The sequence below is a fragment of the Notechis scutatus genome, chromosome 1 (genome assembly GCF_049901735.1).
Source record: "Notechis scutatus isolate UNSWTSFEM ecotype Mainland chromosome 1, rNotScu1.2, whole genome shotgun sequence".
In the NCBI taxonomy this organism is placed as follows: Eukaryota; Metazoa; Chordata; class Lepidosauria; order Squamata; family Elapidae; genus Notechis; species Notechis scutatus.
The window spans coordinates 149,028,489-149,172,667 of NC_142009.1; the positions used below are offsets into that span (position 1 = coordinate 149,028,489).

General features: G+C 41.2%; 1 protein-coding gene and 1 long non-coding RNA gene across 3 annotated transcripts; one reads left to right on the forward strand and one right to left on the reverse strand.

The window, feature by feature from the left end:
• Positions 1 to 2,780: 2,780 nt before the first annotated feature.
• On the reverse strand, positions 2,781 to 61,092 carry JAG1 (jagged canonical Notch ligand 1). Of its 2 annotated transcripts, none has more exons than XM_026668510.2 (26): positions 60,433 to 61,092; positions 59,333 to 59,638; positions 47,407 to 47,458; positions 38,267 to 38,521; positions 34,900 to 34,960; positions 29,064 to 29,194; positions 28,709 to 28,828; positions 27,447 to 27,560; positions 26,229 to 26,342; positions 24,827 to 24,940; positions 24,324 to 24,370; positions 22,113 to 22,286; positions 21,563 to 21,716; positions 20,177 to 20,341; positions 19,462 to 19,575; positions 17,012 to 17,125; positions 15,197 to 15,310; positions 14,985 to 15,101; positions 14,024 to 14,051; positions 12,830 to 12,915; positions 10,830 to 10,943; positions 9,584 to 9,693; positions 9,225 to 9,461; positions 8,413 to 8,544; positions 7,682 to 7,832; positions 2,781 to 5,564 (listed from the first exon to the last, which is right to left on the reverse strand). In XM_026668510.2, exons 1-26 carry the CDS (start codon positions 60,511 to 60,513, stop codon positions 5,107 to 5,109), a joined length of 3,663 nt encoding a protein of 1,220 aa, XP_026524295.2. In that variant the 5' UTR covers positions 60,514 to 61,092; the 3' UTR covers positions 2,781 to 5,106. The 2 variants fall into 2 exon arrangements, with proteins under 2 accessions (XP_026524295.2, XP_087804650.1); XM_087948524.1 differs by having other exon boundaries at positions 59,333 to 59,656; positions 60,433 to 60,502.
• A 152-nt stretch (positions 61,093 to 61,244) lies between these two features.
• Positions 61,245 to 63,527, forward strand: LOC113412662 (uncharacterized). The gene is made up of 3 exons (XR_003370958.2): positions 61,245 to 61,364; positions 61,881 to 61,985; positions 62,211 to 63,527. It is a non-coding gene; the product is annotated as an uncharacterized LOC113412662 (long non-coding RNA).
• Positions 63,528 to 144,179: the final 80,652 nt, after the last annotated feature.

A 144,179-nucleotide genomic window follows, 5' to 3' on the forward strand; every position in this document is an offset into this window, starting at 1 on the left:
TGAATTGTCCCATGAAGAGTTGGCCATGGTGAATTGACTGTGGCAAATTGGCTGTAGAGAGTTGTCCTAGACCCCATTACCTATCCATCTATTATTCCCTCTCAATGTTTTACCATTTCCTAGGAAGCCATAGCGAGTTGTCCCATGGCAAGTTTGGATGTGGCAAATTGGCTTTGGCCAATAATTAAAAATCTAAGGATGCTTTATAGTAGATGAAAGATAGCAACGATCTTTGCAAAACTGTACAGAGAAGCAAAAATGCAATGGAATGCAGAAGAGAAATGAATTTCCCTCTCAAGAAATTAAACATGTGATTTCATTTCAGGGCTTTGAACCAGATTTAGCAAGGGAAAAAAATTTTTTTTAGCAAGGAAAGATACACATCAGAATCCTTAATGCATCATGGATGAAGCTTGCCGTCCTTGGGGCAAAGATAAAGAAATCTGCAATAAAAATGGTTCTTTTTTGACTCTGACACATTGCTTTACATCATGAAGCCGGAGCAGCAACTAAGAGAGATATGGTAGTAGCAATCCAGTTGAGTTGCATTACAACGGGGACCTATTCTAATGAAATATGATGCATATAAACTTAAGCTGCTGTTTCTGGTCTTAACTGCTGCATCTTCCTTATTTCCTTGCACTCAGAATGCAAGAGTGTCCACCCCCACTAGGAAATCGTATCAATGAGATACAAGCATCATCTCCAGGTAAGGAGAATGTGCTGTTCTTTCCTTGTCCACAAACGTTTCTCCACTTATCCTGAGGACTTCCCTGGTCCCTTGGTAAGACACCATCACCATATTGTTTTGCACAACGAGCCTGTATTTTAAAAAGATTGCAGCTCATGGTTAAAAAACCACAAAGTTTTATCAGAACGACACATAAGTGCAAAAAGTTGCTGGAGGATTCTAACCGAAGGAACTTTATCCATCACCCTCCCCCCTGGCCAAAGGCTCAGGGTGGTTGAAAAATTTCCCATTCTTAGTGGATCTTCATGATGATTAATTGCAGTGATCTGGTAGTTTTGTGCCCCAAATTATAAACAACAGAGGAGATCCATCATCCTGTCTCCAATATCTTTCCGAAGGTTAAATTCATTCCCCCCACCCCCATGTGCTGCTCCTCCTCCAAAGTGCTGGAACTTCTGCTTCAAGAATTCTAATTCATATAGTCCCAGCACGGCTAGAAGACAATGGATTGGGAAAAGTCCGCCAAATTGGTCAGGTCACTTTCTCCTCCGTAGCATCAATGCCTATTTTGATGGAGAAAAGAATATGCCCAGGGCCTGTAGCATTCCTGTTTTTGCTCAGGGAATCCATTTGAAGTGGCAGGGGAGAAAGAGACGTCCCATCATGCAAAGGCACAAACCTCCAGTGTAGATGAGCTACTAGTAGACCTGTCCCACCTTGTAGAACAGGGCCCGCGCGGATGATTTTTGGAAAAAGCTCCAGGTGACCGGCCCAGTTTTCTCAAAAAGATGAGCTTTTCGGGTAGAGTTTTTCCGGGGTTTTGGAAAGCCACGGGGCTTCCAGAGGTAGATCCTCATTCACGGGCGCAGCTAATCCAGCTTATGCCAGTGTGGAAAAAAGGGTGGGAATGTGTAGACCCTTCACAGGTATCCCTCACCATCATTTTATTGTTTTTGTGAAATAGGGTGGAACGGCGGGGGCACAAGCCATTGCTTCAATATTCACTGAAAAAAAGATTTCATAGAAAGAGATTTTCACCATTAACCTCTTAGCTTTTCACTAGCTGGTTCTCTTCAGGTGTGTTAACTGGGAATCCTGGGAGTTGTAACCCCAGCATAAATGGGAAGTGCCAGGTTGGAGAAGGCTGATCTCTTGACTGATTTTTATCAAAAACCTAATTGCATAACGCTAAGAAGTAAAGATAATGGTGGTTGGTTTAGGTAGATAGCAGCAAGCAATATTCAGGAAGTTCAAAGTGTTTGCTCATGGGGAAATTAAAATTGCTCTTGCCTAAGTCGTTTTGCAACACAGGGCAGGCTTCTTGTTAATCTCACAAACCAGCCCTCTTGGCTTCGGGCATTTTTTTTCAACATGGCTTAACTTTGTTGGAGGTTGAACAACCTTTTTAGTTGTTTAGAACCACATCAGCTTTTAGTAACCACAGCTGGTGTTGTTTGATAGATCAGGCAGGGAAACCAGCCATCTTCTCTTTGTAGTCCAATAGAAACCAACATCTTAAAAATAATTTGTTTTATTAGTTTCTCCCTTGTCAGTCCCTTTCTTGCCCTGGTGTCCGGCAAGATAAAAATGGAGTTCCAGTTCCACAAAGGCTGGAGTTGCAAGCCCAGTGCAAACTCACAAAAAGCATTGGTAAAAGCAACGCAAATACTCTCTTATTGAATCGTTCAATGGGAATGTGTCAAGACTCATGAAGCCAAATAGGTCCAGTCGCAGTTCAAATATCCTGTCTGTCCCACCATGAGCTCCATGATGGAAGAAATCTCCAAATCATCATGTGGAAAGGAGTAGGGTCAAATATTAGGAAAATATGGCCACTCTGCAGATCTTGGGTCTTCAGTCCAAGACTGGTGGTAGCAGTCAGGGAACATACAGAAGAAACTTGGAAAGTTCATGTTGAGAAAAACACATTTAATATGCCCCAGGGGTGTAGTCCCCGCTGGCTTGAGTTGAACTATTCCATAATCAACCAGATTAACACACACAATTGCTGAAACCTGGTATAAGGCAGACCGCATAAATCCACTTATTGGAAACACTGACTGGATTCACAAATCACATTAAGTTATAATTTGCTTAATCATGATTTAATAAATGATAATTTGCTAGGTTCACATAACACGCAAAAGCAAACACACCATATTATGGCTTCATATGCTGTCTGAACCCAGCCAAATCTCACGTGTGAGTTGCACCCTCATAAAACTCATGAACAAAGAGAACACCATTGTGCAGCTTTACATTTTATTGTTCAGCTCTGTGAGATTGAAGGACAATCCTTCCTAATTGGTCGAACCCCAATTACACTAAATTACAATTTCCAAGATAGGACTGTAGTGAAATGACCCCATTCCCACAACAGTGGCAGTGGCAGCACATGACCAATTGAGTCCCGTTTCTTCCAACAAAGGAAGCCAGGATCTAGTGCAATTACATATACGTAGTGAAGACATAGTTGGATTGTGTATCTGTGGAGACCCAAATGCCATCTTGGCTTACTGATGGGTCTATACCCTTTTAAATGGAGTACAAGCTTCTACTCTGTAGGTAGCATCAACCTGGCCAATTTTTGAGTTGTATTCCAACACGTAGATGGCATTGAGTTGGGAAAGGATCTTGTTGATGCTAATGCTATGAAAAATATCTTTGCCAGACACTGAAGTCAGCAGCTCAATGAAGCTCATTTTTCACAGTTTTATGCAAAACAAAATTTAATAAATATTTTTCAAGATTTATTGCCAGGAATAACACATCGAGAGATGTATTTTCATATTCCATGTTAACACTAATATTATCATACAAGTTATCTCTATGATCCAAGTGGTCAATGTTTGAATCCTTTTTTTAAAAATTATTATTTGATCATCCAACTTTTGTAATAGCACTTTGATTTCCTTATTTAAGGCGGGCAGTGGAACCTATGCAAATTTACACAGTGATCTTACTGGACATTCTACTGTTCAAGTATTCAACGACTAGCTTATTAGAATACTTTCTACATACAGTAGATTACAAACAAAAATAAAATCTATAGGTGGTTCAGTTTTATACTATTTTTGGTGGTGGTGGGGGAAATCAAGAGTTTACAAAGTAAGATTTTGGTGCTTCCAACTTCACACACTAATTCAGTATTTTTTTTAATAACATGCAACCACTCACAAACTCTCACGTTTCATCTACAGAAGTTATAGCTCCTTTGTGTTCCCTTAAGCTGCTCTGAAGCAGGTGATCTGCCTGTCATCCTTTCCTTCCCTCCCACCCCATCTTTAAAGCAGCCAGAAAAAAGAGAGAGAGAGAGAGAGAAAAAACCTAGATCTAACTGCCTTGGCTGGTATTTTACAAAAAAATATGAATGTGATACTATGGAAGATGTTTCCAAAGGAATAAAAGAGACACATGTGACATCATACAAAAAAGTCAGCATCGAAGGCTAGAAAGCCCTTCCTATTGTTAAAAATTAAAAATAAGACAAAACAAAATTCAGAACATTTAAATTTTGGCATGTAGTCAACATGTAACAACGAAAAAAAAGGTAAAAAAGTAAAGAAGCCATAAGCATACAATGCTATGAAAAACCTTCAGCTCTAAACACATACATATAAATAAAAAAAGGAATGATATTTAAGGCTCTTGATTATTAAGTTAATAAATCAAATATACACAGTGATTAATAAAAAAGAATTATTTACATAACTATACAAACTTCTACTTTTGACACATTTTCCTCTCAATTCTTCATTATTATTTTTTTACCAGCAACTGCTGACATGAATCTTCCTGGTCCCTCCCTTCCCCTAAACAAAACAACAACAAAAAAATTACAATAAAAAAATAAATAATAAACTTTTCTTTGATAGTTGCTGTGGTTCTGAGCTGCAAAGGCACTTTCAAATACAGAACTAGTTGCATGTCACCATAAAACCCAATATACAAAAGAACTCTAATTCAATAAATAAATAAAAACGTATTTTTTGTTCTAAGACTACAGATTGCGACGTCTCAAGAGAGAAGGAAGGAGGAAAAAAAAAACCTCAGACCCACCAATGTGTATATATTTCTTTCCTGCTCGAGGGAAGAAAAAAAAAAAAGCAAAATAAAATCCTAGCGATTCCTTATGAAATCTTTCTGGGATGCGTCGGCTGTTGCTGAATTGACAGAGGGGGCACTTTTTGACTAGTTTTGCATAGATGTGAAATGCAGCACTTGGTAATCCAGCCAACCACAGCAACTATCACTGCCAGTGTAAGCCAGCTTGTCAAAACTTTAAATTAACACAGGGATATTAAGCAAATAATAGCCTTAGACTCAAAATATTACACAACCGTTTTAAGAACTACAAGCTCCGAGTTGCCTTAGATTGATAGGTAAAGGCCCTGCACAGCAGCACCTGCTGTCTGCTATACGATATATTCCATTCGGTTTAGACTCTGTGCGCTTTCCAAGTCCCGGTTGTCTTGTTTGTTTGTCCAATTGGGGTGTTTTGTAGGCGTGCCGTTGGGCGGCTTTTCATCTCTGTCTACTAGCGTGTAGGTTGCCTGCTTGGCAAATCGGGTTTTCTGCTGGTGCTTGTCCATGTCGTCCTCTTCCACCTCTGAATTGTGTGTCCTTATTTTGGCAATTTTGGAGTTCTTGTTCTCATAGTCTTTGATCGGCACAGCGTTGGCCCCATGCTTCTCTATGGGGTTCTTGATTTGGTTCAGTTGCTCCCGCACGTTGTTGGTGGTGTTGTCTTCCGAGGCGGTATGTGTATGAGTGCTCTGCTTTCGCCGCTTCCTGATGCACCAGTAGAAGGCAGTGACCAGGCAACAGATCCAAGCCACAGTTAAAATGGAGCTGAGTAACGGAACCAAGAAACCTGGAAAGCAATTAGGGTTTACCGTTAGTGCTTCAACAAGTGGGGGTGCTCCTTCCTTGAACAACAGACCTCATACCAACCTACCTCAACCTGGTACTTCATAATGTCGAGTTTGATCCTGGTGCCTGGGGAATTGGATGATTGACTTCCAACATACTGGGGGGGGGGGGGAGTGGGGGAAACATCATGGTGGAAAAAGTATTCCCATGCTAATAAAGCCCTTAACTTTTTTAACTTTAAAAAATATTTGTAAAAGATGCAGACTAGGATGTTACACAAGTTTTATAAACACTAACGCTGTGATCAAGGAAGGCTTCCTTTTTCTTATGTTAAGAGTCAGGACTGTGCCATGGGGGAGCGTTGACCTACAGGAACTAGAATTGGCTCACAGGATTTGGGTCCAGACTGCTTCACTTAAGAGAAAAGCTACCAAAATCAATGGAATCCAGACTAATTATGTCTAGCCTGTCTCACAGATTTATAAAGGCGTGACTTAAGTATTACTAAGCCTGCATGTAATCCTTGCTATCGGATATTGATCTTCCTACTTAAGGGTTATCGACGTAGCCTAATTAACATTCTAAGAAGAGCTCTGGTTTCCTTTTATTTCCTTCTTGTAATGCTAGTGCGGCAATAGGTTGAGGTCATTCATACATGCTATCGGGTCTGGTTACTTACTGTATCACCCACAAAATCTACCTGGCTAACTTGATCCTGTAGTGTTGCCAGGCTCGAGGTTCCTTTGATTAAACAATGTCTTAGACATTTAGGATCTTGGAGCATCTGTCCTCTAGAACAGTGATCCCCAACCTTTTTGACGCCGCGGCCCGGTACCGCATCAGCTGGCGCGACGCATCAGCTGGGCGCCGCCATCTTTTTCGATGAAAAGTCTTCCGGTGACCTCACCGGAAGCACGTTTTCATCAAAAAGATGGCAGCAGCGCTCGTGAGCTTTTCCGGGTAGAAATGGCTTTCTACCCGAAAAGCTCACCGAAGTGCTGGCACCATCTTTTTGATGAAACGTGCTTCCGTGAGCTTTCTACCCGGAAAAGCTCACCGGAAGCACTTTTTCATGAAAAAGATGGTGGCGCCCAGCAAGCCAGCGGCCCGGTAGGAGTTGTTCCGCGGCCCGGTACCGGTCCACGGACCAGTGGTTGGGGACCCCTGCTCTAGAACTAGGTCCCTGCCCCCCAAGATCTAGATGGCCTCCACATTGCTGTCATTTAGAAGAGCCATGAAGACTTGGCTCTTCACTCAGGCTTTCAGGGAAAGGGGGAACCCTCACTTCATTGCTTCATGTTGCATACAAATGTAATATTATTATTCAATTCCCCCTTCCGCCATTCAAGACCAGTATCTTACTCATTCAATAATAGGCCATTTACAGATACTGAAGAACAGGACAATGTTTAGTAAGTGTCAGTATCTGAGCACAAGAGGATTTTATATCTATGGTCCTCATAAGGGCAGTTCAACTTTGAGTTCTACCTAAGAACAATTTTTTATTGGATCAAGCCACAGAGGATTCCTCTCCTGTGAGTTAGAAACAGGGGCATTCACAAGGGGAATAAAGCAAAATTTAAAAAGTTCGACTGTTATTGTGCAATGAATATCAAGAGACAGGGAAATCGGGAGATTCAGGCAGTTCAAATGAGTATAAAGATGTATTGTAAGCTTTACAAGAATCGGACCAATTAGCAGTCAAGGGAAATTAGCGGGAGGTAAGAAAGGAATTCAAGGCGGGCTGGATGGATCTTTTGTGGGCATGCAGGGACTCATGACTGATGACACGTTTGACCCCTCCCTCAGGCTCAGCCTGGTCATCTCCTACAATCAAAGCCTCACCAATGGATATAAAAGGGAGTGGAGCACTGGTTGTGTGGCTGGCAGCTTGCCTTTTCTGACCTCCACACCCAAAGACGCCTCTGGGTACAAACTGAATGAAATAATTTAAAGCCGTGTATTAGAACAACTATTATATTTGGAAACACTGTTATCTTACAAACAGCAAAGGCACCTCTTCTAAAGCAGATTTAAGAGAGACTGGTTTGTCTTCTTAGTTTAAGGAGAAAACTAAAGAGGGAAAAAAAAATCCATCCATCTCTTGAAATGGTTTACCTGTTTTGCTCTTAATTGGCCGCCTCTGGACTCGGACTTCTGCAACAGCTGCAATAAGCGTGCTATTCCCATCACGTTTGCTGACCAGATCGATAATTTTATCAGTTATTTCCTTGACTGGATTATTTTCCTCATGGATATCTTCAGCAGACTGAAGGGAGAACAATACAGCTATATTTTAGGGAAGGCAGAGTTTAAAAAAATCAGCTGCTACTTGAAATAAGACAAAGGCTTTCGAGGACAGTATGGAACTCGGGGTAACCCAATGTGGGAAGCTTTCGTTTGAATCAATTCAGTACAGGCACTGATTCCGCTAATTCAGCAAAAAAGAGAGACTTATTAATTACATGCAATTAAAGTCACCCGCCTACTTTTCAAAACCCTTCAACACATCCAAACGCATTGCCAAATTTACAATGCCCACCGTGTTTCTGTTATTAACTCAGATTACAACATCCCATTATCAAGCTTCCAAGGTGGCTAACACAAACCCGCTCCTCCGTAAAGAAATTGATCCAAGAAAACAACATGGAAGAAGGAAAAAAACAAAAGCCAGAGAGCCTGATTTTCTCCCCCCTGTTGGAATGAATACCATCCAACCCAGTGGAAAACAGCGAGAGGAAGCGCCCTCCCTTCGTCCTTTTCTCTCCCCAGGGGCTGGGGGACAATCTCCTCCAGACATTTCCAAAGCCAGACTAAAGCACCCAGGCCCAATCAAGGGATAGACTTACAATTGCCACGTGAATTTCATTGCTTGCCAAATGCGATGGCTCACAGGTGATGTAGAGAGCATATTCAATGGAGATATTCCTCAAGATATTCAGATTACGCAGCTCGCTGCAGATATGCTCAGTTGTCAGACCCTAATTTTTTTTTGGGGTGGGGAGAGGGGGAGAGGAAACAGCACAGGCAAGAAAGCATGAGAACCTGGACAGCAGAAGATGGATGAATCATTCGTTTTATCCGACTATGGTTGCACAAGACTCCTTGTCTCCATGTTATAACTGGAGCTGTCTATCCTGCATTTGCTATTTAGCAAAGAGGATCATTATAAAACAATCAACCTGAGCTTGCGAAAGTCAACTCAATTCAGAGAGACACTTATTGTAGCTCTCCAATGAGGGAGACTTGCACGAGGAGTGCATTTGCAATTGCAAAAAACAAAACAAAACACCAAACCTAGAGGGTTTTTTCCCCCCTGAAAAAGTAATAAGTGAAATGACTTTGAGGCACTTTGCTGACTTTGACAATAAGGAAAACCAAATTAAAGTCACTGTTGACCGCAGCTTCTTGCTCAGCCCTGCAGGAGTCCTCTCTGCCTAGATTTTGTCTAAGACCTGATGTAAAGATATGATGAGAAAGCCCCATGGAGGAGGACACTCAGGGCCACTAGGGAGAAACCTGAAGCACTACTGTGTGCAGAAGGAATGCTTTCTTTTTAAAATAATAATAATAACAATGGTTCTCTCCGATCGCAGGAGAGACAGGGCTGCTGTTTGTAGGAGTTTCTTGGGTCCTTTTTCCCTGGAATGGGCTAACTTACCGGAGTCATCATCTCTTTGTTGAAGGTGAAGGTAATGTTAGCGCAATGTTCTTGATAGTAAGAATCAGAACTGCAGGTCATTTTCACCGGCTGTTGATTTGATGGCCAGCATTCGCCCACGTTGTCACAGGGTGGGACAAAGCAGTGGTCAGCTTTAACTGGATGACAGGTGTGGCCTGTGGGACATTCACTCTGGCCCTTGGTGTTTATCACACAAGGCTTTGGGCCGCACCACACCTAGAGATAATCGAACAGTTAATTGTTAAGTGGCCCTCTGAAACCGTGTGTGTGTGTGTGTTTGTGTGTGTGTGTGTGTGTAGCAAAGGAACATGTTGGTTCAGAGATCTATAGGGTGGTACCTTAGAACAAGAGATTTTTCCATTCGCACACTGACAGCTGTTGCATTCGTCATCCCACTTTGAACCATCTGGAATAATATGCCCACTGGCAATGCAGGGTCTTCCTGAAACTAAGATTAAAAAAAAAAAAAAAAAGCATTTAAGGGATTCATCCTTTCAGACCCATATTGTGGCCCACCAGCAGCCAGCAGCAGACTCGGACAGTGAGGAGGTTGGGGAGGAGCATGGGCCAGTCCTGGGGAAGGCTCTGAAGAGAGCTCTGCATCAGAGGCAGAGATGGAGCCAGGACCATCTGACAGTTATCAGCTGCCTTCGGAGTCGGACATCAGTGGGGCAGAAGAACAGCTGGAGCCTGTTCCCAGTGTGCGCATGCGCAGAGCTGCCAGAAGAAGGGAACAGCTAAGGAACAAGGGTTGACTCGGGAGTAAAGGCTCAGGTGGACGGTGAATGGCCCCTCCCATAGGGAATAAAGAGGAGTGAAAGGGGAGCAGTGTTTGCAGGAGACAATTAGTTCAATTCATTAAGGTGAAGATCTGTTCCTGTCTTCTTGCCAAGTATTGTCTACTACAGAGTGGCATTTGGAAGATATTGGCCTGGCAACTCTCCAAGCCTGATAAAGGTCTGTAATTGTGAAATCACATGTTGGCCGGGACTTTGCTGGAGAGGAATTCATTTTAAACTAAATAAAAGGGGTTTTATCGGGACAAGGAGTCAGCTTTGTGCTTTTGGGAAGCCTAGCTCAGAACAACCCCCGCCTCAGAATGAGACTTTGGATGAAGTACACAGGAGGAAGGTGGAAGGGAAGACAAGAAAATCATCTACCCAACTTTGCTCCCTGCTAAATGAAATATACTTGCCTATGAGTGGTGCAGTGGTTAGAATGCAGTATTGCAGGCAAACTCTACCCGCAGCCAGCAGTTTGATCCTGACCAGCTCAAGATAGACTCAGCCTTCCATCCTTCTGAGGTTGGTAAAATGAGTATGTCAACTCAGATTGTTGGAGGCAATATACTGATTCTGTAAACCACTTACAGAGGGCTGTAAAGCACTAGGAAGCAGTATATAAGTCTAAGTACTTAGACTTATAACTGATGCAGCCTAATTTTTTTTATTACTCAGCCTAATAACTGATGCAAAAGGAGGAAGAGGGCTTTTAAAACACAAGTGGCACGTCAGCACCTAATTCAGACAATGCATTTTGCTGCAGCTAAGTAGAATTATGCAATTTAAATCAGACATGGCATACCTTCTTGGCATCTGGGACCTCCACGGCCGGGTGGACAAATACAGCGATATCCATTGATTTCATCTATACATGTAGCTCCAAAAGCACAAGGTGAAGACTGACATTCATTGATATCTGGAGGGAAATGGAGGAAGATGCGGAATCTGTGCAATTCATTGGTTTACACACTTTAGCCGAACTATCGAGAGTCTTAATCAGCCTCTAAAACTTGATTGTTTTTATTATGAAAGGTTTATTACAGGCAGTCCTTGACTTACAACCATAACTGAGCCCGGAATTATGGTCGTAATTTGTTGCGGTTGTAAGCTGAGGCATACAATGTGATCAGAAGTCATTTTATGGCCTTTTTCACCATGGTTTTTAAGCAAACACCACGGTTTTTAACACAACGGTCTTTAAGCAAATCCATTCATTGGAATGGGCTCTTGTGTTCTGTACCAATGAGATGGATGGCATAAAAATTTAATAAATAAAATAAATAATTTCAAATCTGAGTCACCTGACCACAAAATGCTGGAACCAATTGTAAAGCTGACCCCACCCAACATGTGGTCATGTGACTGGGTGGCAGAGGCACATGACCATTTACTATGGCCAGGGGCTGCTTTATGGGCTGCAAACCATCCATTTTATGGCCACTGTGGCTTTGAATGGTGATAAAAATTATGGTCATAAACTGACAATCCCCTGTATTACATTTATTATTTTTATACACATACACACACACACACCAGCAGCAGTAACAATAATAATTAAAAGGAATGCCGAATACTTATTTCAGAAGTTCCATAATGCAGGAATCTTATATTGGGCTTTTATCATGATCTTAAGGTAAAGATAAAGGTTCCCCTTGCACCTACATGCTAGTTTACGGCTCTAGGAGGTGGTGCTCATCTCCATTACAAAGCCAAAGAGCCAGCACTGTCCAAAGACGTCTTCGTGGTCATGTGGCCAGCATGACTAAACACCGAAGGCGCACGGAACGCTGTTCCCTTCCCACCAAAGTGGTCCCTATTTTTCTACTTGCATTTTTACATGCTTTCGAACTGCTAGGTTGGCAGAGGCTGGGACAAGAAACGGGAGCTCACTCCGTTACGCAATGCTAAGGATTCGAACCACCGAACTGCCGACCTTTCTGATTGACAAGCTCAGCGTCTTAGCCACTGAGCCACTGGGTCCCTAATAATGATCTTAGATTTTGGCTAACCATGCCCCACCTTCGAAGTCTCGACTTCCTCTGATAACCACAGCCTCAACTACATTTTGTATTCTGTACACCTGGTTGGATTTCTGTCTCTGAGGAAGTACAGCTTTTCTTTTATTGGTAAGTTTCTATGGACAGGGAACCATATTCGCTATTTGAAGGTCTGAGCCCAAGGCAAAATGGACTCTAATTAGAGAACATTTCCTTCTGAGCAGTTCCTTGGCCATAAGAAAGTCTGTTCTCAGAATGAAAGGGCAGAGGAGAGAGAACCGTTTACCCCTCCTTGCAGTCCCTCTTGAAATGCCTTTTCCTTGGAAGGAGGAAACTATGACTCTTGTGGGCCCAATTCAGAAGGGAAAAAAAACAGGTAGTTTTTGAATACAAATGAGGTATGATTATTTCTTTATTTTAAACATTTATCTTTCAACTAACTCGGGGGGGGGGGGGCTTCCAATCCAAAATTAAGAGTCATATAAAGTATTTTAAGAACTAGAAAACTCGACCAATTAAAGCATTAAAAACAACAAAAACTGGTGCCAATTGGTTCTAATGTGCAATCATCTAATCTCCCAATGTTTGGGAGATTAGCCAGGTCCTTAAAGCCTTATGGAAGACTGAAAGAGTGGAAGTGAGCCAAACTTCAGGGGGGGTGAAGTGTTCCCATAGGGCAGGGCCACCACAGAAAAGACATTGAATTGAAGACCAATCCCATGGCAACCACTATTCAAGCGAGCCAATTTGCAAAGCTGTAAAAAAAAACCCAAGGTTTTTGAATCAAACCATTCTAAAAACTTACTTATCCTGCAGTCAGGACCTGCAAAACCTGGAGCACATTCACAGCGGTACCAATTTTCTCCATCCACGCAGATTCCATTATTGTAGCTGTTTGGGAGGAATGAATGGGAAGCAAGGGAGAGAGAAGAGAGGGGGGAGAAAAAAATAAATAAGACGAGGCAAAATCTTTCGGTTTTTACGTCCACAAAGTGCAGGGTGACATTCAAAATGGAACAGCTTCCTAAAACAGGTAACCCTGCTGCCTTGAATTACAATCCTTAGAATTCTTTTAACATTGACTCAGTTATCTGTGGCTGCTGGGATTTAAAGGGCAATGCCACCTGGAAGGTCAGATTGCCCATTATAATCCATTCTATATATGAACTACATAAATGAGTTGCATTCTACTACAAGTTGCACTGGCTTAACAAGAATAGGATGGGATAGGATAGGGTAGGGTAGGGTAGGGTAGGAGAGAAGAGAAGGGAAGGGAAGGGAAGGGAAGAGAATTGAATTCTTTATTGGCCAAGTGTGACACAAGGAATATTGTCTTGGTGCAAATGCTCTCAGTGTACATAAAAGAAAAGATGCATTTGTCAAGAGTCAAGAATCACAAGGTACCACATTTAATAATAGTCATAGGGTACAAGAAGACATAGTTAAACTATATATAGTGTGTGTGCCGAGTAATCAGTTTGTTACTTAATAGAACAATGATGAATCCAGCAAAGATGAAGGAAGTCTTGAAGAATTTGACGGGACATTTTCAGAGAAATTCAAAGGCTTTGGAGGAAGGAGGGGCAATACTCATCCAAATGTACAACACATGACTAAAAAAATGGAGCCTTCTACCTCAGGAGTCCCCAAACCCCGAGCCTAACTCACTACCGAACTGTGAGCCGTTCGGAACTGGGGCGCAGAAGTAGCGTGCAGGTTAGCGCATGCATATCCCCACTTGCGTGAGTGGTGGGCCTGTGTGCCCACCACTTACACATGCACGGACCTTTCCTCCCCGCCCCCTTTCCGCTGGTCCGCAAAGTTGGAAAGGTTGGGGAGCTCTGCTCCGAGTAAAGACATCTACAGCATAAATAGAGATGGCCAGTCCAAGGAAAAAAAAGGGAAATGTCTTGGGTGGAGGCTTTTTTTCTTCCCCCATTCATCTTTTTTCCCCCTCCCTCACCTCTGGGCTTTATTCAGATGCAAGAAAGTGACTTACCAAGGATGTGGACTGCAGTCATTTGTATCTGCGGAGAGATCAAAGAAAGGCAAAGTTAGGGGAAAAATATGATAAAAGAAGCTTGGGCAACGGATGAGTGATGGACTTTCTTGTGGATGGCCTCTAAATCTTGGTTTTCATTCTTTAAGCCGGAAATTTGGATCACGCAGATATTATTTTTTTTTTTAAAAAAAGGCTTGTTCACTACTTTTCAATTAACTAACCACTGACAACATTCTGCTTTTGTGCAGTTAATAAGCAGCCCTCCTTTAAAGCTCTATTACTCACACAGAGTAATCGCTCTCTCTCTCTCCTTTTCTCTGCAGCTTTTGAGGCGACTGGCAAGGCTTTTAGTCTCTTAGTTGTTTAACAGTGGCAACAGCTGCAGGGCTGTCCCAGATTTAATGCATACACGCAGGTATTTTTGTTTTAAATCATCCTGCTAAAATGCTCAGAATAGTCAGGAACGGATATATTTTTTTTCCTCCACAGAAAGACATGGTTTCAGTATGGACATCATAGAACTCTGGGGCTCAACTGATACATATTTAGAACGGTTAAAGAATGCTAACTTTTGTATCCAGGCTCACATAGAGAGACTCTTGTGCAACCCAGAACTTGATAGGGATCCAAGAGGAGGATTACTGTAAAGAGCCTCCAAGGGAACAGCTTTGAATGGTGGCTGCGAGGGAAGAGGGAGGCAAAGCCATGCGGAGGAGCAAGTCCACATCTGCCTCCACTTAGCTTGCTTGCCACTTTTCTCAGGCCCAGGTCAAAGCTTCATCCTACACCATCATTATAGCCAAAGGAAAGAGGTCAGGTTCAGGTCCCACGGTGCAACAGCTTTCCCACTTCTGCTTTCAATCTCCAATTCCCCAGAGCACTGTTGGCCTCCACAAAGCCCCTCTAGATAGATGCATTTATGGAACAAAAGGTGGGGTGAGGAAGAGAGAGAACTTACTCTGCGTGCACGTAGGTCCTTCCCAACCTTCTTTGCAGACACATGTGAAAGACTCTCCGCTTACAACACAGGTTCCCCCATTATGGCAAGGGTTTGGCAGGCAGCTGCTGTTCCGTGCTGTAAACCAGAAACATAAAAAAAGCTTTGCTGCCGGTTTCTTCGGCACACGCCTCGGGAGAAGGAAAGGCGAGGACCCACAGGTTCGTTCGTACCTATATTGCAAGTGGCTCCATCCCATCCTGCAGGACACATGCACTTGAAGACGTCGCCCTCATCATAACAAGTCCCTCCGTTGTTGCATGTGGCTTCGTCACACTGACTGTCACCTACCCGATGGGGGGGAAAAGCCAAAGTGTCATTTTTTTCCCCCTCAACGTTTACTAAAATTTAAAAATACAAAGATAAAGAACTAACGTGAACTAAGGAAAAATAAATATGAAAGGGACCTTATAGGAAAAATAGCAGAGAAAAAGAAAAAAATACGTAAGGAAGAGGAAAAGAAGAAAGATAAAGAAATGATTTCTCCTTTTATCCAGACACCTAAGAACCATTTCCGTAACTTATCACCTTCTTTAAAATTTCAATAAAAGATCTCTTCCACTCATATCTCTTATCTATAAGCAAATTATAAAGCCTCATAATTCAGGCCTTATCAGCAAAAGCCCGTTAAGAGTTACCAGAAATAACAAGATAAGCTATTTGAACCTCAATCAAATAAATCAGTTACATATTTCTTTTCCTTAATATAGTAATTTATCATTTCCTCTAAAAATACAGCCCCCCTTTGCCATCTCTTCTCTATAAACAAATCTTCAAAGCCTCTTCATTTCAATCTAGTCAAGAAAAATCCAGAGCTACAGGAAGCAACATATTAAAAATCTTGATCTTGGATCCCTTCAAATAGTGTCCCACTTTAATTTCGTATCATTTTCTCTTCCTTTCGTTTCATAAATTCACAAATTTAACCTATACCAGAAAGAACATCTACACTTTAACCTGAACCAAATAACTCAACTTTTACTTTAAACACCAGATCTTATTTACTTTGTCTGAAAACACAACAATATACACATATATTGCGTATGTCTCTATATGTCTTCTTCCCAAATCCTATCTATAAACAATTTTTTAAAGTCTTGTCATTCAGTCCTGGTCAAGCAATTCCCATTAAGAGCAACTGGAAAGAACATCATATATATTTTAACCGTGTTCAACTTTACGTTCCTTTTTTTTAACTTTAAAAAAAAGCCAAGTGGTCAATATGGGGTGATGGTTGAGCTGCATTCAGCTTAGTTTCAAATTCATCAGAATCTGATACACCCCATTTTTTTTTTTTAAAAAACAACATTATTGAAATGTATTCTCCCCCATTCAGTCATAATAGTTTATGTGAGCTTAACCTTGTCCCTCCCTCATCACCCCACCACCACCACCCCAATATAAGCTCTGGTCCCTCAATGTTGCTGGAATTTTCTAACATATAGGAAAAGGGTAGAGAAAAGGGCACCATCAGGTTGTGGCTGAGAATATTTCCCCATCGATCCCTATATTCAAAATGACGCAGTTTTGTGAAAAGAAACGTGTCCTGAACTTACGCAAGGCAGAGATTGGCATTATGTAACTTCAACACTGGCGTTCATAAACCAACTGGCCTGGAACTACAGGATGCTTTGCCTAGGGAGATTTCTCACTCATCCAGGTCATGGCTGTCCCAGAGGTGCTTTTTCAAAAGGCAACTGGACTTCCTTTGTTTTTGCTCAAAGACATTTTGCTTCTCATCCAAGAAGCTTCTGAAGATCTTCAAGCAGAAAACAAAGGAAGCCCAGTTGCCTATTGAGGGGGAAAAAAAAAAAGCATCTTTGGGACACAGGATACGTTGAACGCTTCAAGGGCAGAGGAATAGAAACCCACCTTCTACTCGGAAGACAATCACCTCAACTGAGTAAATTCAGTTGAGTTCAGGCACAAAATATGACCTTCTGAATACCACCAGTATAAGTCTCGCAAAGGTATTAAAAAACACTCACGTGAGTGGCAAGTTTTTCCTTTCCAGCCATTTTTGCATTCACAGAAAAAGTCATTGACCAAGTCTCGGCACGTCCCTCCATTGTGGCAAGGGCTTTTATTGCAATCATTGATATCTGGAGATAATAAGAGGAGAATGTCGGCTAGTGTGGTAGCTAAAAATATTTATAGAATGCGCTTCCTCTGCATATTCACATTCTTCTTTCTAGCCTGTAGTTCCTGGATTAAATGGGGCAAAAAAACCTTGATGCCTATACCCTCTATTCTACACGCCGCCCCTGTGTTCCCTTTTGGGTTTTCTCACTATTGAGAAAATTGCAAGTCCCTTGGAATGAAAAACAAGACCTTGTAATTACACCCTTTCCAGGCCAAAATGGCCCTGGGTGTCCTTGAAACACTGCAGGTATGTGGCAAACTCCCCTTGAGGTTAGTATTATTGTCACAAAAATTAAAACTGAGGACAACAGCAATACGGCATTCAAAAGGTAAAAAGATTATTTTCGGGTATAAGCTTCATAAAACTTAAGTCTGCTGGATGAAGACAAGAAAATACCTAGAGTTTAACTCTGCAAAATACATCAGCAATTTATTCAGCTCCTAGTGTACAGGTGGTCCTTGACTTACAACAGTTCATTTAGTGACCGTTCAGAGTCACAGGGACATTGAAAAAAAGTGACTTATGACCATTTCTAACACTTATGGTCTTTGTAGCAGCCCCATGATCACATGATCAAAAATTCTATATCTGTGATGGCGAACCTATGGCACGCGTGCCACAAATGGCAAGCAGAGCCATTTGTGCTGGCACGTGAGCCGCAGGTAAAGTTACCTCACTGCACTTCTGTGCGCCTCACAGCTGTTTTTTTCCGGCTGGTTTGAGGCCTTTTTCGGCCTCCCAGAGGCTTTTCAGGCCGAATTATAAGGCCTGTTTCGTCACTTCCCATAATATCGGAAGTGATGAAACGGGCTTATAATTTGGCCTGAAAAGCCTTGCATAGGGTTTTTCCAAGCCTCTGGGAGGACAAAAAAGGCCTCAAACCAGCCAAAAAAGCAGCTGTGAGGCCCAGTGCAGGTAAGGGGGGAGGGGATTGTGCACACATGCGCAGGGAGCGTGGGGAAGGGGTGCGCGCATTGCATTCTGGGTGCTGGCACGCGAGCAATTTTTGACACAAGAGCCCAAAAAGGTTAGCCACCACTGTTCTATATGCTTGGCAACTGGTTCATACTTATGACGGTTGCAGTGTCCTGGGGTCGTGTGAACAGCTTTTGCAACCTTTTGCCAAGCAATGGGAAAAGCCAGATTTAATTAACCGTGTTACTTGACTTACCAACTGCAGTGATTCACTTAACAACTGTGGCAAGAAAGGTCGTAAAATGGGGCAAACTCCCTTAACAACAGTCTCACTTAACAGCAGAAATGTTGGGCTCAATTGTGATCCTAAGTCAAGGATTACCTCTATATGCCTTGTAATGGAAAACATTCCAGTACTTTAGCTACACCAACTTTATACTAAACTCAGATCACGGGAAGCCAACATTCCCTTAACCATATAGCAAGTTTAGACAGAGCACTTCAGGCACACAGATAACTAGATGGAGCAGAAGGACAGCTATAAGAAAGCTTCTCCTGCACAGGGTATCCTTTTTGCTTAAGAACATTTATGTCTTAGGTGAGCACATAGTGAGAAGAGAAATGAAATGCAAAAAGTTACCATTCCAGTGCAACCGCTTGGAACTTATAACCAGATTTCGTTGCAAAAAAACAAACAAACCCTCTCAAATGCTTTGGGAAAACTACATTTCCCAGACTTCTTGGCTGTCTGGAACATTGTTCCAAATCTTATATATGCTATAGATTTGGATGCTGAAGCCGATGCTTGGGGCATTATTGTTTCGTTTCTGTTAATGCTTTACGATAGCTCTTCTTTTATTTATCCTCGGTAAGCTGCTGTGAGGTGCATAAAAGCTGCAGTAAATAAAGCCAATAAATAAATAAGCGCTCTCAGCAATTTAGAGAGAGGTGAACGTAAGACAACCAATCCTGAGTATCTCAACAGCAAGACAAACAAGCAGGTAAAAATAAAGCATCAACACAAAAGGGCTTATAGGATGGGCTCAGATGTGAGGTCAGAAAGAGCAACTTCTTGGCTTTGTGAAAAGAGAATGAATTCCTCTTTGCCGAGCCCCATGCCCAAAGGAAGACCAAGGAGGATACGAGTGGGCAGGATATAACGCTCACGTACTATTCCTACAACCTAGGGGAGAAAACATACTTGCAACTTCTAATGTTGTATAGCCTACAAAACTCAGAAAACTATTTTCTTCTGATTCAAATGGAGATCCCCAATTCTCTTGAAATCTAGATGGGCTGCTTGATAAAGGAACCCCGCGGTGTTTTCAAGAGATTTCTCCTCCCATCTTCCCGCCTGTTGGAAAAGGAGGAGCCGCTTACTGGCTTCACAGAAGGTGCCTTCCCAGCCGTCACTACAAATGCACTTGTAGGAGTTGATGCCGTCAATGCAGGTGCCGCCATTTTTACATGGGTTGCTCTCACAGTCATTGATGTCTGAAAAACAAGGATTGAAAAGGAGATGAGTAGACTGACAGTGCCCTTTAAAAAAAAAATGAAACAGGGAATCTAAGTTGCAAAATATCATGCCCCCCCGCACCCCCGTGGAACAAAACTATTTTAGCCCTGTCCCTAGAGATGTCAAGATTAAATCTGTTTCTGCTTCAACATGCAACTGCTCTACCATGATGCCCGGCCCTTTGTTTAAAAAAAAAATGGAAAGCAGGCTAATAAAAAAACAACTTATTCTTAATATCGCCCCATGATTTAATCATTATGTAAGGCAATCAATAAAAATGGCAGGCTAAGTTTGCTGTACGCTAGTAGAAAGCCTTCTGTACACACGCCCAAGTTAATGTTATAATTTATTAAAAAGTTAAATATTCATGGGCAGGGACCTTTTAATAAACAATTTTCCCAAGGCTCCAGTCTCCAATTCACCGCAGGAGGAGGAAAAAGAGAACTCGGGCGGGGTTGAAAAGATGCACGAGGGCCAATACCATGTCCCAAGGACAAATGATCTTACTGTTTTACCCAAGGAGCTTCAAACTTGGATGTCAATGAGAGGAATCTTGAGATAAGCATCTCCAAATCTTACTTTCATGACAATAGGTGCCAGTGAAGCCTTTGTTGCATTCACAAGTAAACTTGCCGCCTGCTTGGCTCTTGCACTTGCCGTGGGGACCACAAACATTGGAAGAGATATAGCGAACTCCTTCTGGGGTGCTGTTGGAAGCAACAGCAACAGTGCAGCTGTCAATCACTGCGGAAGAGAGACAAGCAAGCAAAAATGAATCTTCATTGTCTTACCAGTAACTTTATGGAGTCTCCGCGGTTGCTGCTGATGTGGGGAAGGTAAATTCAAATTAAACTAGGCTCTAAAGCAGGGGGTTCCCCAAACCTCGGCAACTTTTAAGACTTGTGGACTTCAACTCCCAGGCATGGCTGGCTGGAGAAATTCTGGGAGTTGAAAACCACCCGTCTTAAAAGTTGCCAAGGTTGGACATTCCTGTTTTAAAAGCTTGATAAGGAAGCAGAGGGTGGACAAGGAAATGCAACACAGTCCAACTTGGAAAGAACAATGGTTTCAACTTCGGACCCCATCACTTTCTGCTTTGAACACATCTGCTTCTCTCTTGCCATGTCTTCCACCCAGCCCCAATATTTTCCAGAACCTGGTATGTGACCTTCGGTCCCAAAGAGCAGTATGCCTACATCCTATGACCCAATATTGCTATTAAAATTCCCTTGGAAGTGTAAAAGACCATTCTAAAGTACTTTGTGTTTTCTGAGTATCCCCAACTCTTTAGGAGCAAGAGCATCTCATAACCAGGAAGGCCTTAGATCAGACCAGATTCTTTTTCCAGCTAGATCAGGGATCATTGGTGGCTGAGGATTGTGCTAAACAATATTAGGATGGGCTTTGAAGCAGACGGTTGGCTTTGATTTGGATTTCTCCAAGTGGGCAGAGCTGGTAGTTTTAAAAGTTATTTAGAAACACATGGTCAAGTTACTGGGCCTTCCTTCTCGAAATAGCAGGAGATCAATGGCTATTAATGTATTTAAAGAGTTAGGGTTAACTCAATACTCCGTATGACTACAGAAAACAGGGTCTGAAGCAGAGCTGGCATTCAGTAGGTTCTGACCAGTTCTGGAGAACCGGTAGCAGAAATTTTGAGTAGTTTGGAGAACTGGCAAATCCCACCTCTGACTGGAGATTTTTACAGTATCCTTCCCCTGCCACGCCCACAGAATTGATAGGAAAAAAAAATTGAATCCCTGAAGGATTCACTGGTCTGAAGGAGCTATTGCCGCCTCCTGGACCCAAGCCAGCTAACCTAACACAGCACTGATTATTGCCGAGTCACCAGAAATATCAGACAGACACCTTGCTCAGGTGATGTTGGAGGCTGAATTTGGGACCTTCTGCACGAAGGGCGTCCCCGAGCGCATGCTATACTACACAGCACGCAAAAAAGCATACCTTCACAAGGAGTTGAACGGCAGTGATCCTTGAGGTGGGAACAGTTCTTGCCCTCGTAATCATCCGGACAGTTGCTGCAGAAATAATCGCTCTCGTAATTGAAGCACTGGGCCCCATTCTGGCAAGGGTTGGGCTCGCAGTAATCTACGTCCAACTGTCAGTGATGGAGGAAAGAGGAGGACAGAAGAGAGGATCTAAGTCAAAGGCTTTATTCATCTTCTTCCCACGGTCACAGGAAGGAAATGTGGAATCTGACCCCCTTTTTTTTTATCTGCCACCTCTATTGCCTGTGCACGCCAGAAACAAGGCAGCTCTCACCAGCCTCGCTAAAATAATGTTATCCAACAGCATGCAGAGCTCGCAACGTGAATGCACACCAACGCCAGCTGAGTTATGAATTCCCACACCTCAGCCTTGATGTTGTTTTTAAAAATAAAACAAAATAAATAAAATAAAACGTCTATTAACGCTGCTCGCTTGAATGCAGGCATTCAGCCTACAGATCCAGGAACTGCACAGCGAGTTGGCTCTTATCTGGAACCTGCCTCACCTGACAGATGTTTCCCGAGAAGCCAGCCAGGCAGAGACATTGGAAGCCATTGATTTCATCTTGGCAGTGGCCCCCATTCAAACAAGGGCTGCTTGCGCATTCATTGATGTCCCTCTCGCAGTGATCCCCGATGTAGCCAGGTGGACAGAAACAGCGATAACCGTTCACTAAATCCTGGAAAGAAAAAAGGGTGCAAAAACAAAACAAAACAGAGGTTAGCTCACCTTGCCAATAAACCACAAAGCATTTAGTATTTATTTGATTTGTCAATCGCATACAAGATACAGGTATAAGAATAAATATAGTTTTGAATACATGAGATAGATACTTATAAGAAAAATAAAAAAAACAATAGGACAGGGATGATAGGCACGATTGGTGCGCTTATCCACGCCCCTTACAGGCCTCTTAGGAAGGGGGTGAGGTCAATAGTAGACAGTCTAAGGTTAAAGTTTTTGGGGTTTGGGGAAGAAACCACAGAGTCAGGTAGAGTATTCCAGACATTGACCACTCTGTTGCTGAAGTCGTATTTTCTGCAGTCAAGTTTGGTGCGGTTAACCTTGAGTTTGTATCTATTGTTTGCTCTTGTATTGTTATGGTTGAAACCGAAGTATTCATTGACAGGCTGGACATTGCAATGTATGATTTTATATACTATACTTAGATCGGACCGGAGGCGGCGTAGTTCTAGGTTTTCTAGGTCTAGGGTTTCAAGTCTGGTGGCATAAGGTATTCTGCAATGAGTAGAGGAGCGGAGAACTTTTCTTGTGAAATATTTCTGGGCTTTTTCAATTGTGTTAGTATCAGATATTGGGTTCCAGACTGATGAGCTGTATTAAAGTATTGGTCTAGCAAATGTTTTGTATGCTCTAGTTAGTAGTGTGATATTACCAGAGAAGAAGCTACATAGGATTAGATTAACAACTCTTAATGCCTTTTTGGCTATGTAGTTACAGTGGGCTCTAGCACTTAGATCACTAGAGATGAGTACTCCAATGTCCTTGACAAAGTTTGGATCCTCAACAAGGAAATTTGTGGGTGAGCAACAATCTGTTCCATGTCAGGCTGAACCCCCATTTCATCCGTGGAAGCCCTTCTATTTCTAGCTGGTGAGAGAATTAAAATGAGAAGCCAGCAGGAGCAGAGCAGAGGGAGAAGTGTGCCAGTTTGAATGAAGGATAGGCTAAAGACGGAATACATTAAAATATAGACAACAACTGCTGGTAGCAACAAATTATGCATTCACGCATTGAGATTGCTGAACATGCATTAATAGCATGTGATAGCGTATTTTTCTAAACTGTGAAAAATGACATTGGAAGGTGTTATGAAATTGAATGTCCCTGCAAGGGAAGGCTACCATTAACCTCATTTTCTGTTTTATTTAGCGTAAAATGATTTTTTCTTCGTATGCAAGGGCCTAGTTCATGCATGATGCTAAGTCTTAACGTGATCATTTCACAGTCGATTCATCTGATGGAAAATCCACCCATTATGCTTATGGTGTGTACAAACTATCCATGATTATAAGCAAACCATGGTTATGTGCTTTGTGGGCAGGTTAACGAGTTGACACTAGCAGTAATGAGACTAAACTAGACAAGCATTGAGTGTTGACCTTCATTTCTTAGAATGATCAAAAAAGATCTTTTCTATGCAACAATGTGGTAATAAAATAAGCAAATGCAGATGGACTATGAAATTCAATTGCTTGAGATTTAAAGAGTAAAATGGTTGAATTTAGATTTGACTGGCAACCTTTCCAAAGGGGAGATTTTGTTTCACAGCGGGAAATAATCTGCCATCCAGCGCCACAATCTCCTGAACCGAGTGAAATAACTCTGGCTGTTGTAGGGTTGCTTAAGGAATTCAGATTTTTGTGAATTCAATGATCAAGCCTCCCAATCTGTTCCCTGGATTTGCTTGTAGACTAGAACTTAAAATTAATTATCTGTGATCTTTCTCCAATTGTCCACTGTGGAGCTTAACGTAAAAGAGAGAAGGAGAAAGATGGAACCTCAGAGGCGTATTTTTGAGAGAAAGGACTCTTTCAGTGAGAATGATGAGGACTTCACCCCTCTCCCAAATCCCATTCCCAGATTAGCAGAAATCTAACAAATTCAAGAGAGACTGTGCTGCCTCTTCACTCTCCATCATTATCCTCTGCTGAAAACTGGCAGATTCTCACAGGGGAAATCAAACTTTACTTACCTTACAAGTCCCTCCATTCTGACACTGTCCCACACAGTCATCAATGTCTGTAATTAAAAGAAGAAAAACACAAGCTGAGTGGGAAAGCAACCGAAAATCCAAGATTGGAGAGAGAGAGAGAGAGAGAGAGAGAAAAAATCAGGGGGCTCTGCAGCTCTAGCTAGATAAACTCTGTGAAGTTTCCTGCTTGCTTTCCTCGAGATAACGTTATTGTAAATGGGTGGGAACCTTCAGCAATTCTTCCAGTAGAGTTAAACTGAAACTTCACATCATTGTTTCAAGGCACCTTATCAGAACCTAGCCATATTGTGGACTAATGGGTCTGATAAAATTGCTTCTTATTCTTGCCAGATTGACTACTCCCTTTCTAAAAACATCAGTGACTCTCCCCCCCCCCCTTCCTCCTGGCTGAATTATGACAAAATGTAAATCCAAGTTCGATTGCAACACTTTGCCCTTTGACACCCTCCCCCCCAAGCTACACACACACACACACAACTTACTTGTCTCACAATTCTGGCCAGTCCAGCCAGCAATACAATTGCAGTAATAACTACCAATCAGGTTCCTGCAGGAATTGGCATTGATACAAGGTTTGCTCTCGCATTCATTGGCATCTGAAAAGAGAAAAACGAATTGCTCAACACTCAGCTGTGGGTAGAGTGAAAGAGGAAAGCACACCCCTCTCTTGTTTTCACAGCAGGCCCTCCACGTTTATTAAAAGCTAGCGGACTCTGAAAGATTACACGATTGCATAAACAACGAGAACAACTTCAGGGCTAGGCAACCTGATGCCCTCCAAACATTTGGGAATACAACCCCTCAGCAGCCACAGCCCATCATCACAAACTAGAGGAAGTACAGTCCAAAACTTCAGGAGCGGCTCCAGGCTGCTTAGTGATGCTTTTAAATCACTGCTTTTAAAATCACTAAAAGCATACTCTGATTTCTCACAATGTCATCAGTAGCACCGAGGCCCTGGCCCCCGTGAATTGAGAACAATTACTTTTAAAAGGGAAGGGGGAGGCAGGAAGAGGTGAGTGAGGTGGAGATTAGCTAAGGAATAGAGAATCCCCAGGCCTTGGGATTAAAACATGGCCTTCAAAGTGCAGGGGACTCATTCTTCCGAGGATCAAGCCAGAGGTTGGAATGCAGCTGCTGCAAAATTCTCCTGGTTGAATGTGTTAGTGAGGCTGGTGGGATGCCCCAACTTTCCCACAAGGCCAAAAGAGAAGGAAAAAACAGGGAGTGCACTGCCTTGAGAAGGAATATTTGCCCTTCACAACAACCAATTACGTATCCCAGCCGATCCCAAGATAAGCAAGCAGTCTCAAGAGTTGCATAAAGGGGGCTACTCCCCGCCCCGCAAATCAACATGCAGGGAGATGGGAAGGGCTAAGATAACTGTACAGGTTAGTACAGTTGTGTCCTTGGGCAAATGGTAAGGACGTTCTCCTCCTCTGAATTCAAGCAACTCCAGAGATTCCCAGATTAGCCATATCTGAATTTCTCATATAATACAGCAGCTCAGATGCTCTGACGTTTCCTTCCACAATGCACCGGGACGTATGGAAGATATATTATATTATGCAATTTAAAAATTTCAACAGACTGAGCATCAGAGGTGGGTATTCAGCAGGCTCTGACCAGATCTGGAGAACCGGTAGCGGAAATTTTGAGGAGTTCAGAGAATTGGCAAATCCCACTGACTGGAGATTTTACAGTATCCTTCCCCTGCCACGCCCACCAAGCCACAGAACAGGTGGTTAAAAAAAAAATGGAATCCCACCCACTGCTGTACATCATATCTGGGAAGCTGTTTTAATCAGTTTGGCCCAGGGAAAAGAAGGACCTGAGGTTTCCCTGATGAGCTCAAGACACAGCATCCCTCAACATTACACGTACCTATTTGACAAGTTTTACCAGTCCACTGTAGTGGGCAAACACATTTAAATCCATCAACTAGATCCTGGCAAGTTCCTCCATGCCCACAAGGGTTTGGAGAACAGTCATCAATATCTGTCAAGAAAAGATTTATTTAGCCTTAGGTTAGGGCAATTATCACCTGAGCAACGTATTAGCAATCGTGCATCCTTTTGCTATATACCAAAGGAAATATCCAACTTTTATATTGTGCCCTTCACTTTTCATCCCTCCCTGCCGCTCAACTTTCTTTTTGTGCTTCAGACAACCTTAAACATTCGTTATGAATTTTGATAAGAAGAAATTTTCAACACCACAAATATGCACATTGGTCGGGTTTTCTGGCGTTAATAGCCTTCAATAAAAGGGCTAGTCAATTTCACATTGTCTTCACACAGAGACAACTACTCCAGCCAGAATGCCAGTGAAAATATTCATTCATGGATATTCACACACACACACACACACACACACACACACACACACACTCCTGTCCTGCTTTTTAAGTGCCAGGATTAGAAGCCCAAGTCTGAAAAGAGACTCCAATGAATTCATTTCTACTTGGGAGAGGTTCAAATGGGGCCCAGGAAAACACAGAGAGCTGTCTTATTATAAATCAATTCAACTCTTCCAGTCTTGTGTTCTCAACACTAAGTGGGACTGCCCAAGGTTTTTAATATCTCCTCAACCAACCTGGAACATTCTGAACATTGTTTTATTATAATAATTTTCCTTATAATATAATTATAATAAGTAAGAAACAGTGCCATTCTATTTTCATTTGGATTCCTGCATATTCCAAAACATCTTTTCTGGATTGTATACCAAAGTATTGGCCAGCTCTGCTTTTCAGTTCTAATCTGTCCTTAACTGCAGTTCTAATCTCTCCTGAAGTACAATTTCTACTTGTCCATGGACACTGGAACTGAAAGGGTAACACATATAAGACTGAAGAACATGCTCTGGTTTTCTTCTTCCAGACTCGCAGATAATACTGGCAAGATGCACACGGGTAACAAATAAACGGTTTAAGGATTTAGGAATTCTTAACGGAGAATCTTTAAAAGGGAGAAACTGGCACTGTGTTTTGGCAATCGGCATGATGTCTGATAGCAGTTAACTGTTAAGAAGCCCTTGGAAATTTCTGTGACACTTAAGGAGGCAAGAGAGGTTAAAGCTTTGTCATTCCAGTTCACTTACTAAGCATGCAGGTTGGTGCTGCCCAGCCAAGTGCACAGAGACATTCAAATCCAGTAGGGGTCTCGAGGCAACTTCCTCCGTTGTGGCAAGGATCCGAAAGACAGGCGTGTTCCGCTGCAACAAGAAGAGAATCTCCTTCAGCTTAGCCAAAGCTGCCAAGGTGAACCACCCCTCCTCTGACCCTCAAAGTCATTCCTTGCTTCCTCTGGGCTTCTCCAACTTTCCATCTTGCAGTAGTCCTGATACTCTGCCCATCTTTGAACACTACCAAGGTTTACCCTGAAACCAATGGTAGGGCGCTAAACTAGAGACCATCAGGTCATTTTTCAACAACCACTTCACACTTCCTGACCACACTTTCCTCCCAGTGCATTCTCCAAGGACTAGGGCAGGGGTCCCCAGCCCCCAATCAGGCCTTCAACTGTTCGCAACTGGGCCGCGGAAGTGGTGGGCGAGCGCATGCACACATCCACGAGCAGCGAGTGCATGCACACTTCGTTTGTGCGAGTAGCAGGTACACATGCCCAGCATTCACACAAATGGAGCTGCGCATGGCACTTGCCTGCCACTCAGACAGAATCATTCCCTCCCCCCGCCGCCCCCGGGTCTGCAAAGCTGGGAAGGTTGGAGAAATCTGGTCTAGAGTGTTATCTGGATTAGATGGTTTGGAAAAACCTGCCAGCTGTTTTCATTACACCACATATTTTTGAACCAAGCTGATTTTAACTGCATGGTGACTGGTGAGCATTTCCAAATGATCCACTTGAGGCAACGTCCTTCTCCAGAAATTTCAGGTAATCACACTGCAGACATTTCATTACCCAACTAGATAACATCTTCAGTGCCAGTACTATGCTAGTATTTCATCATACTAGTACTACATTAATACTTCAGTGTTATATTTATATTATAATTGGTGCACGCATGCATCTATAACATGACCAAAAAATTCTTGTGAATGGGAATTAACCTTTAATAAATGCATGAAAATAATGGTTGCGGTTGACTTCCTCAAGATTGGAAGCCATAAGGTATCTCTCCAGTTCTTTTGGACTTCAGGTCCCATTATCCTTGCCATTAGCCATGCTGGGAAAGCCAGATGAAAGCTGGAGTCCAAAGTTCTGGAGAACCACTGTTTCCCTACTATGCACTGAAATATAATTTTGCATTCTCTCCCCATCTCTTGTACTGCCCAGATAATATCTAGGGTTGCAGCCAGGGTGCTTGAATAAAACGAAGTAACCCCCTGGAGAATTTCTTACCAATTTCACAGTTTTGTCCTGAATAGCCTTCAGGGCAGGAACACTGGTATTTGTCAGGGCCCGTGTTGCTACAGGTCCCTCCATTCAAACAAGGCGGGTGAGTCCCACAGTAGTTGAGATCTGCAAGGGATAAACAGGAGCCAAAGAATGAATAAGGTATTTCAAAACAGATGTTCTGTGTCCCTTGCCATAATATTCCCCAAGACAAAGCAACCAGATGGCTGCAAGCTCATAAGCAGGATAAGGAAGCAAAGCCAGCAGGGCCAAAATCCACTTTCTACCTACCCATCCCAACCTCCATGATATTGATCTGCATTTCAAACCTCCTCACAGCCTCCTCCTAGATTCAGCCTACCTTTATTACAGAACTGGCCACCCCAGTTGGTTTCACAGAGGCATTGCCACGGTTCGTTGCATGTTCCATGGACACAGCCCGGGTGTGGAATGCATTTATCGCAGTACTGGCCTTGCCATCCATACTGACACCTTCGAAGAAAGAGAGCTTGGAATTATATCCCGAAAGGAAATAAAAGGACCAGCGGCTGGAAAGTCCAAATTTTGCTTTCCTCTTTTTTTTTTTAAAGGCAGCATTCTTTCCGAGACTTGTTTGGTGGCTTCTTGTAAACAAACAGTTTTAACCAAGGTCTCTAAAGGCAGCCTTTGTACAAAAGAATAACTGTTCTGGGAGGCTCAGTGTGGAGCCATTGAAGACAAGACTCTATGCTATTCTGAAGCTCACACAAACGCAGGAGGGAGAGTGGGTGGGTGGACACAAGAGATCAATCTCTGGGCCTTGACAAATGGATTAGAGAAAGGGATCAGGGTGAAAAGAGAAAAGAATGAGTCAGGAGGAGCGACAATTATCCAAAGACCCTCATGAATACAAGGGGTTAGGGGCATTTCAGCAGAAAGGCAAACAGCCCAGCAGGATGAAGCAGCTAGCTAACTAGGTTTCCCTTTGCTCACAACTCTTGCTCATAGATGTACCACTGTTTGGGGGTATGCACTATGCAGTTACTAGGAGTCACAGGCTGACATGAGGAGAAGGAAGCCACTTTAAGACAGGTAAGAACAGAAGTTCTAAAGCAATATTTCCATTTGATAATTGATATTTCCATTCACAGCATGAAAGGAAGGGGACAGGGGTGGGGTTGATATAGCTGCCCCAGACATAGCTCAGTAAAGGGACCCTAGTTCTCTGATGATTTTATTTAAAACTTTGGCTCAAAGGTGTGTGTGAGTTTAAAACAAATGAACACATACTACAACGCAAGTTGATGTAACAACAAAATCTGGGAAAAATAATTTATTATCCAAATACCCAGTCTCCCCTGCTTCCTGCCCTTATGCATTAGGGCACTGCCATTTTTTTTAAAAAAATAAAGAAATAAATAAAATATATTATCTGTGGTAGAAAATGAAAAATTTGCAAGTGTGAAATTGTGAGTGAACACAAAAAGCATTTTGTATCCAATATCCGGGGAGAAACAATCAACTGCAATTACTCAACTCCACGGGACCTAACTTTCCAAAACAAGTCTTTTCATTTCATTTTCAAAGCAATACTTTGCCACACAGCCTTGTGATGAGGGAAAAAAATGACAGGGTTATGATAGGGAGCTAATTACTTAGCACTAATATCATGCTTCAATTCTCCTTAAAAAAAAAACCTCAAATGGAAAGCCACTCCCCCTAATTATTATCTTTTTTTTTTTTTTTTACAGCAGCAGCAGCTTTGAGAAAGAGAGATGCCTTGATGCCACTGATAGATTGAAAACAACAGGTATTTCAAGTCCTGACTGTGGGATCTTCTCTGGGAGCAGCAGAGCAGAGGAAATGGAAGTTCCCCTTTGAATAAAGGCGGCCCAGAAGGACAAAAGACAGATTTCAATCCTTGCACAGAACAAAAGCTTTATACAGCTTCTCTCCTGCCCCTCACAAAAAGCTGCCTGAAATCTTGGACTACAGGCCCTCATCACTCACTGGCAGCCAGCGCTGGAAAGGAGAACGTGATGTTAGGGAAGAGGGACTTCCAGAACAGGCCGCTATAAATTAAGTGTCAACAGCCTCTTGAGTGTCAACACAGAGCAGCAGCAGAATAATAATAATAATAATAATAATAATAATAATAATAATAATAATAATAATAATAATAATAATAATAATAACAACAACAACCACCAGCCTCTAAAAATCTAACTTTATTTTTAATGCTAGGCAAAGCCCATCTTGATAGTTCTGTTCCAAAAACAAAAGCCAAACTAAAGCCAGGCTAATTTTAGCAGAGGAGTTTATTAGGCCTTTCCACATTAACGTACATCCAACCATCGTATGCTTCAAAAATAGAGACTGGCTTACAAAATGGGCCCATTTCATCTTGGTCAGGTCTTTTTTTCTTTTTTTGCCTTTTTTTCCTTTGGCTCCACATCACTTCTAATAAGAATGAGAGAAACTTCTATACATTTTTTTGTTTTTAGGCCTTAAAAGCAGCTTTGGCTGGGGTTTTATTTTTAAACGGCTGCAATCTGTAACATAGCAGACTATGACTCATCCCAACTCAGTGGGAAAAAAAACACACTGTATAGTTTGGTTTTCCCGAATCCAAGAAAATAATTGAGGCTGGAGTATCAGGAAGGGCAGCTCTGCCGCTGGAAGTATACATATATATATTTAAAAAAAAAAAAAGAAGTGTGGGAAAGTTGCACCTTAAGTAAATAAGGGCAATAATGCATGTCTAGGCAGCAAGTGGGAGGCGAGAGGCACAGGAAGGCTTGAACTCTGAAAACAAAGCCTGTTGTTCTGGCTAGCAAGGAATGCAGGCAAACCCTCTAAGGCACATTCAGCTGGATGACAGAAGCACAAATCTTTTGCTGCTTTGGCTTGTGCATCTCTTGGGATCCAGCCCAACCAAAATAGGGCAAAGAAATACGACAGGCTGACTGACTGAGGGCAAGTCTGCACGGAGAGACAGTCAGACAGCAAGAATCTCACCGCTTTTCTCTTCGGGATCATTCTGGTTAGGGCCACTTGGATTGATGTTGATCCCATTTTTGTGTAAAAAAAGGCCCGTTCGCTCCTTGCTTTTTTAAAATCAGGCACACCTGCTTTTCGGCAATGTCTCCACCACGGGGTAGGGAGCCTCCAGCTCCCTCCATTCCAGGCAGCCCTGGGATAGCCCCCCCCCCTTTGGTGGAAGAGGTTTCAAAGGAAAGCTCTGATGGCTGAAAGGGGAAGGGCCGCTTGAGCTCATTGCCTTCAGTTGTTGTGGCTGCTTCATCACTGGAGGTTTTTAAGAAGAGACTGGATGGTCACTTGTCCGATTTGGTATAGGATCTCCTGCTTGAGCAGGGGGATGGACTAGAAGACCTCCAAGGTCCCTTCCAGCTCTATTCGGATTCTGATTCATAGTTAACATTCCTCTTCCCAACATAATCGTATTCCATTTCTGCAAATGAGAAGGCTCTCAGGGGAGCAACGATGCTGGGGTCGTCCTGTTAGCTAACGCAATCCTAAGTTGCATTAACCGAGGGATACAATCAAGATCAAGGGAGGTATTAATCCCACTCTATAAGGCCTTAGTAAGACCACACCTAGAGTACTGCATCCAGTTTTGGTCACCACATTATAAAAAAGATGTTGAGACTCTAGAAAAAGTGCAGAGAAGAGCAACCAGGATGATTGGGGGACTGGAGGCTAAAACATACAATGAATGGTTGCAGGAACTGGGCTTGGCTAGTCTAGTGAAGAGAAGGACCAGGGGAGACATGATAGCAGTCTTCCAATATTTGAGGGGATGCCACAGAGAGGAGGAAGGGGTCCAGCTATTTTCTAAAGCATCCAAAGGCCAGACAAGGAATAATGGATGGAAACTGAACAAGGAGAGATTTAACCTGGAAACAAGGAGAAACTTTCTGACAGTGAGAACAATCAACCAATGGAACAGCTTGCCCTCGGAAGTTGTGGGAGCGCCATCACTTGAGACTTTCAAGAAGAGATTGGACTGCCATGTGTCAGAAATGGTGTAGGGTATCCCGCTTGGGCGGTGGGGGGTTGGACTAGATGACCTACAAGGTCCCTTCCAACTCTGATTATCTGTGTATCTGTTCCAGACAGATTCCTCTCTTTTGCAAATACTGAGGGGCAGCTACAAGGTGAAAGCCACTTCCTACGTGGAGCAAGGGCCCTGAGAGAGCGGAGCGTCTCCTACTGCTGCTGAATGGATGTTGTGTACTGCACAAGAGCCCTCCCAGGGTAACCAGTTGGCAGCCCCACTGACAGGTAGTCCTCAACGCACCAGAACAACCGAGCGTAAACTTTCTGTTGCCAAGCAAAACGTTTGTGAAGTGAATCCTGCCCTATTGTATGACTTTCCTTGCCACAATTGTTAAGTGAATCACTGCAGCTGTGAAGTTAGTAACACGGTTGCTCAGGGAATCTGACTCCCCCATTGAGTTTGCTTGTCAGAGGGTCACCAAAGTTGTTCACATGACTCCAGGACACTGGAACCATCATAAAATATGAGTCAGTTGCTAAGCAACCAAATTTTTGATCATGTAACCACGAGGATGCTGAAATGGGTCGTAAGCGTGGAAAACGGTCATAAGTCACGTTTTTTCAGTAAGGTCCTAACTTTGAATGGTCATTAAATGAACTGTTGTAAGTCGAGGACTATCTGTACATGCCTTTCCCTTTTCAGGATTTTCTCCAGGCAGATACGGATCAAAGCTGCCAGACACATGGCGTTTTCTCCCCCCTCCCCGCTATAAGTAATAGTCCTGTTTTCTACAGAGAGGCAAGAAAGTGTTTATAAAGTTATTGGCAGCGGTCCACTCCTCTTCCCAAAAAACTTGACTTTCTGAGAGGACGTAAACGGGGTGGGAGCTGTTTCCAGGGAGAGAAAAGCAGGGAGTTGATTGGCTTTGAGATTAAGAAAAGAGGAAGGAGAGTGTTGGCTTGGTGTGATGTGACTGGGGAGGCCTGGGGATGATCGGTCAACAATGCTTGCCAGTGGAACGGGAAAGATGAGGTCTGGTTGACCCTCTTTTCACTGTGCTTGCCACCGCTTTTTGGAATATAAACCTATCCTTCGGATTCAGACTTGCAAACCTCCAAACCTCAAGCGGTTCCCTGAGGCTAGAGATTTTCCTGACCTCCCCAAATGCTTCTGGCTTCCGTGACCGAGTCTCGGAGTCAGTCTAGGGAAGAAACCCCAAAAACCCCACCATGCGTCTGGATTACACAGCCAGCTTCTGGAGGGCCACTGCCTGCCAATCTCAGGAGCTCCCTTTTTCCTGAGCCTGAAATACAGGCGGCAATTACTCCAGAAAGAAAGGAAGCGTTAAAAAAGAAAAGGTCCCTACCCCAACAACGCTCGCCAGCCTTACCTTAATGCAAACCCAATTCAAGGACGCAACATAATCACGATTCTTGGCTTTCAGAGTCTGGCTACATGCGAGCTGTCCTCCCTACCCATACCCTCTCATCCCAACCTTGCCTGCTTGCCAGAAAAGAAAGGAGACATCAAAGAACCCACAGCAGCCCTCTGCCTCATCAAGAAGATCTACGGACGGACAAGATTCCATCCAAGCTATTAACCTCTCATCACTCCGAAGTCTGGCTCCCAAGAGCAGAGGACCTAAGGAGGAGGCAAGTAATCCCACCTCAAGAATGCTCAACTTGTGCCTACTGGTGGGAAAAGTTGAGGGAAAGGAGGAGGGGGGGGGGGAGGATAGGAGATGGCGAAAGCTAAAACCAGTCATATAATTACACTTACTAGAAGTAAGTAAACGGATTACACGCTAACGCTGGGCCAAGAGTTTTAGCTGCCATTCAGTATTGAAGGTTCACAATCTGTTTGACTTCCTGCCTCCAGACCCAAAAAAAATACGTTTACATGCAACAGGCTTTTTCCAAGGCATCTCCCCAAAACATTGTTTTCTTTCCCGAGCCCTGGGGTCGAGAATATTTGCTTCGAAATTAAACATCAAGACTGCCCTAATGTTAACTCTTTCTTTCTTTCTTTCTTTCTTTCTTTCTTTCTTTCTTTCTTTCTTTCTTTCTTTCTTTCTTTCTTTCTTTCTTTCTTTCTTTCTTTCTTTCTTTCTTTCTTTCTTTCTTTCTTGTTTCTTTTTTTTTGTACTTTTACAACAATTCTGAATCATTTAAGGAAGAAAAGATGTCTTTGCTTTTACCTGCATTCGCCGGGTATTTTACAAGAACCATGTCTGGGATTGCAACCCTGACGACAGATTGCTGAAAAAGAAAAGGAAAAAAAAAATGGAGAAAATTCAAAAGAAAGGAAATAGGAGAAATGAAGGAGAACATTTCTTGCACCTTGAATCCCCTGGAAAGTTTTTAATAGCCCAGTTAGCACGGCAGTGGGCCCCTTTAATGAAACCTTCTGCAAAAGAAACGGAGGTGCTTCGTGCCAGCCACCTGCAAAGAAGGGGTCCCAACTGCTTGGTGAAAGCTTCATTAACAAAATTACATGAGCCCAATGTTGAGAGTTCTAAAGACTTTACTGGCCTGCAGCATTTTCTATCTCTCAACGTAGTCTATACATTAACGCACCCACATATTATAGCTGCAAAATCATTTGCATAAGAGCACCTTTCACCCACTCCGACAGTGAAAGGTTTGATGATTTGCAGTGCATTGATAGCACCACAGCTAACACAATAGAAAAGCAACCAAGGGTCTTTCACTTGGTTTCTTAGCATTAACAAAGGAATCTGTGTTTTTTTTTTTTTTTTTTAAAAAATGCTTGTTTGTGGGTAGGAATGGGAGAGCTACCAGACTCAAAATAGGATTGTTTTCAAATCAAGCAAAATTGTATCTAACTTTCAGGAAAGGGGTGCATGCCAAAAGTGGGAAAGCCCCAAAAGCAAGCAGGCATGGGCATGCCACTATCTTAGACATTCAAAGACAACCCACACTCTTCTTGGATGTGTGCAACAATGTGGTCTCCAAAAGGCCTTCGAGCAAGCCAAGCCTAAATGGCAGCTGCAGGTATCCAAGGCCATTTTGATCAGAGGTCTCAGCACAGAGGGAGTGTCTGTCCAACTGCAAAATCCACTCTACCCAATTTCTAACAAGTGTAGACCTAAACAAACTTCTCACAAGGATTTCTTAAAAAATAAAACTAGAGGAGGCCAACTGATGGAAGTCTCAAGGGCAAAACATTCTTACAATGATACCCCAAAATTAACTTCTGTTTTGGTTAGTAGCAGGAGCAATCTTTCCCTATCACTCTGCTACCTGCTCCTCTATTTTAGAAATCTGACGGCTTATACCTGGGACTGTGCTGTACAAAGTTAATTAACACTCTGCAATTGAGATACGGTCCTTATAGATGCTTTTTAAACAGAGGACACATTTGGTTACAATTCATGATGCCTTCATGCTGAACAAGTATTGTTTATGCGACCCCAGGCTTTGGGTGGGGTCACCTCTGTCTGGAATGTTGAGGACATCCCATGGGTGCTTGCTGGAAGATGGCTACTGGGATGGGGCTCATCCATTCACAAAATGGCTGACATAGAGGATATAATCCCTAATTATGATCCTTCTTGATGCCTATTGAAGCCCCTCTTTAACAGAATCCCCCATTTACTACTGTCCTTCTTCCAGAAAGGGAGGAAAACCATCATTTTTAAATTCTAAAAATAAAATTATGAGGCCTATTATGCCTCAGATGCATTCTTAGCTATAAAGAAGCTTAAGTTTTGTTTTGCAGGTCAATATGTATATAATTTTTAAAAACAAGTATTCCAAAAAACGACAATCACTCTCTCTCATTCACTCAGTCACACCTACAGCCCAGGTGGGTAGAGGAATTGGCCTAATGGCCTATATTAAGTGAGGATCTGCAAACACTCCTAACTCCAAGAGGCCATGTTAGACCAAGTCATATGAGGTACTGAATGGAAGTCACAACTCACAAAATAATCATGCATTATTAAGCTAAATAAAAACACAGCTTGGGAGGTCTCCTGGATATATCACTAGCTGAGAAAGCTTAGGCAGCAATGTTTTAAGGAGTTTTGTTTTGTTTTGCCAGCTGCAGCTCTCCCTGGAGAAGTCAGTTATTCATGTGCTAGTGGTGTCCAAGTTGGATTGCTGTAACACAGCCTTTATGCCACTGAAATCCTTTTAGAACCTTCACTGGTAATAAATGTAACTGTTCAAGGATGGCTGTTATCAGTAGGTGAAAGAAGTTGGTTCATGTGATAGCTGCATTTTGCCAGCTGCACTGTGGGCAAGTACATTTCATTTACTGATCTAATCCACTTTTCAAAACAAGTTAAACTGGTATCATCATTACAGCTTGCAGAAGCAACTCGTTCTGTTTATCTCCATCTTGTATGAAGCAGTACTTCTTTTTTAGAATGAAGACGAATATACATGTCCCAGGATAATGTTGCAGGATCCAATCTGGGTCGGTTACCGGAACCGGAGGTTTTGTCTTCCGAGTTTTCGGACTTGTGTTGGAGCCCTCCTCCGACCCAGATTGGATCCTGTAGTACTTTTATCTGTTTTGATTTGTTCACCATTCAATTTAGTTAACCTTAATTTCTCGGATTATAACAGAGGAAGACCATTTATTTATGTTCTCTTTATCCTACATAATTTTATAGACTTGTATCTCTTTTGCTTACCCTTTTCTGAGCAAAAGAACCCCAAATATTTGACCTTTCCTACTAGAGCAGTTTCCTTTGTTCATTATATGGGTACTCTTTTCCAGCTGTAAATATCCTGAGTTAAACTAAACTGCATACAAAATTCAAAGTTAACCTCCCCATAAAGGTATTACAGTTCTGGTAACTTAAATATCTGTTCATTCCTCCATGTTTCCCAGCATGGAATTTGCCTTTATTCACAGCAATAAAAAAAACAACAACCCCTGGATGTTTCCTAGAACCCTCTTGACCACATCTGTATCCTTCTGCCTATTCAGTCTCTGACTCCATTTGTTAGAGGACACTACATTGGTCATTTAATTGCCTATTCTTCTATTTTAGGGATATTCTTTCAGACCTTTTGTTGTCCTTGTGTTTTAATCGCCTGAGATAATTTGGTATCACCCAAAACATAGCCCCTCCTGTGGATGATTTGATGTAGCTGTCCTTTACATTAATGGGTGTAATGTCCCCTTTATTATTTCCATAATGCTCCTTCATGACTTTGCTTACTGTTAATTTGTTCTGATCCTGTAAGCCAGGGATGTCAAACTCACGTTGTCACGTATCGGGACTTTACCCCCTTTGATAAACCGGGAGTGGGTGGGTAGGAATGGCCAGCAGGTGATGCATCCGGCCCATGGGCTGTGAGTTTGACACCACTGCTGTTAGCTGTCTAAAGGTTTTGGACTCAAAAATGCCTCAGCCTAAAATATTTTTAAATAAAACTATATTCTAATTTTTCCCAAGTTACAGCAAAACAAAACAAAACACATTTTTTCTGAGCAGATATTTAGTTGGCCTAAAAAGTTAACCTTCTTGGCCTCTAGAATTTTGGAGTGGAGGATATACAAGAAACAGGACATGGGTATTAACAAACCTTTGTTACAGTCTGGTCCCATCCAGCCTTCCAAGCAGGTTTTATTGCCATTCTGATCACAAGTATAATGTCCAAAGAAGTCATCTCTTGGTCGACAAAGTTTGTTGCATCCAAAACCATAGTAGTGTTCATCACAGGTGACCCGGATCTGGTATTCAAAATGAGCTACGCCAGAATTTTGCTTCAAGACCTGCCACTGACGGCTTGGATTGATCATCCCGGAGTGTGATGCCTTTTCAATAATGCTATCTGCACCTGAAAGAGGAAAAATCAGTAAGAATGGAACAGCCACTTGGGAGGACCTCAATTATAGTGTTTAATTAATCCAAGTAGCCCCAAGAAGTGAAAGGCGTAGAAGTTAATGTAACAATATTGTCAAGTCTTGAAGCACCAGCCTGCATTGAAGTGTCACCAACGGAGAAACATACATTTTCATAGAAATTCGGAGCTACTTCATCCTTTGCTGTTGCTCTCCTGGTTAGCCTTTTTAAATACACTATACACATTTTTTGTTGTTGTTAGTTGCGAAGTCATGTCCGACCCATTGTGACCCCATGGACAACATTCCTCCAGGCCTTCCTGTCCTCTACCATCTTCTGGAGTCCATTTAAGCTCATACCTACTGCTTCAGTGACTCTATCCAGCTACCTCATCCTCTGTCGTCCCCTTTTCTATTGCCCTCAATCGTTCCCAGCATTAGGCTCTTCTCCAGTGAGTCCTTCCTTCTCACTAGGTGGCTAAAGTATTTGAGTTTCCTCTTCAGGATCTGGCCTTCTAAAGAGCAGTCAGGGTTGATCTCCTCTAGGACTGACCGGTTTGATCGCCTTGCAAAATCCAATAAATTTATTCCTACAGAGAGTGCCTTGCTGCCCTGTTGTAAAACATTCTATCCATTAAATCAATTATAAAATGAACTTCATGAATCAAAAAAGTGCAGCTCAAAAACATGTGCTTTATGGGGAGAAAAACTTAATTCTAAATCTGGAGCGGAAGAAAAAATCCAACACTGACTGATGATCAATGATTAGGACGGCAGCACAAGGCTGGAACAGCTTTTCCAAACAAGAGGAGCCCACCTCCCACTTACAATGTCTTGTGCTTTATTCTGATCACTCAATCCAACAACCCGATAGCCTTTGCATAGCATTTATAAAGCCTTCAGGCCATATACAGTAGAAGGGTTGCAACAACCTACTTGGACTTGGGAAACCAGTGCCAAAAATTTCCAGACAAACAGGTCTAAGCAAGAAGTACTTTAAAGCAATAAGAGATGGTTGCTCACTTTTCCAAGTAACTTTTAAAAGCCAGTTATGATATTTATCCATCTTTTTAGATGCCAGTTTTCAAGCTACTTTAAGCTGTCATTATATACACACTTAACTGTGAGTAAGCCTGATGAATTCCTAGTGTCTGCGTGAATATGTAAAGGGCTAAATTGGAAAAATGAAGGTAGAGATATAATCTGAGAAGATTTCTCCATGATCTCTTTGAAGGAAGGGTTGGTTTCCATGAAACTCAACCTAGTTCTAAAAGAAAGCCCTCAACTGCTCTGGGGTATACCCAAAAACCTGAAAATTTCACATTAGCGTGGAACATTGTTTATAGATCTGTGGTATTTCACTTTGTAGTCTAGCCTTGTGACTTCAGTTATCTGACACTGCCATAAGACTTGCTTGCTAGCAGCTCTGGGCTATAGCACGAACATTTTTTTCTAGGCACGGAAAGGTGCCTAATACACTCAGGGGGGAAAAAAAGGAGGGTGGAAAGAAGGAGAGAGAAAATAAGAGGGAAGAGAAAAAGTTGGCACTGATGTCAAGATGTAAGTGTGCTCAAGCAGTTTTTAAAGATACTTTTTAAATATATATATATATAATTTCTGTTTTGATGAATTTTGGAACAACAATGAAAAAGAAACTTATGAACTCCTGGTTGCTCGCTTTGTGAAGATAATTACTAACTCTCTCAGGTTTTTTAATATATACCGCAACAGGTTAAATTGAAGAGATGAATATTCTAACTGTACATTGAAAAAGAAGCCACTTTTGAAGGCTATGTTTAGCTATATTGGTGAAAAACATCAACAAGCATATGAATGTATTCCACGGCCTTAAACTAAGTTAGATGATGACAGTCCTATTTAGCCTAGTATTGTGAATTACAACTTTTCATGGCTATCCAGGGAGGATCATAAAAGTTCATCCAGTTCAGCTGAGAATACTTCAGCTGGAAGAAACTGAACATGGACATCTGCATGCAAATCATTTCTAAAGTTAGTCTCGCTTGCAGAACACCCATGGCAAAAATGTAATCCATGAAGTTATAAAAAAGGACAAAAGTCAATTCAGGTATTTCAAGTTGATGGCTCTACTACTAAAACAGCCTCCTTGTTTGTTTGTTTTTCCTTCTTCTTATCATATTAGAGCTTCAGGGAGGATTATGTGACCCCACTTGATATTGTGGGAGAGGCTCTGCTCCATTTTTAGCCACAGTTCTATTTCCAGCATTAAAGGCTGCTTTAATTATGGGCTAATAGAGGTATTAATACTTCTGAACAACTAAACACCAATCAAGCTTTTAAACCATTTGATTTATCACAAGAGGAATTGCAGCTGAAATGTGGAATAGCAGTATATTCTGTTAAAACTTGTCCTGATTTCACCGCGTGAGCCAAACACATCCAAAGCCTCCAAATTCTTATCAGCTCAGAAGTGCTAAGTTAGACAATTCTATATCTGCAGGTTTTTTTTTTTAAATAAGACAGTTAAAAAATATTGAGGAGATAGACATTGAAATAAAAAGTTAAGAATATTATTAAATCTCTTTCAAATATTAGTTTAAGAAATTCAAAAAAGGAATGCTGGAATTTAAAAATGATTGGGTGCACAAAATTTGGACTTGCCCCATTAAAGACCAGTTTTGGCTGAATGCTCACCTATCTGTTCAAATGATTTTGGGAAAAGTAGTTACATTGAAAGATATGATTATGATTTTAACATAACATATCGAATTACGGATTTTCAGCAAAAAGATTCAGCAAACTATATTATTCTTTTAGGACAGTAATACGGCCATTTACAATTTATCTTCAGTTACAATCCTGAATAGAACATGTTCGCTCCCTATGTATAAACTGGCTTTACAGGCATAGTGGAAAGACTGATAATATTATGCTATACAGTCCAGGTTTGACACTGTGTTTAAAAACCGCTTCCTGCAAGGATATCATACCTCTTCTTTTGAGAACAGTTATGCTGGGAACACAGACCTAGTTACTTATTCAGCTAACAGCTTTCAAAATATTTGTTCCAGGGCAGTTTGTAATGTAAATTGCACCATAAAGGCCCATTGTTGCACACTTCATTTCCCTAATAACGGAGATACCTGTAGGGCCAATTCACACATATAAGGCAACAGTTCCCTTATCCATGGGTGCAAGAGCATGCTGCTAGCAACCGCATGACCTCTATGTCTGCAGAGTTAGCTTTATGTTCGCATAAAGCTCTGAAGAGACAAGGGGAATGCAACTTGTATGTGTAAAATGCTCCGCCTCTGCTCCCCCTCCTTCACCTTGGTATATCATAACATCATTGGGCAGTTATTAGCCACCACTCAGGAAAAAACAAGCGCTCACATAACCAGCTGTGGTAGGATTTTCCACATACTCTTTACTCCTTCTCTCCACTCCCACCTTGGCAGCTTGCAGTACCCAAAGAAAATTAGTTCAGAGCTGAAGAAACCTGCCATTACTAAGCCACAGAAATGGAAGGTTAATGACTAGCAATCCAATGGCGGCAGACAGTGGGAAAAAAAAGAAAGAAAAAAGAAAAGAAAGCCAGCCTGCTTGCCTAGAGAGAAAGCGATCTGTAGATTTTGCCACTGGAATCGCTGGAATCTTACACTCTGAATCAAAATGAGAAGAGGGGGGGAAAAAGAAAAGCAATTGGACACTGATAAGAATGTAGGAAAGAGAAGGTATGTATAGGGAGGTGAAGGTGTCCAGAATTAATTTTTTTTTTCCTAAGCTCATCACAAAATGTGTTTATGCTGTTTGGGGCAAGTCAAAATCCACAGATACAATGCTGTTTTCTTGCTTAAATGGCAGATGGTTTAGACACACCAGGATCATTAATCTAGCTACTGCAATCTGGTCTGTTGTAGTGGGATGTCTGACTGTTAAGATCCTTTTAGCTTCTGATATCGAAATCCAATTTCCCTCTCGAGAAATTTCCAAGGGGGTATTCTGTACTGTTAAACCAGGACACATTTGGCAATCAATTGTTACTAGGGCAAAAATGGGCACAAGCTGTGCCCTGTAGATTCCCCCATTTGTTAAGGTAAACAAGTAAGCTACAGCTTTAAGATTGAAGTAAGGAAGCTATGCCTACTCAAGAGGCTCATAAGGTCCTTATTTATCCATCAGCATTACCATATCACATTCAATGGTTAAACCAATCCTCAAGGCCATCTTTACCCAGTATCCAGAAAATGGAATACATTTAAAAAAAAAACAACAACATCCCTTAGTGATCTCAACCATTGTAGATACCTAAATACGAATCTACTTGGATTTAAAGACTATAAAGATTAGGGTAGGGAGAACCAGACCATACATTATCTTCAAAATGCTTTCCTAAGGTCTGTTTGAATTATTAGAACGTATACTGACAATATCTAACGCTATTCAGAATGCATTCTTTTACATTGTTAGTTGACTTTCTCATTCTAATAAGAGATTCCAATCTCACAAAAGATTCCAGACACCTGTAATTTTCATCTGTATTATCTCAGCCTTATTTAGGAAGAATTCCTGATAACTTTCATTATGTTGCTGATGTGTCCCTTTGAAAGGAGATTTTCATGATATGTTCCAAAAGAGGAATGCCCAGTCCTACAGGTTCAAGTCCTTTGAAAGAACCAGCATGACTTTTGCTATCTTCAGACCCAGCCTTTTAAAACCTACATTGAATTGCAACTCCCAGAATTCCTATGCACCATGGCTGAAACTATTTGTAGAGCAAATCTCATTATAGTCATTGTAGCTGATTTCCCAGCAAGCTACCTATCCTTTTTAGTACATTTGACAGCTCCATCTAAGAACACCTGAAGAAAGTGTTCATACATCCGTTTTCAGAGAAAGGACCAACAGAATACCTGCTTATATAACATAACTACTCCATACCTGCCTCTAATCTTATTCTTCAAGAACAATAAGCTCTTCATATGCCATATCTGAAAAGCACATCAAGGTAACACAGAGAAAGATTCCTATAGTTCTTTTGAGAGCCTGGAATTTATACAAATTCAAGGCTCGCCTGGACTTGAATAAGACAGTATTTGTTTTGGAAGGCTGCTGAACATAAGCCACTCAGAAAGCTTTGACTGGATGGTATTAGAAGCAAGATGGTAGACTAGACAGTTATCTTCCAGATACGTTAGACTACTTCTTCCAGTAATCTATCCCAATTACTGGCTATGCAAGATAGAAGTGCTCAGAACTGAAATATAATTGAGAAAGTTTGCTCTTCAATCTGACACTAAAAGGGCTTCTGGACTTTAGCTTTAGGGAACAGCATTCTAAAATTTTCCACAAAATATTTAATATTTCAGTTAGGAAAGATCAATGTATTATCATCCAGTCTAAATTTTGTTTCTCCAAAAGCAATTTAAAATGGTTTAGTTACATTAATTAATCTATCCCATTATTTTGAAACACCTGTAAATTATGAGTCAATTGCCATTACAGTGTTGCATGCTAATCTATTCATCATAAAGTTCTACGAGATCTAATAAAATTTGGCAATAGCAGATAAACAATGTAATATTGAAAGGGGGAAGTTTGCATTGCATGGTCCCCATTGTGATAAATTATGCAATACCAGATCTATTGCAAACTTGCTCATGAATAAGTGCAAAGCTCCATCTGGATGTGGTCAAACATGCTTTTCAGAAAAAGGATTTTAAATAACTTTGGGGAGGGGGGGGGTTGGTGAAAAACTTCACTTCCAGAATGTTCAAACAAATAAAGGATTCATTGTGAAGCTTCAGACATTCTGTTTCATGAAATAAAGATGAGATCTATTGAAAGAGATAGTACAAGATGCAGAATGAAAAGAATTAGGCTCTTCAAGCAAACAAGAGCTTCTTTCAAATGCAGAGTTTCTCCAGTAGAGTTAATATGGCAACACCTATATGAGAGTCATTTCTCTTTCATATGTTGGTTTATGCCTTTATGCCATGGCCAATCTTGCATTTTCTAGTTTCAGTGTCCACAAAATGCACTTGTTTCTGTAATGGAAGTGTTCTCCTTCCTTTCCTTGCAATACAGAAGAGAACACCTAACCAATGATGAAACCTTCACCATGATAAGATATACCAAGAGTAAATGTTAGCAAGCAAGTTTCTCTTGGAAGAGAGCTTTCACAACAATTTTGGGAGAGGAAGGTTTAAGGTTGGCTAGATAGAAATGAGAAGCACAGCCCTGCACAGTGAACTCATCGTTTTCCTCCTCCCTTTAAAAGGGTGTTTCTATTTCATGTTTATGTTTATCAATTCATATATGGTAGTTCCTATGCAGAGTTACGTAAATTTCAAACAAGTAAACACAGTTGTAGATGAAGGGAAGCATTTCACTCAGACACCACCAGGTGTTCTTAGAGAAGGCATTATATCACCCATCAACTACAATTATATAAGGGGATAACAATTCTTGAACTTAGTTTTTTTCTTTCAAGATTGAAGAGAAATACCCTAAACATTTCCTAGCCATTAGGAAAGTTGTTTAGTGAAATGGAAGCGTGCCTGAATCACTCTGATGTAACCTATGTTTACCAATGGAAATGGCTATATGCAGTAGTCTGAAAAAGCTGAAAAGGGAGATCCAAAAAGAACTGGAATCCAACTGTGTGTTAACAGCGGGAGGAGGCATACATGTGATTTAAAAGTGGGTGGTGGTGGTGGACATCTGCCTAAATCAGAAAGATCTAGGAAGTCACTTGCTTCTATCTCCAAATCAAGATGCAATGTGAGCAAGCTTAAGAACATCATGTTGCTTCAAATATGAAGGAAGGATCTCCAAAACTTCATCTCTTCCTTGAACTGGATTTCCCATCTCTGAAAAGCCAGAATGACTGCAGATGTTACTCATTCTATCTTTGCAACATACCTGTCACCTATTTAGCTGACCTATATGCTGCCGTTTTTCCTCTAGCCTTCATCTGAGTTTCATGACATAGCATCATGCTGTGGACCAACTGAAAATATACTCATAAAGTACCAAGTACACAACATAAACATTGTATGGGAAGCAATGTGCGCAGAGGAAAGTGCTGTAAAATCAGCACTTGTGAGTTCACCTGGGAAAATTAGGGAGGATTGCATAGGTGAAATTCTCTAAAAGAAAACTAGTGGGACACTTATGGTCTCAGTGCTCACTCATGAATTCAGATGTGGTTATATGTTGGGGTCTTCCAGAGATTTTGCCAACTTCATTTCTCTATGGTTTGAATTCAAATAAGAAATGGCTGGTGATCAAGATTCATAATCCCACGGGCCAAAATAATTGAACCAATGCTCCATTGCTTATGTCAAGCTTAAAGAGTGCTGGGTGATTCTTTTGGCTTCATTGGTCGAAGGATATGCCTGGGCTTTGTCCCAAGTCTGCTCCCAAGGAGAAGAGAGGGACAACTGAGTAGTCTTTCACAAAATGCTTGATCTTGATTGTTAGTTATATTTAATTCTTCATGGCAGACAGCCTTTTATGCCTTACTGACGGGAGTTTCAGATGCATTCTTTCCCTCAACCCCATTCTTCTTTGGATCTCTCACCTGAGATCAAAGGCTTGTCCAGGTTCCTATTTATTTTGCTAGAAAAAACCTGACATGCCTATCTCATCATCTCTTGGCTCCTCTTTCTGCCACTTAGGTCCCTACCTCTGCTAGTAGCTTCATTCCTAGGGAAGACTGATACTCTTAAGTGGCACGTCTGTAAGTTTCTATCATGGCGGGAACAGGACAGGTGGAAAAACATTTACATCATAGACCAAGTTATAAATTACGGTATATTTAAAGATAAGGTTGGTAGAAGACACCCAGTTTTCCTTATTCCTTGGCAAGATCTTGACTGTATCAAGAATTTCTACTTTTAGGAAAGAAGGCCATGACTTATTTCTCAGGGACAGGGGTGATTCTGGATTCAGGGGTTCTGCTACTGTTCCACAATACCCACTTGCTAGTTGTTCTGTTTGTTCATTTTACTTCCTGGATATTTTATCTATCCTGTTCTTTGTCCCTGCTTCCTTCTTCTGATTTCATTTTCTCTCTTTCCTACACCTTTTCTCCAACGTTTTATTATATTAAGGTTCCAGGTTTGAGGAGGCTGCCTAGCAAATGGTCACATAACCCAGTGATACCACCCACAGTTGTCCTAGCAAGGATCTTCAGTGCCACCTGGGGGGAAACTGGATCAACCAACTCCAGTAGATTCCCACAAGTACTTTCTATACTTGCTTCAAAAATTTCCCAAAAATATCCTGGAAATATCGGAAATATCCTGGAGAATTTTCTATCTCATTTTTCTTACTAACATTCATTATGAACCATGCAACAATAGACCAGCAGTCCAAATGTGCTTCTCCTGGAAGATAAATTCTCTTTCCCTAATGTAGCAGATTTCTTCTCATTCAACCTGGGAACCCCAAGGGGAAGGGGGTGGATCATTCTGTTGTTGCAATAGGATGACTATCAAAAATGTAAATTTCAGGATAACTTAAGGAACTGTCATCCCTTATCTGGTCAATTTAACCACATGGGTATCCCCTGATATTGACCTCACCCAAAATTCTGTCCAAGATTGGAGATATTCTATAATGTTCTCTTTAAGAGGGTACCATCAGATGCATTGTGATCACACCAGGCTACCGGTAACTAGGAATTCTGGGAGCTGTACTCTCAAGTAATCCAGAAGACTCCTAGTGTATGTCTATCAGTTCTCCCTTTTCCATAGGTGCACGCTGTTGTGATTAAGAAATGCACAACATTTTTGCCAAAGCATGGAGAAGGGCCCCATCTTTTGTAATGCCATCGTAAATGCTTACTCTTAAATAATTCCAGAAAAGGGAAACAAAAAGGGAAATGCATACTTACTAGCACTGTCATTGCTGTAATCCCAGGCTTCAACCAGTAACGTGTAGGATCTCTGCAAGATAGTAATAAGGATCAATCATTTTTGCAAGACACACTTATTCTACTATTGTCTTAAGTTTTATAGTGCACCTTCTGAAAAACGGTTGAACTTCTTCCTTTAAATTGTGACTTGCCTGTAAGCATAAACAGTCAATAGATTATAGCTGAAACAAAGGTGATCCTCTTGCAGCTGCTTAAGCTGCCTTATCCCTTCCTGGTTCAAGCAATTTAAGGTGAAAAGTCTCATCTTTGTTATCACTAATGCATCTTGCATATACTACTTAGGCAGGAAGTTGCCATCCCTTCCAAGGTTTTGTCGTTGTGTTACATACAACATGTGCACGGAAGAAAACAGCCCTGAGAGAGGGAGGTGGGTTTTTTTAAATAAATAAATAAATAATTTTAAAAAAGCCGAACATTTTACAAATATCAATGTTTCCCATTCAGAAAGCCAGGCATGGTTGCTAGAATTGCACTGTCAAGGTTCAGAGCCATAATCTCTAAAGATTCAGCTTTTCAGCACCTCTTTGAACACTTTGTCTAAAGCAAAGCCATCACTGCTCTCACAAGGATCAGGTAACGAAAGAAAGGAAAGAGCAGATGAATTTGGAAAGGGAGGGGGGGAAGGGGAAGAGAGGGAGAAATGCATAAAAGCAGCCACTGAAAGGAAGGGTGGGGAAAGGAATAGAAGGGTAGTCTCTCCTCCTTCAAAACCTACCTGGAGGAAGAGTTTAAAAATGGTTGAACTAGTGGCAACTGTGTGCTTATAAACTCATTAAGTTGCCCTGTGAGATCTAAATGCCAAGGATCATTGCTGTGTACAAGACAAACAGATTTAGGCTGGAAGGATGCCAGCTGTTCTAGCTAAGCCACCTTCTCTTTAATCTTGAATTGAAACAGGAATTTAAAAACTCAAGAGAACAGAGGGATATCATCTGGTGCTTCCTCAGGTTTTGAACTCTAACCTCCCTATCAAAGTTATAGACCCAGCAGCGAGGCATAAGGGGACCTGCAACCCAAATGAAGTAGAGGGTGGTAGGTGTCATCTCCGTTTGTCCATTCTATAGCCAATTTTTAAATTTATCCTGCCTTTACTACTTTGTAGGTACCTCAAAGCAGCAGACATATGTAATAATGCTCCTTACTCCTCAACAACTCTGTGAGATGGGTTGGGCTAAGAGAGAGTGACTGCCCAAAGTCACCTAGCTGGCTTTCACGACTAACCGGGACTAGAGCTCACAGATTCCTGGATTATCCATTATACCAAACTGGCTCCCTCAGAACTCCACAAAGAATGAATGGTGTGTGTCAAAATGCTTAGATCAGTTGGACTGGAGGAGTTGGGCAGTTAAAACCATGAAATATGTGTAGTAAGGTTACATTGCCTACGATGAACATTATAACCAATGAAACTATGAAATGAAGGGTACAATAAGTACTTCCTATGAATGCTGAACACTGCTTGTCAAACTGTAAAATGCCAGGACATTACAGTAAAATTAAGGGGCATAGTTGGCTGGAAGGTATTATTCCAAGCCATAGAAACTTTTTAAAACATCTTTATTAAAAATGACATCCAAACCTCAGAGATAGCTAACACATTTAAATGAAAACCAATCCAAATAGCATGGAAGAGTGAACAAACTTACACATTCTCCAGAACATTTCTTTGGGTATTATTCTCCATGTTGAAAGTTCTGGATGGATTTTAAATTTTTCTACACTGATTGACCACAACAAACTTTTCAATCAAAAACTTTGGAATCATTTCAGTGCTTAAAAGTTTTTGCATTTACAACAAATAATACACACTTGGTCCTCACGCATATAAAGAAAGCTTATTTGTCATTTAACTCTGTGTGCCAAAAGATTAAGAGTCTGCCAAATATTAAAGAGACCAGGTGCAATTATTAGATCACCATAATTTTGAGAAACGTGGGAGAAGTCAAATGATTTTTGGGCAACCAAAAAGAACTTTGTAACTCCTAAGGCTTACATTTGCCTTGTGTTTATTAACTGCTCTGCATTTGCTAGCAATCCACTTAGACGACCAGTGGGAAGGAATGAAAAAGTACCTGAAACAAATAGCTTCTTTGAGATAAAACAACCACTGTTATATACACAAAGCTGACTTTTTCTAAACAGAACACAAATGAATTGCTCTTGACTTTGCTTTGCATTTGGTCTCTGAACAAGAGAAAAAGTTTAGTGTTTCTTTTTTTTTTTTTTAAAGGTAGTCTTGGCCTGCAGCCTAAATATGCTTCATATTGAAAGCAGACAAGGATTCCATTTCATTCACTGATAACTGTGGGAAAATGCTTCCAAAAGCATGCAAAGTTGGGCAAGCAGAGGCTTGTGCCACATCTTGCAATGAATGGCCGGTTTCTTTTCTTTTTTTCTTTTACAGCACTCATATTTTATTACCACTCCATTACAGGCTTTTTTTCCTGAGTCACAACTAAACATGAATAATCTTTAAAAAAAAAAAGAGAGAGAGACTGAAATACCTTATTAATATCATTCCTTCTCGTGCCACCTCCCCCCTTGTCCCTAATCTTTCGGAAACCCAAGATACCAGCACCAGTATATAAATATACATTAAGCTTCATGGGCAAGCCGTTCTACCTGTCAAGGCACCCTTCTTCCTTGGATTAATTGCAGCAATATTCAGGCTCTGGCAATGCAGAGAGGCACAACATGTTAGAGCAAGCTGGAAGCATACCACACATACAAAACAAAAAAACAAAACAAAGAATCAATTATGCCCACTCATGCTACCTCTAGTTAAGAGGATGTTTTCATTGCTGGCTTGCACAATCATTTCAGAAGATACCCTCCTCAAAAACAGTTCCTGCTCCTCTTAGCATTGTTGGCCAGCATGTTTCACTGCAGGATTATATTGCCACAAGGGCTACCGTTGCTATACTATCCACCACACACCACACCACACATTTTAATGCCGCTCAAGTCTTGTTTGTATGCTCAACTCAAGAGAGTCACTTTCATGGTATTGTTTTATCCTTTGATTTTTCTTTGATCTGAGAGTGATAGTGGCCCTGGGCAATCCTATTAGGCAAAAAGGTATTTAAGTGGGAGAGTTTTGAGCGTGGCCATTCAAGAGCTTGCATGTAGTTAGCAAAAGCATGGGGGGGAAATTCACCTGGCCTAGTGAAAGGACTCATTTTTTGCACGTTTTGTTTTACAATTAACACAGCAGCCTGATTCCCATGTATGTTTGGCCCGATCCGTTTTAGTTGTCAGGGTCAGGAAAGTCTCCAGTAGCACCCAATCGGAGATTTCTGCTTTAAAAGTCATGTGCCACCAAGACATTAGAGAGTTAAGAGGTGTGCATCAATCCCCACTCTATAGATCAACAATTAAGATAGCCAAGGAATGCAGGCATACAGCACAGAGGCTTAATTTTTTCCCATGCCATGCCTGACCTTTGCACATCTTTGAATAAATACACCAGTCAGACACAAGGAATTCCACATCTTGAACCTTATCCCATCAAGTCAAGGTACTAGGCAACAAGTAGGCAGGCAGCTACGAGAGAAAGTCACATCCAGTTCACTAGTGCAACTCTATCCCTGGCCAGCCAGAGACAAAGAGGCTTCCATACAATTAGAGGAAAAGAAAACCATGTATGCCTGAAGTTTAGGCTTGGGAACCATGAAAACCCCCTGCATGGTTTATTCAGAGTCAAAAACCCAAAGCAAGCAGCCCCCCAAGGCATGTAATACGAACCTTCAGAAAGGAAGGAATGGGCTCCCGCTACTATTTAACAGGCCAGTTCTCATCAGCGAGCCACACGGTCTCTGCCCGCTACCATTTCAGGCTTACCAGGAGAGGATGGTGTGATGATGAAGCTGCCCCACCTGTAACCATCTTATAAATGTCAGACGTAAGGCAAAGGAAAGCCTCCTTCTCTAAACTCAATTGTTTTCCTTGTGATGCAAAATAGATTGGGAGAGCCAGTTATCAAGCATCCGAAACACAAGCTTACTATTGATCACATTTCTGATATTAGAAGTAAAACTTAATATCTGTAAGAGCCAGGTATCCAGTCCTTTCGTGGTTCTCTTTTGCTGAGTGAATTTGCTCTTCCTGGGCAAATACTATTTTGTCCCCCTCTCTGCACCGTTTGCCAGCCATCCCAATGCACACGGATATTCTTTCAGCAATCAAGACTGCTTGTTCAAGTCTGTCTCTAGTTGGGACATACTGACAAGAGGAGCCTTGCAATCCTGGTCATTACTTTAAAAAGCCTGCTTTCCGCTCTTCAGAGCAAGCCATCTTGCTACAAAGAGGCTCCCTCAGGTCCTGGTGACAATTATGAATGTAATCATAGAGATTAAATGATTTGCCGCTTGCCTTCTTCCATTTTTAAAAATTTCTTACTCTAGTTTACAACCTGGAGATTTCCTCCTATCCAATCTTCACCAGCGCTGATGCTGTTTAGCTTCCAACATCAGCCTCCAGCTACCCTGGGCTGTGATTCTGGATCAGTGTAAATGTGTAAGGTTAATACTCAGAATTTGTAACCCAAAGTTTCTAGAACGTGCCCATTACCTACTTCTAGTTTGCAAATCTTCCTGGGCTCCTGCACGCATATGACAGTTTGAGTGACAACAGTTTTGATATTTGTTTAAACTGGGGCAGGCCTTTTATGTCCTGGCATCCAATGAAAATGCATACTTGTTAGGTTCCCACGGCCATAAAACTGACCCCTACCTCTTCCTTCCTTAGTTAACTACACACTCCTAACCCAAGTATATAACCTCAAGAATACAATCGGATTCCCTGGGGTGAGAAAAGCTTACATCAATGGATAAAAGAGGATATTTTTTTTAAAGGCTGCAATTCAGAAAAACCTTCTGAAACAGGTGCCATTTATTCTCTTTTTCCCCAAAGAAAATCGCTTTGTCCCATTTTGGGAGGGGGAGAATTGTAGTTCATGATATAATCAGAAATAATTAAAAGGCACAGGAATGCCTGAGCAAACCAGAGAATTTTAGGATGTTCACAGGAAACATATCCAATGCTACCACTTTTTATAACATGAAACCAAGCTCCCTCTTGAGCCAACTCATCTTAGAGAAATTACAACGCCCCCCAAAAATCTAAATTTGGGACATGCCTCTGTGGCCCCGGCTACATTCCACAAGTCTGGGAAAAGCAGGGATCTAAGGATGACTCTTGCCAGCAATGGCTCTCATTCCCACGCACCTCACCCTTGTTTTACTTTTCCCCCAAAGAACCAGAATGCCTTACTGTACACTTTGTAGTAAGAGATTTTATCTGAAGGCCCCAGGTTCAAATCTAGCCTCTGCTGATGGATGCAGCAAAAATGCGAAGCCAATCTTGATATTTTAGCTCACAAGATTTATGCCTCCTCCCGCTTGGAGTGCCTTTTAAATGGGGAAAAATGGGATGAAGATGTTTTATGTAATAAATTGTAACACTTGGGTTGCCAAGATGTGGCTCTGTGATGTGGTTTCTTTTCCTCCACAACATACTTTAACACAGATCTTGAGAACTTTTACCCTTTTCTCAATCTTAGCCATTAGACAAAAGGCTTATATCAGGGGCAGAGGACAGTTATGGCCCTGAAGATCACACAGGTCCATTTCTTCAAAACATCTGAGAAAAAAAAAACCTCTTCCTCTTTCTGCCACTCCACACACTCCCTTTTGTCCAGATAGCTTTCAAAATATTCAAAGTGTTTCCACCAGCTGTGGAAAATCAGCATTTAATGCCAACTAGCTGATCAGCTGGATCAGCTGGCTGGCAAGGAAGGAAGGGAACTACAGTGGCATTTTTTGCAGCTAAGGACCACACATGGCCAACACATAACTTTTCCATCTCTAGTTCCCAGAGTAACTGAGCAAGCACACCCAACAAGTCTCAAACTGAAGTAGGTTTGCTTGATCAGAGCAATTCTCACTTTATTTCCCTACCACAGTTGGCTTTGCTGTTAAAAAAATGGATTTTAATTTCGGTAATATATTTTACTGAAAATCAAGTCATCTTTCTAGGATCTTTAGAAGAGAAATGAATGCTTAGCTGAACATGGTGTGATTTTTTTTTTTTAGTTCAAGACCAACAAAATAATACAAATAACAGAAAGCCTGGGAATCAGATAGCCAGCACAGCAAGACAGCTCGAGGCCCTGGGAAGCTGATAGCAATTTTTGAGGAAAACAAAACCTTACTGGATATGGACAATACTGAGTTGTTTCTTTAATTCAGAGTCAGCTTTCTGCCCCCCCCACTTTGCAGAAGCGGCAAAGATTTCTAAGTACCCCAAATACGACTCCTCTTCCCCTCTGAAATGAAGACACAGTGACTTCTGAATGTGCGTGCTCCGCTTGTAACGAACCAAGTCAATCAGGGCTCTGGCAAGGCTGATGGAATAATAATCACTATTATTAGGGATGTGCTGAACTTGCCATTGTGTAAAGCTAGCCCACAGTTTGTCTGGGAGCCAAACTATGCTGAGTCTACTGTTGCTTCTTCCTGTTGCTTGCCCTATATTAGCATTATTTTTGGACTGTTCCCATTATATTCAATAATCCTCTCTGCAGTCAGCATGGCCATGCTATTGTCACTGCTTAATATTAGCCACCAGTGCTTCTGTCTGGGTGGTCAGGCTACAATATTCCAAGGACTAAAGTGATCTGCTTTAAAAAGGGGGAGGCAAGGGAGAGAGGAAGAACATGCAATTTTAGTAAGGAATCATGGTACCTTTGCCTTTAACTAAATATTCTCTAAAAAAGACTTTATCTGTTGGCCAAGGGGTGGGGCTAAGATTTTTTTTTAAGGTAAAAAAAAAAACCCTGATAATTCTATATCTGTTTACACCTACCTCCACCCAAGCATGCTGGGCTGCCAGTGGCTAGTTTAAACCTCACCACCAAGATTATCTGCTATTCTCAGCATTTAGCTTCACTACCTGCTTAAAGCACAGCTTTGATTATTTAATGCCCTAGTTAGGACAGGGTTACAAGGTTAATAGACAGAATACTTAGCAGCCAGCCAAGCAAAAACTTAAAGAGTTGCACCCAGTAAGCCTCAAACAGGGAGAAAAGGAAAGAAAAAGAGATAGTAGTGGCGGTATTCTCCACAAGAAAACCGAACAAAATATTGGGGCATTTATTTGAGCCAATTTAGCCATTTTATTACATGTTGGGTCATTTGCACTGCATGATTCCATTTCTCATTTTAGCTTTCTTTTGGCACCTTCTCATTTCACCCACGTCATTTCCAATACAATACTTCAATCAAGAAGCTAAGTAGTCAAAGTCTTCTAACCTCAGCATGATGAGCATAATACCACAGGTGGAATATCACACTTTTCTTTTTTTAAAAAAATGCTGTGTTCTTTCTTACAGCAGAGGTTGTTCATGTACTTATCCAAAAGCACAAGCTGATGGACTTTCAGCCTGATCAGAAGTGACCCAAAGCATTTATTTGCTACTGTGCATAAATGCATAACCTACATTGATTTTTGAATAATGTACTCAAGGGGAAATCAAGAAACAGTCCAATCATCTACAGAATTAGGTTATCTTTAAAACTGTATAGCCTTATTTACCTACAGTGGGCCTTTGTTTTTGCTGCATGAGGATGTGGGAATAAACAAATCAGTTTAAAAATGCATACATTCCAAGTTAAACTCATGGGCAAAGGGTGTAAAAAAGTATTACAATCAGATTACAAAGCATTACACATTGTGGGTTACCAACCTCGCCCCAATGAGCTACAATCTGACAGGGATGAAGCCAAGTTGGAAAAGTAACCAACTCCATGAAAACAATTACCTGCTTTGCTGTAGCCTCTCATTAAAAATAACTTAAGTATTTTCACATTCCACAGTCTTTCCCACGATGTACTCAGTCCTTTTAGTGAATGTACGTTTGCCCAACACTGCTTAATTCTATGCTTGGTGCTGCAAATTTCACTTTCAGAAAGTTACTTTAAGTGGAGTGACTGGTCTTGCAAAGTCTGAATGGGAAAGTATTCACAAGCTCAGAGATAATCTGATAGCTTTTCTTTTTCCTTCCTCTTTAGGTCAGAGACCCTTTGATAGACCAGACAAAAGGCTTTTAGGCGACTGACTACAATAAAAGCCTAGCATAACTCAGCAAAATGATAGTTTTCCCCAACAACAGATACTGAAGGAATTTTACCATTTTGCAAACTACTTGTAAAAGAATCTTCTGAAACAACCAGCTGGCCTGCTTCCAAGGCTTTTCCAACCCAAAGGTTCATACAAATGTAAGGCATTTAAAACTCCCATCTTAAACTTTTTTTGCGGCCAGCCAAAGTACTTTAGCACCTTATTCCAAATCCAACAGGTTGATACACTTTATATATTATCAAATTCATCAGGGATAAAAAAAATTGAACTGTTTCAAGTTCTGAGGAATATATTTTAGAAAAGCCCAAAACGCCTGGGACACAGGGAGAGATGGGGCCTTTCATCAAAAGAAAAGGCAAACTTTTAATGCTCCCCTCATTTAATAATGGCTTACTTCAATGGATCAATACAGTTCAAATACTGGAGATAAATCTATTTATGCACTGGATTGAGCTCTTTAAACAAATGCCATTCTAAGGAATAAGAGCTAAGAATCGAGTCTCTTTAGAGACTAAGCATCTTTGTGGGATTTTATAATCAATACATAGAATGCTCCTTGGCTGAAGTGTTGGTCAAGCTTTCTAAATGTTAGCCAATTCCATTCCCCCCCTGCTTAATTTTAGCCATGATTGCAGGTGTGGTGTTCTGGATGGCTCCCTTTATTTCCTTCCTGCTGATTTGCTGTCCTGTTTCCTAGCAACTAATTCAAATCTCCAATCTCTTAAAAGGAAATTTACAGCCCTCTGTCCCCACAATCATTACTCATCCAGCTTACATCAAAATCCAGACCAGACAATGGGAAGTTTTAACAAACAAATTTCAAACTTACTTCCTACACCTCCCTGTAAAAACAAAACAAACATAACTGTTTTGATTCACTCAAAGAAAACAAGAGTTCGTGGTTTATTAGGAAAAAGTGGTAGACAAAATGCTGTGTCACACAATATTATTGCAGCAAGTGTAGTTTCTGAAAAGACCACAGGGAGAAACATTTTCAGTAAATAGAAGATGCAAGATTTTGTTAAAAGCAAGCTAGAAAGGCTTCCCTCAACATCACTCAAAGCAATAGCAATTCATATTTATGTGTCTCCTACTGTTGAAATGGGGGTGAGGGGAGCCAACACTGGCTTACACCAACTTTCAAAAAACTGCCCAATTTGTTACAGGCTAGGAAGTTTCCCTACGCATCACCAGAAAGAAGACAATAACTGTTCTATGAGTAACAGAGTAGACATCTCACCCAAGCCTCCCAACTTCCTTGGTTAACAAGTTTAGAGTTGTGCAAGTTATGCCATGGATTGCCTTTGTAGCTCAATATCCCAAAACATGCCTGCAGATGACTTGGCCATGCCTAACACTTAACGAACAAGAGGTGGCATGAGGCCTGAAGCACGCCTGCAGAAGACAGGTAACAACAAAAGTGAGAGCTGTATTAGGAAAACAAATACGCCCAGCTAGATGGATGAAAGGGAGGAAAAAAGCACCACGCCTCCGGAGCACTAGAGGAAAACACAACCTCTGTCCATGCTGTAGAAACTAGCTTTAATTTGAATCAGATTTCTGATTCAGGAATCTTTTGCCAACCCAAAATCGATTTCGGTGTGTCTTTTTGCCTGCATATACTGTCCATCATAATGCTTAGGTAAGAAATGCTTTATCTGGCAAATCAAAAAAAAAAAAATCAACAGCTAGTACTTTTAGAGGCAGAGACACCTGCTAAGGAACCTGGTGAGACAAAGAGCTTAAGCTATAAGATTAAGTTGTCTCTAATTCTAAATGCTTTCTGCAAAAGGCAGGTTGGTGTTTCTGAATGAGTTGAAAAGAAAAGCACATGGCCATGCTAGAACATAAAGACAGGGAGACAAGTGCACTTTAGTTTTAAATAATCTCCACTTTCTTTCCTGATCAAAGGTCCAATTTTTATAGTGATTTATCTGGAAGTAAGCTGCACTGACCTCAGTTAGACCTGGTTCCAAATACAGTGATTATGTGATAAACAAATGTGTGGAGCTGTGTTCCACCAAATTTCCCATTATCAACCAATTTCAATCCTTGCTCCCTTTTTGCAAAAGTGCAAGTCACTGTTTGGTAATTAGACAGAAACAATTTGCTTTATGACATCTGAAACAGATTTTTTAACAAGGCATCCTTCAACAGACTTCTCTCAATTTAAAGAGAAAAAGTCCAATTTTTAAAATAAAAACGTGGCAGTCCCTGACCATTGTCACCACCCCCCCTTTAAAAATGTAGCACTTTGATGGCATGGTTGGCATGTTTTTATCTGATTCCCAGTAAAATGCAACCTATTGAATCCTGAAGTCCTGAATAGAGTACATTTTTCTACTTATTCCCTGTAATATCTTTTTAAATACATGAATTTGGTTTCAACCCCACCCAAAAACAAAGGAAAAAAGTTGGGAGGGGGGCAAATGATGAGAAAAAACGAGTGAGCTGAAGATTTTTACCACATAGGCAGACAGGAGGCAGTACAGCAGCATTTGGCAAATTCTGCTCCTAACTAACTACTAGAGAGAAGAGGCGGTGGCTTGGGCATCCCTCCCACTGATTTCTCAGCTGCCTCCAATTTAGTAATCTGAGCCAATAAGAAAACACAATCTTGTGTCTTGAGACCTCATAGTTGCATCTCTTCCAAAGAACCAATGGGAGGAGGGGGGATCCTCTTCAAGAAGAGGCAGATTTTCATTAGGATTTCCAAGTAACCAGGAAATGCTCTTTGAAAACTACTCGCCACCTACAAACTGTTCAGCATCTTCAGTGAGGATGTTAGATGGAACCCACATGTCTGGCCAAAGTTGTTCCTTTTCTGTTTTTTTAAATACCATTCAAGCTTTGGTCCTGAGCAAAGATAGCATATTCTGAAATCAACAACCTCAACTTCAAAGAAGCATGGTCAAGAACAAGTGATATGCATAAGGCACAGATGGATTCATCACTTATTTAAGGACTGGATTATTTACAGCCAATACCTTACAGCCAACTCTTGGGCCTGCTCCAAAAGTGAAAGTTCAAACCTTCCCCAATGTAAATCCTTGTGTTTTAGAATAGACATCCCAGTTAACACTAAAGGACCAGGATTCCAGGAGAGAGAGAGAGAGAGATTTTTTTGTGCCTGGCCAGCAGCAATGGTGGCTTACAAGGGGAGATCAGACGATTTGCAAGGTGGGTCTCTGGCTTTCATTCTGCTTTGTAAGCATCCAAGGTTCTTTGAGAAGGTGGCACTGCAAACAGCTCCGATGAGTACCAGGGAGAATACAGAGAATCCTTTAGGGATGACTCCCTAAGCATGCCCTTTTCTGGCAAGCTACATTTCACCAAGGGACCGGGAGAGGCATTGCCCCTCCCTTTTTCCTGGGCACAAGAACTAATTGGGAAGAAAAATAAAATCGGTAACATGAACTTGTGACCTCTTGTCATTTCTCAAGGGAACTCACGCATACTTTCAAAAGAGCTTAGAGCAAATGCACACAGAGTACATTATATACTTCAGGTGGTACAAGCTACTTGAGGCTCCTATTCCTCCTAAACTAAATCGGACCAAGCAGTAGGTCTCTAGCCTAGGAAGGTTTTGTACATGCTTGCCAAACCCTTGTTCTTGGGGCTGGACAGAAAAGAGAAAGGGAAGCCAAGAACTCCACCAAGAATATTGAAGGCAGCCAGCACTTTTGTATGCATACACACACACACACACACAATGTGGCAGGATGCCTTAAGTGCTTCAACTCACCGGCCAGGCAAAATTGAAAGGGAGGACAATCCGGTTCCTTTCATTATTCCGGCTGTATCTTAAATTAAAGGTATTCCCACCGATGATGGGGGTAGATCCAAATCCAAAGCTACAAGCGCCCTCAGCAGAAACGCGGGACTGATACTCCTTCAGGCAAACTTTGAAATAGGTATCACATTCATCTCTGGTGCATTTTTTATCAATTGGGTTTCTGGTCCCATCGCAACAATTTCCATTCTGCAATTTTCCATTGATATTTTGCATGGATATGATCTCGAACTCGAACTGGCCCGATGTTAGAGTCACCTGTTAAGAAAGAAGACCCTCCCCAGAAAAAGGGAGAGGAACAGCGTTTTAGTCACACCGGGTTGTAAAAAGAAACCGACCAGTTAAACACACCAAACGGGAAGGCAGATTTCTACCCTTCCTCTAAAGTACCGAACTAAGCTATGAAAACTAAAGACCACCAATGCATTTCTTCCTTCTCTCCCTCCAAGAAGCAAGGAAGGAAATTCTAATAATCAGAGTTGGAAAAAGGGTGTCAATGCTGTATGTAGTCTCCGGAGGGGACATTTAAAAACCTGTCTTTCGAACCCGTAATAATCCGCACACAGGGCAAACCCCACAGTTTAAATCTAACCCATGCAACCGTACAAACTGTGTCACTTTGCAAAAAAAAAAAAAAGCAGAACTCCTGTAGGAAAAAGCGAAACGGAGCATTTTTTGGAAAGTTTGGGGTAATTAGATAAATCTGCGAAGAGGGCGGGGCAGTTTTGTTTTTTTTTAATCTCCGGCGGTTCCAAGATACGTTGCATTTTACAGCGTTTTTTTTTAATGAAAATGGAAAGGGGGCAAAAACAAAAAAAACGGGGTTTGTAACGCACGAGGTTCTTCGGAGTCCTGAAGAACCTCCTTCCCCCTTTCTCCCCCCCAATTTGGTTGTGCAAAATTAACAACTAATGATATCGCTGGAGAAAGAGAGAGGAGAACCGAGATGCGTTTTGTTCAGGGTTTTTTTTTTTTTTGGTTGCGGCTTAAAAAGGGGGAGAAAAAGCCAACTCGTTCTAAGCTTACAGCGGGAAGCGGGATGTGCAACGTACCTTGACTCGCAAGCATAACAGCGCAAGAAAAAGACTTAGGGAAAACTCCGTGAGCTGCGGTCGTCTCCTTGATAAAAGCATGCCTCTTTCCTGCAGAGTCCCCTTCGCTCAGAGACGCTCCCAAGGTGCCGCTGCTGTGGCAGCCGCTGTCCGGCTCTAATATACTCCCCGAATCGAAGTGCGCACGGGTGGGAAGACACCACCACTTTTCAAAAGCTTTTCAATAGCAGCCCAGCCTCCTTTTATTATTCTCCTTGGCCTCCCTCTTTCCGCCCCCCCCTCTCTTTGCTTCTTTTTTCCCCTCTTCCAAATATATATATATATATATATATTTAACTAGCGGTGGTTATTCTGGTCCCTTTCTGCCCCCCTTCTCCGCCTCTCTTTCTTTGCAGACCACTTGCCACCTCTCGCTCAAGGCCACACAATAACCCGGGCGAGCCCCCCTCCCCACCCCCCGCGACACGCACATAGACGACACCCAAAGACGACGACGACAACAACAACAAAAAAGAAAAACCCGCACGCGCGCAAAGAAAAAAGAGGGGAGGAGGAGGAGTGGGAACCAACCCCCCTCCAAAAAAAAAAAAAAAAAAAACAGCAGCCGGAGAAGGAGGAGAACCGATCGCCCGTCCCGCAAGCCCCACTGAACAGAATGCCTCTCCGCGCTAGCCCATGGCCACAAGAGGAGGGGAAAGGGACAGGCGGCGCATGCGTTGCCATTAATATGCATTAAGGAGGAGGGTGGAAAGGAAGCGGCAGCGCCGCCTCGGGTCCCTGAGGGAGGCTTGCCTTTTCCTTGGAAGGGTGACAAGAGGAGGGGCGACGGCCCACCGGGAGAGAGAGAGAAAGAGAGAGAGGGAGAGGGAGGGCGGGGGAGGGGGGGGCCGCAGGGCAAGACGCGCGAAAGGCGAGGCGGAGGTTGGCAATAGGTGGGTAAAGGCGAGCAGGTGGGGAAGGCGAGCTGGACCGCGTGGTTACGTCTCCCTCCCCCCCTCGCGCCACACATTCCTGTTCATCCCGATCCCGTAGCTTTGCGCTAAGCGGCCTCTTGCTTGCAAAATAATAATAATAATCGTAACCAAAATAATCATAAACCCACCAAATCTTTGCGCCGCCTGACGCTCTAAAACTAAGGGGAAAAAAAAACACCGGGAGGCGTGAAAGGGGGGCTTCTTTTCCTCAGCGCCGTCCCCTTTGCCGGGGGGGAACTGTCGTGGATCCTACCCGCGACTTTTTCTCATTTGGGGGGGAGCTTTGGAAATACTGCTCCATCCCCACCCTCCCCCTCGGAGTACATGTGGGGGAATGAAGGTTCACACGCACACGCGCCAACGGCCCCTCGCGCGTCTGGCGAAGTGCGGCCCTTATTTGACAGAAACTTATATGTTCTTTTTAAAACAAAAAACCGACGAGACTTTTTTTTGTTTGTTTGTTCTTCCTGTAAGGAAAGGGAGGAGGAGGAGAAAACAAAAACCAAAAACGCGCCCTTCCCTAATCTTTCCGAGAAGCGGAGCCCGTTCTCACAGCCTGGGAAGGCCAAATGAATGCTGGTGAGCAGGAGTTGGGGTTTTTTGCGGGGTGGAGGTGAGGGAGAAATCGTAGTTAACCACGGCTCCGATCACGAAGTTCACGAGAGGTGCAAAGAATAACAGTGCACGTGGCGAGGGAGCTATAAAAGAACAGCTTTTTAATTCTCAAGTACGATCCGTAGGCTTTCTCTCCACATTGAGTCACTTTGGAAACTGATTTTTTTTTGTTTTTTGTTTGTTTTGCAGGAAGGTTAAAAAGACTGAATTCCTGAATGTGTGGGCTGCGGAAATTGGAGGGAAACTGTATTTACTCCCTCAGTAAGGAGTAGGGTTTGGGTCGCCCTATTTACTGCTGAAGAAATCTATAGGATTACAATCTCCATGCTGGGCAACTTCAAATCAAATCAAATCAACCTTTATTGTCAGAGTACAACATGTGTACAATGAGATTGGCTGAGTCTCCCTTCGTGCACCCCCTTCCCCCCAACACAACTCACAGTGAGGACAAGAAAGAAAAATCCCTAACCCAGTGAATCCTACTAACTTCAGATTGTAATGAACCATATGTGGTGGAAAGTGCCTCTGTCATAGTAAATTTGTCCAGAGTTATGCTTCAGGACAAGAAAAGTATACTGCAATAGCCTTTCTCTCTCCTCTTTCCCCCCCCCCCCAATCTGGCTCCCTGTTTTATTGTGAAAAAGTAATACACAACACTACCTGAAGAGGAAGTTATTCCTCCTTAATCATTTAATGTGATTAGAGTTCCTGGCATGTAGAAAGGTAGTTTATAAGGGAAAGCAACTAGAATTTTTCTCACACTCCCATTTTCTAGGTGGGAAAATTGCATTCTTATTTAACTTTTTCTTCTCTAGAGAGGGGAAGGAGAAATGTTACATCAAGTGAACGCTTTTCCCTAGCTGTCTGAAATAGTATAGCTCAAATGTAAGTTAACTTGTCCTGACTGTCTCTAGAAAGGAATAATAGTTCCTTGCTTCCTGTTCTCACCTTTTAATTTGGCTCGTCTGCTGGATTCCCAGGGCTGCTACTTCTTGACTTGGGTTATGGAGTTGGTCAGTCAGGTTTTAGACTTTTTTTAGCATACATCCTGAAAGAGGAGGTATACTGCTCTTACTGAAAGAAAAAGCAAATTTATGAATGTACCAAAGTACCTTTCCCTATGCCCAAATGATCCCAGCCATCTCAGGAATTTGTAGGGATCAGTAAAAGTTTCACACTATTCTTTCCGGGCTGCAAAAAACTACATACCTATGAGAGGTAGCAGGGGTATATGTATTTATCAAACAAAAATTACAAAATGAAGCAAAATGAAAAAAACTAAAATGTGACATGATAGGCACATTAGTGTACTTACACACCCTTAGGAACCTCTTAAATATGAGATGAGGTCCACAGAAGTTAAATTGGAATTAAAACTGAAAGTTAGCAGCGGAGACAAGTGAGTCAGATAAGATATTCCAGATTTCAACTTCCAAAAATCAGGTATTTTACAATCAAGCTTAAAGCTGTTCACATTAAGTTTAAAGCAGTTGTTCTATTATGATTAAAACTAAAAAAAAATGATTTTGTCAATTTGTTAAGATTTGTCTATGGCTTGCTGCTGCCTTTTCCTTGACTGGATATCAGCACAGACTTCTTAGGGTCTGGCAACCCCCAGAAAATGGATTTTAAGGCAGCTTAAAAGGGAGAAAAATGCTGACCAAGCTAGATAAAAGCCTGCAAAGAAAAGGCCCTTGCCACAGTTCCATGCCCCCTTGCCTGAGTAAGTGTGCTTGAATTGAAGACAGGGTTACCTGTCACAATTAAACATGCACAGGCTCAAGGCTATATGGCAATAGCTGGAGGAAAGGGTGTGTATTTGTGTGAGTGAAGATAATCACACTGGGAAAAGGAGGCATGTGTTGGAAATCATTGTCTGAAGACAAATTGCCAGCCTGAGGAAAAAAGAGGGTGTGTATTGGAGAGAGACGTTCTCAGCTGGGAAAGTGGCATTTCAGCTGCAGTGTTTTCCTTTCCTGAAATGTGCTAGAGCACTGACTCTGTACAAGCTGGCTGGAAAACTTCTTTTTGGCAATGGGAGAGCTTTCAGGAGAGTCCAGAAGCCGTTACTCACCTGATGCAATGTGGGGAGGCTGATAAAAATTAGTGCAAGCAAAGCAGGGATTACTTTGAGAGTTGCTGCACTCTCCTAGGAGCAGCCAAGAACAACTCTTAAGTGTTTCTACTGCTGTGCAATTGGAGCAGTAGTGATCCTGTGAGGGAGCCCAACCAGGCAATCTGCTTTTTAGCTGCAGGCCTAAAATACTTTTATTAGGGAGTGAGGCAGACCCAGTTAGAATGGGGCTTCTTAAGGAAACCAAAAACTGCCAGATGATAATTTGGGAATAAGGATTCTGTGGAATGAAAACACCAATTACTTCAAAGCAGAAAGGACTGGGTCATTTCTACCAATTAGGTTTTTTTTTTTGTCTGTGGACTTCAAGAACAATTCCTGTTCATGTTCTCAATTTCTTAAGAGCTGAAATGTACACAAGGTAGAGTAATCCTTGCAACCTCCCATTTATTGGTTATTATTTCTAATCAGTCCATTAACAAGGTTCTTTGGATGGACTTCAGAGCTATTAAAAAAGATAAAAAGTTGGCATTATCTCCTTGAACACAGAGCTGAGCCTGAAAGACAAACCTTGCTCCTAATGAACCAGGAAATCTTTAACTCAGCAACATCATTTCAAACTGCTATGTGGAAGGACTCAGGTGATAGAGCTTTGTGTTAAACATTGCTGAGTTTAGAAGATTCCCACGCAGGCAGGGGTTTTTAGTGTAACCATTCTAATCTACTTGGGCTTTTTACTTGCCAATATTTATTTTACAGAGTGGAATATGAAATCCAGAAGTTCCCTATCTGTAGTATGAAGTGAGACAACCTAAATTGCTTTAAGGAGAACTTGGCCCAAAAATAGATAAATATTAAAATTTTATTAAATATATTTAACAAGCTGTGGCTTAATGTAATGCCTGAGACTATGCAAATAAATAAATAAATGTGTGTGTGTGTGTGTGTGTGTGTGTGTATGTATACATGTATGCATGTATGTATATGAAAATATGTATAGTGTGTGTATGTATGTGTGTGTGTATGTATATATATATATATATATATATATATATATGAATGAAATATATAGAAAATAGAAAATATATAAGCTAGAAAAGATACACACACACACACACAAAAAAAATGTATATTTTCTTCAATGTAGACTTGGTAAAATTATTTAATTTTGACGATATCTAACTCTGTAATGACCCGGTGGCTTACAAATTTAAAAAATATATATGGAAAAACACACACAATTGACTGGGTGTGTATCTTAAATCCTGTTGGTCAGGATCACACACCTCACCAAGACATCAACAATGGTTTACAAACTACAGCAGCTAGGTTTTATGGAACAAACCAAAATCAAGGAAGCCATATTCTGACTTAGCAGGATTGATCACCAACAATCAAAAGGTTTGTTTTCCATGTTTGTAGAGGCCCTCTTGACACAGACTACATACACCCTGTGAATGAATGCTCCTTTCACTATGGGTCCAAAACTATCTTTTGATCTGTCCTGCTCAAAAGTATTACTATTAAGACAATACTAAAAGGAGAGAGACAGAAGGCTCATGCCTGGGATGAAAGGCAAAAATATAATAATACCTAAACATAGCTTTCTTGAAGGACACAACCTGGGACGATAACTTCTGTCTCTTCAAGAGGCGGCTTAAAAGCTTTTTAAATGAATGTCATCCCACTGGGGCTGCTTTTTTATCTATTGGGACATATCTTGTTAAGGAATTAAGTATTTTTCTGTATGACCTGAGTTCATTTGCCACATTAGGCCATAGTGCAGTTTGGCTTAGCTTGCATGTGACCCTCTCTTTGCAAACCATGATTAATTGCCTCCTTTATCAATCCTGGCTAAATATTTAGTGTGACCTCTACCTTGGCTTCGCACCCCAAAGCTGTATAGCAGTTTCCTTGAGCATTTCCTGGCTGTGCATCCCTTCCAACTCCACCTATCCAGCCTTTCTAACTCCCTTGGTCATATCACACGTACCAGTGGTGGGATTCAAATTTTTTTACTACCTATTCTGTGGGTGTAGCTTGGTGAGCATGGCAGGGGAAGGATACTACAAAATCCCCATTCCCTCTCCACCCCACTAACCTGCTTTCCAGCTCTGTTCTCCTGTGCAGGGCAACTAAAGAAGACCCCGTCAATCAACTGGGACTCGGGAGGCAGAGAATAGATGGGGTGGGGCCAGTCAGAGATGGTATTTGCTGGTTCTCTGAACTACTCAAAATTTCCACGACTGGTTCTCCAGAACTGGCCAGAACCTGCTGAATACCACCTCTGACATATACCATCCTGAGAGCTGTGAACGTTTGCCAAAAGAAGACCCTGCCCCCAAGTCTGTACTGTCTGCTGCTACCTCGGTTGCTAAAGGCAAAGCTGGTATGTGTACTGAATCAGCCATGAAGGTTATTTAGGTGCATCTCAATTTCTCTTTATTTTGCCAAACATCTGCTGTAAGAAGTATAGTGGGGTTTCTGTCCCTAGAGCAGGTAAGAATTACAGAGCATTCCATCCAAATCCAGGGTTTTGTTTCCCACAGAGACTAGCCAGGAGCTTCTGAATCAGGAGAGGTGAGACTCCTGTGAGAACGTGATTAGCTTTTGATAAGAGTTCACCCAAACCCGCAAACTCGTTTTGTCATAAAGGAGCCCTAAAAGCATCAGAATTATATATATATATATAGGAGAAAAACAGGTTGGGCAGATAGAGCCAAGTGCGTCGCTTTTGAATTCCTGTGCATTGAGCCGTGCTGGTTGTGTTGGCAAGATAGGGTTGCCAATCTCCTTTTTGGGAACAGGTTCCTCCTTTCCAGGTATAGTGGGGTCCCCTCCAGGCTCGTACTATTTTAAAGCTGAGGGTGCAAAGAAGTAAGATTTGTTTTGTTAGGAATTTCCCAAGCTCCATAGAGCTCGTAAGTGAGATAGTTAAAAGTTGAGATGGGATGTGGAAGAAAACAAAACCCACAGAGCATCTACTACATCCTTGGAAGCTAATAAGGAACTCCTGAAGGGCATAGCCCTCTATCATTTTGTATTTTCCAGCAACTATGATTTACAGGTATACTGCATCTGCTCCTGGAAGTTCCATTTATTTGAAATGCTTAAATAATCATTGATAGAACTCTTTTTCCAGAAATTTGCTTTTACAACCACTCAGCAGGCCTTGTGGCTGTGAATGCCAGAAATCAGTAAACAGTGTCACAATTTCTAATCAATTATATTGGATTAAACTTAAGTTCCAATATTATTAAGGAAACAGAATAAAACAAAACACCAAATTATCAGCTTCTCTACACGATCCCTTGTATTTTTCTGACTTCCATTCTTTATAAGCCAAGGTGATCGTGAGAATTTTGAGGACCACAGAAATATAATTATTACTGGTACTAATAATATCTAAACTGAGTAGCTTGAACGTGAGTGCAGGAAATAAAACTCTTGTATCTCAAGATGAGGGACTACATAAATTGGTTTAATAAAATAAATGATAAAATACTAGGAAAGGATTTGGCTGGAACCCCAGTGGGACAGATTACAAGTTTATTACTTTCCAACTTTATGGGTCCCCACTTCCTTTAGGGACTTATTGCCACTTGAGGATCTGGTGTCATTTATGCTCCTTCACACACTTTGTCTCTAAAAGATGGGGATGTTATGAATTGTGGGGCAAGGTTTTGGTGGCACACCTTGTGCCTTGCCTCCATCCGATTTCAAGAACCAGAGAGATCATAAGATTAGTCGGTATACCAAAGGGCAGAGATATAGCAGTTTTATTACCAGCAACGATATTGCTCATGGCTTGCCTATGTACAGACTTTGTTTGGATCCTAAATGTGGTTGGAACAATGCTGTGTTTGCAGGCTGGAGCAAACTGACTGTAATTTGGCCTTGGGGCCCTGGAATTGCCATTCAGTTTGCTGCCAGTTTTACCCGAGATGGATGTTTACAGGGTGCAGAGTTAAGTGAGGAGAACCCGGTAGATAGTTGATCTACTAGATTTGTTATACTTCAGTCGATTCTTTTTTTTAAAAAAAATGTATTTTTCTTAACCACGGAGGAAAAAATTTGCAGTAAAGCTGCTGTCAGAGGGGTTTCTATAATCTATAAATATATTTTATCTATCTACCTGCCGGTTTCTTCTGCTGCAGTTTGCAAAACTCTCAGCAGTTTACAGTAATTTCAAACAGCCCAAGCATTTAAATAAAATGTCCACTGTAGGAATTGAAATATATGCCATTCTAAAGCCAGAAACGTCACCAAAACCAGACACCTCGCCACTCGCTAGCGGCTCTCTGGAATACGTCTGTTTTTCAGATAGAGCACTGAGGAGGCCAACCTTGTTTCTAATGGGAGACTGTTCCGTGAAATAAAGTGTTGCCACTGAAAAGCACCTCCTCCTCTGTGGAAGCAGAAACAGAAAAATACCCAAAAATGTCTCCCAGGGTGCATGGGTTGGGCACAGATCAAATCCATTGGCCGGAGATGGTCCTGTAGGTATCTTGGTGGCAGGGTCACGTCAGACTACAGAGACAGGAAGGGCTTTGATCGCACCCAGAGGCTAAGAGGAAGGCCAGCACAGGGCCTGAAGCATAGGAGTGATATTCTTGGGGTGGTGAGTGTTGTTGCTGGTCCACTGTATCTAATCCTGTCTGCATCCTATTTCAGGTAATAGCAACCATGTTAAGGTATTAAGGGCTGACCAGTTGATGGAAGGCTGATGCAATGAAAGGCTGATGCAATAAGGATGAATCAGCATAGCATGGGTATTGCCCTTTTAAGACAAAGAATGGATCCACAGAAGTTTTACCTCTTTAAGAGGTGTCTATATAAAGGCAGCCATTAGAGGGCATATTTTCTCTCCTTGTGTCTTGTATTCATTGCAGAGTTCTCCATGTAGAGTTAAGAAGATTGATTGATTGTCAGGTATTTGCCTACCATGTATATTTCTGTATATAACTGTCTTGTATATAAACTACTGTTAAATGTGTGTGCTGTGTTTCGCTCCTGGGTTGTCTCACAATAGTAGTCATGCTGCAAATGCTCTGGCAAACCATTTGTTCAAAGTTACAACGGCATTAAAAAAAAAGGAACTTTTTGTCCAGTCCTTGCACTTATGACTGTCACAGCATCTCCACAATCACATATTTAGAATTTGGGTGCTTAGCAACCAGCATATATTTACGACCGTTGCAGCATCTCAGGGTTCTGCGGTTGTCATTTGTGACCTTTGTTAGCTGGAAAGAAAGGTCAGGCATGGATTCGCTTAACAACTCCCACAATTGACTACAGCTGTGATTCATTTAACCATGGCAATCATGAAAATACAGAGGCAACTCACTCAACAACCATTTTGCTTAGTAACAAATTCTGGTCCTGATTGTGGTTGTAAGTCGAGGACTACTTGTAGTTTTAAAAATGTTGCACCAACACAAGCTTGAATCAAATGGTTGGCTTGAACCAGCTTTTTTTGAGGATTTGTATTCTCAGCAGAATATCAGGGACAAAAAGGACATGAGAGCGGTATAAACTCAGAGGTATTTCTCTGTACAAACCATAATCTTTTGGGGAGGAAAAATGGGTCAAATCATTCTGTATCAATCTATGGAACATCTTTTTAAAATTGGGGACGGGGTGGGGAACGATGGCCCTTTTATGACTTGTGGACTTGCCGCCCCTCGCTCAGGAATTCTGGGAGTTGAAGTCCACAAGTCATAAAGAAGGCCATTGTTCCCCACCTCTATTTTAGACCACCAATTTAAACACCTAATACTAGAAAACCAAGTGGCTTCCAAGCTGGGATGACTGCTAATATGGGCGTGACCAATTGTCGGGGGGTCTTCACAGAAACAAATTCATAGGTCAGCAATCAGGATTCCAGAAAGAAAGGGATGGATCTTGCTCCCTAATAGACCATAATCTCTACTGAGAAGCATTCGTGTATCCACGTTTCTCCCTCATAAAAGTCTAAACCTCAGAGGAATTCTTCTCTTGCCTAGACCGAGGACTAAATGCTAAGCAATTTGTTTGCTTATTACAGTGGTCCCCAACCTTTTTTATGCCGCGGCCCGGTACCGGCATCAGCTGGGTGCCGCCATCTTGTTTTGATGAAAAAGTGCTTCCGGTGAGCTTTTTACCTGGAAAAGCTCACCAGAAGCACTTTTTCATCAAAACAAGATGGCGGCGCCCAGCAAACCAGCGGCCCGGTAGGATTTGTTCTGCGGCCCGGTGGTTGGGGACCCCTGGCTTATTAGATTTACATAGTAAGATTTCAATCCTGTCTTCAGGAGAAAGAAAAGTGGCACACATCATGTCTCCTTCCATTTATCCCACAATGTTCCTATAAAATTGGACTGCTCCATGGCTGAGGAGAGACTCATACCTGACTCTCAGGTGAAAATCCAACATCTTAATTTCTGCATCTTGCTGGCTCTCCTTTGCCTTTAAATTGTACAGGTAGTCCTCGACTTCATTTACTGACTGAAGTTACAATAGCACTAAAAATAGGGATTTACCACCATTTTTCACACTTATGACCGTTGCAGAATCTCCATGGTTATGTGATCAGAATTCAGCCGCTTGGCAATTGACTCCCATTTATGACAATTGTCCTGGGATCACGTGATCCCCTTTTGCAACCTTCTGGCAAGCGAAGTCAATGGGGAAATCAAATTCACTTAATAACTGTGTTACTAAGTTAAGAACTACAGTGATTCACTTAAGAAATGTGGTAAGAAAAGTCATAAAATGGGGAAGAGCAACACATTTATCGTTTAGCAACATAAATTTTGGGTTCAACTGTGGGCATAAGTTGAGGACTACTTGCAGTGGTGGTATTCTACTGGTTTGGCCTGGTTCTGCCGAGCCGGTAGTGCCGATGAGCAGCGTTCTGCTGTTGGCCCGCCCGCCCGCCCACCTGGCCTCCCATACTAACCTTTATTCCCTGCTTTTGAAATGCAGCTGCTTTGTGCGGCACAGCAGATTGCCGAGCGGCAGCTGCTGAAGCAACAAAGCCTCTGCACAAAGTATGTGTTTGGCGTGCCTGCATGCGCAAAGTGTGTGTCCACCAAGCCCCGCCCACCGAACCGGTGGTAAAAATATTTGAAACGCACCACCGACTCCTTGTACTAGCGTCCCTTTGCAAAAGACTTCCATCTACGAAGCGGAGTGCTGCAGGATTGTAGTCCTACACATTTTAGCTCCAAGTCTGTCCCATCAAACTGAGGTTTAATTTTGAGTAGAAGAGCATCCCCACTGCATAGTAAAGGTTGTGTGAGCTTGGCAAGCTCACTGCAGGGCAGCTGCGTTGAAGGCTGTTTGTCATTATGACTTGGGCTGCTGTTTAAAGATCTGCTGTGTAGCAAACCCAAACTGTCAAAGGACAGCTTGATTACCTTCCCAACCGATGACGAGAGCTGCAGGTAAGCTTGGGTAAAACCAAAAGGGTAGACTTCTCCATCGCCTGCTACAACCGCCAGAGCTAGGCGAGAACACGATATGAGGGAAATCACTGGAGCCACCCAAAATCGACACGAGCTGAGGTGCTCTGACGCTTTAGCAATATTCAGGGGCATTAAATACCAAAGACAGGGCTGATGAGTTACGACAAGTGCTATGAGTCTTTTTATCACTTCCAAATTAGAATAGGCATTTAGAAAAAAAAAATGTTCTTCACTCTCAATAGATGGCTTATCTATAGCTTAAAGCCTATTTTACGTATATTGACTCAAAAGTTAGTCCAATTGATTTTAGCAAGGCTTATGGCCAGATGAGTCTTAAAGGACTGCATTCACCGTGTTTATAAACAACTATTTCTCTCCTGTTTCTCTTGCCTTAGATGCCTCTTAACTATAGAGAAGACATTACCATCCTGAGCAAGTCTCACCGGAGTAAATCTCATCAGAGTAAATCTCACCTCTGTTTAAATCTGGAGGGGTTTGCGGTCATTCTATCAACGGGGAAAGGAGCTAGCAACTATTTGGGGGCACAAGAGCCTTTGGGAATTTCACAAGATCTGAGTGTCAGCTTTGGAAGCCATATTAGCTCCAGACACTGCCACATTCTTGAGCCTGGGAAAATGGGAGGGGGGAATTTCTTAGAGTGTATGTGGTTAGACATAATAGCATTCTTCTTCTAAGTCAAGGTCATGTGATTTCTGCACCTGGTTGAGGGGACATCTCAAGTTGGGATGGATGGTGATTGGGGTGGATTTGTAATTTTTTACTTATTGCAAGGAAATCCAGAACTTTCAGATTCGGGATTTCCCAGATGTGCCAGTTTACTACTCTAATAAAAGGAACCTTGGAGAAGATATCTGTCTCAGAGTTATTTGTTGGAGTTGATATTTTCTGGAACACTGACACTGGGACTTATTTAAATTATTTATTTATTTACTTCCTTATTTATTTATTTTTAAGGTATGCTGAAACTGCTAAATGTGGAGGACCATGGGACTGAGTATACCGTACTGCAGATTCCTGAATAGAATCTGTTACTTGGAGTAAATACAATCAGATCCATTGAAAGGGTTAAAGCACCAGAATTAAGGTTCTCTGTGCTTACAAGCGATAGCACACCAACTCTAGTTTTAACTGTGCAGCTTCTAGTTAACTGCGGTCAGTTATTTTAATATTATGCAAACTAATCCCTGCCTTTCCCAACATTTTGTCATATTTCAATGGGACCAAGAAAGCAAAGTCAAGGCAGAGCTGTGCTGTATCAACCATAATTGGGTTCCATTCTGCTTTTTGAGCAACATAGACATGTCTACTGGATATCTGCTTTTTCTCTTTGTGTTTTTTACCCCTTCTGGGGGAGTGGGGCGGACCTGTGTAGAGAATAAGAGAACATTGATGGAAATATGCAAGAACTATTACCTAGGCAAAGGGAGTGGGCAAAACATTTTTTTAAACCCTGAGAAACAAGATAATATTCAAAAGCGACTCAAGCAGATACCTCTGTGATTCATTGGAATATAAGAGGTGGGAGAAAGTACAGCGCAATCAGATCTACAAGATTCTGTTACAATATTCAAGCTCCGTAAAATGTACAGATAATACCGGTATGTGTGACCATAATTGAGCCTGGAATTATGGTCATAAATTGTGATCCTTCGGGGGGGGGGGGGGGGGGTCATCATGTGACCATACCTCATTTTACAATCTTTTTAAAATAAATTTGGTAATTGAGTGAACCTGTTTTGGCCAATTTGGCCTGTTGCTTGCTGGAAGTCCAGAAGTAAACATGGCAAAGAATAACAAAAGCTGTGGTCACATGACCACGGAATGCTGCAGTGGCCAAATGTCCAAAATACAATCACGTGACCACAGGGTATGCGTATGTAGCTGTCAGAACTTCAAAAAGGAATTGCTGATCTGCTGGAGAGGCCCATTGTAATATCAAACAATTGCTAAGCGACTGGCTATTAAGTGAGGACCAGAGGTGGTATTCAGCAGGTTCTGACCAGTCTCTGACCAGAGAACTGGTAGCGGAAATTTTGAGTAGTTCGGAGAACCGGTGGTAACCTTCCCCCTGGAGTGGGGTGGGAATGGAGATTTTACAGTATCCTTCCCCTGCCATGCCCACCAAGTCATGCCCACAGAACCGGTAGTAAAAAAAATGGACTCCCACCACTGGTGAGGACTACTGTAGTTGTAATCTTCAAGGAGTTGATTTCCAGATCTGCTTTTCTTAGTGGAGCTGACAACCTAAGAGTCTGCAGAATTCCAAGATAAGAGAATTTACTTGAGGAAGAATTCATAATGCCACCGAGTTCTACAAGCTGCATAAATTTGTATCCCCAAACCAGGCAAGTGGCAGATAATTGACAGCACAGTATCACTAAACTTGTCTCAACCTCTCGAGGATCCTGGCAAGCATTCTAGATTGAACAGTGTCCCAGTGGGAGCCTTCAGCATTTCCTGCAACTTTCACTCTTCTTTCCTGCTCCCATCTTGTGCATCTTCCCATTCTGTAAAATAGAAACTGCCGCATAAGATTACTGTCATTCTAAAATATGCCATGGAAACCATGAGCATTAGCGCGGTATGAGATATCCAGATGTGATCACCCTGACCCGAGGCACTTTTGTTCCAAATTAGAAATAGGACAGGTTTAAAGAAATGAAATAATGGAGCTCCGTTTTGCAAGAGACAGTAAAGCGGCGCTGTGAAAACCAATAAAATAAAAAATCCAATGTTCTCTGGGCTAAAGAAATTGTAATTTTCCTTGCAATTTTGGACGAGAGCTGTGACCTGGCTGGTAATTATCATCATAACGCTAGGCATGTGGATAGTTCTTCATGTGCTACCACCTTTGACTTAATACGCCCTGTAGAACGGCAGGTATTCAACAACTGACTGGGTTGCTCCACCCGTTTCTCCAGCTCATTTAAGAGGTGCGTGGCAGACCACAATTTAACTGGTATGGTTTCTCTCCCAATGTATTATTAGGAAAGACACCCTGTTGAATTTCTGAGTGGAGAGTAGATGCCACCCATCTAGCTAATCCCTTTATGAGGATTTAAAGCTACTGTATGTCAAGGTGTGCTTTCAGAGAGAACATGTTGAGCAAGGCTTCCTTTTTGTTAAAGAGGCCTCCATAAGTGCCCCCAGGCCACTTTTATCTCGCTCTTATGCTGAAACCGATCTCCTTCACTTGAATGCATGTGGTGGTGTTGAATATAAGAATAGGGCCTCTCCAGCTTCATGGTTGACTGATGTGCATTCCACCAGAGGAGCCCATTTGCACAGCCGAGTGATCTAAACTTTAAAGCTAATTTCTGTAATTACCAAGTGCAATTGAACTCCAGCAAAACTTTTCATCGCCAGCATGGGATGAGAATTGGGCCTCCATAGCCATTTAACACGGGAGTGGGTTAGGGGGCAAGGAACTAATTGGAAAGTACTTAACTGGGAGGTTTCCCTTCTTCTTAATTGTACTATATTTAACCAAGGGGAAATTGGTATCCATAATTAGAAAGTTGAGTGAAGGGAGGAAGCTTTCATAAGACCAATGTGTCAAACAGCCCTGTTTTGGAAAGCCATCTTTGGGTACAGTATTCAAAAATTATATCCACAGAGAGGGGTTATAGACTTCTCTACTAAAATGCCAAGCTGATTGGTGACAGATAGAAAGAATGGCTTATTTCTGCAAAATTCACTATCCCATGGAGTACCCAATTGTGAATTCCTGCATTTTTCAGACCTTCCGTGTCTGAGAATAACTAGTGGAAGATTGTGTGTGCATTACAAGCTTTCCAATGATAGATAGATAGATAGATAGATAGATAGATAGATAGATAGATAGATAGATAGATAGATAGATATAATACTTTATTGGCCAAGTGTCATTGGACACACAAGGAATTTGTCTTGGTGCAAATACTCTCAGTATGCATAAAAGAAAAGATACATTTGTCAAGAATCATAAAGTACGACACTTAATGTTAGTCATAGGGCACAATAAGCAATCAAATCATACTAGGAAACAGTCAGTATAAATCGTTAGGATACAAGCGACAAAGTTACAGTCACACAGTCACAAGTGGGAGGGGATGGGTGATAAGAAGTGATGAGAAGATTAACAATAATAGTAATGCAGACTTAGTAATAGTTGAACAATTAAGATTAAGTGGCTTTCCTTCCTTAGCCTTTTTTTAATTGCCCAAAATGGCCCTAGAATGAGGGCCTTCTCTCTTCCCCAACTTATAAGGATAAGCCATTGCCCTGTGCCCAGATCTGTAAACTCCCAAGGACCTACAACAAAGTTCTAGGCATAAAAAGACTGTATTGTATGATTATATTATGGGACAGATGCCATGTATGGAGTGCACAAACTTATGTGCACATCTATTGGGGCCTGTGATTATGAGAATGGCCAGGCTACAAAGTTGATGTGGATATAGCTTTTCATGGATATAACTACTAAAAAGGCAGGCTTCACTCCAGAGGAACTTTTGAAAAGTTTGAGTGGGGGCTTCAAAGGAAAATCGGTATGCATTATACTAGTTGACACAAATGGATCTTTCAACACATGCTGACATGCCTATAGATCAGGGGTGGGCAAACTACGGCCCGCGGGCCACATCCGGCCCGTTGGTCTGTCCAATGCGGCCCGCCTCTGAAAAAAAATCACTGCCATTGGTCTGTCCAATGCGGCCCGCCCCTGAAAAAAAATCGCTGGGCGTGGCGTAATTGCCCTGTGCCGCGTGGCCCCCAAAGCTGCAAAACAGTGCGGAGCGATCTAGGGTAGGAAAGAAAAGAATTTGCAAAGGCCTCAGCTGGGAGTTCGAAATCACCTTCGAGTGTGACCTCTCCGAAGGTGAGTCCCCACCGATCCCCCTTTTTTCCGGGGCTTCCAGGCTTAAACTTTGCAAAGGCAAAGCTTGCAGGCTGGAGCGCCTTCCTGCCGAGGAGCGGGAAGGGTTCCACCCGGCGGGCAGGGGCTGCTTGGAGCCACCTAAAGCTAGGCCGCTGCTGGTGGAGCTTTGCCCTGGCTTGGTGCCCGTTCCCGGCTCGGCGGTCCTGCTCGGGCGGCACTTTAAAAGCCTGCTCCCAGCACCCGAGCAACTTCCCAGCAACTTTCGGCTCGTTTAACTCGCGGGCGCTCGCGCCTGGCTCCGAGCCGCGCGGCAGAGGTGAAGCCCGGTGGGCGGGCAGGCTGCTTGGAGGCGACCCGGCGGTGCTCTGGCAGCAGCAAGAGGCAGTTTCGCCCGGCTCCGCTCAGGTGTCCGGCTGGGGCTGTCAGGAGTTGCTACCGCCGGCGCAGCTCCGCGCAGCTCCAGTCCCGCGTTGCCTTGGGAAGGAAAAGGCAAAACCAGGAGCCGCTGAGCCTGAGCCTCCGGTACCGCTGCTCCGTTGCAAAGCACTGCCGCGGCTCTTCCTTTTTGCCTTTCCCTTCCCGAGGCAACACGGGAGTGGAGCCGTGCGAGCCGCGCCGGCGGTAGCAACTCCTGACTCAGAGGGCCTCCAAGGGAGGGAGCCTCCGAGGGAGGGGAAGGAGGAGAGGAGAGGGGTGATTCCCAAAAATCTTGTGCTGACCCGGCCCGTCTGTCAAATTTTAAAAGTCAATGCGGCCCCCGAGCCAAAAAGTTTGCCCACCCCTGCTATAGATGTACCCCACTTCTATCACCAATAGGTCACTAGCTGACCTTCAAAATCTTAGCCATAAAAATCTGGCAGCCAAGAATTCCAACACAAAGTGTTCCTAGGTGGCCACCTAAGACAGTATGAGGTTAACATTTGTACTTCCTAGCTGCAAAGAAGCTGCTCTTGTTTGCTGCCAGCTCTTAGAGAGCCCCTGCCACCAGGGGTGGGATTCTACCAGTTCGCACCTATTCGCTAGAACCAGTTGTTCACATTCTAAGCAGTTTGGAGAACCAGTTGTTAGAAGAAATTACTGGCCTAATCCTGTAAGGAAGGCAGGAAGGAAACATTCTGGTGTTGCTTACAGAAACTGCCTCTCCGTTAATCCTTATTACATTCTTGGCAGGACTAGACTTTCTGTCTCAGGAACTTCTCTGGAGTTTTTTCCCCCTCCTTTGCTGGTGCTTTGCTTGTGTGGAGTGACCATTCAAAGTTACAATGGCACTGTAAAAAGTGACTTATGACCATTTTTCACACTTACGGCTGTTGCAGCATTCCCAAAGTCATGAGAGGCCAGGCAAGGAGATGCGTGCCTCAATGTGAGTGATATTGAGTTGGCCATGCCCAGCCAATAACATGACCACCAAGCCTTGTCCACCCAGTCACATGACCACCAAGCCACGCTGACAGAACCGGTTGTTAAAAAATTTGAATCCCACCCTGGTCTGCCACCCATCCATTATGGAGAAAACTGCCCAGATATGGTAGGGAGAGGGGAGTTATCCATAAACATCTGCTCAAGATCTTCAACAGTATTGCATGAAGAACATTGGCTTTTTTTTTTTAGCACGGAGGCAACTCTGTTATTGGATAGAATGAGGCAGCTGCCTTAAACAGTATTTGATAAGAACAAGAAGCCACAGCAAAATGTTGGCGGGTGAAAGCTCTATACTCTGAAGCTTCTTCTCTTCAAGAGAAGGGGAGGATGATGTACACCAGGCGTGTCCAACCTTGGCAACTTTAAGACTTGTGGACTTCAACTCCCAGAATTCCTCAGCCAGCTTTGTCCACAAGTCTTAAAGTTGCCAAGGTTGGACACCCCTGATGTACACTCTCTGTATTTGCCTCTGATATAATTTTGATTTCTTTCTTGAACAGGAAAGATTGGGAGTTTCTAAGCAAGCAATGACTTATGAATATACTGTATCTGTGTCTCATTTTAGCCTGCCATCTTTCCAGTGGATTGTTTGCCAATTCAGACATTACTACGACTCTGCTTCCAGACATTAATTCAACTTTGATTTAGTGTGATGTCTGAATGGAACCCTTTAGAAACCAACCAACCAACCAAAAAGGATGGCTGGTCAGGAGGCAGCTTTTATAGATTTAAGAAGACAACATTTAATAAAGTTATGGGAAGAAAAGCTCTTTAAAACCAGCATAGTTTATGTCTGAGACTAATACAAATCTTTTCCTTAAACACTACTGAGAACATAAATATCCAAGAAAACAATTAGCCTAACGTTAACCTTTCTAAAGTAATCCCTTTAAAAAAAAAACCCAAAATTTTAATTTGTTTGCTTTTGCTGCTCAGAATTAGAAATGTTTGGAGAACCGCATAAAATAACCCAGAAATGATGAGTAGATTCAAAGTTGCATTCTGTTCAACTGTGTGCCAAAAAAGCTTATTGCTTCTCATTCAGAGACTATTTGGAGTGGCTGAAACCAGTGTTTCTCAAATTTGGCAATTTTGAGATGTGTAGACATCAACTCTCAGAATTCCCTAACCAATAATTCTGGGAATTGAAATCCACACATCTTAAAAGTTGCCAAGTTTGAGAAACGCTGGTTGAATCCAAACTTCTCCAAAGCGATTCTCTCATCTCCCCAACAAAATAGCAAATGTTCATCTGAGCCAATTCCACAGTTTCTCTGTAAATTATAAGAATTAAGTTGATGGCTGATTAAATGAAATAAAAATTGACCAAGTGATATATTTCAGCTCAGAGATTTATCTTTATTGGCAAATACTGAGCAAGTACCGTGGTGCTCCATGATAAAAATTGTATTATGATTTGAAAAATTACCTATTGATCAGTTTAAGTCTGCATTGAGATAATCTTTATTAAAATTTCAAGAAATAGTCTGGCGCTTTAAATGGGACAATGTTGCCATCTGATTTACTTACTATTCATGTCTGTGGTGAGGCAATCATTGTAAATGCTCTATGTTCTGCTGGTCTATTTGTGAAAATGGGTTGAATAGTTTTTCCTTACTCCACTTGTGGAAAGTTCATGAATGTGAGAATAAATGCTTGTTTCTAAATCTGTTGAGGGAATGATTCAAATTCACCCCTTGCTTTGAAAGCTGCAAAGTAGCATTAACACCATTTTGTGGAAGTGTTCTCAGCTGACTAATACTGTGGTTATCAGAAAAGGAGGCTAGTTTTCCTCAAATATAATCTTTCTCTCTTTTTTTTAAAATGGAGAATTGTCTTCTGGGGGAAATCCTCTTACATTCAGATCTTCTTCTTGGCTAATAATATGTTGTCTTTTTGGGTAAACAGTATTCATTATAAATTGAATATTTAATACATTGAATAGGCTATCGTTGCTTAATTGACTTCGTAGATAAGTCTGAGGTTTAATTTTATTTGCTTTTCAGATCTTCTGTGTTTTAATTAAATATGACCCGCATAATATGCAGCAGATAAGAAAATCGGCCTGCAATCTGCTGTGTGCACTTGCGTGGAAATAAGACTTAAATTGTGACAGTATGATTGTTAAATGTCAGATTTGACCCTGTAATGAGCTTCTATCCTAAACCAGGCTATTTATATTGAGAGGAATATAGGATGAAGTATGGCTTGCAGCTCAACACTAGCAAATTTTATGTTAAGATTGGTTTGTTTTCCTCAACAGCCTTATTATTTCTTTTAAAATATAATCCTAAATAATAGAAACATTGTATTGCTTCATCAAAGGCGTTGTATTCTACTACATTTCTTCCTTATGTAAAATTATTTCAGGTCACGTTGATCTTTTAAGTTCTTAGAATGCAAATAGGTGCTCTCTCCTAGGTGACTGATTACCTAACCCATAAGCTTATTTTAATATACAGATATAGCACCTGCATCTGGCTAAAGCAGTGCAACTCCTTTAGCCAAAGCTCTGCAGCAATGCAAAACTATGATCCTTTCACATTCCTAACATTTTGAGACTTCCATTTATATGTATGTATGTATGTATGTATGTATGTATGTATGTATATGTATATGTATATGTATATGTATATGTATATGTATATGTATATGTATATATGGTATTCAGCTTTGTTCCGGTATTTTCCCACGTCATTATAGTTGTACTTTTAAAGTTGTAGCAACGTTTCGGCAGAATCTCATCTGCCATCATCAGGCTTCTGTATTGTGTTCATCTGTGAGTCAGACTTCCACAGCCGTTTCTGTTTTAAATTTGGTGCTAGCCTACTGCTGTGCCAGAATGGCTTTTTCTTCATCCTGATTGGTTGGGAGTCTTGGTCTGTGTTTATTGGTCTTGGAGTTTGCTGTGTTCTGCTTGATTGGTGTTTCTAATATCTTCTGTCTGTTTTGTAGCTTTTTTGGTCTTGATTGGCACATTGTGTTTCCTGTATTGGAGGCTTTTAGTGCAGCTTGGCTCCGAGTAAACAGACAGCTATCATTTATTAGGAAGCTAGGTTTCATCTGGGTGCCTGGTTGGGGTGTGTTTGAGCTGGAGGTATCAGGGGGAGTCTGTTTGTGCCCAGGTGTTTGCCTGGCTAGTGGTATGGAGATTTTTTTGTTTGAGAGTGCAGGCTTCCAGTTAATTGACAGTCTGGTGGAGTCATCTCTTCTATTCATACTTTCAGGTCTTTTTTCAATCTCTATGGCTTCTCTGATAATTCTGTAGCTGGGGTTTTCTATAGTGGCTAGGGTTTTGGTGCCATTGAAGTTGATGCTATGACCTGTGGCTTTCATGTGTTGGACTAGTGAGGAAGTGTGTTCCAGCTTTTTTACTGCATTTTTGTGTTCATCTAGGCAGGTACTTATTCTTTTATTGGTCTGTCCAATGTATGTGGCAGGGCATGATGCACAGGGGACTTCATATATGCCTTGGTTTTCCAGGTCAATTTTATCTTTGGGGTTTCTTAGGATGGCTGCTATTTTTCTGTCTATTTTGAAGGCAGTCTTGATGTGATGCCTGTGTAGTATCTTACTGATTTTGTCTGTAGTACTTCTTATGTAGGGCAGGACAGCTGTTCCATAGGTCTGTTCATCTTCTAGGTCTCCATTATGTCTCAGTGTGTTTTTGTGGATCAGGCCTGTGATTTTGCTTTTGTGGAAGCTGTTGGCTGTCAGTCCTTTAGTTAGGGTGCATAGTTCAGTCTTTATGTGTGTCTTGTCTGCCAGGCGTTTGGTTCTGGCAATTAGTGTTTTGGCCACGGAGTTTATCTGTGCTGGGTGGTGGTGGGATTGGGCATTGAGGTAAACAGCACACACTCCAAAATCAAATTCACCATGGAAACGGAAACAAACAAACAACTACCATTCCTAGATGTACTAATCTACAAAAAAACAGATGACACACTAGGACACACCATATACCAGAAGACACACACCAACCTCTACCTCAGTGTTGATGTTTGCAGATTGGCTGGCTTTTTCTTAAGAACATGTGTGGCTGAGGTATTGTAATGACCTGGGTAATGGGCTGTGTGATGACCTTCTGAGTTCAGGCCTCAAACTCGGAGCCAAACCAAAACCCAGAACATCACATCACAGCCACCCGCTCAGGATATCACATCATGGAACTCAGGAGGTTACACCACAAAACCTCAGGATGTTACAACACAGCCAATGACCCAGGAGATTACAGCACAAGACCCAGGATGTCAAAACTATAGAACTCAGAAGGTCATCACAGCCCATTACCCAGGTCATTACAACACAGGAGGCTGATAGATGAACAGCCAATACCTCAGCCACACATGTTCTTAAGAAAAAGCCAGCCAATCTGCAAACATCAACTCCATCAACCAATCAAGAAATGACAACACAGCCAACCTCCCCATCAGTATATATAGGGAGACGGCAGCTCCAATCACGCTTTGCTCGCACAAGCACGAAGCCGAAAGCACCAGCCTAAAGATGGCAAGTGGGACCTCATTGAAACATTGCCAAGATACTCTCAATCTTACACGGGAAAAGACCCGAACACGCCAAGACCTGCATACCTGTACCCGTGAAAATCTACGAAAACAAATATATATATATATATAAATCTATATAAATATATATACATATACATATACATATATATTTGTTTTCTTAAGTTTTCGCGGGTATTTACATGTATGGTATTCAGCTTTGTTCGGGTATTTTCCCACGTCATTGTAGTTGTGCTTTTAAAGTTGTAGCAACGTTTTGGCAGAATCTCATCTGCCATCATCAGGCTTCTGTATTGTGTGTGTGTGTGTGTGTGTGTGTGTGTGTGTGTGTGTGTATATATATATATATATATATATATATATATATATGTGTGTGTGTGTGTGTGTGTGTGTGTATGTGTATGTATATGTATATGTATATGTATATGTATATGTATATATATATTTGTATATATATGGTATTCAGGTTTGTTCATGTATTTTCCCACATCATTATAGTTGACGAACACAATACAGAAGCCTGATGATGGCAGATGAGATTCTGCCGAAACGTTGCTACAACTTTAAAAGCACAACTATAATGACGTGGGAAAACACCCGAACAAAGCTGAATACCATACATGTACGTACCCACAAAAACTTAAGAAAACACACACACACACACATATGTGTGTGTGTGTGTGTGTGTGTGTGTATGTATGTATGTATGTATATATGTATATGTATGTATGTGTGTGTGTATATATATATATATATATATATATAAACACACCCCAACCAGGTATATATATAAATATATATATAAATATAAATAAATATAAATATAAATATACATATAAATAAGGTATATATATAAATATAAATAAATATGTGTATGTATGTATGTATGTATGTATATATGTATATGTATGTATGTGTGTGTGTGTATGTATATATATATATATATATATATATATATATATATATATATATATATATATATATATATATATATATATATATATATATATATATATATATAAACACACCCCAACCAGGCACCCAGATGAAACCCAGCTTCCTAACTAATGATAGCCGTCCATTTACCCGAAGCCAAGCTGCACTAAAGGCCTCCATTAAAGTAACACAACGCTGCCAGCCAATCAAGATACAAAAAGAACCAAAAAACAGACAGAAGATATCAGAGACACCCATCAAGCAGAACACAGCAAACTCCGAGACCAATAAACACAGACCAAGACTCCCAACCAATCAGGATGAAGAAAAAACCATTCTGGCACAGCAATAGGCTGCCCCAAATTTAAATCTGAAACCACTGTAAAAGTCTGACTCACAGACGGACACAATACAGAAGCCTGATGATGGCAGATGAGATTCTGCTGAAACGTTGCTACAACTTTAAAAGAACTACAATGACGTGGGAAAATACCCGAACCAAGCCGAACACCATACATGTGAGTACCCGCGAAAACTTAAGAAAACATATATTCATTCATTCATTCATTCATTCATTCATTCATTCATTCATTCATTCATTCAGAGAAGATAGATATCAAAGACTCCCTCCTTCTCCACAATAGGAAAGTTGGTTTCTTCAGATTATTATTCTTGAGGCAGAATTGTTTTGGAAGTCTTGCCTGGAAATCTGAAGATTTGTATCTGCTACTTGTCAGCCAAAATGTATATTGGGGTGATGGTAATTATTAGATTTTCTGTCCTGCCTTGAGATGCAGCCTGGCCTTTTATGTACACACTGGAGCTGCTGAAGCTGTTCTACTGTAGAGAGAAATGTTCACTGACTTTGTGCACATCAGATTAGTGGGGGTGAGCTCCTGAACTCAAAGCAGGATATGTATCTAGCAAGTTGATAAATAAATGCATGAGCAAAGTTGGCTCTTCTCCCTTTCAGTTTGCTTTTTTGTTCTGGGGGTCACGTGAGGAAGCTCATCCAGGGCAAGTGTTTTATTTGGGGTTACTATATGCAAGACAGTGTTGGGTTTCCAATTTTTTTCCTACCAGTTCTATGTGCGTGCATGCACACCTAATGTGCGCTTTGCGTGCGTACATAGGGCTCAAACATCGACCTCTGTCAAGGCTAGATAGCTTCCTGAAATGTTTTTAAGCTCAGATGAGGTGCGACAATCCACTCTGCCACACGAATCAGCTGAGATAAAAAATAAGGAAATATAGGAGAGGTAACGACAGGGGTGGGTGGTTGGGGCGAGCCAGAGATGGTATTTGCCAGTTTTCTGAACCAGTCAAAATTTTTGCTACTGGTAGGCCAGAACCGGTCTGAACCGGCTGAATATCACCTCTGATGCAGGACCTACAGTATAGGGGTGGGATTCAACTGGTGTTATTACTGGTTCGGTGACTATGTTTTGCGTGTGCGACTGACTTGCACTTTGTGCGTGTGTAAAGAACCTTAAGCTGTGCCACCCGGACAGCTGAAAAGCCATTCTTTGTCCTGCTTTTTCAACCTCAGCTGTGCCGCGGAAAGCAGCTGAGGTTGAAAAAGCAGAAAATAAAGGACAGGTAAGAGCGTAGGTGGGCAGGTGGGCCAAACAGCAGCAGACACAGAACCGGTTCTATGTCTGCTACTTTCAGTGCTACCGGTTCTACAGAGCCGGGCAGAACCGCTAGCATCCCACCCCTGCTACAGTAATGGAGTTCTGCTAAAGGTATGAAGGACATAACTAAATCTGATGCAACTTAGACAAGAACCCTGTTCTTTTGTTTTTGTTTGGTCCTGAAATTGTACAATGTAAAGGAGGGCAAGTGTACACCAACCTGTTAAGTAGACCTTCCTCTTTGCAATTCAGAAATGGGACTTCCTTCCCATCCCCTTTCAAATATTTATTGGAAGCACATGCTAAGGAATCTGCACTATGGGGGTTGCTAATATATGTGCAAGGCCTCAGATATGAGCAAAACTTGGGTTTTGGTGGTTGTGGTGGGGGGAAGAGCTCTTCCCTCCATCAGAAGCTCTGCAGACCCATCTGTTGTACTACATGGCGCCACAATAGAGCCAGTTGTGAGAAATGGAGGAAGAGTCTGAAATTACCCAAATGGGTGCATCTGATTAATTTTCAACAAGTGCAGTCCTGCAGAGAGCAGCTTGTGAGATGGGGGGGTTTGCTTTTGTTATTTCTGCTAGATCATGTGAGCCTGAAAAGCACACACCACAGTTCAAAAGAAGGAGAACTGCCCTTCCCTCCTGTTCTTCTAACCTTGGGCTGATCAATAATAGATCCCGCAACACAAAGCCTGCATTCTTTTATTCTGAAATCAGAGCAGCTGTTGTAGCAACAGTGCAGCTTATTCCAAACCTATTCACTTTGGAAGGACATAATCCAGTTTGGAAAAATACGAGGGCTTCTGACTTTCTCTCACACTAATTAAGAGGCAAGGTACTGGGTGGAAGTTTTGCTAATGTCATTTCCATGTTTTATTCTCTGGCCTAGTTCTCGTAATAAAAGTAGATGATATTGTTAAAGGGATAACTTGAACAGTACCATTACAGATGGTTGATTCCTCTTTTATTAAATGTTTCCATACCCCAACGTACCTCTTCCATATAAGACACACAGGGCTTCCAGTCCCTGAATTTTTTTTTACAGCCTGCAGTTGTCCCGTGGTCATCTTTCCTGCTGCAGATTTTAAAAAAAATAATTAAAAGGTGCACAGACCATCATAAGCAAGTAGATGCTAGTGAACAGGATGGTATAAAGTTTGTATCCTGTACCCTTTTGCCATTAAAAAGAGAAATAAAACATACTGATTGCACACTTCTGCCCTGTCCACATTTTCAGGACACCTGTCTTCTTGCTTGCCAGCAAAACACAACAGAATAATGGCTAGGAGGAAAGGCATCCTGGGTTCCTCTCCACCATTTTTTTCCTGCTCTTAAAAACCCATTGGAGCCATCAGGTTGAAATGAGGAGCTTTTCCCGATAGCTGCAACCTTGATTTTCTGTTGCTGCAATGTTAGAGTGGGAGAAAAAAAAAAGAAATGTTCTTGTCCCATTCTAAGATGCTTCTAGGTGCATGTTGGGATGTCCTGTGTGGGGGGAAAGCAGTGGTGGGATTCATTTTTTTTTTACTACTGGTTCTGTGGGCGTGGCTTGGTGGGCGTGGCAGGGGAAGGATACTGTAAAATCTCCAGTCAGAGGTGGTATATGCCAGTTCTTCATAACCTGTTGAATACCGCCTCTGAGGGAGGGCAGAGAGAAAAAGTAATGGCTACCTTAATCCAGGAGGTGGGATAAAAACAGGCTGCCCAGGGCTTTCCACAGGCAGAGTTTAAAGGGAAAACCCAGTTTTCAAACAAAACCAGAAATAAATGGAGTTAAATCACAAACTCTTCTATGTTGGGCCCCAAACAAGTGTGGAACTAATTCTGGACTGGTACAGTGCCATAAACAGTGGGATGAGGAAGCGGGAAGAGAAAACATGGACTTGAGAGAGATTCTTGTCGAACTTTATCGACATGCTGTCTTTCTGTGGTTGAGTTAATGCATCCCATTAAACTATAAGGCAATGCATTGGTTTGGGCTTAGGCAATTAGCCCAATGTTTAAACCCAGCCCATATGTCGAAATCTTTATCTGTGGGAAATGTGTCATTGTGTAAACCCTTACCTTTCAGGTAACAGAATTCACATTATCTACTGTTTTGAGAACGTTATGGAACGTTATGTTCTATGCATGATGCCTAAAGGAAAAGAAGCATGTTAAATCATATGCTCCTTATAACCCCAAGAGTGACATGGGAATTAGATAAACTTGGAACTTTGCTCCAGTAAAGGAGACAATCCATTACAAACTCTATTCAATGAAAAGCAGCTACAGAAGAGCATGGTATCCCTTCCCTTGTAGTTCTTGCTCATGCCAATGGGTGGCTGAGTTAATGTATCCCATTAAATTATGATCCAATGCATTGGTTTGGGCTTAGAGAATTAGCCCAATGTATAAACCCAGCCCATATGTTGAAATCTTTATCTGTGGGAAACGTGTCATCATGTAAGCCCTTACCTTTCAGATAACAGAATTGATCGTTTGGTTCATACATGAGGTAGTTTGTCTGATTTTGTTTTAGCGTGTTGGGTAAAGCCAGCCATGGTGGATGTGAATCAGGAATAGCTTTGGATGTTTGACTGAATACAGCTAGTTGTGAATTATGCAATGAACGGTGGCTAAATCATGACTCAGAGTGCTGTGAGAATCCAGACTATAAACCTTGCAGAACTGCCCTTGTGCTTTGTAGGCATCAACTGTCTTTTGCTGAGATTAGCTATAAAAAGGCTACAATGCTATTTCCTTAATCCTTATAGAATGGAATAACAATAATCTTAGAATAGAATAGAATAACAGAGTTGGAAGGGACCTTGCAGGTCTTCTAGTCCAGCCCCTTGTTTAGGCAGGAAACCCTATAGCATTTCAGACAAATGGTCATCCAATCTCTTCTTAAAAACTTCCAGTGTTGGAGCGTTTACAACTTCTGGAGGCAAGTTGTTCCACTGGCTAATTGTTCCAACTGTCAGGAAATTTCTCCTTAGTTCTAGGTTGCTTCTCTCCTTGAGTAGTTTCCACCCATGGCTTCCTGTCCTGCTCTCAGGTGCTTTGGAGAATAGCTTGACTCCCTCTTCTTTCTGCCCACCCCTGAGAGATCAGAACACTGCTACCATGTCACCCTTAGTTCTTCTTTTCATCAAACTAGGCATGCCCAATTCCAGCAGCCATTCTTTATATGGTTTAGCCTCTAGCAGGGGTGGGATTCCACAAGTATAGCAACCGGTTCAGCATTTTAAAAAGCTCTAATGCTTACCTTCTACTGAAATCCCTGTGAATAAAACAGCTGAGGTGCAGCAAACCGCTCTGCCGTGTGAATCAGCTGTGCTCTAAAAAAAAAAAGAAATAAACCACATGAAAGAGCAGAGGCGGGCCCACATGCTCATCACAGCAAACCGTTTCACTGCCAGCTGATCTTCAGAGCAAGGGGTTTGCCCAAACCGGTCTGAACCGGCAGAATCCCACCCCGTGGCCTCTAGTCCCCTAATCCTCTTGGTTGCTCTTCTCTGCACTCTTTCTAGAGTCTCAACATCTTTTTTACATTGTGGTGGCCAAAATTGGATGCAGTATTCCAAATCTTGGTAGATTCAACAAGCTTAGTAAAGTCAACTTATTAGCATCAGTACATAGCAGAGGCATTGTTTTATTTATTTATTTATTTTTATTTATTTGGTTTGTCAATCGCTTATAAGATAATAGGTGGAAGTATATTCATAGTTATGAATACATGAAATGGGTCCATATAAGAAAAATAAAAGAAACAATAGGACAGGGACGGTAGGCACGTTGGTGCGCTTATGCACGCCCCATACAAACCTCTTAGGAAAGGGGTGAGGTCAATAGTAGACAGTCTAAGGTTAAAGTTTTTGGGGTCAGGTAGAGTATTCCAAACATTGACCACTCGGTTGCTGAAGTCGTATTTCCTGCAATCAAGTTTGGTGTGGTTTACCTTGAGTTTGTATCTATTGTTTGCTCTTGTGTTGTTATGGTTGAAGCTGAAGTATTCATTGACAGGTAAGTCATTGCAATGTATGATTTTATGTACTATACTTAGATTGGACCAAAGGCGGCGTAGTTCTAGGTTTTCTAGGTCTAGAATTTCAAGTCTGGTGGCGTATTTATATGTGTGTGAGGGAGAGGGAGAGAGAGGGGGGCTTGAAGCCTTGCCATTTAGTGTGTCAGCATCAATAAAATGGCTCAGGGCTTCAACCATTAAATCATAGCCACCATCTTTCTTGATGGAGAACAACATCTCTCCGGACATCTCTGCACAGGCCAGCATTAAATGATGATCTCTCTATGCTTGACCAAGGTTGCATTTTAAGAGAGATTCAATTGATGCAGCATGTTTCCAAACAAAGATGCAAATACCACGGAAAGTTTCCTCTACTGATTTTTTCTCTAATTTCCCACTAACATTTTCCCATTTATTATGAGTGTGATAAACATAATAATTAGGTATATGAGTATGAAACAATAACAATAATTTGACTTATTTCATGAGTACAATTATCTGAGAGGTAGATGTGCAGTATCTAAATTTGACAAATCAATCATAGACAACATTGAAAAAATGTGTTCGTCATGGCTTTGTTCTTGCTGTCTAGCTCTCCTTTCACTTAATATTATCTTTGAGATGTTCTTGCCCCCTGCCATCTTTAATTATACCGTTGTTAAATCCCACTTTTGCTTTCTTAAACCAGGAATTTTTCACACTGAAAAATGGGTGTGCCCAGACACAGGGGCATAATTTAATGAGAACAGAACAAAGGCTGGAGCTGCACGTTGGAGATCAGGCCTAATGCAGTCAAATAGAGGGAGACTGAACTAAAGAAAATGCAAGGCATTAAGGATGATTAGAGGATTCAAAACTCTTGAGCAACAGTGCAAGAAATGAACAAGTAGCAGAATGAGAAGATGCCAATAAAGGAGCCTACCAAAATTAAAGATTGCTTTTTTTTTCTCTTTAAATTCAACCTGCTGAAAGGGTTGGCTACATTTTGAATGAGTTCTCTTTAATTTCTGCAATGAGATGAATGAGGAAGAGCGGCTGTCTTAACTATTCAACGATATGCATGCACACACACATACACACACACACACATACACACACACACACGGTATAGTCTGTAATTTACTCTGCTGTTGTTTGTTTTTGTCCTCTTTTGGGACAAGTAAATGTTTAGATACAACTTTAAAATGAAGCACATCCTACACAAACAGTCATTACGGAGTAGTAGTTGTTACTACTTTCTACAGCAGTTTTCTGGAACCTGGTGCTGTCCAGAATTCTCAGTGAATATGGCCTTTGGCTAGGGATTCGGGGAGTTGTGCTCCTAACTAATTTACATCAGCTGCTGGATTTGGATGGTCTCTCTCTAGAAAACGCAACTCACTAGTCACCTTTAAAAAGAATGTCCAACAGGACTATGTGGCTTTTCCATTGTGATACCATGTTTTGTAGTGGTCCTTGCTTTTCTCATATTTGCAATATGGAACTGAGTAAGAATGCCATGGAAGTACTGAATCACCTGTAGAATCAGAATAGCAATAGCACTTAGACTTATATACCGCTTCACAGTGCTTTACAGCCCTTTCTAAGCAGTTTTATAGAGTCAGTACATTGCCCCCAATGATTTTGGGTCCTCATTTTACCCATCTTGGAAGGATGGAAGGCTGAGTCAACCTTGAGACTGGTGAGATTTGAACTGCCAAATTTGCAGTCAGCTGGCAGTCAGCAGAAGTAGCCTGTAGTACTGCACTCTAACCACTCAGACACCATGGCTCATAACTACCTGATTCACACTCAGTGGAGAAGTGACTGAAGAGATAAGCATATGGGCATGATTTTCATTTGAGGGTGGGCATTTCTCAGACTTATTCATAGCACATCAACCGATCATGGCTAATGAAGGAGAATGCAAAATGGTGGAACAAGATGCCTCAAAGCTCAACTACCCAGAAAGTCAGTTTCGGGACCAGAAACGAACATTTATCTGCACTCCTTTGTATTTAAGCATGTCCCAATTGTTACTGATTTATACAGACTCATACAGGGATTAGGATAGAGAAAGGATATTTTATTGTTTGACTTTAAGAGTTTGAGTCCCTACCGATCAAGAGTGGGGTCCAGATCTCCTCTCAGTCCATTGTGTCCATTGTATGTCCTTGTGATTTTCAAATGTTACCACTCTTCTGGTTTTTGTATTATTTTTGCTCCATCAACATTTTCTCTTTGGCTTCCCCTCCTCCTGTTCTCTGAAATAAATTTGGTTCCTTGTATAGACCCACCTCTGGGCTGCTGCTCTGTTTCTTAATGTGGGGTGCATTTGGAGCCCTTAAATTGCTTTAAATGATATGTATATCTCTCAGTGTGACTTGTGAATCTTTTTTATTGTCACTGCATATAGTTTGAGTTCTCTGCTGTTTTATGGTTGATTACTGTATTTTAATATTTCACTGGTATGATAAACTATACAGACAACTTTGTTACTGGGTAGACTGCAAATACTCTTAATAAATAAATGATATGTCCCTTGAACATATCTTAATTTTTCACATTTCCCTGCCTTTTTATGCCTCATCTATTTAACTATAAACAACATTAACCATCTGGTACTATCATTTTATATAGTTATCTATTTTTACTGTTTATAAAGTTGATACAGTTTTATTTTTTTTTATCTTTGATTTATGTTATTTTTCCCATGAATCTTTATATTACTCTACATTAGGGCAGTATCTCTGATATTAGCTGGAAGCCTTGTATTCTTTTAGTTATTAATACAGTATTGCATACAACTTGCCCAAGAATGAGTACATTTTGTCATTCTGGTTTTCCCCCCCTATTTATATTTCTATAATACTTTTTTCTACCTACCAGGCTTTATGAACCTTCTACATAGCTTTGAGATTTTTCTATCACCCGCCTACCTGCCCACTCACCCATCCGTCCACCTGTCCGTCCATCCATCCATCTCTAATCTATCTATCATCTAATATAAGCCTGTCCTCATATATAGGACTCTGGATAGCTAACAATTAAAACCTTGTAAAAATCGACACAAACAGCCAGAATTTAAAAGCAACCACCACCAAAATAACATAAAAGTAGTAGCCAGGATCGCTCATAAACTCTCAAAGTGTGAAATAATTAATTGATTGAATGAATATAATTCTTTAACATTATAGAAAAAGTAGTGAGATTCCTCTCCATACATTTTCCATTTTTATCAGAAGTCTCAGTGATTGTCCTTATGTAATCATTCAAATAATACCTAAATTTAAAACAATGATCTCAATGAAGGTTGGAATCCTAAATAAGTTATTCTGCTGGCTCTAACCTAAGCTTGATAGGCTAGATATGATGGTAGGAGGAACTGAAATTAAACCTAAATAAAGAAGAAATTATGTTAATAAATAAAAACTCTTATTTGCATTGCTGCTTCAGGACACATTATCAATGTGGTTGGATCCCTAGCAAAATAATTCACTTGTTTCTAAAAGGAACCTTAGGCTATTTCAAGATTCAAGACTTCTTGCCCTTCATATATTGATGCATGATGGAGATATAGAATCGGAATAAAGAACAGTTCTCCTTCTGGGAACAGTTGTATTGACTGTGTGACAAAGTCAGCATATCTTCCAGAACTATAAGGAGCATTCTGAACATGAAGACACAGAGGTGAAAGGCTTGCGCATATGAGAATCACTTCATGTGCCACTGGTCATGTATGCTGATCAACCAGCCTAAACCTGAAATCATCAAATGATTTCAGTTCTAGCTGGTTATTAGGATTTTAAACATTTTTAAAAATACGCTCCTCAGTTTGCAGTTTTCTTCCTCTTTTTCTTATTTCTCCTTTATATTGCACCTTTTAGGTTGTAAACCTGTTGGCTATGACAATCTTACTAATCATACATAAGCTTTGTAGGCTTATGCAAGCTTTAAATAACAGAAATATGTTTGAAATGATTGATAGATGTTATAATCAAAGTTATCTATTTTTTTAAAAATGGGTTTTACCTTATAGCACACTAGTGAAAATAGTCGTTTGGTGAAAGGACTTGATTCTGCAAAAAACGTGTCACAGGGTCAACTTAGAAATATGGCCAAATAAAACCTATCTACTTAATTTTATTTAATTTGTTGATACAAACACAAAAGTTTTCTCTGTGGACTATTTCCTCTTAGGTGGTAACAGTATGCATGGAGCTAGCTTTCTTAAGAATTTTTGCTACATTCATTTCATATGATACTGGAATGGCCAACTGGCATAAAACTGAAATTTATATAATTAAGTGGAAAATCGCTATACATTTTAAAATTTGAATTTGTCACTTCCCAGTATCGTTCCAAACTGAAGCAGTGGCCCATATTTGTGAGTAGTGCATTTCAAACAGAATGAGAGATGCTGCACTGTAAAACATGCAGCAGATAAACACATGGTCTATCTCTTAAAGTAGGATAAACAGTTCTGCCTGACAATAATATTAAAAATCTACAGCTAATGCTGGTACATATCACAAGCTCCCCAGGGCCTATGACAAGGTTTTAGGATCCCAAACTACATGCGCATGCGTGCGCACACACACACACACACTCACTCTTGTATCCATTCATATCCATAGATATGAATGAGATATATATCTACCCATGAAATAGATCTATAATTGCATTACAGAACCAACACACCATATAGAACGTAAATATTTATTTAGATCCCCCTTGGGGTCTATGATTACAAATCTACTGAGGACTTCCAAAGACTTAATTAGTCATATAAATATCTGGATTCTCAACAAATAGCTCCCCCCCTCATTCCTTCTGTTTTAATGATGCTGCTCTGAAGTATATTGAGTTTTTGAGAAAACAAGAATTTCAGCCTTTAATCTTTCTAGTGGTTAACCACAGCATGGATTTGGCTTTGCAACTCAGTCTAGAGAATCTCAGAACCAAACTGACTTGGTGCCATGTGTTTAGCCAGGCCAGTTAGAGATCCCACAACTGCATTTGTCCTAAATACTGAACTTGGTTAGTTTTAACCTTGATTCCCACTTTTCCTTTTTTTAACATTTACTGTGTTGGGCAAACCCTCAGCATGCTAAATATTGCAATATTTTATGATCTGCCACATAGTGCAAATCCTGAAAATTGATTCATTCACTAGCCAAATTAAGCGAGTTGTTCAGAGCAGTCTAAAAGCACCAATAGACAATGTTACTTAAGGATAAAACCCTTAAAAAATTAAGACACCCCAAGAGTTACATTAGCTGATGTCCAATAATGGATAATAATGGGAAAAGATCCCTCCCCTCCCCTTTCTCTCTCTCTCACACACACATGAAGATGCTGGGGAGAGAGTGAAAGACAGGACTGTCATTCTTACTTTGAATTAAAAATAGATGCTTTTGCCCTATGAACCTTCAAACCTCTTTTTCAAACAAACTGGTTTTTCTTTTGATTAGCTGGAAAGGAAATGGCACATCCAGGATGAATGCACATCAAAGGGAATGCTTTAAATGATGCAGAAATGCATAAAATAACAAACAAGGTCAGCAGGGAAGAGAGCAATGTCATAAGTATATATGTCTTCATATTACAACGCAAGCCAATTTGCCGAAGAACTGCAAAATGAGAACTAAAACCTTCTCGCCTGATGCTTTGCTAGAAAATGAATGACTATTCCCTCCGCTGCCAAATTGGTACATAATGCCCCCTTAAAGGAATCGCAGTCCTATATATCTGCACTTTTGCATATTTTTCTTCCATGTTAGATTCAAAAGGCCGGTTGATTGCATTGAAAAAAAATATCTATGTTTAAGCAGGTTGCCTACTTTGGTGCACTGTATAGGACGGAAAAGTAGTAGTTTCTCCTGGAAACATTGCTGTAACCATTTTAAATGTTGTTTCCAAGATGGCCTCCTAAGTCAGAAAGGAAGCCCAGAAACAGGGAAGTGATCTGGATATGCCTTTTTTTGGAGAGGATCAGTGGTTGTGAGGATGTTATTGCCACCCTGCTATCTGCTAATCCTGTGAATGCCTCATGGACTCTTTGTCACAAATACCTTAAAGATCAGCATTTGCCCTAGCTTCAACTAGCACCGTCCTCAGAGAGATCTCCCAGAATCAACTGCAGAAACAATTGGTCAGAAAATTGGATCTTTCCAAATGTAGAGTATTGGTTCTATCTAAAGCCCAGGTTTCTGCAAGGCTTCTAATATGTATGCAGGCTTCTCCCGTGTTTGGAGACAGCACTGTAAGGTTGTTAGGATAGCACTAGACCTGTCTGTTTTATATAGTGCAGATAGGCTCCACTTAAACTGATCTTAGGGATTTTCTATCATACATCAGCTTTGCCGTGTCCTGGGAAGGCCTGAAACAAGCCCCAATTAGCCTTATCTGTGGCAAGCAATGTAACTTTGTACTTCTAATCCAGGGAAGACTAGATTAGACATGCAGTAACTGCTGTGTATGCTGAGTGCAAAAGCCACTGTTATTGCCTGGAACAACATGGGATTACCTGTGATGCATTAAAATGCAATGAATCCATTGGTCAATAGCTGACAGAACAGATGTCTAACAGTAAATGCACTCAATCTTTTTTAGTGGGCCACAAGGTCCCCTTTACAACCTGTAGATTTCAACTTCCAGAATTCCTGAGTCAACTATGAAGTTCCTCAGAACTTCAACTTCCAGATTTCCTGAGCCAGCATGGCTGCCTTGGGAATTTTGGGAGTTGAAGTCTACAGGTTGTAAAGGGGACTTACTTGCCCACTTCTGCTTTAGAAACAACTGTGTTAGGCTTAACAATGTCATAGTGTGATTTAGACAAGTCAATGTGAATTTTGCTTTTCCCATGAAAATTGTTGCATCTTTATAGGTATCAATGTGCATCAGGGCCTAGTTATGGCCTCTGCATAGCAACAGGATACTACTGATTAAAGAACTGGATAAATTCTTAGGATTTCTATGTTCTAGAAAGCATTGGATGATTAGTGAACCAACAGAATGATGTTCATTTGATTTGTAGAATTTCACTCAAGATCTATGACTAGTTATGGGTAACAATTAGTAGACAATTCTACTAGTTATACATTGTAGCCATGATGTGGATAATATTGTCCAATTATCATTTGTACCAAATGCACTTAATAGTAACGCATCTCAAGGGACATGAAAGCTTACATTTAAATATTTCAAATTCTGAGACCCCTCAGATATTTTGCTTTGCCAGTATTTCATATTCTGTGCCAGAAATCCATCTAACGATGGCAGTGGATGAGTCAACTTTAGCAGAAAACAGGAATGTCTGCAATACGTATAAAACAACTAACTTTTGCTTGCGGAGGCAAAGCTATAAAACTGAAAGGAGAAGAAGAATGGAAAATAAGATTTGCAAAAAATCAAGTGAAGAAAACCCAAGGACCGAAATACTAAAGAAGTGCTTTTTTTTTTCTTTTTTTTTAACACAGGATCATTCCAATATTTTTTTTTTTTACTTACTGTATCATTCCAATAATTTTTCTATGGTGGTTTTCTGAGTGATATCACTTCTCCTTTTGGAACATGCACGAACATCCTATTCATAATGATTTTCAAAGAGGGCTTGCGTGAGCCTCATTTATAATTGGTCAATAAACAATTGCATTAAATTGTGACTTCTTGACCACTATTGAAATAGTTCTGCTGCTAATACTGATCCCCAGGCATTTTCATGAACCTGTAGGACACCCAGTGCCATACCTTGTGTTAGATCGGGGTGGATCGGTTCCCAGAGAGACGCGAGACCATAGTAACTTTCAGCTCTTTATTTGTGTCCAGTTCAGTACAAGAAAACTGGAACCGCGGCAATCCTTCACATAGGGATTGCTCGCGGCTCGGCGGCCAATGGCAGCGCTTTGAATCTCCCGCGATCAGCTCGGCCAATCGCGGTAGATTCCCAGCACGCCAATCACAGCCGCTGAGTCAACCAATCCGGTTGCGCTCCGTGCGGACCAATCAGGTGTCAGGGTTTGGAGTATGCTAATATAGCACAACTTGCATTTTTAATTTACCGAGACTCTCTAGTTTATTTCTGGGAGAAGCAACACTGTTTAGCATATGGAACATAAGAGCTCGGGATCAGAGATACTAGACTCAGTCAACTGAACTTACTTGGCACAGAAATGAATGGCGCAACCCACGGATATTAACAGTATTCAAATCCTGACAATCGAATCTGAATCCACCCATTTCTTTTTTTCTTTTTTAAAGTGTAACTAGATTTTTACCCTTGAGGACCCCTTTTCTAACTATCCTGTTCATCAAATATCTTAGCAAGTTGTTCGTTTGTAAGATCTCACTGCCACCAGACTGGTACGTCTTTCTGTTCCTTGCTGTTTTAAGCTATAGCTGCGTTAAAAGATGAGTCTGGATGAGAGCTAAATTCACAGGAGACCAGAGAGAGACAAATCAGCATGAAATCTACCATTACTAAAGGTAGAACATGCCTCCAAGCATGGTGCTCTGATGAAAGCAAAGGTTACATAGACTATTAGTATAACCTAAAAAGTCTGCACCATAAAAAGGATCTGACAATTTTATGGATGTTTCCCTTTCCTTATGTAAATCTCCCTGTTTTCTTGGCAGGGAAAAAAAAAAGAAAAGAAAACCCTCAACTCTTTTGCTTTTTTTTAAATTTTATTTTAATGAAGGTATTCCTGTATATTTTCCTCCCAGAATTTTCCAGTGGGAGGGCTTGGGGAGACTTATTTCTCGAAAATGCCCAGTGGCTTCCCACATAAATTTTATCCTCATTTTTTGCACTAGGAATTCCATTCTCTCGAGTCCATATTTCGCTGGTGACTTTAGGGTGACAAACAATTAATGGGATGCACAAGTGTCAAACAAAAGGCAGAAAAGGCACACCGCTGCTGGGAAAGCACGAAGAGTGGAGTAATGTGATTATGGTAATGATCAACAAGTCATCGTCTGCTGCTTTTGTTCGCTGTAATTAACTTCTTGGAAGGGCACTGTGGTTTCCCCTGTGTTCATCATCTGGCCCTCTCTTTGTGCCCCCCCCTACCCAACAGAGGCTGCCCCCCCCTCCCCCGCCTCTCCAAGTGCCTCTCTAAATAAATTCAGGGCAGGAACAAAGATACAGCAAGGAGAATAGAGATGGATATCATTTGTTGTCAGAAATTCAATACCATCTAGCAATCCAATTACTTAAGCTGTTTTTATAAGTCTTATTGCTTCTCACAGTAAGACCGCTCAGTCTCACAAAGAATGTAGTGGAACAGATGAGAGGGTGGGGGGAGGGAGGGGGGGGTCTAATGAGGTTTCAGGAGACGAGGGTTTTGCTATTGTATTAATGTTGGGATCTAGGAATCTAACCCCAGCAAAAAAAAGTGAGAGTCACTGTTGCAAAAGGCCGATCAAAGGGGAATCGTGAAACTGCACAGTTACTTATGGATATTTTTTTTTTCTTTTTCTTTTTGGAGAGCAAAGAAAAATGGGGAAGGCTACCATCCGTTGAGAGCCTGCCTGTGGTGAGTCTCGACAAGGATGAGAAACGGAAATTACTTCTGAATATTCTTGCTCCTGGGCTTCCAATCTCGATCTGTGCTTTAAGCTTCCTCCCCACTGGATGCAGGTCAAATGTTGAGCGCTGCTGCAGTGTTTCCAGAATGCTAACGATAGCTTTCTACAGAACCTGCCTTCTGTATTCCTCTGCAGAGACCTGCCTTCTATAGTCCTCTACATTCGTTAGAGACAAGAGAGAATAGGAATGGATAGATCACAGGAATATTCAAAGTGAAGGTGCAGTTCAGTAACAAGTCATGGACTCCAATACTGGATAATTTCAGACACATCCCTATAGTTTTCTCACCAATAGCATGGACACACTTTTGTCTTCTTTCTGGAGGCTTTTTTTAAATTTTATTTCTGAGACTCATTTATAGCCTGAGTTTCTATGTTAGCTACCCATCTACATTTAGAACATGGCCAACCCTGCTTAGCTTCTGAGCTCAGACAAAGTTAGCTTGATTAGACAGTGATGTAGAAGACATAAGGAAATTGTGTACTGTTCTGGAATGGGATGGGCATTCTAATCATAACTCAAAAATCAGGTTTTTTTCCCCAACGCAGGTTAAGTTTGTGTGCTTTTTGGAGAAATAAGCAATTGGGCTTTGTTGGTTGGCTTCTGGTCCCAAGGGGGTGATCTTCACTGGAGAGGTTGATGGGATAAGAAGAAAATCTCATTTCCGTGCTGTCTGTCCCCTTGATTTTAGTTTTTCTATAACTTTTCTTAATTTTAATTGATTTTATATTTACATTTTTACCATTTGTAAGTTGCCCAGAGTTGCCTTATTGGTGAAATGGGTGGCATATAAATTTAATAACTATCCAGTCAGTAAACACTCAGCTCCATCCAGTTGTCCCATCTGTATCCTGAATTAAGAGACTACAGCAGTGGTGGGATTCAATTTTTTTTTACTACCGGTTCTGTGGGCGTGGCTTGGTGGGCGTGGCAGGGGAAGGATACTGTAAAATCTCCAGTTAGAGGTGGGATTTGCCAGTTCTCCAAACTACTCAAAATTTCCACTACCAGTTCTCCAGAACTGGTCAGAACCTGCTGAATACCACCTCTGGACTACAGCGTTGTAAAAAGAAAAAAAAATAGGTATGTCTCCAATGGATATAAAACAGATGCATTAATTTGGCAATCTCAAAATTATGTGGACTTCTGCTCCTAGAATTTCCCAGCCAGCATTGCTCTAAACTTTCAAGAATATATTAAAAAATAATAATTGTGTGACTCTGCTCTGTTTAATAATGTCATTAGAATGCTATTTGTGGCCTTTGGAGATAAAATTAACAAAATTAAAATTGTAGCCATAAAATGAGTGCTACTATCCCTCAGTCTTCCATATACATAGGCAAAAAGAATGCAGACAAAGGAAAATATGTCAAAATATATTAGCAAAAAGACTGAGTTGTTCTATTTACTTAACCTTTTCAATACATAATTTCAGGTTAATACTGTGTGAGGAAGGATGTCTTAGATGGACAAGCATAGTGGAATTAATTACGTTCTATAAATATCAAATCTTTCAGAATAACTGTCCTCTTCCATTGTTGGCATAGAAGTTCTTGCTGATAGAAATTTGAAGCTGATATTTTCAGGCCCATGAAAAAGAATAAAGATGCTGAAGAAAATAATGGGCATAATTCCCTAGGAATCCTTTCACATCCAATGTATCCATATCCAGGCAGCATTGTATGCTTCAATTGTATTGAGACCGCAGTTCTCAGAATTTGGAAAGGTCTGCTTTCAAGACATGTGAAGGACACTATCAAGCAAGCCACATTTAGCTAACTTGGGTAAATTACACCTTCAAGTATTCCCAAAATGCCAGGTTCATTGTTTTTATTTTTTTAAGAAGAATTGAGGAAAAGAAAGTAAAGACAGTTGCCAGTTCGTTCACAAGTCAAGATTGCATACAAATGTAAAAAGGCACATTAGGGATAACAAATTCAAAAAATAAAGACCTGTTTCATCAAGACCTCAGTATAATTCCCTGTGTTTTAAATGCCTCCGTTGTTTGTAGTTGCATACATTTGCACCAGCTGTTCTACAATTCATGTATTTATCTTACTAATTTATTTAAGCAGTTTAGCATAATCACAGGATCCTATGTGTTCGGAATGTTTATCATTGTTCCCTGGGAAATACCACTACCGTGGTGTTTCCCCCCACCCCATTTTTGTTGCTACAATGCTTGAAAGGCAATTTTAAACACGGGGTGGGGGTAAGTTCAACCTAGAAATGTGTTTCGGTTAATCATTGCTTAAAATGGCTGCAAAACATATGCTCTTCCCGTCCAGTACTACTTGAAAGCAATATGAACATTCACAAGGTGAAGGTAGAAAAATCAGGCACCCCCCCAACTAATTTCAACATGGAATGCTTGCTTTGAAAGACAACCTAACTAATCTTTTCAGGCATTAATCTGCAGAATCCGAGACAATAAATTTCAAATAAAAATGAGCAAACAAACTGGTTCACAAATGTATTCTTCTTAATATAAAAATTAAATGAAACAAGGGAATGCTTCCCTAAGCTGTTACAAGTGAAGAATCTTTGGGAAACTGACCATCTAAAACATGGAAGCTGAAGGATTATTTTTATCCTGTTCTTTGTAACTGTGCAAATATTAATGTTTTGTGCTGCCAGTTAAGAACTATCCCAGGCAAAAAATAAAACTATGATGGGCCATGTCTACTAAATATATATTTAACACATTCTAAAATGTTAGATATTATATTTGTCTCATTTCAGGCAATATTTATCTTCTCAAAATACCTGAGATAAGGAGTTAAACACTACAAAGGCTTCCATACCAAGTTTCTTTTTTGGATTATATCAGGCATCCTCAAGGTATAACTCACACTTATGTTGAGATTCATCTAATGTCCAATCTTTGCATTGTCGTCTTCATAGTGTGAAAAGATAGTTATCTTCATCCCATAATGATACAGCAAAGGAAGACTCCAGCAGGATGCTGGGGTCCAGGTAGGAATGTCTGAAACTCCCCCCAACCCGAGGTCAATTCAGTGACCAATCAGGATTACAGATGTGACCACATGACATGAACTACATCTCCCATGAGGCATTAACTACATTTCCCATGAGGCATTCCCTTAAGGGGACAGCTCTCAATCCCAAACTAACTATATACTGTTTAACCAGCACAATATATATAATACTTTTTTAAAGAAATAAAATTGGGGTGAGGTTTTTCTGTTTCATAAGGATCATAAGGAATTTTGATTAGGGAAAAATGCCAGATTTTTAACACAAAAGTTGCTGAAGCATTTCCTATATGCCTCTGAGAAAATTACTGTAGAAATTTGTCTCCATAAGTTAGCTAGACCAAGTCTCTTTATAAAACAGTTATCAAGGTCTGGAAAGATCTACATGGGCAACCCCCATTCTCCAGCAGACTAGCTCCTCATCATAACAACATGGGATATGTTTTAAGACATATTCAAAGGTAGTATGGTTTTATTAAAGTTTTAAATACATACAACTGATTGAGTGTGCTTACTAGAGTCATTATGGAGTCAGGTGGCTTTACAAGATGAATGGATGGATGGATAGAATCCCATTCCAAATCTGATGAGGTGTTAATGTAGACAGATCTCATTCAACATCATTGGTCTATGAATAAAAAATTAACTCCACACTGGTTGGCATTGTTTAAAAATTGTGTTAGCTCTACTAGAAGGATCAGATTAGGACACCAACTTCACAGGAAGGCCAACACTTTTTTTTTAAATTGAGATTGGGTATAATAATTACCACTAAAGTAATTTTTCTTACTTTCTAATATTGGCAGACTTCCAAATGACCTCATTTCTCCCCCAGCTGTGCATCAGTCAACAATGCCTGCCCCCTGACCTTAATTGTGATACCAGTGTCATCTCAGTCATTCATATTATGTGCTAATAAGCCCCACTAATCCAATTGTTTACATTTGCCACAATGTGTGTGTGTGTGAATTTCAAGCTTATTTCATTCATCATAACTGTAGGATTTAACACATGCAACATTATTACATACCATGTTCATTGTTCTCTTTTCATTTTAACCTAAGTGAACTGTAATCAGTTAGGCAAATATGCTTCTTTTATGATCAAAGCAATGATAGATACTTTATGGTTGCTGCAGATGGATGTAAAGGACCCACCATGAATACATCCTTGTGTCATCTGTTCCCTTTTCCTGTTTTTATAAAAACGATCTTTCCCAGGCTTGTTTCAGGGGAGCTTGGGAGAAAAAGGCCAACCTTGACACATCAGTGATCCAGGTCAACGTGGCTGCTTCAGCCAACAATATTAGTTAAACTATAATAAGTGCTGTTTGTACTTGCTGCACTGGCCCTGCTAAAGAAAATCTATAGAAGCTGCAAAGGGGAAACTGGCACGGAAGGGATGTGTATTCTGTTTTGTTTTTAGAGAGCTCAGTTCTGCAGCAATGCACTAAAACCCCCAGTAGAAGACAAGGTCAGAGCTGGGTTTGGTTTGGTTGATGCTGCATGGAACCTCTGAGAAAGCCAAGCTGTTCTCTGTTGCTGAGGGGAAAAAAATCCTGTTGAGAGTACTTTTTTTTCTCTTCCCACCCCTAGATTTGCCTCACTTCTTTCTGTGTGTGGCAGATGTCACTGAAGTTGAGAAATGCTCTCTCCCTGGTGTGATGGGAATCTAAAGTGTTGGGAAAGAATATTGCAGCCCTAGTATCTCCATCTTCTTTCATGGAAGATTAATACCGAAAGCATCCTGTGGGGTTGAGGTCTGCTGCCTTCAAACAAGGGACAGACTGTTGCTCTTCAGGTTCCAGCAGAATGATGGTCACTTTACCCCTAGGTGCTCAGGTGTGTGATCAGAGAGTCGCCCCCCATTTACGTAAGACTATCCTAGATGAAACAGAGAAGCACCTCCTGCCCTGAATCTTATTTCCTGCTTACGAAGAGTGTGAAAGTAGCGGAGGTATTTATATACAGCATATTTCCTCTGTGGGAATTAAATTGGTGGCAGGAGATGAATATTTATCATGTGGGGTATGACCATGTGCATATTTACTACTAACTCATAAACTGTGAGTCTTTTCACAGGTTTGTTTGTTTTATTCTAATGAATGCTACTGCAGTGAAAATAAGGGCAGTGCTGAAAACAAGCTATGACAAATGGGATTTTTTTTTTTAAACTTGGTAGCAAAGGCTAGGGAATAATTATCCAGGCCATGGAGAGAGCTTGATTACAAGCTACTGCATATGTAATGGATGGGCTCAAAGATCCTCCAGGGGAATGGATCAGGATGTACACCATGGGGCATGTTTATGTTGTCAGTTCCACCTTTCAATGTGCAAATGGACAAATCTTGGAAAATATTTGGTGAAATGATATATGTACGGTTGACTATATAGTATATATAGATATATGTAAAGGTTCCGCTCGCACATACATGCTAGTCATTTCCTGCTCTAGGGGGTGGTGCTCATCTCTGTTACAAAGCCGAAGAGCCAGTGTTTCCGAAGACGTCTTCGTGGTCATTCAGCCAGCATGACTAAATGCTGAAGGCACGCAGAACGCTGTTACCTTCCCACCAAAGTGGTCCCTATTTTTCTACTTGCATTTTTACATGCTTTCGAACTGCTAGGTTGGCAGAAGCTGGGACAAGTAATGGGAGCTCACTCCATTACGTGGTGCAAGGGTTTCGAACTGCCGAACTGCTGACCTTTCTGTTCAACAAGTTCAGCGTCCCTATTATATATAGTATATATAAACATATGTACTGTTGACTAAACTCAGGGCAGGTTAAAAATGACCTCTATTACTTGTTTGACTTCTATTACTCTATGAAACCAGGTGATTAGTTCCAAAAAACATTATCAGCAACATTATTAGATTATAAGATGACCCCTCTGCTTTTAATCAAAATTCTACTGTATTTCTAACATTAAAGGCTTTAAGGCCTGTTTAAGATATAGAGCTACAAGTCCAATTTTGACTGTTGTGCAACAGATAGTTATTGGCTGTTGATAAATTGATCCTATGAGGTAATTCCAATAAATTATTTTTGTCCTTATTAGTATTGTTAGTATTTATGGGCAAGAGGGATATTAATACTTTAGAAAATGGCTAAGCAAAAAGATAAATCACCTGAGTTAATGCAAGAAATTGGATTATTTAAACATTTGGTTTGATTTTACTATTTGGTCCAGATGTATTAACAGCATCTAAAACTTTTGTGTTTGTGGTAATTCCAAATCATTACTGTACTATTTAATAATGCTATGCATTATTAAGTATTTGTAAGAACTTGGCATAAAGGGAGTATCTCCATATTAACAAATTGTATTTAAGACTTTTAAATAAATAAGGTATGAAAAGACTCCATTCCATGTTGGCATAATTTAGCTCTGGGTTTAAACATTGAGTTGTTTTTATATGTATGTCTCTTCTTTCTGTATAATAAAAATAATAATATATTTCTTTGACTTTACTAGTGCTAAGGACAGGTCATGCTGCATTGTAAGAAGAAATTCAAAATGTTTCCTTTTTCTGATGCAAGAATTCCTAATAAGGGGTTCCTTTCTCTTTTGAAAAACAAGTAATTAAATTTACAAAATTGATAAGGTTCTCTATTCTGCCAGTAGTCAAGTTTCAAGAAAGATTTGGTTGAACACACTTGTAAGGTATTTCTAAATGGGATGCAGAGGGTCAAAGTACTTTGAGGCCCACCTACGGAAGAGGTCTCATGCAAAGGTATAATATGAAATAATCAAGTCAATTAATATATTTTTTTAATCCAAGGCAGCAAAACTGATCGGTTCTAAGAGTCAAATTAAGGAGATGAAAAATATGAGCAAGCAGGAACTTCAGCTACTTTCATTCAGAACCAGGTTCCCCAATTCTGAAGGAGTGAGAAAGATGGGTCTCCGTCTGGAACGCCCCAAGGAATAAAGGTATTTAACTACAAATAGGCTTGCCTGTTCCCTTAATGAGGCTTGTTCATAGAGTTAATAGGGAACAAGGAACCGGCAGAGAAGGTAGGTCCAGTCAAACAAGCCAGCGATCGTCCAAGCTGAACCCTAAACGAGCTCGCATTGCTTCACAGCATGCCTTCCAGCCATGAGGAATTTAAAAGCCCTCGATTACAGCGCCATAAAATAAAAATGCACATTTACATGTGGTCACATGCAAGCTCGGCGATGTCGAAGAGGAATGCTTACTGTAAGTAGACGGGGCACCAGCTGAATTAATGACACAGCAGGGCCGGTCAAAACACAAGAACAACTTGTCAAACTCCCTCTACTATAGGTTGGGCCGGCTCCGCGCTCAGCCGGCCGTTTGCGTTGCTTTGCCATTTGCCACCTCGGCTTTTAATTGCCTCTTGTCCTACAGCCGTGGGCGCCCTGAAGCGGAATGCATTTGCCCGGGAGGCTTTCAGCTTTTCGCGGCTCTCTTCGAGGTCTCTCACTCTCCCTAACGCTAAAGCAAACAGATTAAAGTTGCAAAGGAGGCAGTCAAGAGGAGGAGGAGGACGAGGCGGGAGCGCCCCGCCTTTCCCCGCGAGCAAAAGTTCAAGCCGCGCGCGTGATGCCCGGGTAGTGAAGGAGGAGATCCGTCCGGGCGCGCGGCATAAATATTCATTCCAACGTCTTCAGTCCGCTTCGCGGGCAAAAACCGCTTCTTTCCCCCTCCATCCTGACGCCTTCAGACCACCTTGGGTTATAGGGGCATTCTTAGGGAGAAGATAATGGATTTACTGGATTGGCTTCTTCCATGAAACCAACTGGAAGCCTTCTTGGGAATGAGCAGGTTTTTTTTGCAGAAGGGGGAAGGCCTCTCCCCACTCCCCAAAGAATATCCTCGGGAATAATGAATGAATAATACCTATAAGAGAAGCTTGTCCCAATTTTAAGGGAACCTCCTTGGCCAAGGTCCCATTTAAATTGTTTTCCCTCTGCAGCTCCAAGAGAAGCAGATAGTTCTGGTAACACCCAGTTTGGTGCTATCCTCACTGTTCTTGGAAGGCCTGGAAAACTACGCACCTAGTAGTTGGGAATTATGACCTGATTCTGTTTGTTTTTTTAAACAGATCCCCAGAAATTGTAGTTAAGACATATGAATTGAGATATTTACAAATACTGGGAAGCCAGGAGTATAAGATTGTAGTTCCCAAACCCCACCAGACTTCCAGAGATCATGGATAGTCCTCAAAAATACTTTGCAGGTGACCCATGGATACCAGCATTTTGGCATTCTTCCACAAAACGCTCTAAGTGATTTTGGTCCTCTCATTTAACCTTTTAAAAAGGAGTTTTTATTGGTTTTTGCACCTCTTTGAATTCCTCCTGGGCAGGACACACATGCCTTGATGTCCACAAATATAATGTTCCCAACCATTAAATTATGTGATGATTTCAGTGATGATTAATGATCTGTATGAAGCCATAGAATGAGGAACTGTAATGGCAGGAGACAAACATCAGGAATCAAAAACCATATTTTATTTCAATATATTTAAAATTACAGTTAATTCAGGAAAGATTATTCTTGGCATGCATTGGGCACCTTTGCTTTTATTTACAAGTAATTGGCAAGTTATATTAATTATTGACAAATGGCATTCAAAGAGCCAGGCTCCAGACCAGGAAGCAGGAGATATTGAGTTCAAGTCCTGTCTCAGCCATGAAAGTCAGCTGGTGACTTTGGGCCAGTCACACACTCTTAGCTCAACTTGCCTCAAAAGGTTGCCCTGGGGAAACTAGGAGGAGAAAGGTATGTTGGATTAGTTTGCCGCCTTTAACTAACTCAGTTAGTTAAATAATAAAGATGGGATAAAAATAAAAATACATAATACATAATAATAAATAAAAAGGCAACACTGGTTCATGTGGTTATGCACTGCCATGTGTTTCTTTTGCACAAGTTCCTTCTCATATTCTGATTTTTGTTTTTTGTTTGCAAATGCAAACATTTTTTCTTTAGAAATTATACGCAAAAAATCTAGCAGGAGAGCAACAGAAATAGATTAGCATGTTTATGGCCACAAAAAAAAAAAAAAAAAAAGAGATAACAGAAGGCCAGAACATTATCTCTTCTCCATCAATGTATGTAATGGATATAAAATTTATCTATTTTTAAACAAGCAATCCGATTTGGAGGCCTGTTTCAAAATCTGGGCTGCATATAGTCTATACATTTTTTCCCTTCTGGTTGCAATGTTAACTAAATGCTAGCAAATTAATTGTATCATATTACCAGAGAATATTTAATATGTATGAGGTAGATGTGTTTGTTCTCCCCCCCCCCCCCCATTTTCCTTCTTTTCTTTCTCACAGATGACAACAGCAATGGTGATGTAGCAGTAGATAGAGAAAATGGCCTCCTTTTGTGGCTGTGGGCAGGTACTTTCCCTGAGAGAAATGCTTACAGGTTGGGTGTGCGGTATCTTTCTGCCTTCTGAATATATCTCTTGCCAAGTCAATGGTTGTTTTTATTTTGCAGATCTTCCTTTTAAAATGTTTTTATCGACTGAACCTGTTTCCTGGTTTTTTGCTTTTAACAAATGTACGTGATAAGGTTGCACTAATGCTTTTAATTGTTACAGGTCATCCTGTGCCATGAGAGTGCATTGGAAGAGTTGGGTATCAGTTTTCAAACAGAGTAATCCTTGAGGGAAACTGAGAATACTAATGACGGAGCATTTCAACAATTCCTAAATGCCTCCCAAGAATAGGGGTAAAAGTGGGGGGAAAGGAATATTTGCTAAACTTTTATGTTTTGAAGAAAACATTTGCGTCTTTTTCTTTTGACCTTTGACTGTCTTCATTTCTCATCTTCTCATCTTTCCTACTATCTCCTCCTATTGGTTTCTTATGATTTATCAGTTGTTGTTTTTAACTTATGATTAATAAGTTATTAACTTATTAATCATAATAACTTAGATTGATAGCAATAGCATTGATTTATCGCTTTACAGTGCTTTACAGCCCTCTCTAAGTGGTTTACAGAGTCAGCATATTGCCCCCAACAATCTGGATCTTCTTTTTACCCACTTCAGAAGAATCCAAGGCTGAGTCAACCTTGAGTCGGTGAGATTCGAACTGCAGAACTGCTGGTAGCCGGCAGTCAGCAGAAATAGGCTGCAGTATTGCATTCTAACCATTGCGCCACCACAGCTCTCATTAAATCTAATTATTGTAACTATGATTTACGACCTGTGACCTATTACTTGTGTATATGTATGCTTGTGCACCAGAGACAAATTCCTTGTGTGTCCAATCACACTTGGCCAATAAAGAAGTTCTATTCTATTCTATTCTATTCTATTCTATTCTATTCTATTCTATTCTATTCTATTCTATTCTATTCTATCCCATCCCATCCCCTCCCCTCCCCTCCCCTCCCCTCCCCTCTCCCAGGGGTGTCAAATGCAATTTCATTGAAGGCTGCATCAGGGCTGTGCTTGACTTTGGGGGGCCAGGGGGGGCATGGCCAGCCCTATGTCATTCATGTCAGGAGTACCTGTAGCGGCCCGAGCGCCATTTTCAGCTGTGAATATCTTCCTGCAACCCTCTGCCACGAAAACAGAGCTCCATTTTTTGCTGGCAGAGGCACCATGGGCCGGTCCTTTGCTGTTTCCAGGGTGGCCCCGTGGGCCAGATCTAAGCACCCTGCAGGCTGGATCCGGCCCCCGGGCCTTGAGTTTGACACCCCTGCCCTAGCCTAACCCCTATCCTTTCCTTCTGTTTAATCCTGCTCTTGTTTCCTGTCCAGACTTTTTTTTTAAGATCAGGAATTCTTATCCTTGGAAAGACCAGACAGGAAGACTGGCAGGGAGGCAAAAGGCAGATGCTAAGTTAGCATTCCCCCTTTGAGGCTGTATCACTACCTCCAACCTCAGAGAGGGAAAACAGAACCATCTTAGTATCCTTTGATGCGAGGACTCTAGAACCTCATCCTAAATAAACAAAGTAAGTATTTTGTTAGCTGTATTGGGGGTCAAGAATAGAAACATTAAATGCATGTAACAAAATAATATTTGAATTGAGGTTGTGGCTAGAGACCATGAGCCAGGTTTCTGGCCTATAATCTCTTTCCCATAAATTCACTGCATAGGTCTCATGTATAAAAAAAAAAAGAAGCAGTGTAATCTCTGTTTCCAAAGCTGTATGTTCTCTCTATTTATTTTAAGGTACTATTTTGATTCATAAGCACGAGACAAGAAACATTTTTCTTGATTGAAACCCAGCCGCAGAATTAAAATAGAGCCACAAAAACAAGGCATATTTTAAATAGTATTTCATCTTCGTAGAAATATTTTGGTTATACAGAAGTAGTGGGAGAACTTATCATTCACATGGGAATCCTGCATGGTTGTCCCCAAAAGCCAGTCTGAAAAAGCAAAACAAAGTCAAACACATACTCTACGTTGAGTCATGCTTGGGAAATGTCTGAGAGCAGGATGGAGGCTTCTTGTGGCATTTATTCTTAGGTGGGATCAGCCAACCTTGAGAACAGAACATTGTTTTCGACGGATGGAGCTCCCATCCCAAAGAATGGCTCAGTGTCTGAAATGATCCAGCGGGGTTCAATGTTTTCCAGACAGTAAGATGAATTTCTCAAAATATAACCTTAAGCCTTATTTCAAAGTTTCTTCTTCTGTCCCTTACTTTGAACAACCACAAACTGAAGGGGAAAAAAAAAAAGCCACAACAGTGATACTGGGTGCAGCAAGAAGAACATGACAATGCTCTCCAAAGAGTTAACTAAAAACAAAATTGATTTTGTTCCAGAATCATTCCTTTTAGGAATAATTAAAAAAAACTATAATAGAAAGATAAAATATCTTATATTACATATATTAACAGCAGCAGGAATTTCATATGCTCAGTACTGGAAGGAAAACTCTATACCACCTGAAGGCTTAATAATTAAAAAAAAAATTAGAGCGTGTGGAAATGGATAAATTAACTATGGAATTAAAAGGGAAAACAGACACAGAATACAACGCAGTATGGGAAACATGGTTTATTTGGATAGATAATAGATATAAAAATAGAAAATGTAAATAATGTATATAATAAATAAGAGGGTATGAAAGTATTATGCATTGTAAGTTTCAATAGGACACATAAATGTATATATAATGTCACAGCGCTGTTTAATGACTGTTGGTATTATGTATACATGGGGAAAAAAATCCAATAAAGCATTATTAAAAAAAAAAGACAATGCTATCCAAAAAAAAGAGAGAAGAGGATCAATTTCATGTGATGATGACAACAATAATAAGGATGTGACTATGAGGATAATCATTTAAGTTTTGCATTAGCATTTTAAACTGTGTTTGCCTTGATTGGCTTAGCCATCACGTTTCTGCCTCTGTCAAATATCTGTCAAATGCAGGCCTTGCTGTAGGGACAGGATATTTTATCCTGTAGGGAGGAGGGTATTTTATATTTATAAAAGGCAGATATATTTTAGAAATTGTACAGTTACTGAGAAAAGATAGGGAGAAAATCAAAGACTTTAGCTGTGCTAGATGCCTAGACTGATTCCAAACATATAACCCATTCACATGGCAGACTTGCTATACTACAACTCCCCTGAACCAAGGCTAATATCTTTTTAAACTCCCCAGTTTCAAAGGAGCTTATCATAGGGCATGGAGTAGGCTGCTGTTGAAACGGCTTGACTGTTCATCGTCCTTGAAATTGCCCAGTCAGATGCTAAACAGATAAGTAGTAGTGGCTTGTGTTACAAATAACTTCCTCCAATTTGTAATTTTAACAATTTGGAATTATTCAGCTAAGCTGGATCGTTCTTTGCACAACACAATGGACGCATGGCCTACACTATGCTCATATGGTGCATTACTTGTTCTAAGCATTATTGGTAAGGAGGATGGGTCAAAACAAGACAGAGAAGCATTCTCAATCTGATGTTATTCCAACATCCCATGCTGCAATATCATAACCCCCAGCCAGTGTAACTGGCAATTATGGGAGTTTTCTGATGTACCAGTAGGACAACAGACAAACACTATTGTGATAGAGGAATTCTATGTATGATAGCAAAAGAAAATGAATGTCACGAATAGCTTGATTTTCCTTGCCACACACCTGTAATGTTTTCTCCAGTTGCTCAAATAACCAGTAAGCATGCCCCTACTTTCCAGTTTTCTATCCATTGAACATAAAGAGCCTGAAACTGCTGTAGTGGGGAAGGCTGCCCTAGGATGATTGACAGGTCTATTTGCATTTACCACTTCATTACAAGCTCCATTAATTAAATGAAATTGGACTCCCAGCTGTTTAATAAACAAAACCATTGTGGCTCTGTTATGCTGTTCGTACATTGTTTTGTTGTAGTTGTCCTTATTTGAAGGATATTGCATCAACTGATGATGTTCATTGTGCAATTAGATTTTCTGCCACTGGCCATAATTTTTCCATTGATACGAATGGATTAACTCACTTCCATTAGAATCAACAGTTGCTTTTTTTTCTGGTCAGCCCTAATACTGTTGATAGAAATGCATTCAGGTTATCCTTCTTGGAGCCCTTTTACCAAGTCCTCATCCAAGGGGATTTTGGAGGGGGATAAACTTTTTAAATTATTGAGATCCCTTCATATACACGCTTTGTGGCAATTTTTTTATTGGATCCTTTTCATGGAGCGGTTGGTGGTGATGCCCAGTGAGAAGAGAAGGGTAGGCACTAGCTGAAGAAGCTTCACCTTCCTTCTCTCTTTAGGATGTACGGTCTCATTAATTGTCTTTCTAGAACAAACCCAGGATGATGTTCTACACAGCAGGCCTTGTCTGGAGTATTGAATTTGAATTATTGGAATCAGAGTGGTGTGGTAGGGAAGGAATAAGGAGGTACAACCAGCTATAGATTGCTTTAATTTTGCAGCAGAAATTTGTTGGAATGATATCCTGTCTCTGAAGAAGGATATATATTTACAGTCAGAGATGCCCGGGGTTAGGATCCATTTTCATCCTGAAGATTATTGTCCAGGATTATATACTTAGCTAGGTCCTTCAGTTGGCAGGGCTAAACCATATGGTTTTCTATACTCATGCAATACCTTCATAGACATTTACCTATAATATATAATGTGGCTGTTTGTTTCTTTTTTATTATATTTGTATGCTGCCCATATCACAGAAACATGATTCTCGACAGCATAAAAAGAGTAATTACAAAAATATTCTACAATTAAAACAACATTATTATTAAAAAACGACAAGGACTTCTCCCCCAAGCTGTTGACATAACCAGGTCTGGAAGGACTTCAGGGATGGGGCCAGTCTTGTCTTAGGGGTGTGGGGAAATGATATTCCACAGGGAAGGCACCATGGCAGAAAAGGCCCATCTTCTGGGTCCCCCTAGATCAAGGGTCTTCAAACTTGGCAAGCTTAAGACTTGTGGAGTTCAACTCCCAGAATTCCTTCTCCAGTTATGTTAGCTTAGGAATTCTGGGAGTTGAAGTCTACAAGTCTTAAACTTGCCAAGTTTGAAGACCCTTGCTCTAGATGTAGTTTCTTAGGAGATGGGACCCAGAGCATAGTTCTTCTGCCAGATCTGGGGGAGAGATCCCTCAGATAGCCCGGTTCCATGCCATGAGGGGTTTTAAGGGTTAATACCAGAACCTTGGATTGGATCTGGAAGCAAACTGGTAACCATTGCAGGTTGTGGAGCAGAGGTAGAATGTGCTGTTCTGTTATCCCTATATTCAACTGCACACAGAACACACAGGCTCATATTCTTCTCCAGCACCCCTCCCCCATTCTCCTACATCCATATACTTACTGCTGAGGAAGAGTTTCATTTGATGGAAATAAATGAGAGTCATACATTTTTTCCCTCAGAGAAGACATTTTTGGCAGATTTGACAGAAGTGGCTGTAATTATTTTCATAATGAGGTGGCCAAGGGATGCAGGTTAGAATTATCCTGCCTTTCACTGGCTAATCCTGTGTTCTACAAGTGCCTTTTCCTGGCCTTTTGCAAGTCAATTAACTTCCAGTGGAAGCCTCACGAGAGGGTTTTTTTTTTAGTTTTTGGTTTGTTTTTTTTCATTTTCCCACAGGAAAAATAGGGAAGTGGGGAAAGTAAAGAAAAATACAGAGGTGTGTGTGTGTGTGTGTGTGTGTGTGTGTGTGTGTGTAGGAATATGACTGAACACATTGATATGAAACAAGCAGCAATAAAAATATGTCTTCTATTGTCAGTGACAACAATGAGCCAGGAGACCGGTTGGTCAACAAAACTGAAAAGCACCTACAAATGAGATAGGGAAAAATAAGTTATTGTGGGGGGGACGACATGCCATAGAGTAGTTGCCTACATTTATCTTTTCCCAGAAGGTTTGAATATGAATAATTTTTATTGCATCTTTACCTGCTTGAAAAAGCCTTAAGTTAGATATTGTCAAAGGGACGTGGTGGCTCAGTTGCTAAGACGCTGAGCTTGTTGATCGGAAAGGTTGGCAGTTCGGCGGTTCAAATTCCTAGCACCGCATAATGGAGTGAGCTCCCGTTACTTGTCCCAGCTTCTGCCAACCTAGCAGTTCGAAAGCATGTAAAAATGCAGGTAGAAAAATACCTGGTGGGAAGTGTTGTGAATGAATAAAAATTACTAAGCCTAAATGCAAAGCAGGTTTTGGAAGCCTGCACGTTTGATTGGTCCTTAAACAACTAACAAGGATTGGTTCATAACAAGCCCCTGATTGGCCAAACTTAGGACACTTCTTATTGGTTATTAGTTTGAACTTGATGCACTTAGTATTGGTTAATAGGGTAGCAGCCAACCCTATAAAAGGGGCTACTGCTGCCCATAGCCTTGCTCTGTTCTGTTCTATTTACTGTTATTAAAGAGTTGAAGTCACTGGTCAGATGTCTGGTCTCCATTATTCTCCAAACTTAACACTGGCGACGAGGATGGGATCCGGAGACCGAAGAGCTGACTGATTTACAGAGCAACCAACAGAGCACGTGGTCAAACACGCACCATCAACGGCAACATGACCAGCGGTGCCATACCACCCGCTCCATTCGACCCAGAAACCGAAGACTGGGAGTCATACATGGATCGGTTCCAGATGTTTCTGGAGACCAACAATTTGAAAGACGCAACAACCAGCAAAAAAAGAGCTATATTTCTAACCCACTGCAGGCCTACCGTGTTTAAAATGGCAAAATCACTTGCCAAGCCAGCCGAAGTAAAAGCGATGGACTGGGACGTCCTCGAGCCTTTGCTACGGGCCCACTACGCGCCCACCGTGCCAACCTTAGTCCGAAGACACGAATATTACCAGAGGGACCAACGGAAAGGCGAAAGCCTTGCCAACTACATCGCAGACCTCCGCAACCTTGGAGGCCTCTGCGGATTCTCTGATTTAGAAGAAGCCCTCCGAGACCGCCTGGTTCTGGGCCTAGAAGACGGCGCAATCCAGAGCAAAATCATGGCTAAGGGGGACATCAGCCTCACCGATGCCCTTAAAGAAGCCACTGCAGCGGAGGCGACCAAAAAGTCGGCAGCCCGAATGCGCCGCACCAGCGCACCGCTACGTCAACTCGCCAAAGATACCTCGCCTCGCTCAGAGAGACACCAGGTATCGACTCACCACGAAGACCTAGAATCCCCATCAGAAAGCGATGAGGAAGAGGTAAACCGACTCCGAACGGAACGAGACCAGTTCACACAACCCTCATCTCGACCTTGTGCAGGATGTGGGGCGAATCACCCACGATCCAGCTGCAAATTCCTCGACGCACTCTGCCGCGTTTGCGGGAAAAGAGGTCACATCGCAAAGGTTTGCAGAAGCAAACAAAACTCAAAACCCCAACAGGCCGAATGCCAGTCTTCAGAATTCTTCGGCACACCCCGAAACAAACTGAATCACCAATGGGGAAGCCACTCCTACAGAAACAAACCGTCCACCACTTCCACCAGGCGTGAAGAAACCAGGCGGGAAGAGACCCACCAAACAATTACCATAGGCCACGCTACATCCCTTGATGCCGGGAAAATCAGAGTAGAGGTCACTATCGAAAACAAACCCTGTGTAATGGAGGTGGACTCAGGATCATCTCTCTCGATGGTGTCCTGGAAGACGCTTCAACAGCTCATCCCGACGATTCGCCGCCAAGACCTAAACCCTCAAAGGGTTATACTCAAAGATTACCAGGGTAACCGAATTCCCGTTGTCGGGTCCCGCCGATTCCAGGTCTCTTTCAAGGACCGCACCGTCGCACTGCCACTGACTGTCGTGGACCGTGACCGGCCTAGTCTTTTAGGCCTTCAATGGTTCAGACCGCTTGGAATCACTGTAGCCGGAGTCCACCGTGCCGAGAGCAACGATTGGGAGGAAGCCCTCGTGCAAGAATTCCAAGACGTTTTCGCGAACGGACTAGGCAAGTACAAGGGGACCCCGATCTCATTTAACTTGAACCCCGAGGTAGCACCCATCCGCCTTAAGCCGCGTCGGGTGCCGTTCGCCCTGAAACCTAAAATCGATGAACAACTCGATAAACTAATAGAACAGGGTGTGCTGGAACCCACCGACCACGCCCGGTGGGAAACCCCAATAGTGACACCTATCAAGCCTGATGGGTCACTGAGAATTTGCGGAGACTACCGGGCCACCCTAAACCACACACTCCAGCAAAGTGCGTATCCAGTGCCGGTAGTGCAACACCTGCTCCATTCCCTGGGCGGCGGGAAAGTTTTCGCTAAACTAGACCTAGCATAGGCATATCAACAATTGCCTGTAGATCCGGCCACCGCGGAGGCGCAAACTATCGTCACGCATAGGGGCGCATTTAAATGCAACCGGCTCCAGTTCGGGGTGAGCGTCGCTCCAGGAATTTTTCAGAGCTTAATGGAAAGGCTGTTACAAGGAATAAGAGGGGTCGTACCGTATTTCGACGATGTGCTCATCGCCGCCCGAACAGAGACATTCTAGAAAAACGACTCCACGTAGTTTTAGAAAGGTTCCAAAACGCAGGCCTCAAAGTTAAAAAAATAAATGCCAGTTATGTACCGAAAGGGTGGAGTTTTTGGGATACCTCCTGGACAGTCAAGGAATCCATCCCACTGAGGACAAATTAAAGGCAATTAAGAAGGCCCCCACTCCAAGGAACAAGGCAGATCTACAGGCGTTCCTTGGACTTATCAATTTTTATAACGTCTTTTTACCGAATAAAGCAACGGTAGCTGAACCATTACATAGACTTTTAGACAAAAAAGCAACGTGGGTTTGGGGACAACGTGAACAACACGCTTTCCAACAAATAAAGAAATTGCTAACTTCTGATTCTGTACTTATGCAGTACAACGAGACTCTGCCGTTTACTATTACTTGTGACGCCTCACCTTTTGGGGTTGGAGCAATCCTGGCCCACGTATTACCGAACGGAGCAGAAGCTCCTGTCACGTTTTTTTCACGAACTTTAGCTAAAGCTGAAAGAAATTATAGTCAGCTGGATAAAGAAGCTTTAGCTATTGTGGCGGCAGTTAAAAGGTTTCATGAATATGTGTATGGGCGTGCGTTTACAATAATTACTGATCATAAACCACTACTGGGGATTATTGCGGGTAATAAACCAACCCCGTATATATTGTCCCCCAGAATGACCCGCTGGTCTGAATTCTTGGCGGCGTACAACTACACCTTGCAACACCGCCCGGGGAAATCAATTCTCCACGCTGATGCATTGAGCAGAACACCGCTTCCAGAATCGGTTGAAGATCCAGCCCCAACCATCACAACATTGCAAATTGAGACTCTACACGCGCCGCCATTGATGGCGAGAGACATTGCCCTCGAGACAAAACGAGATCCGGTCCTGCAACACATCCTACGCTGGGTTGAGCGTGGTTGGCCAACAGAACAGCTATCACCTGAATGGGCGCCTTTTAAAGCCCGCCAAACCGAACTGTTTTCTCAAAAGGGCTGCATCTTGTGGGGCGATAGAGTCGTAATCCCGGGCAAACTGCAGTGAACTGTTTTAGCGGTATTGCACGACGGACATCCGGGCATCGTGCGGATGAAAGCACTCGCACGGAGCTACGCCTGGTGGCCGGGAATCGACAAAAGAATTGAGGCCTGGGTCGCTACTTGTCAACATTGCCAAGACGTCAGCAACGGCCCACCTAAAGCAAGCCCAACCGAATGGGAAACTCCGAGAGGACCATGGTCCCGTATCCATATTGACTTTGCGGGGCCTACAAAAGGGCACACTTTCCTTATTACAGTCGATGCCTATTCAAATTGGCTCGAGATCCATCGAATGAACACAACTACAACGGACTCAGTTATCAACAAATTAAACAGATTATTTGCCACACATGGTTTTCCGGATGTTCTCGTCTCGGATAACGGCCCACAGTTCACAGCATTACCATTTGAACAATATCTTGCTGACCGGGGCATCCGCCATGCGCTAACCTCGCCCGCGCACCCTGCGGCGAACGGACGTGCAGAGCGCATGGTACAGTTTTTAAAAAAGACCCTCCACAAAATGGAATTCGGAAACATCGATGAGAAAATCAATCGAATTTTATTGTTGCAGCACATCACGCCCCACAGCGTTACCAACAAAACGCCCGCCGAACTTCTTATGGGGTGGAAACTACGATCGCACCTCGACCGGCTCCACCCCGCATACGCACCCGAAAAGCCTTTCGGCTCCAGCAGCAAATGCCGGGAATTTAAGGTAGGCGATTTAATCTTTGCCAAAAACTTCTCCGGCGACCCTTTATGGATACCCGCAACCGTTACCCACCTCACTGGGCCTAAATCTTACCGCCTGCTAACAGACGATGGGAGGGTGTGGAAACGCCACATAGACCAACTCCGTTCGAGATTACTACCCAGCGCCCATGGCTCCCCGGGTTCACCAACTGAGGGGGGAGGAAATATCGAGGAAATTGACTTCGATATGATGGATAGCAGGCCAACGGAAACCCTACGGCCCAGCGAAGTACCGGGGATTGAAGCGGGGAGGGAGTTGACTTTTCCATGGGACTCGAACACGGGGGAAACCGAACTGCGAAACCCCGAAGAAACACTGATTGGCGGAGACAACAACAACGGAAGCAGCACGGAATCACTGTGCAGCGAACCGGAACTTAATAAAGATCATCCAAATGCTCCACCGGAACCGGACTTGAGGACAAACCCGGTGGAGCCACGGAAATCATCCAGACAGACCAAACGGCCTGTCTATCTTGAAGATTTTGTCACAGCTCCCCTCAAACGGAACCCAAGGGGGAGGGGTGTTGTGAATGAATAAAAATTACTAAGCCTAAATGCAAAGCAGGTTTTGGAAGCCTGCACGTTTGATTGGTCCTTAAACAACTAACAAGGATTGGTTCATAACAAGCCCCTGATTGGCCAAACTTAGGACACTTCTTATTGGTTATTAGTTTGAACTTGATGCACTTAGTATTGGTTAATAGGGTAGCAGCCAACCCTATAAAAGGGGCTACTGCTGCCCATAGCCTTGCTCTGTTCTGTTCTATTTACTGTTATTAAAGAGTTGAAGTCACTGGTCAGATGTCTGGTCTCCATTATTCTCCAAACTTAACAGGAAGGTAACAGCATTCCGTGCGCCTTCGGCATTTAGTCATGCTGGCCACATGACCACGGAGACATCTTCAGACAGTGCTGGCTCTTCGGCTTTGTAATGGAGATGAGCACTGCCCACTAGAGCCGGAAACATCTAGCACATATGTGTGAGGAAAACCTTTACCTTTACCTTTAGATATTGTGACTAGACACACATGCAGATATAGGACCAGACACAGAAAACCACACCCACCATGTGTCTGAAGTTTGCAACCGCCTATGTCATTTTCTCTCTTGTAAGAAGCAAGACAGATTTTTGTCCTTTTTGCATTACGAAGGACATCAAAAAAAATTCTCTTGGGGCACTTCCAAGGTTTTATTTGTTCAATAGCAGATTGGTTTGTTTCTTTTTTGCAATTGGAAACTGCTCCATTTTTCAAAAAAGAAAAGAAAAGAAAAAAGATCTGCCAAATCTCCATAATAGGGCATTTGTGCAAGGAGTGAATAAATTGGCTGAATTGAGAGATACAGTAAAACGTATCAGCTTCACTCAGCCATTTTCTTAGCATATGGGTCACATGCATTAGTGAGATCAAGCTGGGCTTCCCATGTACAGCCAGATGGCTGCATGGACATGCTATTTTCCGGTCCTCAAGTTAGCAGAAAAGTATCCCAGTGTAAACTCTGAGGCCTGGATTGCACATCCCTGTTCTACTTCAAGAAAAAAAGAGGAAGCTGAGAATGGTGCTTTCCTTATGATTTTAAAGCAGGGCATATAAAGGAAAATTATTGGCACATTTCCTTGGCTTGGCTGCTTCTTCCACTAAGTATCACCTCTCAACACGTCTGTCTATCCACGGTAAGTTTGTCCACCCATCCATCTCTACATCCATCCATCTCTATATCTCTATATCATCTGTCTGTCTGTCTCTGTTTCTCTCTCTGTGTCTCTGTCTCTCTCTCTGTCTCTCTCTCCCTTGGTGGTTAGAGTGCAGTACTGCAGGCTACTTCTGCTGACTGCCAACTGCAATTTGGCAGTTCAAATTTCAACGGGCTCAAGATTGACTCTGCCTTCCATCCTGGTTCTGAGGACCCAGATTGTTGGGGGCAATATGCTGACTCTGTAAACCGCTTAATGAGGGTTGTAAAGCACTGTGAAGCGGTATATAAATCTATATTATTGCTATCTATCTATCTATCTATCTATCTATCTATCTATCTATCTATCTATCATATCTATATCATCTACAATGTATTTATCACATTTTTATAACCACCCATCTCAAGCAGTAACTCTGGGTAGCATAGATAATAAAACAATCCAAAGAATTAAAAAATGATTTAAAAATACAACCAAAATTAAATTTAAAAGGCAAAAAACAAATGGCAAAAAGTAATAATGATACAGAGAGTGCATTCTAGTCAACCGTCATGTAACCATCTAAACAGATTTCACTCTATCAGGGATCTGCAGGCCATTCAACCAAACCATGTTTGAGGGCCTCCTGTAAGGTCAACAGGTGAGAGCCTGCCTCACATCAGGTAGAAGGATGTTTCACAGGGTGGGGACCATGACAGAAAAGGCTTTCCTTCTAAATCTCACCTGTTGAAACTCCCTAGATGGCAGAACTCACAACATGTCTCTTCTGCCAACTTCCCCATAGGACAGATAGATGTAACCAAAGCAGATAACCTGGCTCCATGCCATTTAGGTCTGTAAAAATCATAACTAATACATTGAATTGGACCTGGAAACAAACCGGCAACCAATAGAAGCTTGCACAGCAGAGATGTAAGGTGTGAATTTTTTAGAGCACCCACAACTGCCCACATCTCTGCATTTTGCAGCAGCTGAAGCTGAAGCGGATACTCTTCAAGGGCAGCCACACAATGAACACATTACAGAAATCCATTTGGGTTTATCACTTATCAAATTACACTCCATGCAGTGCATACATCCTTAGCTGGCTTGGATGCCACTTCTTGCATGCTTTCATCTGAAGCCCCTCAGAAGAATGTTGTTGACCAATCGCAGTGCTCGTTATTGACCAGTTTGTTCACCCATTTCTTTATGAGATGCCGCCAGTTGCCAAGAAGTAAAATGAGCCTTTGGAACCAGACTCTTCTCTTTCTTTCTGTTGGAACTAAAATTAAATTAATTGGGAGATTATCCAAGTACACTGCCCTTCTTGGGGCTAGCTGGAATCAGCAAACATGTTTGCTACCAACATTTTTGAGGCCGATCCCACAACCTGCAAAAAAAAAAAAAAAAAAGTCCTCTGTATTGTGTCAGTTATGTTATTTGTCATGGCTGGAGCCTCGTCTCATAATTCACAAAAATGAATAAATACATTCCTATCCCAGAGTCCCAGATAGTATAGCATTTGGCACCTTCACCTTTAGACACAATCATCACCTCTGAAAATATTTTCCAATTTTTGTAGTTTAACCTCCCTTTTGGGGTATCCTATCTACTCCCCCCCCCCACCTCAGCCTTTTTATTACACTAATTCAAACATCACTTCAGAGGTTAACGTGTTTGAACTCCCAGACTGATGCTTTTAACTTCTATCCTGTGGTCAATCAGAGGCAAACTCTATCTATAAACAGTGTCAGATGGTGTCTCACACACTGCACTTAAGAAACTTAACTCCCGGTACTTCCTTGACCTTGGTGGCCTTCTAGATTGAGGCAGTTTAAGTGATACAGAACAGGGTCCCTGGAAAGGATCAGGGGGCTTGATGGTGCAAGGCTGCGATTGGATGAACGAGGAGAGAAATTTCAGCCTTGCACAGTCAAGAAGGAAAGAAAAAAGATATGTTCCAGAGCCTATTCAAAACTTCCGGTAGGGGCAAAAGTTGCAGTGGGCAAGATGAGGAAAAGTGGGTATGGAACATCACGGCTTTAAGTGGGGCTGAGGCATTTTGTTTGGCAGTGGGGCTACTGGCTTCCCTCCATTTTGAAATTGTATGATTGGTTTCCCATCTCAACAAATGAGAAACCTCCACTAGCCTTTGGAACTAGGCTCCTTCAAAAATGGGAGTAGAGCAGAGTATAGTAAATAGTTAGCTTCTCTGTTTAAAAAAAAAACAAAACGGTATTTAATCCAATGTAGTCATTGCATGATAAATATTTTTGGGATAGAGGTTATTTTCCCTCATATAAGATAACTTGGCTTATTGAGGAGTGCTGTGAGGTGCAGTTCTATAGTAAGGGGTAGACCACAGGTCTCCTATCCCTGGTTTACCTACTACTGTCTCTAGTTTATTGGAGCTACATATTTGTTCTGACATTTTTTTAGATAAAGTACAATTGTTCACTTCACTTGTACATACCACTGTTGCCTTCTGTTTGGCTAAATTGACAGACAGATGGGGACCTTCTGATCTTAAGGAAGGAGATGAGATAATGTTGTCTTCAGTCGCATTCAGTCTCTCAGGATGCTGCTATAGGGCATTGCATGCCAAAACATCTAGACAGTCTTTTCCTTTGTGCCATCACTGCACTGAATACTAATCCTCACAGTGTTGTTTTATGTCTATTTACCCATGTTGTATAGCTGTAGTATTATTATCATCCTTCTCATCTGCTCTACTACCCCCTTTTAGTCATATCATATGATTATTACTCTGTTGCTTCGCATGTACTTTGAGAGCTTCTGCACCAGAGACAAATTCCTTGTGTGTCCAATCACACTTGGACAATAAAATGTTCTGTTCTGTTCTGTTGTATGATCCTACTTTTTCAACATTTCTCTTTGTAAACAAGCCCACTAACTCAGGGCTGTCAAACTTGCAGCCCACAGGCCGGATGTGTCTTATGCTGGCCATGCCCACGTCCGGTTTAGAGAAGGGGAAAAAAAAAATCACAATATGTCATGTGACGCTGCTGTGACAACACGAGTTTGACACCCCTGCATCAACTGTTTTGGAAAGAAGTGCCAACTGCCTGTTGAAACATCACCTGATGACTTACAAAGGATGAGGCAGACCTCATATATCATCAGAGACAGACCGTTCCTGTCATCTGAATTTGCCTTAGGCTTTATGCTTGTCAACAGGAGCAGTGTCCATGCATGGCCATAAATTCATCGAGGGATGAGATCTTGCTTGATGCATATGCCTTTAAAAAGTAAAATCCAGGAGATTTCACTTGTTTAAGCCAGTCATACTTAAATTGAAAACTGTTAGTATTTCAGAACGAAAGCTTTAACATTATTTATAATAGTTCATATCAACAACATCATTGTAGATTGGTTGGGTTTAGCTAGCAGAACATTACCAAAAAGAATACAAAAATTTAAAAGAAAATTGGCATATATTAATGTGCAAATCATATCAATTTAAAATACCTACTATCATTTTAATATAGTTAGGATAGATCTTATTACACAGAGAAAATTGTTAAAGTAATTTGTATACATTTTTAGATTCTTGTCTTGGGGGTAGTATTTTGATGGACAGTTACCAGCTTACTGCTTGCCTTCCTTACGTTTTATTGTTAAATTGGACTTTGACTAGCTAGATTCTTAAAACCAGGACATCTTGAAATAATAATAACAACAGCACTTCTTCTGTGAAGTAAATCTGTGGCCATCCTATAGAACAGATATTTGTTTAATATGAAATTTGCTCACTTTCCAAATCCTTTCAACTGATACAGAGTTCTGACATGGAAGGTCAATCAGTGATATGTGCAGTGGTTGGATTCAAATTTTTTTACTACCGGTTCTGTGGGCATGGCTTGGTGGGCGTGGCAGGGAAAGGAGACTATAAAATCTCCAGTCAGAGGTGGGATTTGCCAGTTCTCCGAACTACTCAAAATTTCAGCTACCAGTTCTCCAGAATTGGTCAGAACTGCTGAATACCACCTCTGGATATGTGCTTCAAATGGAATCATAATTATGAACTTCTGAAGACAAATCTCATTACTTACAACACAATATTCATTGTATTTGATTTCTAAAGTAGGAAAATTAAACTCCACAGGGTTCAGTCAGCCCAAAGTTAAACAAAGCACACTATGATTTGCAGATAAGCTTCTAGACCTACACACGAGTTTTTCTGGATTTATTGGAACCTGCTTTCATGGGAATGGGTCTACATCTTTCTGAACTCCAAAGGGGAATACAATACCTGAAATTTATTTAGTGCTTGTTATTGGATCACCATGATCTGAAAGTCAGGAGACTCTGATTGCTGTGCAGGTACAGAGATTGCTACATGTGTCAGGAGTCTTTCAAAGGCTGGTGATATTTTAAGTACATGTGCAGACTCAAACATATCCTCATAGATCAAAGTTGAGCTATCAGCAGCTCTGTGCAACAATGAATCCTGACACAAATCCACTTAGGTCCATTCTCACAAAGTTCAGTGGAAGGAGATCCCAGTTAATCGGATACAGGATTGGCATTTTAAGAGTATTTTCTCTATCTGTAAATAGATATTAACAGTTTATTGTTGCTTCATTTGTTGACCATCTAGTAAATCTACACTGTTGATGCCAGCTAGGAATCTGGATCAAGCAATTAAAAAGTGGAAGAAGTTGATTTGCTAGTATCATAAAATCAATTTCTGTAATTCAGAACAGCTTTTTGAAAAGAATGATTTATAACATAAAAACATAGGAAGGAACCTCAAATATCTTGATATTTGCAAAAAGACAGGAGGAAGAAGAGGGAGGGAAGTTGGGTAAATGAGAAGTGTCCACTCTGGAAATAGCATTCATTCATTCATTCATTCATTCATTCATTCATTCATTCATTCATTCATTCCAATAATAAATGAATTAAGTTGGGAAGGTGGAAGGTGGAACATGCATCTTAAGAAAGGAAAATTTCCTGACATTCTTGCAAATGGCAATTTTTTAAAGAGAAAATTGCTTTTCTGCAAGCTAGCTTACCCAGTGATTTCTCCCTTGTTGTGTGCTTCAATCTTGATCATATTTATCAAAAAGAAGGATAGTTGGAAATATGAATATGCTAAAATGGTTTTGGCTGAATAGCACTGAATGTTTAACAGGGGTCTCTGACATTTCCAAGGCTACCAGGTTGAAAAATGATTTGATGTTCTTTTCAATGAACCTAAAGCTCTCTCCCATTTTAAATTATGGCTGCAGATTTTTGTATAGTATATCCATTCCCTTCTTAAAAATGTTCTGGGCATAGATAAAGAATCCACATGTAAATAAAAGTGTATGTGGGGGGTGGGTGCACATGTGAGAATGTGCACACACACAATTCTATGCTTGTAAGCTTGTTACTTGTTCAACGCATGTAGAGATGATCACAACTAAACCTGATTTTTGAAGAACATCTAGTCTAGTTTGTGGGTTAATGCAGTGCATTTTCAGCTAGAACAACACTGGGATGTGGTTTCAACTCTTGCAGGAGGGCAGAGTGGGCCTCAGCATGTTGAAAGCTGCAAGCTCCTTCAGTGGCCCACATAAACGGAACTTTTTGGAAATTATAGTCCATCACGCTCGAGGGGGCCACGTGACACCTACCGTAGTTTGTGCTAAACTAGACCTTGTTTTATCATGGCTTGAAATAACCATCCAGGGAATGGTTCATCTGGGAAACTAAAACTAGTCAAAACACAAAGGGGTCGGGACTCAAGCAAGACTGATGATTAACGTATTTGCTACCTTCCACGGAGAAAGAAAGTTTCAATCCATATCTCTCTTTATGAATTTGGAGGATTTTTCCTCCCCTGGAAAAGAGGGATGAAGGAACCACTCTCCGTATTTCTTCAGATAGGGAGGCTGGGGAAGCACAACAGGATATTTCTGCATGTTCAGTTTGGGTTCTGGAAGAAAGAAGGGTGAAGAAGAAGAAACAGAACAGAACTGACGAGGGATCTCTTCTTTCCTCTTTCCTACCACTTTGTTGTCCTCAGGTTTTAATATACTATACAAGCAAACATTGGGATTATGGAATTTGGCCAGCCTCCCCAAACTATTAATTGAATAATGAAAAAAAACCCACCTAAAAATGTCAGAAAAAAATACAATGCTGGATAATAATTGCATAATTAACACAACTATCCTAAAAGTAAGAGTGTTCTCATAATTAAATACAAAGGAACATTATCTAATATCCTTTAACCAAGAGGGTAGGTGTGGTCTCAGAACATCTTATTGGACACTCAGACTGTTGGAAATCTAACCACATTGCCTTTAAAATAAGAACAAGAAAAGGAAATAATGTAATAATTTCCAGCTGATACTGGCAGGACTTACATAGGGGCCTTTGACCTTTCTTCTCTGAGGAACATAGTGATTCACTTGCAAAATCATAGAATACTAAGTTTGAAGTACTGTATATATTTCTTAAAATCACTAAACACCAGCTGTGTGGAAAACAAGTTTGCTTTTCTGGAAATTTAGTTAAAGCAATTTATGAGGTCTACTCATGCACATGAGTGGACAACATGTCTTACACGGCTTGTCCTTCTTCCTTGCTCCCAAACAACATATAAAAGCTACCCAACTAAAATCATCTATAGAAATCCACATCTATTTTAAATGCATCCACAAAAACTAGCTGAATAGAAAATGGATAGCTTCCTCACTTCCCTTTAAGCATAGCATGAACAGAATAACAGAACTGGAAGGGGCTTTGGAGTCCAACCAAGGGGTGGGATTCAAATTTTTTAACAACTGGTTCTGTGGGCATGGCTTAGTTGGTGGGCATGGCTTGGTGGTTATGTGACTGGCTGGGCATGGTCAACTCAACATCATTCACATCGAGGCACACATCTTGCCTGGCCTCTCATGACTGTGGGGATGCTGCAAAGAGCCTTAAGTGTGAAAAATGGTCATAAGTCACTTTTTTCAGTGCCATTGTAACTTTGAATGGTCACTCCACACAGGAAAGTACCAGCAAAGGAGGAAAAATAACTCCAGAGATGTTCCTGAGACAGGAAGTCTAGTCCTGCCAAGAATGTAATAAGAGTCAACGGAGAGGCAGTTTCTGTAAGCAACACCAGAATGTTTCCTTCCTGCCTTCCTTACAGGATTAGGCCAGTAATTTCTTCTAACAACCGGTTCTCCGAACTGCTTAGAATGTTAACAACCGGTTCTAATGAATAGGTGCGAACTGGTAGAATCCCACCCCTGCTGTCCAGTCTCTTCTTAAAAATCTCTAGTGATGGAGCACCTACAACTTCTGAAGGCAAGCCATTCCACTGGTTGATTGTTCTCACTGTTAGGAAATTTCTGCTTAGTTCTAGGTTGGTTCTCTCCTTGATTAGTTTCTATCCATTGCGTCTTATCCTGCCTTTAGGTGCTTTGGAAAATAGGTTGACCCCTATTCTCTATGGCAGCCCCTCAAATATTGGAACACTGCTATCATGTCACCACTAATCCTTCTTTTCACCAGCCTAGACAAACCCAATTCCTGCAACTATTCTTCATATGCCCCCTAATCTTTGTTTCTCTTTTCTTCACTCTTTCCAGCGTCTCCAGCAGTGGTGGTATTCTACCGGTTTGGCCCTAGCTCCGACGATCATCTGTGAGAGAAACCCGGCTCTATACTGACTTTTATTTCCTGATTTTCAACCTCAGCTGCTTCGCATGGCATGGCCGATTGCCATGCATCATCTGTTTTACACACAGGGTTTGTAGCAGAAGGTGAGTTGCAAACGCTGCATGCACACAAAGCATGCGTTTGGCGCACGATCATGCTGAACCAGTAGAAATTTTTTTTTGAAACCCACCACTGGTCTCCACATCTTTTTTATCATGATGATTCAAACTGAACATCCCCAGTATTTTTTTTTAATGTAATATCCTCATGACACTGCCATCGTGTCACCCCAGCCCATTGCTGAGGCACCTTAAAGTCCTTTCTCTCTTCTCCTGGCACAATATTGTTGGTGACACAATTGAGATGAGGTCTACCTAGTTCCTATTGGCCTTTTTAGGTTTCTGCTGGCAGATCTCCTTCCTTCTGTTCAACAGCTACTATATCTATGTCTATGGGCATTTGGCTCTAACTGCAGAAGAACCTGAACTCTTGTATTCCATAGAGGCTGTTGTCTGCATAATGTGTGATTTGTATTTCCTAAGCACTTATGTGTGTGATCTGGTCTCTTTATATACACGGGTTTAGTACTAAAATGTACATTTTAAATTGGAAAGTTATTCTACCAGCTCTGTGTGGGTGGCTCTATCCTCAGAGGGTGTTTTGCAGATTTTGTGCTGGGTTTTTTTTTTTTTTTTAACAAGGCTTGGCTTTTGCAGATTTTATTACTGGGGGCTGGTAGCACCATTTTCCATATTGCTACCCATTCTGCCTATTCCCTTGGTATTGCCATCCATGACCACTTACTGCCAACACTCCCATTCCCTTGCAGTGTCACTTGAGACCAGAGCTGGCTAGTTATGGTTTCCTCACATTTCAACCCCCTTCTCTACTCCCATGATTTGTTAGCTGACCAATAAAAACAAAACAAATGGGTTTTGCTTTCAGAAAAGCATTAGTCCCATATTCATAGATTTAGGACTATGTCCTAAATCAGGAAATTTGGCAGATGGGTAAACCAGCCAATTGAAGTACCTGTCTGTTTTTGCCCCTCCCACACCATATGTTAAAGAGAACAATTGGTGAAAGGTAACAATGACAAGGACAACAAAGGCAGAGGAATCAACCAACCATCTTCCTGAACTTGTTCTGCATTAAAACTGTAGAGACATCCTCACTGGCCATCCTCAACACTGAGGCAGAAGAATATGGATTAGCAAAAAGTCTAGTGTCATATTTCTGCCACATCACGAACTGGAGGAAAATACTTCAAAACAATCATCTGGCAAAAGTTACAAGTCAAGATTAGGCAAAACCTGGCTCAAAAACAGTAACTGTGAGAGGGACCTTGGAGACAATCAGTTAAATATGAGTCAGCAGTGTGCGGTGGCAGCCCCAAAAGCTAATACAATCATTGGCTGCATAAACAGAGGCATAGAATCAAAATCACATGAAGTATTAGCACCATTTTATAAAGCCTTAGTAAGGCCACACCTGGAATGTTGCATCCAGTTATGGTCACCACATTACAAAAAAGATGTTGAAACTTTGGAACAAGTGCAAAGAAGAGCAACCAAGATGATTAAAGACCTGGAGTTTAAAACATATGAAGAACGGTTGCAGGATTTTGGTTTGACTAGTCTAGAGAAAAGAAGGACTAGGGGTGACATGATAGCAGTATTCCAGTATTTGAGACATTACCACAAAGAAGAGGGGGTCAGCTTATTTTCCAAAGCACCTGAGGGCAGGACAAGAAACTATGGATGGAAACTAATCAAGGAGCGCAGCAATCTCGAATTAAGGAGAAACTTTCTAACAGTGAGGTCAATTAACCAATGGAACAGTTTACTGTCAGGGGTTGTGGGTGCTTCATCACTGAAAGTTTTTAAGAAGAGACTGGACGGTCACTTGTCTGAAATGGTATAGGGTCTACTGTTCTTGAGCAGGGAGTTGGACTAGAAGACCTCCAAGGTCCCTTCCCGGTCTATTCTGATTGATTGATTGGCTGTGCACCTCTTTGAGAGGGATGATATAAATGCAACCAAGGAGCACATGGACCACTTCCAGTATTCTAAATAGAAACTCTTATTATCTACCTCTTAGCTTGATAGCACTTCTAGAAAAAGCATCAGATCATTCCACAAATGCAGTATCATTCATCAGGACATATACAAGCAGTGTCAGCATGATGCCACCATTACTGCGTGTCACTGCGTGGATGTCACTGCAGTTTGCTGCTCTAGCTGATGCTAAACAATAGGTTGGCGGAAGGTTGTGTTATTAGAATCTCTGAATGAGCAGACTGACTCCAGCCTATTATTGACTTGGCCAAGTAATAGAAGGCTGAAAGAAAAGCAACCCTTGTTTTTCAGTCTTCAGTGGCGTCTGAGCGCAGCATACCGTCCCATCCTATTCCCAGCAGAGAACCATGGCTAAGGCTTATCCTTGGCTTCCCCTAGTTGCTGTGCCAAATGCAAACAGAGTTCCTTAATAGAGTCTGAATGCGGAGTTGCCCTGGCTATTAGAGAAAGGCTTTCAAAACAAGTCCTTGCTTTTACTCATTGGTGGAAGCTATTGGGATTATGAGACGCTGGATCCCATTATGACCTGTTGCGCAATATGTTTTCACCACAGTTTCTCCTGCTCCTGCTCTCCAGTCAAACAGCATTTGCAAAGCACTGAGAAGCACTGCCAAAGCAGCCTAATCAGAGACTGTAGTGGCACCGGGGGGAAAAAAAGGATGTGCAAATTATATGAAATAATACACTTTAAATAATACATGCTCCTCTAAGCCTGCATGTCTGGAAAGACGGTTCATTGTTTCAGGTGGAGATCCTACCTATTAATTATTGAGGTGCTTTTAATTGAAGACATAATGGTGGTGGGCAGATTGAATCCTTGATCAAGAAAGCATGGAGTTTGCTCCTGAGCTAAGGAAAGCAATCTGCTGCCTTGTGTTGAATTTTTACGGAAGCTCAAACTCACCCGAACAGTTTATGCAAACTTCACATTTCTGAAACCTATTGTGGATATATTGTTTATTCGTGATCTTTTTTTTCTGAGAGTAAAACAAAAGTGTGGGGGGGGACTTTCTTCCCCAATTTTATCATCACCACAGCCACGCTTTTGACATTGATTGAAGTGAAGACGGTGAATGACCCAAAGTCACCCAATGAAGTCTTTAACTGGATGGGGACCTGGAACCTGGATTTCCTCCAGGAGATCATGTGCAGGATGGGATCCAGTTACATCAAAGGGTCAGAGTTGTGCTGCTCTGCCTCTCTTGTACATGCAACATGATGTTGGATCCAGAACAAGCAAAAAGCAGCTTTCAATATTTTGACAAAAGTTTGGAACTCACAGATGTTTTCAATTTCAGCCCTAGCTGCTGCTAAGCTACTTTGGCTTATCAACTTGTTTGCCCGCTTTATTGCTTTCTTTTCTTGATCAAATTAGTTCTCCTCGATTCTTGAATTACTTGCACCGAGTCTCCAAACTTGGCAACTTTAGGACTTGTGGACTTCAGCTTCCAGAATTCCTCAGCCAACCATGCTGTTTGGGGAATTCTGGGAGTTGAAGTCCACAAGTCTTAAAGTTGCCAAGTTTGGAGACCCCTGGTCTGGAGCCTCAGCTTGACTGCATATGAAAGTGCCTCCAAGCCCTCTTTGAGTTTCCTCCAGCCAGACTGAATTTAGCAATCAAGAAACAGTCTCAATGCCAACAATCCAGAAAAAAAAAAATGCTTTCATTCTCCAAAACCTCAAGGGCTTAAGGACCAAACTACCTTCATCATAAGACTTGTGCAGCAACCGTGGGATACTCTTGAGTCTCAAGCTCATCTTCTGCCTAAAATATGTATGCCAGTGCATGGGCCTCAGTCCCTGGCGGATGAATCCCCTATATGTCTCCAAGCCTCTGCCAGTTTTATATGCTGGTCACATGCTGTAGCAACTCTTTTAAAAACTTATCACCGAGCGAGCATATCTCCTTTGTGAACCTCCTCATTATCGTTTCGTTGTCCGGCAAGATTCCTGGTTCACTGCCATGAATATTGACTTCATGCTTGCTTTTCTAATTGAATTACAGGCGGTTTCCTGCCTACCCCTCCTGTAGCCTTGGCGGTAGCTTGAATAGAGGGGCAAAGAAAAGCTGTTTGCTAGAGCTGTAGGGATAACAGGGGCCATGTCACATTATTGCTACAATGATTGATTGAAAAGGGGGAGCGGACTGGGGAGAGGAAGGCATCCTTGTTCACTTTTAGCATCAGCTGCTTGCATTCTTTTTTTGTGGGTTTCAGTATTCTAAAAAATGGGGGTGGGGGGTGGGGAGAGATTAGGTTAGCAATGGATTCAGGCTCAAAAAAAGGCCTTCTTCTTTTGCAAAACCATGCTTCTTTATGCACACTCATGTTTAACATGAGAAGGAATCTACCGCCAGGCATAAAGAACTTCAGTTTGGAGGAATAGTGGTACCAGCAAGAAAGGAGACCCTCCTGAAATCCATTAATAATTGGATTCTACTGCTAGATTATTTACTGCTACCCTGCAATACATATGTACGTACATACATGCGTACGTGCACACACACATACAAATAAATAAATAAATAAATAAATAGGTGTGGCTGTGCTCACATGCTTCTGTCAAGTTATCTACCATCAAGTTTTTGGTTCAGGGCTGAATTCAGTGTTTTAAAAAACGATCCCTCTTTGACGCAACTCCGAGCTCTTCTCTCTGATGTGGAATCTAATTCAAGGCAATTCAAGGTTTGTGGCTCCTATTAGCTGGCATGGGAAAATGCAGACTGCTGCTTTGTTGTTTGTTTGCTTTTTAACAGGAACCCAAGAAATGTTTAGAAGCAATTTTGAGGAATAAGACTGGGAACTACCCTCCTTCAAGTTCTTTTTTTTCTTTTTTGAACAGCACGCCATGCATTTACAAGCATAGCTGTTTCTTCTAAGTGAATAAATCAAATAAAATTCAGACAGATTGGCTGAGATGTTTTCATGCAAGGAAGTCTATACAAATCTAACAACATTTTTTAAAAAAAGGATTAATCAATCTCTGCTTAGTGGTTAGAGTTGCTAAATTAAGGGAAGAGAGGTGCCTTAAGCTTGTTCTTTCCAAATGTATGTGCCCCAAATATCTTGGGTGCCAATTCTGAAAACTCAGTGATCTTGGAGGAAAAGATCATTGGTAGGAGGAAAAAAACCATGATTGGATTGAATCTGAGTTTTGATTATTGCTTTCAGATGAATAGGTGTAATACATCGATAGGTATGTTTTCTATAGAGACAGACTTAATTATATTTGCTGGGTAGATCACAATTGAACTAAGTATTTCCACTTGAGGATTGTTCAAAGATTACTTTAGAGCAGGTGGGTTCGTTTGAAAGTTGTCCCTAAAAGCTTCCATCGATTTCATATAAGCCTGAGCAGTTGCTGTCTTTTGGTAGGACGTTTAGGATGGAACGATGATCGTTCTGGCCCTTTGCTGGATGGCATGGCAAGGCAGACAAGATGGAACATCATGAAGACCAAAAAAAGGAGTCATAGCTGATCAGTCCTGTTGATAGACTTGTGAATATGCTCCTCTTCCTCCCTGGGGTTTTATGGAGACAAAAAGAACCCCCCCCCCCGCCCAACCTAAGATAGCCTTGTAGACAGGTGTCTCTGGTTTCACTGCTACGGAGCATGAAATTGGTTGCAAAACTTTTCAGTTGAGGTTGGGTAATTTGATACCCATTCTACTTCATTCTGTGCAGGCATTAATTTGATTTCAAATTGTCCACCATATTACAGTAGCCAACTTCAGTTCCTTCAGTTCCTTCTCTCTTTTCTTATATTTCTTTATATGCAGTCTAATGAGCAGATAGAACTCTTAGTGGGATGAATTTAAAGGTTTCTTAAAAACTGCCGCTGTTTATAAGCTCCAGGCAATCATCAAATGTTTGTCTTTCTCAGCTTTGTTCACCTAAATAGGAAGGGATGTGTATCCGAGGTGATATTTTATTGTCCGTAAATGTGCAAAGTTTCTGTGCAACTAAAACAATCAGTGTGATGGCATATATGAATTAGAGAAAGGATTGATAGTATGGTAGCTACAGGCACCAAGCACCGCATGGCACCTCTAAATAAATCTTACAGACTCCCAATATTAAATTAAAAAATATATTTAAAACATTAGAAACAGTGGCAAACCTCATAAATGGCCACATTTTATGAGTTTGGGGTATTCTCACTTGAGATCTTGTAGTATTTTGTATGCAAATGCTGAACTCATCCACTGTTAACAGTTGAGTTAAAATCTCACAGGAAAACAGTGGTAACAGTTGTTAATCTCTGATTAACTTTTGAAAACTGATATGGAATTTGTTTAGACACCTAAATCTATATTTCACCATCCATCTCTTCTGAGCATTTGTCTCATAAAGTTAATTCTACCAAATAATAAGCACTTACATACATGAACTATGAGCAAATTAAACACATAATCCATCTGGAGTTTTGTTTCATTTTCAGATAACTTGTCATGCATCTTCTTCAGAACATCTCTTGAAAAGTTCAGTAAAGTTTGATTTTGATTTAGGTCAGGCCTTGTGTATTCAGCCCTTGGGTATATTGCAAAAGGTCATTATTTGCATATTCTGTGTATTACTATGCCAGATTTATGATGTTGGTTGTCTCTACCCATATCTGTAACCATGCAACTAAGGTAATGAACGTTCTTTCCAGTTTCACAGAGATTGCATTCATAGCAGCCTCAAGTGTTTATACAATGGAGATAATTCTCATTTGGTTTGCTTTCATATAAGACTCGCAGTGTGTGGAAAGCGTAATCTGATTGGAAATCCATAAAGCCAGAAATGTGCAACCCCATTACATTGCAAATGCACCATGAACAGCAATAGATTTTTCTGCAATAAATTAGTTATGGAGCAGACCATTATAATTTCCCTGATGTACATTTATAAAGGGGGCACACACCAACTTTGTGTGCGTTTATTTAAGTCATAGTATGATGCCATCAACCATTTGTTACAAATATTTGATTATTTAACTCACTCACTAATATATTTGTATCATTTTGCCTTGACTATCTTCCTCCCACTCCTTCTGATCTTCTCATCTGTCTCCAGGACTCCCTTCTGCTTAGTTGCTGTCTCCTAAAATTCCATGGGATGACGGACTGTCTTTGCAGCCATTTGTAACAACTAATGCCCATACAGCAATTCCCATCAAATTCATCTTTAATGGATCCACCATCACCTACAACAGATATTATGCAGCTCCAGTATACAACATCTGGTTTTGTTGCACTTTGACTACTGCAAAAATCTATGGATAACTCTTCTGTCCCTGATCCTTTCCTCTTTGGCTTGGTCAAATAGAAACATTTTATTTGCATTTCTTTGGACTTTGCCCCCAGTTTCCTTTAGTCTCTAGGTACCCCAAGCCTCTCAGTAACTTCCTTTTAGGTACAAGATCCCAATATAAACTTTTGGTTGTGTGTTTTGGGAGCTGATAGTGAAAATCCTCCATCTAAGCTTTGTTTTCTTGAATGGGTTGGTTGTTATGTGCCTTCTAGAAGAACAACAATAACAACAACTCACATTTGTGCTGCATTGTCCTTCCCTTTAAAAACGGTTTTCCTTCTTGATAGAAACAGCAGCCTAATGGCCTGATGTAGAGTGTTTATCATACAATTTTGTAATATTGTTCGGTCCTTCTACTTGGCTGTCACTATTTCTCTACTGTTCCGCAGAGGAATACAACATGTGGACCATTCTAGGAAAAAGTGATCCCTGTTGCCAGAAGATGGCCATCAGAAACTGCCAATTCTGAAACACTGAAGATGAAGTATGAATATATAATGAAAACAAATCCCTTTTGTAGCCAGCAATTCACACCCTAACAAGTAAGAATATAACCAAATGGGTTCATTTCAGTTCATTGTCCCTTGTAAGCAACTAAAACGGAATTCTTGTGCCATAGTTGTTAGCATTCCATACCTGCATGTGAGTCTGGCTTTAAGCAGGTGCCAGTTCCTATTTGGGCAAACCTGAAAAAAAGTATAAACAAACTCTTACATTTTTTTTTTTATAAAAAGGTACAAAGCTGAGTTGAAAGCTCCATTAGAAAGCCAAAAGGAATCTGCTAAGGTTTCAGGTTTTAGCTCTCTTTGAAGTTGAGCAAACCTGAGACTAAATTCACCTGTCACATTATCTCCACCTGGGTCACTGAAATCCTTCAACTTTTTGTTTGCAAACAGCTTAACAGCTACTGGAGAGAGTAGTTATCAGTAAGTTTATTTCAAACAAAGATTAATGTGCGATTCAGTTTAATCATAAGGAGAATAAACAAGGAGTGACCCAGCAGGCCCAGGCCAGTAAAGCAGATTGTGTGGTGATTTATGAGGCTGTGCTTAATTGCTGCATGACGAAAGATGTTGTGGTGGTGGTGGAAGCAAACTGAAGTGAGAAAAAAAAGACCAAAATGAACACTATCAAAAGAAAGTTCACTAGTATGTATGTATGATCAAGTGAAAAATGAAATAAAAATCAAAGGGTAAAAATAAAGAGATGGAAAGTTATCAAAATAATAAAACAAATAAAAAGACACACTATGCAAACACACATATTAGGACAACTGCTGTACGTACTGATTAAGAAGGAAGCCAACAAAGCTCTTTAGACATTGAAAGTCATTGTCAGCTGTTGCTTTTCAAAACTTTTCTTTCTTCCATTGAATTAAATAAAAGCCAATTTATTAGGCAAATATAATTTGAATTGAGAGCCAGTTGGTGTATCGGTTAAGGTATCAGACTAGAAACCAGAAGATCATGAGTTCTAGTCCTGCCTTAGGCACAGAGTCAGCTGAATGATCTTGGGCCAATCACTTCCTTTAAGCATTAGGAAGGAGGCAACTGCAAAACACTTCTGAAAAGCTTTTGGGGAAAAATTGCAAGGACTTGTCTCCAAGAATCAAATATGATTGAACGGAATAAGGAACAAAAAGCATTTTTATTGGATGAGTCTTTCAATTTCAGTTTTTCATTTTGTTGAACTTATTTTGGCCCATTCATAGTATCCAACTGAGAACTACTCAAATAATGTATGAATGTTTATGCATTGTCCTTGCCTTCTTCCTGCTTTCTTATATGTACATTTTACATATGGGTTGTTCTTGGATGTATATATTGGAAAATGTTTTTGCTATACCACAACATATCTTCCCGGGTCTGCTGTTCTTTTATAGGTGTATACTCATCACTGGTGGGATTCAATTTTTTTTTACTACGGGTTCTGTGGGCGTGGCTTGGTGGGCGTGGCAAGAAAAGGATACTGTAAAATCTCCAGTCAGAGGTGGGATTTCCCTGTTCTCCGAACTACTCAAAATTTCTGCGACCGGTTCTCCAGAACTGGTCAGAACCTGCTGAATACCACCTCTGGTACTCACCCGGGCATTTTTGATCTATATGTTATTGGACTATCTTCATTTTACAAAGTGGATTGCTTCCCACGTTTTTCTGCACAGAGAAAAGTGCTTTTTAGAGAAACAGGCAAGAGCAATGGCTCCCAGTTCAGTTTTACTCCAACTGTTCCTGTCTAAATCATCACAGCTCCTCCTTGCATCTCCAATGAGAAACTGATGCGGTCATGAGGTGGCACTTTTGAGGAAGGGAAAAGCTTTCCCTATTTATACCATATCCCTACCTTGGATATTACTCAGTGTAACTGCTGATGGAAGAACCCTGTTTTAGTTCCCAGGCTGTTTTCTAATCCAGATCCAGAGTTTTGAGAAAGGGAAGAAGATAAATCTACATTAAAAGGATGAAGTGTAGACATTTATCTTTATATCTCAAAGTATAATTTCTGTTCTGTACAGTCAAATTACATACTCGTAGCCCCGCGTCGCGATTGGCTAAAGCACGCGGCGACCGGATTGGTCGAGCGAGCCGCACTGATTGGCCCGTTGCGAATCCCCCGCGATTGGTGGAAACTAATTGCGGGAGATTCGAAGCGGTGCCATTGGCCGCGGCCGACGCGGCTCGGAAATAAAAGCCGCCGTTTTTCCTCTCCAAGTTTAAGCTGTATCCAGAGCCAATAAAGAGCTGAAACCAAGTCACTGACTCTGAGCTTCCTTCCCGCGACGGACACGACAATTTCCCTTTCCATTCTTTTGCCATTTGCTTCCGCAGACAAGGCAAAACCAGATATGGCCATAAAAACTCAGTGTTTCCACACTAAAATGGTTCATCTTGGGACTGGTGTTAGAAACTTTTGATGTCAGAAGGCATCTGCTCTGGAAAACATTACTCCAACTCTTTGTCCTCTTTGCAGTTAATGTTGGATAAAAATGAAAAAAAAAAAAAAAAGCTACCTTTCTCTTTTTGTCATTTAATTCTAGAATCTAGACTGTACTAAAAACAGAGATTTCACCTAAAAGAAAAGTGAATGGACAATGGGGATGAACTCATTTAAAGCAGTGGAGAAACTAAAGTTCTCCATATATTTTCACCCCCTTCAAATGTGAATTAATTTGGTTAGTTGAATGTTTATACAGTAGAAGCTCTCACACACCTTTACACTGAGAAATTGATTCAAAGTCTGCTTGAAGCAGAAGAAAGTTAAAGGAGGGAGGAGAGGGTTGAAGGCAGAAGCCAAGAAGAGAAGAATTCTTATGGAGACTGAAGATTAAAAGTTGCTCTGAGACGAGGGGTAAGGAAAAGCAGAAGCAACTGGGGGGTGGGGGGGGGGAGATCAGTGAAAGGGAGGGGAAAGGGAATGGGAGAGAAGAACCAACAAAGAAAGGAACCAGAACAAGGCTAGTCCAGGGGCCTGCAACCTTAAACACGCAAAGAACCATTTGGACCCGTTTCCCACAGAAAAGAAAATACCGGGAGCCAATAATTTAACAACCCATGTGACTGGATGGGCATGGCCAACTCGACGTCACTCAGTCACCTCCTGCTATGGAATATGGAGCGAGTCTCCATCCCCTGCCATCACCCTTACCTTCTCAGACCAGGAGAGGAGTAACGGGGAGGGGAGAAACGGGGCCAGCCAGTGGTGGGATCAGCCAACAGGGAGCCACAGCAGCGGGCTGAAAGAGACGCATGTGGCTCCAGAGCCGTGGGTTGCAAACCCCTGGCCTAGTCACAACAGAAGATGTTGGGTTTAATTTTCATCAGATATTACACCTGTATTTCTCCCTCAGCCCAGCAAATTGAGCCCTACATGTCCGTTTAGCTTTTTATTGCTTCCAACATTTATACACTGTTTTTCTTTCACAAAATAAAACCAAACATTTTATGCACTGTTATGCTTAAATTGTTTTTATAGCTATAATGAGTATTTGGTCCCTCACATTACAGGGAAAAAAAAGGGATTGAGGGCACAATTAAACAAGCTAATCCTTTAATGAAGATTATATTTGCATGTTAGGAGAAGAGAACATTAATTAATAAATTGTATTTGAAAAGCACGGTTTGTGAAAAGGAGCTTGGAACGAATAGGTCGTTAGAGTAATGTGGCTGCAGAAATGGCAACCACAAGTTTAGATTGCATCAATAGAAATACAGTTTCCAAATAATGGAGAACCAACTCTGCTTTGGTCAAATGATACCATCAGTACCAGCGATGGAATTCAATTTTTTTTTATTACCAGTTCTGTGGGCGTGGCTTGGTGGGTGTGGCAGGGGAAGGATACCGTAAAATCCCCATTCCCTCCTCACTCCTGGGGGAAGATTACCACTGGTTCTCCAAACCACTCAAAATTTCCACGACTGGTTCTCCAGTACTGGTCAGAACCTGCTGAATATCACCTCTGATCAGTACTGTTGTTCAGGTAAACTGGAATATGTTTACAGAAGGGAAAGAAGGAAAATCAGGGAGTTAAAATTCAAGACCTAAGAAGATAAATTGAAGGATTTGGGAACGTTCAATCTTGAAAAGAAGACTCTGTGCAGGTGAAATATTAAAGTGTTTTAGATATCTAAAATGATTCATACAGAGGAAGAGCAAAACTAGCACAGAATACTTTATTTGAGCTATAGGAAGGCAGATTTCAACAGAATGGTAGTCAGGGAAAAGGAACTTTCCTAACAGAGGAATTTGACAGTGGAACCAATTATTGCTATATTTTAAATATAGCACCTTTTAAAGCATCTTTCAGTCAACTGAATGGGAGGAAGGAGGCTTGAAACCATTGCGTCCATGTCTCTTCTTTGTTACATGCTAGCCATTCAGAAGCCAATGTTCTTACCCAATCAATTTCCAAACTTCTCAGAACAACAGAGTTGGAAGGGATCTTGGATGTTTTCTAGTCCAACCCCCTGCTTAGGCAAGAAACCCTATACCATTTCAGACAAAATGGTTGTCCAATCTCTTCTTAAAAGCTTCAAGTGTTGGAGCATCCACAACTTTTGGAGGCAAGAGGTTCTACTGATTAATTGTCCTAACTGTCAGGAAATTTCTCCTTAGTTCTACTGGTAGGTTGCAGAACCTAGATACGTTTCCACTACTTCTTCTCCAGTCTTCAGATTCTTTGGAGAATAGGTTAAACCACTCTTCTTTATGGCAGCCCCTTCCTATTGGAAGTCTCTGTCTCTCTGTCTCTGTCTCTGTCTCTGTCTCCCCCTCCCTCCCTCCCTCTCCCTCTCCGTCTCCGTCTCCCTCTCTCCCCATCCTCTGTGTGGTCTGTACATACCTAATACTATCAGCGTTTCTCCTTGATTTTAGCTGTACAGGCAGAGACGAAGTAGCTTTCTATGAAGGATGCTTGCACTGGACTTGCTAGTTTCAAGGGCCCCTTCATGTAGGAGCATTTAAATTGGGCTCCATTCGTTGCATAGCATTTCTGTAAGCTTTTCTTCCATAGGCAACAAACATACAATATTTGTAAATTTGGCCTCCCCTGTTTCCTTCCACTTTGAATAGAGGGCTCCTTTGCTCCAATCAGTTTCACCCTGATATGTCTCAATCAATGGCTGTGGATTCAAGGTCAGCCTGCTAAGGACTGATCTCGGTAGGGGGGAAACAAAAAGGCCTTTATGTGTTATATAAGCTGGGCAAGATTACCCACCTATTTGCAAGTCTGTCAAGATAACATAGTTAATTACATTTGAGCAGCTAGATAGTGATCATCATCACTCCTAGTGGTAGGGAGCACATTCCCAGAGTGCCAATAACTTTACGTACAGAATGGACTACCGAGTAACAATGTGGATGTGCCATTAGGATAAGAAAACTCAGAGGTTTATGGAAATGAACACACAAGTTTAGAAGTTGGTTGAGTAAGAAAACTGGCAAATAGGGGTTCTGAAATAGGCTGATTGGCTAATAAGCAGTAAAGAGGAGACATGCGTCATAATGGTCTGGAAGATTTCAAGACTGACAAGCAGGAGAAAGTAGCTGTGAGAAAGTAAAGTGTGCAGAAAAGAGCAGAAACTTATCACCTGGGGAGAGTTTTGAGTTCACACCAAATGCAAAAGGGATGACTCTCCATCTGTACTGTATTGATCTAGCTTGTAGTAATCTAGGGTTTAGCAAAGTTTTGAAAGGGAGCATTGATTTGCTGAACCTGATCCCATGGCCTTGTTGAACCGGATTAATGAATCAAAGCTGTGACTCACTTTGAGTCAACTGACTTGAATCAAGAGGGTTGTGAAGTGGTTTGCAGACTTGTGGGCTTCTGGAATAAGTCCAAGCTATATAACTGTACGTTGTGGGAATATCTTTTCCATAGTTGGACAGGGCTGAGGGGATGTGGAGTGATGAGGTAGGCTTTCTGATATTGGCATGATAGTGACTGTTACCACTGAGTTAAACTCCTTTAATCTCGTGGGGAGATCGTCTGCATGATTGGGGGTTTACCGGCACTGCGTTTTTCAGAATGGGAAGGTATAAATACTACTTTCTCAAGCCTCTGTGGCCTTGCGTTTTAACTTGGTTAGCTTACAATTGCTGGCACAACCAAGAGGTAGATGACAAGTTTTAATATATCATGCCAATCTGATACACTAAGCTAAGTAAAAGCAAGCTACAGTATGCTATATTGAGAGTTTTACAGCGATAATTCAGCGCCAGAAAAATAAACACAGATGGCTGATGCTTCATTTAACATCTTTATAAACATAAGTAGATTTTACAAACCAGTTGTAGATTTCTTCAACATGGAGCAAACTCAAACAGAAAGATGTTGCAAGTTCAGAGCAGAGCTCCAATCTTCAGCAAGCAAGCAAGTTAGGCTCATCTTCAATAGACAGACTCAGAGTTCCAACATAGCTACAGAGTTGCAGAGCTTAACATAGAGCCATGCCTAGGCTACTTTTAGTTTCAGTTTCCAGCCTAGGCTAATTCTAGTTTCAGTTTCCAAAACAGTCCACATTGGCTGACTTAGTTACTATGCCTATTCATTGGCTGACCTTGTTACCCAAGCTCTATTCTAGTTCATGTATATACTCCGACAAGCTAGTGAGGATTCTCCTAAGCTGCCATCACAGAACAACAATACTTTTTTTTTTTTAATGATTTTTGAAAATTTTTACGTGGAGTAGAATATTGTTTGTATAGAAGTGCAGGTTAAGAACAGACCATCCTGGAAAAAATCTATGTGGAGTCAATACCAACTTGATGGCACATCGTCAATCAAGCTCTCATTTTTTTTCCATGGATGTAGGGAAAAAGATACAAGAAACGGGACTTTCACCCACTCAGATCTTAGATTAATAGGAAAGAGATAATTAGGAAAGAGAAGAATATTATTAGCAGAATGAACACCCTGGACATTCCTGTGCTTCCTTGTATGCATGAGTCTCACCTCCAACATCCCAGGGTCTCCTGCCCTGAACAGAGGAACCTGTAAGAGGCTTTTGCTCACAGTTGTTTGAGTGTGTTGAAAGGCTTGGAAAATGCCTTTCTTCTGAGGATTCCATTTTCCTGCTGGGAGAGCTCCGGTGCAAGGATACAGACAACTGCTTGAAAGCTGGATCTTTTTATTTTTCAGGAAGGCGAGAGATAGCAAGAAGTCTGCGTTCCTGGGGCTAGCTAGCTTTGTATGATAAGCCCCTGATTTTTATACTTTTTTCTCCTTTTGTGTGTGAGTGCTTGTGTCTGTATTTCTTAATGTTTTAAATCCTGTCAGGGGTTGTCTTCATTTCCGCCAGAGGGTAAACTCCGCGGGGTGGTTTGATTGGATTATCAGTTTCATCCTAATGTTTTCTTATATTTGTTTTGTGGCAATCTCCTGTCTGTCTCCTTTGCAATATATTTTGTGTCTTTTGTCTGTTTGTTTTGCTGATTTGGCATGTTTTCTTTTCTTTTCTTTTTTTTTTAAACAAGTTTTATTAATTTTCAAAACACACAAGTCATCATTATCCATTACATATTTAAACCTTTTTCCATTATAAATTTAACAAGTCAGATGAACTATAATTCTGTTTTAAACCATTTCCATATAAACATACAAAAACCTCTTATCCACTTTCTCTTTATTTTTCTTTACTCTTATTCCATTTTATTATTATTATTTCATCTATTTCTTTCTGACTTAGTTACCATTATTCTCATTCTATATTTCTGCAAGGTTTCATTAATTCTCCCCGGAAAAAAAAACATATATACACAACACACAAAACATAAAAAAAAATCTTTTTGGAAAGTAACTTGGACCCAGGTATCTCTTTCTTCATGGACTTCAACTGTATTCATGCTCATCTTACATATCATTACTTATTTTATTTACCATTCTAAGTCTTCTATATTAACTTCTCCACATATTTCACTCTTTTTAATTCTATCTTAATTAATCATCTTAATTTGAATCATTATATTTGTATCTTTTGTCCATTCTTTATTGTACCTTTGTCTCATTCCTTATATATAAAAAAGAAATTTCTCCTGAAATCACTAATCAGAGTATGATGCCTTTCTATCTCCCCACTAAATTAATCAAATTAATCTTTAAAATAACACCCAATATCCAATCCGATTTTGCTTGGTACATTCTAACTGAATAATACATCCAGAATAATTAAATACATAGTTAAACAATAAATCTAAATATTAAAAACAAATACTATAATAAAAATTTTATAATAACATCAATACCATAATCTTATTAAACTCTTTAATTAAAACTCAATATTCTAAACCTCCCCTCATATTATTAAATTTTAAAACCAATCATTATTAACATTTCAACATTTTAATCTCTTATCAACTCTTAAGCCATTTAAGTTTTCTATTTCTAATACAATACTACAATATCATCTTATGTACCTTGCAAAATCTCTTTGGAAAAATTATACTTATCCTTTATCCCTAAAAAAGATTCCTTTTTTCCCATTTAATTTCAAAACTTTGTAGCTTTTCTCCACCTTTTCCCTTTCTTTCTTCTCCCAACAAACCTTTCTACCCCCCCTTCTTCTAGCCTCTGCCTTACTGGCTTCCCTTCTCTGTCGTATTCCTCTTCCCTTTTGTTTACTATCATTATATTGATTTTGCACCTTATTTTTCCCTTTCTTAAATGTTTTTTTAAATCTTAAGTCCTTTATTTTTCTTCCTTTCCCT

Coding starts and splice junctions, on each gene's coding strand:
- JAG1 (XM_026668510.2), bottom strand. CDS start 60,513: ATGCTTTTATCAAGGAGACGACCGCAGCTCACGGAGTTTTCCCTAAGT. Junction 59,639..60,432: donor TGTTATGCTTGCGAGTCAAG/GTACGTTGCACA, acceptor CTTTCTTAACAG/GTGACTCTAACATCGGGCCA. Junction 5,565..7,681: donor GCCAATTAAGAGCAAAACAG/GTAAACCATTTC, acceptor ATTGCTTTCCAG/GTTTCTTGGTTCCGTTACTC.